Source organism: Myodes glareolus, chromosome 9, assembly GCF_982192425.1.
Source record: "Myodes glareolus chromosome 9, mMyoGla1.1, whole genome shotgun sequence".
Lineage (NCBI taxonomy): Eukaryota > Metazoa > Chordata > Mammalia > Rodentia > Cricetidae > Myodes > Myodes glareolus.
Window position 1 is genome coordinate 74388359 of NC_142034.1, and position 143994 is coordinate 74532352.

At 43.6% G+C, this 143994-nt stretch overlaps 2 protein-coding genes, 1 long non-coding RNA gene, 1 other non-coding gene and 2 pseudogenes across 4 annotated transcripts; 5 read left to right on the forward strand and 1 right to left on the reverse strand.

Moving 5' to 3' along the window:
* Positions 1 to 19416: 19416 nt before the first annotated feature.
* Positions 19417 to 21545, reverse strand: LOC125411666 (cytochrome c oxidase subunit 7C, mitochondrial pseudogene; annotated as a pseudogene).
* A 4929-nt stretch (positions 21546 to 26474) lies between these two features.
* Positions 26475 to 29487, forward strand: LOC148120984 (uncharacterized). Its single transcript, XR_015738881.1, has 2 exons — positions 26475 to 28519; positions 28842 to 29487. It is a non-coding gene; the product is annotated as an uncharacterized LOC148120984 (long non-coding RNA).
* An 18139-nt stretch (positions 29488 to 47626) lies between these two features.
* Canx (calnexin) lies at positions 47627 to 80181 on the forward strand. Its single transcript, XM_048451514.3, has 15 exons — positions 47627 to 47781; positions 61319 to 61499; positions 62683 to 62756; positions 65105 to 65163; positions 66619 to 66760; positions 67182 to 67263; positions 68128 to 68320; positions 70470 to 70659; positions 72168 to 72281; positions 72900 to 73056; positions 74752 to 74967; positions 75545 to 75664; positions 76813 to 76933; positions 77063 to 77142; positions 77977 to 80181. The coding sequence occupies exons 2-15, from the start codon at positions 61326 to 61328 to the stop codon at positions 78028 to 78030; spliced, it is 1776 nt and encodes a 591-aa protein (XP_048307471.1). The 5' UTR covers positions 47627 to 47781; positions 61319 to 61325; the 3' UTR covers positions 78031 to 80181.
* Positions 73731 to 73855, forward strand: LOC125411688 (small nucleolar RNA SNORA76). The gene has a single exon (XR_007235382.1). It is a non-coding gene; the product is annotated as a small nucleolar RNA SNORA76 (small nucleolar RNA).
* Positions 80182 to 82087: 1906 nt separating the features above from the next.
* On the forward strand, positions 82088 to 121669 carry Maml1 (mastermind like transcriptional coactivator 1). Its single transcript, XM_085694894.2, has 5 exons — positions 82088 to 82689; positions 109580 to 110992; positions 112629 to 112862; positions 114996 to 115092; positions 118451 to 121669. Exons 1-5 carry the CDS (start codon positions 82354 to 82356, stop codon positions 119428 to 119430), a joined length of 3060 nt encoding a protein of 1019 aa, XP_085551020.1. The 5' UTR covers positions 82088 to 82353; the 3' UTR covers positions 119431 to 121669.
* Positions 121670 to 126998: 5329 nt separating this feature from the next.
* LOC125411574 (coronin-2A-like) lies at positions 126999 to 128752 on the forward strand (annotated as a pseudogene).
* Positions 128753 to 143994: the final 15242 nt, after the last annotated feature.

The following is a 143994-nucleotide window of genomic DNA, read 5'->3' on the forward strand; positions in this document are numbered from 1 at the left end:
CAAACCACTGGGGGAGCTCATTCCTGCATAGTCGTACCATCAGTGTTCACAAAAAACCAACTCCCCCAGGATCCTTCATTTGTGGGTGTGTAAGAGATAATGTAGTAGCCAAGAAAGTAGGACAGGCCTTTGGTGGATGGGAATGTGATAGAGAGCTGTGAGGCAGTGCGACAAGGCTGTCATGTTGCAGATGTGTGGAAGAGCCTGGGGATAGGACCCGTTCTGAGAATAGCGGTAAAGTAGGCTAGAAAGGTGAGCCAGGGCATCTTGAGGTGCAGTAAAGGCCAGCTGGACTGTTGAGAGTGTTGTGGGAAAATTGTCTGTAATCTGTCAATCATGTTTTAAATAAACGCTGATTGGCCAGGCAGGAGGTGTAGGTGGAAAAACCAGACAGGAAGTGAAAATAATGCAAGGAGAGCAGGAAAATTCTGGGGAGGAGGAAGTTGATTCCTCCCACTCCTGCCCAGATCACCAAAGCAGCAGGATGTGAGCTGCCCCACTGAAAAAGGTACTGAGCCACATGGCTAACATAAATCAAAAAAATGGGTTAATCAAGATGTGAGAGTTAGCCAGTAAGAAGCCTGACCTAACGGGCCAATCAACATTTATTTAAAATATGATTGACAGATTACAGACAATTCTCCCACAACACTCTTTAAGGGAAGCTGCTGAAGGTTGCAAAACCAGAATTAGAATTAGTATGGATTCCACAGTCTGGTAAGGTGTCTGGCATAACCCCCATCTTTCGCTTTTGTGATATTCTTACACTGGCTCCTGCTCCTTGCCAGGTCTGGTCTGCACAGAGGGTACCATCAGCACAACTTTTGTCTACTCTCAAGAGGCTCCTGGTCCAGCAGGAAAGACACGTGTATTAAAGTCCAGTGTGGTAAATGACATCCTGGAACACGTGTCTTGACCTAGACCTATGCCTAGCTTTTTTTAAAAAAATATTTATTTATTTATTTATTATGTATACAATATTCTGTCTGTGTGTATGTCTGCAGGCCAGAAGAGGGCACCAGACCTCATTACAGATAGTTGTGAGCCACCATGTGGTTGCCGGGAATTGAACTCAGGACCTTTGGAAGAGCAGGCAATGCTCTTAACCTCTGAGCCATCTCTCCAGCCCTATACCTAGCTTTAAGGTGGCTGGGATTCTGAAGAGTGGAGTTGACTTGTTCTAGCAGGCTACTACATCAAGGATTCTAAAGCCCAGATTTCCATTCTACCAGGTCCCATTCTACCTGCTTATCTCCTTTCCCAGTACCTACAAAGTGCTGATTCTACAATGTGTGTGTGTTTTGTTTGTTTTGAGACAGAGTTTCTCTGTAGTTTTGGAGCCTGTCCTGGAACTAGCTCTTGTAGAGCAGGCTGGCTTCGAATTCGCAGAGATCTACCTGTCTCTGACTCCTGAGTCCTGGGATTAAAAGCATGCACCGCCACTTCCCAGACGGTGTCTGGTGTGTTGTTTTAAATACTTTTCCTGCCTGTGGTGGGAATAAAGAGAAACACAGCCAGGGTTCCCTCTGCCATGCCTTCATTAAATCAACACGTACTTCTGCATTTCGGCAGAGGCAGGCTGATCCCTGCCCTTATCTAGTTCATGGAGACGGCCTCTGGAAGTCCTCCACATCCATTCTTGAGGTCACAACTCCCCCAGAAGACTGTTCCCTGACATCCCTTGTGAGTTATTCCTCACCTGTGGATGTGTTGGAGATGCCCACGCTGCTGTCCCAGGCCTGGCCTCATTTCTGGGCCACTTCACCCCTCTTGTCTGCCAGCTATGACTCACAATGCCTCATTGCCAGGCCTCCGAGGGTGAGATGTGGTCAGACTGAGACAGTGTTCAGTGAAATGAGGCCGTTGAGCTCTTGCTGTGCTCCAGGCGCTGTTCTAGGAAAGTCAAGGTGGTTTATTAAATAGCACTTCTTTTGTTTAGGTCTTTGTTGTTTTGATTTGGGACCTTTTGAGACAGGGTCTTACTCTGTAGCTCAAGCTACATGCTCTTACCGTGTATGTAGCCCAGGCTAATAAGAATCCTCCGAGGGTAGTGGTGGCACATGCCTTTAATCCCAGCATTCTGAGGGCAGAAGCAGGAGGCTCTCTGAGTTCCAGGCCAGCATGATCTACAGAATGAGTTCAGGGACAGCCAAGGCTGTACAGAGAAACCCTGTCTCGAAAAGCAAAAGAATCTTCACAATTTAACCTGCCAGCTGGATTATAGGTATACACCATCATGTACAGTTTTTTTGTTTTGTTTTATATGTGGGGGTAGGGAGTGGACAGGGTGATCTCTGGCCAAAGGTTGACATCCAGTATCTTCCTTGATCACTCTCCACCTTATTTATTTAGTTGTTTTTTTTAAAAAAAGATTTCTTTATTTTATGTATATGAGTGCTCTATCTGCATATATGGTGCTATGCCAGAAGAGGGCATCAGATTCTACTATAGATAGTTGGGAGTCACCATGTGGTTGCTGGGAATTGAACTCAGGACTTCTGGAAGAGCAGCCAGTGCTTGTAACCTCTGAATCATCTCTCCAGCCCCTTACTTACTTAGATTTTGAAAGACAGGGTTTCTCTTGTTCTGGAACTAGCTTTGTAGACCAGGCTGGCCTCAAACTCAAAGAAATCCACTTGCTTCTGCCTCAGAGTGCTAGGATCAAAGGTGTGTACCAGCATGCCTGATCTTCCACCTTATTTTTTTTTTTTAATTTGTTATGTGTACAGTGTTCTGCCTTCATGTGTGCCTGCACTCTCCAGAAGAGGGCACCAGATCTCATATATGGTTGTAAGCAACTGTGTGGTTGCTGGGAATTGAACTCTGGATCTTGGAAAGAGCAGCAAGAGTACTCTTAACCTCTGAGCCATCTCTCCAGTCCCTTTCACCTCCTCCTCCTCTCCCCCCGGAGACACGGTTTCTCTGTAGCTTTGGGGTCTGTCCTGGAACTAGCTCTCATAGGCCAGGCTGGCCGCGAACTCACAGAAGTCCACCTGCCTCTGCCTCCCAAGTGCTGAGATTAAAGGTGTGCATGTGCCACCACCGCCTGGCTTCACCTTATTTTTTGAGGCAGAGTATCTCACTGAGCCTGGAGCTCACAGCATCAGCTAGGCTAACTGGCCATAAGCTCTAGGGTTCTTCCCTCTCTCCCTCCACTTCTACCAGGAAAGTGTCTTGTGGAAGTTTAATAACACCGAGAGTGAGTGGGCGGGGACTCCCAGAGATGGTGTCTATGAACTAACTAGGTGGGAGTGGGGTGCCACCCGGCCCCTGCCCAGCTCTGGGAATTGTGTGTTGAGTTAGTGAAGCTATGGCAGAGGGATTCAGTTATCACTTCTCTCCCTCCCCCAGGTTCCAGGTAGAAGCTGCTGCACCCTGCAGATTGTGTGTAGGGGTGCATGGGTGTCAACGTCCAATGTCCTCCTGTCTCTGTACCCCAATTCCACCCTGCACTGGGGTTATATAGCAGGCTGCCACACCCACTTTATTACATGAAGACTGGTGTTCTCTTCAGGTTCTCATGCTTGTACGGCGGGCACTTTACCCACAGAGCTGTGACCCCAACCCTTTACTTGGGTGTTTTGAGACTCGGTCTCAGTTAGTCTAGGTTGGCTCAATCTCCTAGTCCTAAATGATGATCCTCCTGTCCTTAGTCTCCTGAGCAGCTCTGGCCTATAGGCTCATGGCACACAGGTGGCTTACGCCACCACCATTCTTAGGTAACACTCCAGGGTGTGGAGTGGGAGGTTACCATAAGGTGTCTGAAACTGTTCTGAGGATTGCTCTGGTGTATATGTGGATTGTGCTCCAGGAATGTGTGTGTTGCAAGCTTAGTCCTGAGTGTGGCAATGGAACCTTCTGGGGGCAGGAGATTGAGCCCGGGGCCTCCTGCATGGTATTTGTATTAGTCTTCTACTTAGCTGCACTTTCAGCTCCTACTGAAGCCTTTCAAAGGAAAGACCTAGAGCAATGGGGTCACTGGAGACACTGCCCTGAGAGGGATTAATGCTGGGCTGCAGTGGTTGGTTAGTTCTGGTGTACAGAGTGAGCTGGGGCCCCACCCCTCTCTGGGGGTTCTGTGCAGTTAATGGTTGATGGTGTGGCCACTGGTTAAGATTCCCTTTCTTCTTTTAGCAGCCCTAATGGGATTCATTGGTTTATTTTGAGCTTACATAGGCTCTCTGTCTCACCTCCCACATACACATACAACGTGAAAGTCAAAGAGGGCTTAGTTGGAAAAAACGAAAGCAATTAGCAATAGTGATGGGGGAAGAGAGGGTAAGGGAGAAAATACAGTCGAAATACACTATGTACATCTACAAACAAGTTATAATGAAACTCACTATTATGTATTACTTATCCTACTAAAAAGCATTTTTAAAGGGCAAGAATGCCAGGCACAGTGGCCCTGTGTTCCAACACTGAGGAGACAGAGGTCAGAGGATTACTCTGAGTTCAAGGCCAGCCTAGGCTACAGAGTGAGTTCCAGATCAGCCTGGAATAGAGTGAGACTGTCATTTAAAAAATGCAACAATAGCAAAAACAGAGAGTAAGCTTGAAATCAGCTTTTCCAAGTGATCTCTCCCCTTGAATCCCCATCATGGTGCTGTCTGCCATGTTGTATTAGAGCCTCATCAGGGCCAGAATAGATCAGTACCACACTCTTGAACCTCCCAAACTCTAAACTCTCTCTGTTTTTTAAATTAACCTTTTTGCGGGACTTATTTTTATTTAACTGCATGTGTAGCAGACTTTCCTTTGGGCCACCAACCAGCTCCCAAATAAAGACATAGAGACTCAATGTTAGTTCTGAATGCTCAGTCTTAGGTTAGGCTTGTCCCACTAGCTCTTCTTGTTGTTGTTTTGCTTTTTCAAGGCAGGGTTTCTCTGTAGCTTTGGAGCCTGTCCTGGAGCTCACTCTGTAGACCAGGCTGGTCTCAAATTTACAGAGATTCGCCTGTCTCTGCTCCTGAGTGCTGGGATTAAAGACGTGCACCATTACTGCCTGACCCACTAGCTCTTATAACTTAATTCAACCTGTGTCTCTTCATCTATCTGCATTTTGTCTTAGGCTTTTTTATCCCTGTTTCATTCTGGATGTCCTACACCAGGTCTGCTGGCTGGCAGCTACCTGGCTGCCTGGCCCCAGCTGTCTCCCTTTTTTCCCCTTGTTCTCGTCTCTTCTCCTACTTATTCTCTCTGCCCACCAGCCCCACCTATCCTTCTCCTGCCTAGCTATTGGCCATTCAGCTTTTTGTTGGACCAATCAGGTGCTTTAGGCAGGCAAGATAAAACAGCAACACATCTTTACATTGTTAAAACAAATGCAGGATGAACAAATGTAAACAGATGAAGCATAAACAAATGAAACAGACCTTTCCACACCTAGGCTCATACTGCCTTTAATTCCAGCTCCAGGGAATCCAATCCCTTCTGGCCTCTGCATTTATAATTTTATAATTAAAAATAGAAATCTTTTAAAAACGCAGGGGTACCTGGTGGTGGCTGCATAGGCCCTTAATCCTAGCAATTTAGGAGATGGATCTCTGTGTTCGGGGCCAGCCTGGTACAAAGTGAGTTACAGGGCAGCCAGGGCTACACAGAGAAACCCTGTCTCAATTAAAAAAAAAACTAACTAAATAAATAATATACTCACCTTTAATCCGAGGAGGATAGGCAGGCCGATCTCTGAGTTCAAAGGCAACCCAGTCTACCCATCAAGTTCAGGACAGTCACGAGTCAGAACAATACAGAGAAACCCCGTCTCAAAAAGTAGCCAATGCAGTGGAACCATGCAGAGTGGTACAACCTTCAGGTGGACTGTGAGTTCAAGGCCAGTCTAGTCTACAAAGCAAATCCCGAGCCAGCCAGGCTTACATAGACACTGTCTCAAAAGTCCAAAGTAAATATATAAATGTGGGGCTGGAGAGGTGGCTCAGAAGTTAAGAGCATTGACTGCTCTTCCAGAGGTTCTGAGTTCAATCCCCAGCAACCACATGGTGGCTTGCAACCATCTGTAATGAGATCTGGTGCTGTCTTCTGGTGTTCAGTACATGCAGAGTGTATACATAGTAAATAAATAAAATCATTAAAAAAATAAATAAATGGAAAATGGCAGTACAATCATTATATAGAGAAGAATTTCTGATTATAATATATGCAGTGAAGAAAATAAAACCAACACAAAGTGGCTTTAGGACAGGTTGAGGGGTGAGAACTAGTTTAGACATGATATTCAGAGAGACCACTTAATTATGCTTAAGTCTGAACAGTGATGGTAAGACCACATTGAAGATCTGTGGTCTAGAGAGGGAAAGGAACTCGCCATATTCGAAATCCATGTTTGAGACAAAGGGCAGAAATGAAACTGCCCCAAAGGACCACCTCTACCAGGTCTTTCTGATCTCAGTGGCTACCTGGCTAGTTCACCTGACCCTAGGAGGGGTTGGAGTGCTCAAGGGGCAGCATAGCAGGTGACAGCACAGCGCTGCCTTCTGGAAGTTTAGCCGTTTCAAGGCTGGGTCTCTCTATGTGCTGGCCTTGAACTCCTGGACTCCCTCAGGACTGCAAAAGCACAGCATATCCGCTCTGTCCCAGCTTTATTGAGGTATAATTGACACAATAAACTGCATTTGTGATGGACAATCTGATATGTTTTGATAATTTATGTGACCTCATCTCCAAGAAGCAATACGATAAAGGTTTACTTTGCCTGCAGAAGTTACCTGTTCTCATTACTGGGGTTAGCAGTCCATTGAGTTTTATTTACTAGAATTAGTCAATATGTACTCGTACACAAGGGGGAGGTAGCAGCTAGCTTCTTGCAGCATGTTTATTTTAAGGGATCCATGTTGTATTGACAACATGGCGAATAGTATTCCATTGTATGATTATATCACACAATTTGTTTTTCTGTTGGTAAAAATTTGAGTTATTTCAAGTTTGGAGACAAGTACCCAGAAAACTTCAGTGAACATGTCTAACATGTCTGTACAAATCATTGTATTGACTCCTCCCAATTTCTCTTGAATTAATACAAGCATAGGAATAGTAGGGTCACACGGCAAGTGTGTTAGCCTTAGCCTTTTTCCAGTCTGCTTGTAGCATTTTTTTTTTCTCTATAGCTTTGGAGCCTGTCCTGGAACTAGCTCTTGTAGACCAGGCTGGCCTCAAACTCACAGAGATCTGCCTGCCTCTGCCTCCCCAGTGCAGGGATTAAAGGTGTGTTCCACCAATATATATATATTTTTAATCAAAGGTGTTTTGCCCCTGATGTCACTGCATTGAAATGAGCTATTGGACTCAGGGACCACTTGGCTTTATAAAGCAAGGGAAGAAGGTGCATGAGACCTGAGGTCTTGAAATGTATTCACTGAAAGATTTCAGGCCCTAGTATGATGGCACCCACCTTTAGTTCCAGCACTTGGGAGGCAAGACAGGTGGCTCTCTTAGTTTGAGGCCAACCTGATCTACAGAGCAAGTTCCAAGACATCCTGGGCTACACAGAGGCACCCTGTCTAAAAAAACAAACAAACAACAACAACAATAAACAAATCAATAGATAAATAAATTTAAATTTTCATAGACTTTCTATGATTGTGATATATTCATGTTTTTTCTTGAAGAAGTCCCCCCTTTTCCTCAATTTTTTCTTAAGTTTTACAATTTTATTTTTTTCAATCCATTTCTTCATAATGTAAACATTTAATTAATAGGATTTTCTCAACAGTTAAAATTAACTATACAGCTCCTATCCAAATGTTTTACTTAACCCACTTCTTCCTCTCCAAAACCAAGATGAAATTTTGAGACCGTGAGGCCCAGCACCCTCCCCGGATTGTTTTGCCGAGAGAGTTTAGAAACTTTTTCCCCATTGCAATCTTAATCTTTATTATAAATTTGAAGTTATAAGCCTGCCTTACAGATTTAACCATTGTTTAGTTTATATATACATGTGTGTGTATATATATGTATGTTCTCAAACTCACAGAGATCCGCCTGCCCCTGCCTCATGAGTTCTGGGATTAAAGGCGTGCGCTACCACCGCTTGACTTTGTAGCGTATCCTTAACACCATTGATCCCAAATGTCAGCTCCTCTAGGCCTGGCCAAAGCTCAGTAAGATAAAATTTAACTTTAGAGGCAGAGTCACCAGCCAGACTCAGAGGAAGCAGGATGGGCAGTACAGGGATACGCTGGTGACCCCGATGAAAAAGGATTGCTACAGCAAGGCAGTAAAGAATCAGACAGGGCGGACCAAGAGTGGCTCCCTGAGACACAGACTACGACTGCACAGAGCAGACTGAGAGAACCTTCATTCAGCAACTGGCGGAACCATATGCAGAGATCCACAATCAAGCACCAGGCTGAGCTTGGGAATCTAATCAAAGAGAGGGAGGAAGGAATATATGAGCAAGGGAGGTCAAGATCATGCTGGAGAAATCTACAGAGACGGCTGAACCAAGCTCGGTGAAACTCATGAACTCTAGACCGACAGCTGTGGAGTCTCCATGGGACCTAACTAGGCCTTCCATATGTGGGAGACAGTGGTGAAGCTTGGACTATCTGAGGGGCCCCTGGCAATAGGACCAGGATCTATCCCTGGTGCATGAGCTAGCTTGTGGGGGCCCATTCCTTATGGTGGAATGCCATGCTCAGTCTTAATGCAGCAGGGAGAGGGGCTTGGACCTGCCCCAACTTATTATGCCAAACTTTGTTGACTGTCTATGGGAGCCCTTACCCACTGGGAAGAGTGGATGGGGTGGGCTGTGGGGGAGGTGGGAGGCAGGAGGAGGGGCAGGGAGAGGACTGTGGTTGGAATGTACAATGAAATTTTAAAAAATTTTTGGAAAAAGAATGACATAAACAGGTGTGAAGAGAGGGAAAAAAGTCTTAACTTTAGCCATTATCTTCCCATGTCTGTATTGTCTAATCTGCGGTTTGAATTTGCATTTTTCTAATGGCTCGACAGGCATGTTTCTTAGCCATTTGACAAAGTGGTGGTTCATGTCTTTATATTTTATCCTTTTGTTTTGGTTTTTTGAAACAGAGCCTTAAAAGATAGCCCGCACCGGCCTCGAATGTGCAGTCCTCCTGCCTCAGCCTTCCTAATGGTAGAACTATAACTGTGCAATTCCATCCACTATTGCTTCTTTTTAAAAACTGAATTTGCTATTTTTCTTTTAGACAGTGTCTCAAACATACCAGCTGTCCTCAAACTCACTGTGTAGCCAAGGATGTCTTACTGAATTGTAGGACTTTTTTGTTTTTGTACTTTCAAGACAGACAGGGTTTCTCTATGTAGCCCTGGCCTGGAAGTCAATCTGTAGACCAGGCTTGTCTTGAACTAATAGATCTGCCTGCCTCCGCCTCCCCAGTGCTGTGATTAAAGGCATGTAGCAACACATCCTGGCTTGAATTATAATTTTTTAATGCAAAACAAATTTTTTGTCAAGCAAATTTTGCAAAATTTGGAGTCTGATTTCTTGCTAGTGTAAAAGTTTTAATTTTGATAAAGACTAATTTGTCTTTTTTGGTTGTAGTGTTTATAATTTTTGTGTTGTATTTAAAAACTCATTGTCATTCCTAAGGAAACTAAGATTTCCTTTCTCTTCTGAGAAATTATTATTTTTTTTGTTACGTTACTTATTTATTTATTTATTTATTATGTATACAACATTCTGTCTGGTATGTATGCCTGCAGGCCAGAAGAGGGCACCAGACCTCATTACAGATGGCGGTGAGCCACCATGTGGTTGCTGGGAATTGAACTCAGGACCTCTCGAAGAGCAGCCAATGCTCTTAACCTCTGAGGCATCTCTACAGTCCCTTCTGAGAAATTATTTTAGTTCTACGTGTAAATATGCTTCATTTCTAATTAATTCTTATTTGTCTATAGTTTCCTCCCTACAAATATTTTTCTTTTTCTGTATTATTCAGTACCATTTATAATAAAGTTGAGCCAGGAGTGGTGTTACATGCCCTTGGTCCCAGCACTTGGGAGACAGAGGCAGGCGGATCTCTGTGAGTTCGAGGCCAGCCTGGTCTACAGAACTAGTTCCAGGACGGCTAGGATACACAGAAACCCTGTCTGGAAAACCAAATGAACAAACAAGTACTGTTTCCCCCATTGACTGTGATAGTGTCTTACTGACTATCTTACGGTTGGTTCTGTTTCTGCCCTTCCTCCCCCTCTCGCTCCTTCCTTCCAGAGTAGAGCTGTTTTTATCTTCAGTGGCTTAAAATCACCATGGAAACAGCTGTTAAGAGTGTCTGTGGAGGTGTTTTCAGAAAGTTTTAATTTGGAGGGAAGACCCATGTTGACCCAGGGTCAAGGCTCTAGACAGAATAAGAAGAAAGCTAGCTGAGCTCCTGGAGAGATGGTTTAACTGGTGAAGTTCCTGCCATGCAAGCACAAAGATTGGAGTCTGATCCCTAGCATCCATATAGAGGTCTGGGCATTGTGCCCTTGCTTGTGGTCCCAGCATTGAGGAGGCGAGGACAGGAGAATCCCAGGGCCTTGCTGTCTGACAATCTGCTGAGACACTGAGTTCCAGGTCCCATTGGGAGACTCTGCCTCAAATAGAATGGTGGAGAGTGACTGAGAAAGACAGCAGAAGTCAGCCTCTGGCCTCCACGCGTGCACATGCACGCACATCCGTGTATACACACATCCATGTGTACACGCAAACAGGTATGCACCAGTCACTTTAATGGAATGTTTTGATGTCTCCCATGGCATTTGAATTTGCACATGAAATTAGGAACAGAATGCCATTTTCAGCAAACAGACCTCATGCTGGATGCTCAGAGGTCTTTCCTCACCTGGATGCTTAGGGGCACTCAAAGGGTGTCTGGTGGGCATGGGTGGAATCAGAACCTAGGAAACCCACTGTTTTCACCATGCAAATTGTCTCATGAAAGTTAATTTCAGCTAACAAGTACGAAGCACTGAGGTGTAATTCAGTGATAAGAGTGTTGCCTAGCATGCACAGGAACCTGGTTCCATCTTTAGCTCTGAAGAATACACAAAATTAACCATGGACACTGGGTGGTGGTGGTGGCACATACCTTTAATCCCATCACTCAGGAGACAGAGATGGGCTTATCTCTGTGAGTTTGAGGCCAGCCTAGTCTACAAGAGTTAGTTCCAGGACAGCTAGGACTGTTAGTCAGAGAAAGCCTGTCTTGCAAAACCAATAAATAGATAGATAAACAAACAAACAAACCATGGTACAGGGCATGGTGGCACATGCTTTAATCCAAGTACTTAGAAGCCAGAGGTAGGCTGGTCTCTGAGTTGGAGGCTAGCCTGGTCTATATAGCAACCAGGCCAGGCAAGGCTGCATGGCAAGAGGCAAAAGATAAAACTAAACATGATATTTTGGGCAGGTCATGAGTGACCACCAGAAGACATACAATTTTTAGTATCTGTTATTCCTCCTTACTCCCATAAAGGAAAAGCTGCCAAACATAAGAAAATCTTATTTGGTGACTGAAGCAGGAAGTAAGGAGGGATGTAGTTAGCTCCCATTTTGCCAGCTAATCCCTTTCTTGAATACACTTTGATTTTGAGGAAATTTATCTTTAAGATTATTATAGCGCGCATGTGTGTGTGTGTGTGTGTGTGTGTGTGTGTGTGTGTGTGTATTTGGTTTTTCTAGATAGGATTTCTCTGTAGCTTTGGAACCTATCCTGGAACTAGCTCTTGTAGACCAGGCTGGGCTCAAACTCACAGAGATCTGCCTGCCTCTGGTTCCTGAGTGCTGGGATTAAAGGCATGTGCCACCACCGCCCGATCTTTTTAAAAGATTATTTTTTAAATTTATGTGTATGGGGGCTGGAGAGATTGCTCAGCAGCTAAGGGCACTTGTTGCTCTTGCAGAGGACTGAATTCGATTCCCAGGACCTACACCGGGCTCACCTGTAACTCTAGTTCCAGGGGAAATCCCATGCCTTCTGGCCTCCTGGCACCAGGCACACGGAATGCACAAACATATATGCAGGCAAAACACTCATATACAAAAGTTAAAATTAAAAATATCTGTTGAAAATTTAAGCTGGGCAGTGATGGTGCATGCCTTTTATCCTAGCACCCAGGAGGTAAAGACAGGCGGATCTCTGAGTTTGAAGTCAGCCTGGTCTACTGAGTGAGTTCCAGAACAGTCAAAGCTACATAGAGAAACCCTGTCTTGAAAAACAAAACAAAATGTATGTGTATCTATTTGTGCCTGTGTGTGTGTGTGTGTGTGTGTGTGTGTGAGAGAGAGAGAGAGAGAGAGAGAGAGAGAGAGAGAGAGAGACAGGGAGACAGAGACAGGGAGACAGAGAGACAGAGAGAGAGAGTCCGGAAGAGGGAGGAAGCTCCCTTGGAGCTGGAATTAGAGGTGGCTGTGAGCTGTCCATGTGAGTGATGTGAGTGCTTTGGATCCTTTGGATTCCAGATCCTTTGGAAGAGAAGCAATAGCTCTAAATCCCAGATCCATCTCTCCAGTCCCAGGAGACGTGTGTGTGATTACACGTATATACTACGTATGTATGTGTACCATGTGGAGAACAGAGAAGACTTCTTAGGTGTCTGTCATCTCTACCTCTTTCTTCAAGGCACAGTCTCTCCCTGAACCTGGGGCTTGTGTTTCTCTGTTAGTCTAGAAACATGTAAACAACAGATCCTCCTGTCTCTGCTCCTCTCAGACCTGGGGTGACAAGCGCCCAGCTTGCTACATAAGTGCTGGGATCTGCAATCTGGTCTTCAGGCTTGAACACCATGCTGAGCCATCTCTTCAGCCCGGTGCAGAAGTGTAATGTTAGCCAGAGGATTTGCATCATAATAAAAAACCAAAACCAAACAAACAAAAAACCCAAACTACTCCACAGTAGGCCTTGACTATTTTAACATCATCCAAATTTGATCCCTGTGAAGGGGGAGGACCAAGTCCCGACAGATCTGAACATGAGAACATAAAAGTCACTGTAGCGACAGGAAAGCCCGGTGTGGGCCTGTATGGCTGAGTGTGTAAAGACGTTTGCTGTGTAGGCCTGGTTAGTTTAACGTCTGGAATCCAGGCAAAGGTGGAAGGGAAGAACCAACTCCATAAAGTCGTCCTCTGACCTGGGCAGCATCCACATACCATGTACACACAACACATTTTGTTTTGAGACAGAGTCTCACTATGTAGCTTTGCCTGTCCTGGAGCTTGATATGTAGACCATACTGGTGTTAAACTCACAGAGATCTGCCTGCCTCTGCCTCCCCAGTGCTGGGATTAAGGCATGTGCCACCACATCTGGCACTCATAATAAATTTAAATCTTTGTGTGGTGTCCTATCAGTTATCTCAGTACTCTGAAGGCTGAGGCATGAGGATTGCAGCGAGTTCCAGGCCTGGGATTGAACAGTGTGTTTGGGTTTGAGGCCAGAGCTTGTCTTTCTCTGGGGGAAAAAAATGGAACCAAAAATAAATTTTCAGATCTCCCTGTACCACAAGCATCTTGGTCAGCAGGTCCTTTCTAGCAACGGAAGATAACACTCCTATAACGGAAAAAGTGAAATCTTGTTTTGGCCACACTTTCGTTCTGGCTTCTGAATTAAGTTTGTTTCATTGCAATTTTGGGGAGCAAACCCATAGCTTTGCACATGCTGGGCAACTGCTCCACCACTGAGCTCCAGCACTCGCCATAGCTTCTGAGGCATTCTGCTGGTGACACTTGTCCTCTCTGAGAAAGTCAGCTGATCCCTGTGCTTTGCAAAGAGTGAAACAGGCCTGTGAAGATGGCGTACAGGTTTAAAGTACTTGGCGTGAAAGTCTGTTCACTTCCCGGAAGCCAGGTAAAAAGCTGGCAGCGGTGGTGCCCATCTGTAATCCCAGCACTCTTCAGTGAGATGGGAGGCCTGGCTGTGGTGGGGCACATCTGTAATCCTGGCACTCTTCAGTAAAATGGGAGACCTGGCTGTGGTGGGGCACATCTGTAATCCAGGCACTCTACAGTAAAATGGGAGGCCTGGCTGTGGTGGGGCACATCTGTAATCCAGGCACTCTACAGTAAAATGGGAGGCCTGGCTGTGGTGGGGCACATCTGTAATCCTGGCACTCTTCAGTGAGGTGGGGAATGGGACTGAATCACCAGGAAGCTAGTGGTCCGGCTAGCCAAAGTGCTACTATTGTATAGCAACAGAGACGAGGGACCTGTCTCAACAGGGTACACAGGAGAATGACTCCTGAAAGCTGTCATCTGACAGCCACATATGTGCCTTGGTGTGGTTGCAACCACATACATACAAAACAAAATCAAGTTTGTTTTTTTAAGTAGGAGCTTTAAAAAAAAAGTGAGTGCTTAGTGGTTAAGAGCTATTCTATTGCTGTTCTTCTTGACTTTGTGTTGGGAACTGTGGACCACCAGACCCTGAATTTCTTGTAAACAACTTGTTTTCCTCTGCTCTGAGCAGCCTGATGGCAGGGGAGTGGGTTCTGATGAGTCTGCAGCTGAAAGATCCCGAGAGCTGGGGCGTGGCCAGAGCCCTATATAAGCTGCCCCTGAGCACAATAAAGTGGGCATTCTTATATCAAGGATGACCCGTGTTCCCGTGTCTCTGTCTGTCTGTGTGCATGTGTTTTTAAGTCTCCAGCTTAGTTTCTGGCTCACCTACCATCCTGTAGCTGCACACATGTATTACCATAGAGCGTAGAGAGGACGCTGTGCTTTACAAATTTGAGTCCCAGCATCCATATCAAATGACTCATACCTACCCATAACTCCAGTTATGGGGAATTATTTGCCCTCTTCTGGCTTCTACAAGCAACTATATACTTGTGTTGAACACACACACACACACACACACACACATACACATACACACAAATCGCCAAGTGTAGTTGGTTGTGTGCACCCTTAATCCCAGCACTCTGGGAGGCAGAAGTAGTTGGATATCTGTGAGTCTGAGTCCAGCCTGGTCTGCCTAGTGAGTTCTAAGCCAGCCAAGACTAAAAGTGAGACTGTTTACATGCCAGTAATCCCAGCAGCAGGAAGGCAGGCAGAAACAGAGCTCTGAGGTCTTTCAGGGAAGGTTTCAGTCATGGAAGGAATGAAGTGAACTGACGATTGCCCAGCACCCATTCCAGAAGTCTCTGTGGCATTTGCCTAGACACCAACTCATAAACCACACCCTTTTTTATCATTTTTAAAAATCTGGTAGGTCACTTTTGTGTACCCTTTAATCCCAACACTTAGGAGGCAGAAGCAGGTGGATCTCTGTGAGTTTAAGGCTACGAAAAAAAAAAAACCCATTGTTGGTCTCATATTTCATACTGGTACAGGATTTTATGTGATGTTCCTGTTTAAAAATTACCATTGTTTAATGTTTTAATAAAAAAAGAGCCTATTGTTGGTCTCAAATGTTTCACACTGGTATAGGATTTTATATGCTGTTCTTGTTTAAAATATAGCCATATATCCCCACTGAGAAAAATCACAAGAAAGACTTTGGTAAGAGTTTTTATGTTGTCTAAAAAGCAAGAGAAATTTTTGATGTGTTGTCTAAAAAGCAAGAAAGATTTTGGTTAAAAAATATGTAAACAGATAAAAAATATGTAAACAGATATGGGCCTTATCTAGTTCCCTGTGCATGTTTTCAAGGTCAAACTTAAAACAGGTAGGGAGCAGCTGACAGTCTATCACCGCAGGGCTCTGCCATCTGTGTTTCTTGAGCATTTAAAGGAGGCTTACAGGCATTATACTCCCTTTGACCCAACCTCTGAGGGTCAGTGGTAGCTATGGCCTTTATAGGACAGTCAGCATCAGATATTAAGAAAAGTTACAATGGTTAAAAGGGTTGCAGGATTATATCTTGCAGGATTTGGTTAAGGAGGCAGAGAAAGTGTTTCATAAGCAAGAAACTGAGGAAGAGAAGCAAGCGAGCGAGCGAGAGAGAGAGAGGTGGGAGGCAGAAGAAAGAGTACTGGAGGGATCATAGACAAGAGAGAAATTTGATAGAATTCTGGCCGCAGTGGTAGGAGAGAAAGGGAAGATAGGACCTAGACAGATAGGGAACCTGGGCAACAGAAGACCAAAGATGAGTGAAGATGGACAGAGGCACCCCTTGGACAAAGAATGATGTGCTTGTTGCAAAGAAAAAGGACATTGGGCAAGAGAATGCCCAAAGAAGAAAGGAAGGGCCTCTAAGGTACTGGCCCTAGAAGAAGATGATTAGAGGAATGGGGCTCGGGCCCCCTTCCCCGTGCCTAGGGTAACCCTGACTGTGGAGGAGACCCCTATGGATTTTCTAGTGGACACAGGGGCTGAGCACTCTGTGCTGAAACAACCATTGGGGAAGCTAAAGAATAAAAAGACTATAGTAATTGGAGCAACTGGACAGAAACATCATCTGTGGACCACCTTACGAACTGTAGATTTGGGGAGAGGACAAGTGCGGGAGAATTATCTGTATTCTGTCAATCATGTATTTTAATAAAACTCTGATTGGCCAAGCAGGAAATATAGGTGGGTCAACCAGACAGGAAATAGAGGCGGGGCGATGAGAACAGGAATATTCTGGGAAGAAGGAAGCTCCCTCCGCCATTCCTGCCCAGACCACGGAAGAGGCAACATGTGAACTGTCACACTGAGAAAGGTACTGAGCCGTATGGCTAACATAAATGAGAATAATAGGTTAATATAAGCTATAAGAGTTAACAAGAAACCTGAGATAATGGGCCAATCATCTTTATAACTTATAGAGATCTCTGTGTGGTTGATTTTCTTTGGGACTTGCCGGTTGTGGGGTACCGGGTGGGACAGATACCCCAACAAGCCGGCCCCTCCATGTTACATAACGGTACCCCACAACCGGCATACCCCAAAGAAAATCACTCACAAGACTCCATAAGATTATAAACTGATTGGCCCTTAGCTCTGGCTACTTATTAGCTCTTATAACATATATTACCCCATTATCCTTATCTATGTTAGCCACACGGCTCAGTACCTTTTTCAGCTGGGCAGGTTACATGCTGCCTCTTTGGTGGTCTGCACAGGAATGGCGGAGGGAGCTTCCTGCTTCCCAGAATATTCCTGTTCTCATCGCCCCGCCTCTACTTCCTGTCTGGTTGATCCACCTATACTTCCTGCCTGGCCAATCAGCATTTTATTAAAATACATGATTGACAGAATACAGATAATTCTCCCACACCCTCGTCTACAGAGTGAGTTCCAAGCTAGCTGGTGGTCACACAGGTGAGACCCTTTTGAAAAAACAAAAATAATTTTAAAGTTTTATTTTTCATGTGTATGGATTTTTGCCTACATGTGTATGTCTTTGTATATCACATATATGTATTTCTGGTCCATAGAGGTCAGAAGAGGGCATTGGATCCCCTGAAATTTTAGTTGCAGATGGTTGTAAGCCACCATGTGGGTACTAGGAGTCAAAACCTGTGTCCTCCAGAAAAGCAGCCTGTTTCCTTAACCAATGAGCCATCCCTCCAGCCCTGAACAGTATTTCTTCTTATTGTTATTAACTTCCTTAAATGTTAATTAGAAAAAAAATGTTAGTTTGATTTTTAAATTCGTTTTTTTTAAAATCTAAGTTTAAAAATCTTTTGTGCTGGGCATGGTGGCACAAGCCTTTAATCCCAGCACTGGGGAAGCAGAAGTAAGACAGATTTCTTAGTTCCAGGTCAGCCTAGTTATTTAGTGAGATCCTATCTCAATTAAATGTAAAAAAGAAAAAATCTTCAATGAGAGCTGAGGCAGAGTGTTGCCTTGGGATGCATTAGGCCCTGAGTTCAGCACTGCAAAAATGTTTTATGGTTTATATTTATAGGATAGTTGTAAATAAGTAACTATTTACTTACAGGTTTGTTTGCTCATTTATTTTTGCAATGTTGAACTGACCTACATTGTCAGCCTAAATGAATGGTTCACAGTGGGTTTATGCTTGTATGCACTCAAATAAGACTGTGTGGGGTTAATCTTTAGCCCGTGTGTGCTCAGCTTGCCCGGGCTGATTGTCCTGTCTACTTAGCTTCTGTTACCACTTCGGTGAACACCCGAGGTATTCTACACAAAACAGAACTCTGTTCTGAGCATTGAACTTCCAAAATAGACAGGGCAGATGTCCTGAAAGATAAAAGCTTGCCCCCCACCCCTATTTTTTTGAGGACAGATCCTTTGAAGTCCTGTTCTCTTCAGCAGCACAGCCCACCCCACCCTGTGCTGGTATTGCACAGTCTTGCACAACCTGACCAAATTCAGTCAACGTTTCAGCCCATTTGCCTTGTTTCTAAACATTTATATACATTATAGCCCTTTATTCTTTTGTTTTGTTTGTTCTTGTTTTGTTTTTGTTTTTGATTTCTCTATACAGGATTTCTCTGTATAGCCCTTGCTGTCCTGGAATTCTCTTTGTAAACCAGGCTGACCTCGAACTCAGAGATCACCTGCCTCTACCTCCCAAGTCCTAGGATTAAAGGAGCGTGCCACCACACCAAGGCTATAGTCCTTTATTCATATCTGGGGTATATAATATCTTTTTTGTTTGTTTTTCCAGATATGGTTTCTTTCTGTAGTCCTGGCTGTCTTGGAACTCGATCTGTAGACCAGACTGGCTTTGCACTCAGAGATCCACCTGCCTCTGCCTCCCAAGTGCTGGGGCAAAAGGCATGTGCCCCAACGCCGGGCTATATTTTCTGTCTTTTGAGAAAGGGTCTCAAACAGCCCAGGCTGGCTTGGAAATTGCTATATAGCTGAGGATGACCTTGAACTTGTGATTCTCCTGTATTTACTCCCTGAGTGTTGGGTGATGAGCACATGTCACCAAACCTAGTTTATGAAGTGCAGGGCCCTGGGCCTCACGCATGCCAGCCAACCACCATCAAGTGAACTTCATCCCCACCCCTCAGTGGTAATTCTCTTAAGTGATCCCAGTATAGCTACCAACTTTATTTTTTAAATATTTATTTATTTACTTACTATGTATACAATATTCTGTCTGCAGACCAGAAGAGGGCACCAGACCTCATTACAGATGGTTGTCAGCTACTGCCCCAGTGCCAAGCCTGCCTGCCTGCCCATTGCCATGATGATCATGAACTAACCCTCTAAAACTGTACGCAAGCCCCTAATTAATTTTTTTTTTAAAAAGAGAGAGACAGAGCTTGAGAGATGGCTCAGAGGTTAAGAGCACTGGCTGCTCTTCCAGAGGTCCTGAGTTCAATTCCCAGCAACCACAGTGGCTCACAACCATCTGTAATGAGATCTAGTGCCCTCTTCTGGTGTACAGGAAGAACACAGTGTACATAATAAATAAATAAAAAATTAAGAGTTTCCTTGGTCATGATGTCTCTTCACAGCAATAGAACAGGAACTAAGGCCTCACTTCTTGACCATTCTTCGTATCTGTTAAAGGGAAGAATTAAACATCCTTATTTCTTAAGTAACTGGTACCTTACTATAAAGAAAGGCATGACAAATCCAGATCCAAAGTACACAGGCCTCACAGCCAGTAACTGCCTCTTACTTTCCACTGAAAACAGCATATTCTTCCCAGGTCCTTCTCATAGCAGCTGTGATGGACCATGAAGGTGGTAAACCTCTGGATGCTCTGACCCAATATGATGCTGCAAGAAGCTGTGCAAGGGCTCAGAGAAGAGGGCAGAAGAAATGGTTGCACCACCCAAGTCTCCTTTCCTCAAAGTCTTGCTATCCAAACTTTTGTTTTAAGTGGCAGGGACTCCTTAGCTCAGTTGCCTTCAAACTAGTTACATAGCGCCAGGAATGACTGAGCTGCTGATCACCTGGTCTCCACCTCCCCAGGGCAGGCATTACAGATGTGTACCAGCATATCTGCCTGCTCTATGCAACTCTGGGAATAGAACCCAGGGCTTCTTGCATGCTAGGCAAACACTGTGCCTATCACTGTACTAACTGAGCTACATCCTGAGGCCATGGCCTCAAACTTCATTTTCCTGCTTCATCCTCCTGCATGCTGGGATTACTGTTGATTTGCGTTGGGATTTGAGAAGCTGCTTAGATGATACTGACATGCAGGCAGGGAAAATAAGTTACACGTGGAACAGAGACCAAGATAAGCAAGGAGGGAAGCAGTGTAGGGCAAACAGAGAATGTGGCTCGAGAGGGAAATTGTTCAGCTAACGGTGAGAGAGGCCAGTGGTGTGGTAGAGTGAGGGTAACACATCCTATCTCTGGCTGGAGGGATGGCTCAGCAGTTAAGAGCACTAGGTGCTCTTCCTGAGGACCTAGGTTCAATTCCCAGCACCCATATAATAGTTCACAACTGTCTGTAACTCTAGTTCTAGGGGATCCAACACCCTCACCCAGACATACATGCATGCAAAACACCAATGTATATAAAAATAAATAATTCATTTTTAAAAAGGGAGGAAGCAAAACTACAAAACTGGAGAAAACTTAAAGCCACGCAGGGGTCAGGGAGACCATGGGTTGAAGACCCATTTAGACTGCATAGTAAGTCCTAGACAGCTGTGTGGTGAGACACTGTCTCAAAAAACAAAACAAAACAAAAGGATATAGAGACAACTCGTTGGGTAAAAGCACTTCCCACTCAAGTGTATGGGACCTCAGAACCACATAAAAAATTATGAGAATTCCCAGAACCCCCAAAAAACTGGATGTAAAGCACAAATGTCTGTGATCCCACAATCCTCCAGGGAAGTGGGAGGCAGAGAATCCCCAGAAGCTTCAAATAGACTGTCTCAAAGTGGACGGTGGAACCCAACAGCTTAGGTTGTTCTCTGATCTCCACATGTGAGCTGTGACATGTGTGTGTTCACACATACACATGAATGTGAGTACATGCACTTATGTATACAGTCACACACACAAACACAAACAGACAGACATACACACATACACACACAAACACAGACACACACAGAACAAATAGACAATACTTACAGATACACACATACACACACACAGACACAGACACACAGACACAAACAGACACACATACATACACACACACACACATATATATATACACAAACACAGACACACACACACATATAAACACACACATACATAGAAAAAGATGACAGACCCAGTTAAGGCTCTAGAAGTTGAACCACAGCACTGGAACAATTGCAGAAGTATTTATCCCGGAGAAGCTTTGGACTGGCAGGTAACAACTGTAACATTCTTGCCTAGGGCTCTTAACTTTGCCCCACCTGGTCAATAGGGTTAGTGTACCAAGAAAGATTAGGCAAAATGTACAAAATAACAGTTCTGCTGCCAGAGGGGACTCACTTGACCTAGAAGAACCCTCAGTGAGATAGCCTCTCACCCACTAGTCGCCTTTCAAAAAGACAGACAATGGCAAATCCGCAGTGACATTGAAAGACTGGAACCTTCCACAGGGGAACATGAAATGGCATAGCCACAGTGGAGGACAGTTTGGTAGCTTCTTTACAAAGTTAAACATAAACCCACAAGTCTACTATGTGCTGCCCAAGAGAACTGGAAACATGCCCATGCGAATACCTGTGTACAAATACTCAGCAGCATCCCTCATTATAACTGGTAACTGTAAGCCATCCAGATGTCCTTCAAATAATCAGTGAAGAAGATCTGAAATAGCCATAGACTGGAACATCATTAAGCCATAAAAAAGGGATAAAGTATTCTTGTGTGTTTCATCAGGAACAATCTGAAAACATCCAAACCAAAAGAAATCAAATACTGTAAGTCACCACAGAGTGTATCATTCCACTGCTAACAGGGAAATTCTGTAGTTAAATTAGTAGAATCAAAGCCAAACAAAACATGATTTGAAAGTCAATCAGCTTCCAGAACCAGAGCAGCCAATGACTGGATCAGACAACTCAGAAGCCAAGTGAGAGATTACAAAGGCAACTAAATTGGTTATAGTTTAATTAACCCCAGTCAACTGGTTATAGGTTTTTGTTGTCATTGTTTGTTTGTTTGGGTTTGGTTTTTCTTGTCTAAATACTTTATTTATTTATGTGTATGTATACATATGAGCAGGACAGGAGGGGGTCAGGTCCCCTGGAGCTGGAGTTCCAGCCAGTTGTGAACTGCCTGAAATGGGTGCTGTGAATCGAACTTGGGTCCTCTTGAAGAACAGAATATGCTCTTAACCACTGAGCCATCTCCCTAACCCCTGGATTTGGTTTTTCTAGACAGGGTTTCTCTGTGTTGCCCTGCCCCTGGCTGTCCTACAACTCACTATGTAGACCAGGCTGACCTTGAACTCACAGAGGTCTGCCAGCCTCTGTTTCCTGAGTGCTTGGTGGGATTAAAGGTATGTGCCACCACTACACGTGAGTTACAGTTTTTTGCTTGCTTTCTTTCTTTGTTTGTTTTGGTTTTGTTCTGGTTTTTCAAGACAGGTTTCTCTGTAGCTTTGGAGTCTGTCCTGGAACTCACTCTGTAGACCAGGTTGGCCTCAAACTCACAGAGATCTGCCCGCTTCTGCCTCCCTAGTAGTGGGACTAAAGGCATGCTCCATCACCACTCAGCTTGTTTTTGTTTATTTAATTTGTATGAGTGTTTGTCTATGTTCTATGTGTGTAAACCATCTGTGTGTCTGGTACTCAAAGAAGCCAGACTAGGTCATGATCCTTAGAGCAAGAGTTAGGAGCAGGTGTGAGCTGCCATGTGGGTGCTGGGAATGAAACCCAGACTCTCTGCAAGAGAAGCCACTGAGTGTTTTTAACCACTGAGTCATCTCTTCAGCCCCTGGTTACAGTTTTGACTAGCCAAATCTGTAGCTTAGGTGACTGACTGACCGTCAGGCCTTTTGCAACCAATCTGAACTCAGTTACTATGATAACACTGTCAGTTTGGTCTACTGGGGTCCCAACAGATGCCCATTCCAAATTCATGGCCTCCTACAAAATATGGTGTAAAGAGGAAGACACATTTTGGTTGTCTGGATGTTGACTGTCAGTAAGTACTACTGACAGTAGTAATTCCTTACTACTGACAGTAAGGAATTTGTTGGTGATATATGCATTATATAAATTTAATGAAAGTAATCACTCTTCAAATGGGTAACCTTTGTAGTGTGTAAAATATATCAGTGAAGATTGTCGTCCTAGATAGAGTTGACTGAGCCTGGGTTAAAAGATCACTTGATATCAGGAGTTCAGAGGCAGCCTGGGCAACAGTAAGACAGCAACTCTAAAATAAAACATCATAAAACCATGTAATGATGAGATGAGGGATTCCATCCTACACAGGCACTTCTGTATTCTACATGGTGAAAAGGATTCTGCATGTGTGTGTGTTACTGTCTCAGCACAAGGCAGTTAATGGCCTCTTTGTCCCAAATTGATCCCATTAGCCCAGATGGTACCTAGAGAAGCACAGAGTTGATACTGGCAGATACTCAGACAGCTCTGAGGAGTCCATCAGTCCAGAGACACAGTACTGAGAAGAGCAAGTGTGATGAGAGTCAGGCAGCTATGGCCCAATCAAGACCACACCTAACTCCTGAATGATTGCTACCCCTCCTTTTACCCCTATAAAACCGACAGGCTAATGTAATGTTGACGAGGTTTATCCAGGGTACTAAACTGGAACCTTCTCAGATTATTACACACTGAATAAAACACAACTTAATTCAATCTCTGGACTAGAGAGGTAGCTCAGTTGGTAGAGTGCTTGTCTAGCATGTATGAAGCCCTGGGTTCAATCCCCAGCACTGGAAAAAACTGGGAGGGGGTTACATACCTGCAATCCCAGCACTCAGTGTAGCACGAAGGGCTGGCTTGTTGGGGTATCTGTCCCGTCCAGTACCTGACAGCCGGCAAGTCCCAAAGAAAATCACACAAAGTCTACATTAGGTTATAAAACTGATTGGCCCATTAGGTCAGGCTACTTATTAGCTCTTATAACACATATTACCCCATTATCCTTATCTATGCTAGCCACACGGATCAGTACCTTTTCTAGCTGGACAGCTCACATGTTGCTTCTTCGGTGCTCTGGGCAGGAATGGCAGAGGGAGCTTCCTGCTTCCTAGACTATTTCTGTTCTCATCGCCCCACCTCTACTTCCTGTCTGATTGACCCACCTATACTTCCTGCCTGGCCAATCAGCGTTTTATTAAAATACATGATTGACAGAATACAGACAATTCTCCCGCACCAACTCAGGATGTGAAGGCAGGAAATCAGAAGCTCAAGATCATTTTTGGCTACATAGTGAATTCAAGGTCAGTCTGGGGATACATGAGACCCTGTCTCAAAAAATCAGTTCCTAGTTCTGCTCATTGGTCTCTGTGGTATTTATGGTAACAGGAAGCACCAGGTTCAGGATTCTGGTTATAAATTTAGATTTTTAAAAAGTATTTATTTTGTGACAAGGTTTTGTCAAATTGCTCAGGGCAGTCCTTAACTCCTAGACTCAGGCATCCTCCTTTTTCCTCAATCTCATGAGTAACTAAGGGTACAGGTTCACGCCACTCATAACTGGCTGAGAACATACATTTTTATTATTTTTTTGTTTGCTTCCTGTAGGGCCATATATTATACAGACCCATATGTCTACATCGCATGGCGGTCAGACTGTCAGGCAGTAGTTTGCACCTGTCACACAGGAGGAGGTCACCTCCCTAACAAAGGGTCAGGATATGCTAATATCGTTCTGCTCCTTCTTTGTAATTATGGAGATCACCTGGGAAGAGGTGTTAATCCAGGCTCTGAAACAGAGCAGCCATAGCAGCAGGTGTGACTTTAGTTCCACTACCCCAGAAACAGAACGCTAATGAACTTCCCCCTCAGTTTACATTTTGGTATAAAAGCTGTTTGGAGCATAAACCCGGGTGAATTTTCAGGAGATGAACTCAGGATTTCGTGAAGGATCACTGAGAATCTCCCTCCCAATAAAGCCATGTGAGTTGTGTCTTTATTCCCACACCTCTCCTTTGGTCCAGAGAAATAATTTATGATCCGGGCTGGCACTGGACCACGACAACTTCCCCCATTATTCACACTGTGTGTGTGTGTGTGTATGTGTGTGTGTGTGTGTACCACTTCACACATGTTAAGGTCAGAGGACAACATGGTGAGGCCCCATAATGTGGGATCCCAGGAATTAAGCTCAAGTCTTCAGGCTTGGCTGCAGGTGTCCTTCCCTGCTAAGCCGGTTCATCATCTGTGTCTGTTGTCTGACTCTGTCTCCCGAATTCTGGAATTCCAAGCCTGTGTCACAACAGCTGGATCACATCATCTCGTTTATTTTAATATTGAGACAGGGTTTTCCTATACCGGGCAGGCTGGTCTCAAACTCTTGATCTGAAATGACCCTGGAGCCTCCGTCTTCCAGCTGCTGGGATTAGAAGCATGTACCAGCCTACCCTGCTAGAACACGCATTTTCAGGGCTGGAGACAACTCAGTTAAGAGCACTGATTGCCGGGCAATTGTGGTGCATGAACACAGGAAGATCTCTATGAGTTTGAGGCCAGCCTGGTCTACAGAGTGAGTTCCAGGACAATTGGGTCTACACAGAGAAACCCTGTCTTAAAAAACAAAACAACAAAACCACCCCAAAAGAGCATTTGCTGCTCTTGCATAGGTTGTGTGTTCAGTTCCCAGAACTCACAACCACTCAACTCAAGTCCCAGGACTTCTGACCTCCATGGGTATCAGGCACTCAGGTGGTGCCTGTGTGCGTATGCATGTATGTGTGTATATATATATGTATGTATATATATATGTGTGTGTGTGTGTGCAGATAATAACAAACAAACAATAAGAAAATAAGTAGAACATACATCTTTTTTGGTCAGAAAGTTGGCTTAGTGGGTTAAATACTTGACTCCCTGGGGCTTGGAGAGATGGCTCAGTGGTTTAGAGCATTTGACTACTCTTCTAGAGGTCCTGAGTACAATTACTAGCAACCACATGATGGCTCACAACCATATGTAATGGGATCAGATTTCTTCTTCTGGTGTATTCATAAAAGTACATGAATAAATAAATTAAAAAAAATACTTGACTCCCAGCATGACAACTTGAGTTCAGTCCCTGGAACCTGTATGGTGGGAGGAGAGAACTGACTGCTATAGGCTGTCCTCTGATCCCCATGTACACTCCATGGCACCCTCCACACACAAAATGTGAAAAGAAGTTTTTAAAGAATGTTTATCTTAGTGATGGTGCACACCTTTAATCCCAGCACTTGGAAGGTAAAGACAGGTGGACATCCTTGAGTTTGAGAGCAGTCTGGTCTACATAGCAAGCTCCAGGCTGGCTAGGGTTACAGTTTTTGTTTGTTTGTTTGTTTTTCAAGATAGAGTTTCTGTGTAGCCCCAGCTGTTCTGAAACTCACTCTGTAGACCAGGCAGCCTCAAACTCAGAGATCTGCCTGCCTCTGCCTCCTTAGTGATAGGATTAAGGACATTCACCACTATGCCTGGTTTGAGACCCTGTCTTTAAAAAAAAAGAAAAAAGAAAAAGAAAAGAGAATGAAGAGCCCTGGGCACTGCTCCTTCCTCCAGTACTGACCCACTTTTGTAGGACGAATCTAATCAGGCCTGTGTCCACACCTTCTACAGGTGACCAGTTCCTGACCAATGTCGTCTCCTGGACCATTCACAGAGTTGGTGTTAGTCTTCTGCTGCCACTTTAAGAACTAACCACGCCCATCCCAGCCACTTTGGACTTCCCCCGTCACCATTTTTCTCTCTCTCTGGTGCCTGTGTGTGTGTGTGTGGGTGCATGTGCGTGTGTGTTTGTCTCGTCTCGTGTGTATGTGTGTCTTTGTTCTCTCTCTGTTTTTCTCTTCTTTAAGCAATAAATGTCTCCCTCTTCTTTAAATAATATTATGTCCTATGAGCCTTTTATCCGCCGTAACCGCCTGCCTGACTGCCCCGGCTGGCGCTGCAGGGACTCACGGCCATCCTTGTCGGACTCCGCGAGCCGCCCGGGACATCCCATCATCATATTCTTTTTAAAAGAACAAAATTTGGTGCCGCGGACTCGAGAGATTCACCCGCCAAAGGCCAGAGTTGCAGCTTCACCTTTCATCCGGGACTCTGACAACTTCCGGGATTGAATCAAACCGAGGGCCTTCGCAACACCACCAACTGTCTGAACTCATTCCTACAAACAACACCGGCTTTTAATTGTAAGTTTCCTCACTCCAGCCAGCTTATCTGAGCCTTTTTAACCCGGGATTGACCGGTCCTCCCGGTGTTTCTGGGCTCAGGGGGTACTTCTCCGCCCCGTTGCTGGCATCCATTATGGCTTGTGTCCTCTGTTAAGCCCGTGCATTCCCGCACCTGGGGACCCGGGGTTCCCAGGCTTCTTCCTCTTTATTTCAGTCTTTTCTTCCTTCCAACCTTTCTCACAGATGTAATTGGCTGATCCGGTTCAGCCGATACCATCCCACATGGGCACTAGGACGCCTGGGCACATGTTTTCGGATGGTCGTTTGCATCTCACCTAAACGGGGAGCGGTCCCCCATAGGCTCGAGATGCCACGGTTTTTTGCGGGTTTTTCACGGTCTTGACCTGGAAAAGCAAGTCGTACCAGCCTAAATATGCCTTAAATTGTCTTAAATTGCGGGTTTTTCACGATTCAGACTCTACATAACAATCAGGCAGCCCCCGGCTTTTAAAATTCCCGTGGCTTTCCCATTCAAGCCACAACATGTGGCAGCTGCCATGTTCAATGGGGTCAGGTGACTTTATCACTAGATTCACTGAGAGCCAGATCACGCGACCAAGCTTTCTCATTCTTATGTATGTCCTGCCTTTCCTCTCCCCCTCCTCAGTGTTCACTGAAATCCTCTCCTTAGCTATGATTACAGGTGTTTTGCATAGTGACGTGCTTTCTGATAGGGCCCATCAGAAACATACACTTTGCCTAATTCCTGTTCTCTATGTATAATGATTGTTCATTTCATCTCGTTTCAGACTACAAAATCATAAACTGGTATGTACTTTTAAGCTGTTTTCTACCATTGTCAGTTCTGCCACTAATCTTAATGTTACAAACAGTTTTTTTTTCTTTCTGTCTGTCTTTTTACAAATGTGGATCTTACCTGTTAAGAGTCAATACAGTCAAACTCAGACCCAACCTTCCAGACAGATTCTATACTGCAGCTATACCTAATAATCAGCCCTCAACTGCTCAGAGATCTGGGGAATGAGATATTTAAATGTTTAATTATTTAAAAAACTTTTCATAACAAAAAGAGACAGGTTGGCTCCTAGCAAGCACTCTGTTTCCTCCAAGAAGACAGAAGACCAACATCCATCTGCAGTTTGCTTTGACTGCCAAGCGCTTACCATTGGGAAAAAACTGCCTTTCACCTAAACTGGAGACCTCCAAACGTGGACAGAATCACTGGAATCGACAGTCTAGCTGCGCAGGTAAGGTAGACCTGTCTTCCTAAAGATTTCTTGGTCCACAGGGTCTTCAAAAGCCTGGCAGGCTCTACATTGAACAACAAAGGTCAAATGCAACCTTCAGCGACCAGGGAGGACCAAAGAGTAGCTCTGGGTGCCAACCAAGTAAGTTCTCTGTCATTTTTTAATCAGTAACTCAAATAAAATCTTATCCTTCTCAAAGATCTCTGACAGTCTGATAGCTGAGAGATTTTGCCAGGTTGTCTCACCAAATAAAAATACTTTTCATTATAATTTCTGTTTTTATAAACCCAAGGAGTTCTTAATACAATGTATATGTCTAAAACTTCTGTTTTTCTTATAAGTTCCAGGGAGCCAAATTAAAAAACCCACTGTAAACAGATCAGATACAAACCTCTCAATTCCCTGATCCTAAAATTTTTTCTCAATTTAACTTTGTCCTCTGTTCTGCCAACACCCTAACCAGGTACAAGGGACATTTCCATGCCACAGACATCTGTCCTGTCGGGAGCAGAGACCAGCTATGCCAGGATGTGACCAACACCCAGCTTCTCTCGGATCTCCCTCACCCCCCCCCCCAAAGACGACGCCCACAAATCAGCCGGAAGCAGTCTTGAGAATTCGCCGCCCCAATTCCTTCAACCTATAATGTCTAACCTTCTACTTTTTATTATAAAAAGAATCCGGGGGGCTGGAGAGATGGCTCAGCGGTTAAGAGCATTGCCTGCTCTTCCAAAGGTCCTGAGTTCAATTCCCAGCAACCACATGGTGGCTCACAACCATCTGTAATGAGGTCTGGTGCCCTCTTCTGGCCTGCAGACATACACACAGATAGAATATTGTATCCATAATTAATAAATAGATATTTAAAAAAAAAAAAAAGAATCCGGGACTGTTAGTCTTCTGCTGCCACTTTAAGAACTAACCACGCCCACCCATCCACTTCTGATCTCCCCCTTCGCCATCTTTCTCTCTCTCTCTTGTGTGGTTGTCTCCTGTCGTGTGCACACGTTTTTCTCTGTCTCTGTGTCTTTATGTCTTTATATTTGTCTATCTCTGTCTCTCTGTTTTTCTATTTCTTTTTAAGTAATAAATGTTTACCCTTATGTTTATTTACTATGTTTTGTGAGCCTTTTATCCGCTGTAACCCCCCGCCTGACTCCCCCCGCCGCATGGCGTTGCAGGGACTCACGGCCATCCTTGCTGGACTCTGCGAGCCGCCCGGGACATCCCATCATCATATTCTTTTTAAAAGAACAAAAGTTGGTACAGCTGGATTAGGGACTGGCATTGGACAGTGTGTGGCAGCTTGGTTATTGGCTAATTGAGGAACCGTGTCTCAGGCAACAGCTCATTCCCTGTGCCATTCTGGACTCTGCTTCTCTGACTGAGTACATGGGGCTTTTCTGTTTGATGGTAGTTTTCCTCATTCTGTTTGCTCTTTGCAGCTCCATGGGTCCCTGATGCTTTGACTCCATGCCAGTCCTGGTGCTGGAGTATGCTAAGCTGAATCATTAAACACAATGTTACAGTCTCTGTCTCCCTTTCTCTTTCTCTTCTTTCTTTCTTATTTTGTTTTTTTTTTGTTTGTTTGTTTGTTTGGTGGGTTTTTATTTTGCTTTTTCAAGACAGGGTTTCTCTGTGCAGCCCTGGCTGTCCTGGAACATGCTCTATAGACAAGGCTGGTCTCAAACTCACAGAGATCTGCCTGCCTCTGCCTCTCAAATGCTGGGATTAAAGGTGTGTGCTTTCATCACCCGGCTAGTGTTTCTCTTCCTAAGAAGAAAAAAGAAGAAAGGAAAAAGAAAAAAAACCCTACTAACAAAGATTACTGTGTGAACCAAGATTCTAAATCAGTATTTTGATTGAAAGACTATCCAGCATTACAAAATAAAATAAAAGGCCTGGCAAGATAGCTCATCAAGTAAGGATACTTGTTGCCAAGGCTGATGATCTAAGTTCAAGCCCCGGAACCCACATGGTACAAGGAGAGAACTGACCCCTACACAATTGTCCTCAGATTTTCATACTTGCTTCATGGCACAATAATGTATATACACACAACACAGAAACAATGTGCTAAAAAAAACAAAAAAACTAAGAACCAGACCCCAAATACTACAAAGTTGTCTGCCATCTCTCTGGAATATGTTCTAAGATATTTCTTAGATGCCTGGAACCCAAGATACTCTGAGCCCTTTATATCCATTTTTGCTAAACTCATACACCCATATTCATGGTAAGTTAATTTTTGAACATAATAAGAGCTTAACAGCAATAGCTAATAATAGGATAATTGCAACTATACTATAATAAAAGTTATTTAAAACTTGGTTATTTTTATTTCTGGAATTTTCCATTTACTAATTTTAGAAAGAGGTTAATCGAGGTAGCTGAAATCTTGGTAGAACCTTGGGTAAGGGAAGGCTACCAATGGTTCCACGTTCATGAAGCTCTACAAAAGATAAACCTTACCTACAGGAGCAGGCCAGTTTTCTTGGTGCTGGTGGGAGGAAGAGACTTGGAACGGGATAAACTTATAGTAAAAACTATTTGGCTCCTACCTCAGAGTCCTAAAGCCTTTGACTTCCTGAGACTGGAACTCCTCCCTCCACCCTCCAAAGCGACACCTGCATTAAACTGTCTACAAAGCAGATTGACTGATTGAAACTTCTGTGATTGGGCAGAGCCAGGGTTCCCCAGGTGGGGAGCCAAATTCTGTTGGGATAGCTTCAGCTCTTTAAATAAGCCGTGTATTGCCTGCCTCTCTGTGTAACCTATCTTCATAAATGTTTTGTAAACCCTTTTAGAATGTACCAGCAAGAGCCCCATGTTTCCTAACAATGTCATCAGATAACATCTGAGTCCTAGAGCAGAGACTTCCTCCTACCTGATGTTTCTACCCATGCATATCTTGATTTATGGGTTTTCTGTTGTTTGTTCTGTTACTATAAAACCTTCAGTAAACAGGTTGGGGTAGCCTAAATCTGTGTCCATGGGCAATGATCATTCGTATTTGTCCCTAGAATCAACTTATTCCCTTTTAGTAAGAGATGTGTTTTTGAGTTTTGAGTCCTTTCTTGTACTTTACAGAACCCCTGTCAGTCATTGTAGAGTTTGTGTAGGTGAGATGAGTCCTGGTGAGCTCTAGACAGCTTCAACATGAGGGCTGGTGGCCGTGAACCGTCCACGTAAATGCTGTCTTGGAAGTTTCTACTCTTTACTCCAGGAAAGAAAAAGGTCTTAGAGACTGAGCTCAGAAGCCTCAAGTACCTGCCCTACCACCCATCTCTTGCTCTGTGCTGTTTGTTCCTCATCTGGCTGTGCCTGAGTTATATCCTTTAGAATAAACCAGTAAATATAAATAGAGCACTTCTCTGAGTTCTGGAGTTATTCTATTTAGCAAGTTATGGAGCCCGAGGGGAGCTTGTCAGGATCTCCAAATCTGTAGTCGGTCTAGAAATGTGGCTGGGCAATCTGGGCGTCCTGTTTGCACTGTATCCGAAGTGAGTGCCGTCTTCTGAGACTAAGCATATGGAATCGGGTTTGTAATTGGGTAGTGACAGGACAGAATTGAACTGACAGAAGTGGTGTCCGTCAAAAAGATGTCACATTGGTAGTCAGAGAGAACACACCTATCTTTGGCATCGGGGGGACATGGAAACAGCATTTGGGTAGCAGAAATGTTCTGTCTTGACAATGCATTTTTCAAAATCCTAGAAATGTACAACAAAGGTGATGTTTTGTAACACAGATCAAGGAGCTGGCAGATGAGCTCGGTGAGTCAAAGGGTGAAGGTGCTTGCACAAGCTTGGCGAGTCCACGTAAGTGGTTGAAGGAGAGAACAAACCTTGCAAAGTTGTCTTCTGACATCCACACAACACTCCCCAATCCATGCACACAAAACAATTCATAAAACTACAGATCATAGGTTGGTGGTTTGCTCAGTTGATACAATGCTTACTTTACATGCAGAAGGCCAAGGTGGGGTTTCATCTCCAGCACTGCATAAACCACTTAGTAGCCCATGCCAGTGCTTAGGAGGTGAAGGTAGGAAGACCAGAGTTCAAGGTCATCGTCAGCTACAGATTGGGTCCAAGGCCAGCCTGGTATACTGGAAACCCTGTCTCTAAATAAGTAAAATAAGGGCCAGAAAGGTGACTCAGTGGCCCTAATGTCTGATGTCAATCCTGAGGACCTAAGTTTGACCCTCATACCTACACTATAGAAGAGAAGTGATCTCTGAGTTCGAGGCCAGTCTGAGCTACAGAATGAGTTCTAGGACAGTCAGGACTGCACAGAGAAACCCTGTCTCAAAAAAACAAAAGAGAGAGAGAAAGAGAGAGGGGGGTAGAACTGATTCTCTTGCGAATTGTTCTTTGGCCTCCACACCCATGTCGTGGCAATGACACCTTCATTCTCTATACACAATTTTTAGTGTAAAATTGAAAAATTGTGCCGGGTAGTGGTGGTACACGCCTTTAATCCCAGCACTTGGGAGGCGGAGACAGGTGTGAATATGAGGCCAGCCTGTTCCAGGAGTTATGGCAGTCGGACGCTTAAAAGAGACCCCACACTAGCTCAGAATCGAGAAATAGGTAGGCATTTATTAAGGGGTAAACTCACAAATCAGAATTCTCTGCTTGACCAGTTGAATCACGCGATCCAAAGGAGCAGCTGGTGGGAATGGAGCTAGGGGAACGAGGGTGAAGAAGGGGCTCAAGCTTGGCTTCCCCGTAAATAGTATAAGAGGCCACGCCTCAGTAGGCGGGCAAATACAAGTTGTAAATTTTCCTACAGCACCAGCCTAGTCTTTGTGTGTATGTATGTGTTTGTGACAATGTTGTAGCGTAGTGGCAGAGTGTTTATTTAGTTGGCACAGGTGGTGGGTGGGGGTACAGGAGCAACTGTGCTCAGTGGTACAGGCCTGTAATCCCTGAATTAGGAGGCAAATTCAAGGCCATTCCCATCTGCACATCAAGTTTCAGGTTAGTCAGCATTATACTGGAAGACCCCGCCTGAGCAAATGGGAGCAGAGTGTTAGTGAAGGAAGGGAGGAGGAAGCAGGAGTCAGGTGGCTCCAGAGGGAAGAACAGAGTCCCTTGCAAGTGCCAGGTTGGAATGGCATAAGGTGAGGTGTGTTCGTATTTCTTTTTCTCTTTGTGGGTCTTTGCCAACACTATGCATTTAAGTTAGTGTATATGTATATGTATATGGATGTATGTATGTTTGTATGTATATGCACTAAGGAGATTGAGGCAAGAAGATTTCAAATTCAAGGCCAGGCTGGCCTTTGTAGCGAGTTCTATCTCACAAAAGAAAACCAAGTGAGCTAGTGAACTGGCTCAGCAGGTAAAGGTATCTGCCACTGTGCTGGATAGTCAAGCTGACACAAGCTAAAATTAATTCAGAGGAGGGAACCTCAAATAATAAAAATGCCTCCTTGCTTAGTATGGAGGTACATGTCTTTAATCCCAGAACTCAGAAGACAGAGGCAAGCAGATCTTTGAGTTTAAGGCCAGCCTGGTCTACAGAGTCAGGGAACAAGCAGGACAGTCATAACTCTTAGAGAGAAACACTGCCTCAGAAAGAAAAGGAAAAAGAAAAAGCCTCCACAAGATTGGGCTACTGAAAAGCCTGTAGGACATTTTCTTAGTTAATGATTGATAGGTGATGACCCAGCCCATTGTGGGTGGAGCCAACCCTGGATTGGTAGTCCTGGAGTCCATAAGAGAGCAGATTGAGCAAGCCATGGGAAGCAAGACAGTAAGCAGCACTTCTCATGGCCCCTGCATCAGCTCCTGCCTCCAGGTTCCTGCCATTTGAGTTCCTGTCCTGACTTCCTTTGATGATAAATTGTAATATGGAAGTGTAAGCCAAGCAAACCTTTTTCTCCTCAAGTTGCTTTGATCATGGTGTTTCACCACAGCAATAGTAACTATGAAATAACCACCAGGCCTGATGACAACCTCAGTTCAGTCCTTGGTACCAACAAGATGGAAAGAGAGAACTGACCCTCGCTGTCCTTTCAAAGAACAGCCATTGCTCTCACCCACCAAGATATCTCTCCACCCCCAAGAACATATTTATTTTTAAAGAAAAAATATAGCCACGGGTGATGGTGCACACATTTAACCTTTAATCACAAAACTTAGGATTCAGAGGCAGATGTATCTCTGAGTTTAAGTCCAGTCCAGTCTACAGAGCTAGTTCTAGGACAGGCAAGGTTACATAGAGAAACACTCTCTCTATATATATATATGTGTGTGTGTGTATTAATATATATGTATATATTAATATACATACATGTATGAAATTACTGAAGTGTTGTTTAATATCTGCAGCACAGCAGTTACACCTAATCCCATCAATGCCTCAGCTGCTGTGTCTTCACAGCTGCTTCCTCACTGATGAAGCCACAGCTCAGGGGAGCCTTTGCATCTCACCGCCACAGCCTCAGCCACCTCCACATAGGGAGACAAATGTTGTTTTAACCAAGTTTCCATCCTTTTGTTTCACCAGTAAAGACTTGGGAGCCAGATACTGGGGTGAAAACCTGCTAGCTCAGAGAGGCAGAGAAAGCAACCAGCTGATCTTCCTCCTAAGAGGTTTTCTGGCCTCAATAAGAAGTTTTTCTACTGACTCCATAGGCCAGATCAAGCTTAATTGGAAAAGGATAATAAAGGTTTGTTTGAGCAAAGCAACTCCTGGGCAAGTTCTCCAGTCCCAGAGATTGAGGCCAGAGAAGCTACGCCCATGAACTAAAGCGGGGAGACTTTATAGGTTGTAGGCAAGGTTTGATAACATGTCCTCCACAAGCTGGGTTTGTGCCCAAGTATGGTAAAAAAAAAAAAACGGTTGCTTAGGTGGGGGTTGGCAACTTCATAGGAGAAAGTTGTATTCGCCACTAAGAATGGTAACGGGGCTTTTGGTGCTTTTTCTTTGTTCAGCAAGTAGGGTTTGGAGAGAGAGAGAGACAGAAATGGGACTTTCCAGACTGTGCAGGAGTGAGCTGGAGGTTCCAACTAAACACCTTCTTCACTGATGTCCCAGAAAGAGAGCTTATCTTCTGCCATCCCAAACCAAAAAGGACCATCAAACTCAAAGTCCCTCCCTACTACTTCCTTTGTATCTCTCTATGTCTTTCTGACTCCTTCCTACTCTCTATGGCTACTTTCTGTCATTAGCTGCTTGCTCCTCTTGATCTCTAGTTGATTTTATTTATCCTATTTATGATAAATAGAAAATTCTTAGACTAAGGGTGTGAACTAAGGCTGGGCCACATCACAGTTAGAGGCAGATCTTTCCAGTAAATAACGCAATCTCGGGGTTCACTGCTGTGCTCTCATACACTGCTCTCGTACACTGTAAAGATTTGTCACTCATATTAGTTTAATAAAATGCTGATTGGCCAGGCAGGAAGTATAGGCAGGGCAACCAGACTAAGAGAATTCTGGGAAGAGGAAAGCAGAGTCAGTCACCAGTTAGATGCAGGGGAAGCAAGCTGAGAATACCTTACTGAGAAAAGGTACCAAGCCATATGGTTAAACATAGACAAGAATTATGGGTGAATTTAAGTCATAAGAGCTAGTTATTAATAAGCCTGAGCAATAGGCCAAACAGTATATCATTAATGTAAGCCTCTGTGTGTTTCTTTGGGACTGAACGGCTGCGGGACTGGGCAGGACAGAAACTTCCATCTACAATTGGTGCCCAAACATTTGGCAAGAATTTCCACATAAAGCCTGAGAAAGCATTAAGGAGGGGAGGGCTCTAGACAGATAACAACAAAGTCAAACACAGCTTCTTAGTAACTGTATTTTCTCTGGTAGGCTCTGTTTGCTGGCACTGATCAGAGGCATGACTCCTTCAAGAGAGGCTTTCTGATTCAGCATTAATAGCAGAAACCTCAAAGCTCTTTTAAGAGGCCTTGCCACCAAACACTTAAATGATGTTTTATGAGCAGCAGGCATGAGGCTTCTTGGTGGTGGCATGGACCTAGAAACCCCACAAAGTTGTGGCAATAAAGTGACTCCTGCCTGTACCTCCTCCATGAAGCTAGATTCTTCAGGAGGCTAAGGAATGGGGCAGAGTCAGCTGCTAAAGCTGCAGTTTTAATCCTAGCCATGCTGCTTAGCAGATTAAAGACTCATGTGCTCAGAAAAAGATAGATGTATACAGTAAATACAGATTTAGACAGAAAAAAAACCCTCTAAACAGTTTACAGTGTGTTTAAAAATGTACATAGGCTAGTGAGAGAAAAAAAGGATAGAGAAAGTCCTTAAAAAAAGAAATAGAGAAACTTTGAATACTTGGGACAAAAAAAAAAGAGAGAGAGAAATAGAGCCAGGCAGTGGTGTTGCACATCTTTAATCCCAGCCCTTGGAAGGCAGAGGCAGGCGAAACTGTGAGTTTGAGGCCAGCCTGGTCTACAAGAATTGGTTCCAGGACAGGCTCCAAAAGCTACAGTGAAACCCCGTCTCGAAAAACAAAACAAAACTAAACAGAAAACAAAAAAAAAAAAAGAAAGGCAAAGAAAGCCAAACATAATTGTTCACACCATGACCTGAAGAGACAGACACATAAGACAACTTCTTCCAGAGTGTTTGCACTATGCTACCTCATCTAGCTTCTAGCTCCTGGCTCAGCTCGCCTCTTGCCCCAACCCTGTGAAGAGCTAAGACTCCATCCGGCTCGATCTAAGTAAGTGTGAATTAAAGACCTCCCTAGTGCCAGATTTCAATAAAGAGATCCTGTCTCCTGTGTCTTAAGAGATTAGGGTGGAGAATGATAAAGACATACTCACCTTGCTTCCACACACACAGACACATGCACGTATAGCACACACATACAGCCCTCAAACCCACTCAAACCATAACAAGGAAAAAAGAAACAAATATGTTGAGAGAGAGAGAGAGATCCTAATTCAAAGCTTTTAATGAAGCTGGAGATGGGTTATAGTAGTAGATAAAAGAATGTACCAATGCATAAAGATTTCTTACCAATCATCCAAACATCTCATCTGGAAGACCGTGAGCTGAAGATTTCTTACAAGTCAATGAAAGACAAAGCCTATAATAGAAAATTGGACAAGTTACATGAACATTAATTAAGAACAAAAATTAAGACATGGGAACACATGAAACTTATTGAGAGATATTTGATTACACTGTATAAAGATATGTCAATGTGATTAGTTTAACAAAGAACTAAATGGCCAATAGATAGGCAGGAGGTATAGGCGGGACTTCTGGGCAGAGAGAGAGGAAGTGAGGGATGACTTTAGGCTCATGAGAGACGCCAGAGGACATGGAGAGGAAACAGGAGGTACAAGATGGAAGAGAAGTAAAAAGTCACAAGGCAAAATGTAGATTAATGTAAAGGGGTTAATTTAAGTTAAAAGAGCTAGTAAGATACAAGCCTAAGCTATAGGTCAAGCTTTTATAATCAAAGACAAGTCTCCATGTCATTATTTGGGTAGCTGACTGGGACAGAGTTGGACACGTTACAGAAACTGAAAAGATAATGTTCAGAAAGTGAGAGGCCTCAGAACTTTGCATTCTAAATGGGATAAATGGGATGGTTTCATTGTTGGGTCTGGTGCCACCTGGACCTTAAATTATTTCTCCAGGACCAGAGTGGGAGTTGTGGGAATAATTGAGACAACTCACATGGCTTTATTGGGAGGTATATTCTCAGTGATCCCTCATGAAATCCTGAGTTCACATCCCGAAAATTCCTCTGCATTTATTCTCCAAACAACCTTATATACCAATACATAAACTGAGGGGAAAATTCATTAGCATTCTGTTCCCTATGTAACCAGGTGAATGGTTGTGGTCACGTCCACATCTACCTATACCTGCTCTGTCATGTCTTCCTGCTCTGTATGCCAGTTCTGTCACGCAGGCTAAATTAACATCTCTTTTTCAGGCATCCTCCAAATTACAAAGAAGGAGCAGAACAACATCCTGACCCTTTGTTAGGGATGGCACAGGCTAGGTGACTGATCACTTCCTGTGTGGCAGGTGCAAACTATGGCCTGAGATTCTGGCCCCCATATCATAAAGAAATATGGCCTACACTTATCAAATCCTTCCTCTCAGGGCTTAGGGAACCTTGCAGAAGAGGAAACAGAAAGATTGTAAGAGCCAGAGGTGACAAAAGACACTATGGAAACAAAGCCTTCTAAACACATCAGACCCAACCTACATATGCACTCACTGAGACTGTGGCAGGATGTACAGGGCCTGCACAGGTATGCACCAGAACAGTAGAAATGTACTTGACTGGGGCTGGAGAGATGGCTCAGAGGTTAAGAACACAGACTGCTCTTCCAGAGGTCCTGAGTCAATTCCCAGAAACCACATGGTGGCTCACAACCATCTGTAATGCCTTTAATTCCAGCACCTGGGAGGCAGAGGCAGGCAGATCTCTGTAAATACAAGGCCTGCCTGGTCTACAGAGCAAGAGCGAGTTCCAGGACAGGCTCCAAAGCTACACAGAGAAGTCATCTCAAGAAACCAAAGGGAGGGGGAGAAAGAAAAGAAAGAAAGGTTTGGGTAGAAATGTAAGTGTGTTTTGCGATAGGATCCAATCAAGTAAAAAAGGCTAGGGTGAAGGACAGTGAGAGTGGTTTCAGTGGAAGGGTGAGGAAAGAAATTAAAGTTTAAGATAAAGGTGGAAATGAGCTAAATGGTGGTGGTACACTCCTTTAGTCCCAGCACTCGAGAGGCAGAGGCAGGCAGATTTCTGTGAGTTCAAGACCAGCCTGGTCTACAGAGACAGCCCAAGACAGCCAGGACTGCACAGAAAAACCCTGTCTCCAAAAACCAAATCAAACAAACAAACCAAAGCTGGATATGAAGCACAGATTGATCAATAATTTTGTTTATGGTCATTTTATTTTGTTTTCTTTGAGATAGTGTCTCATGTAGCCCAGGATGATCTTGAACTCACTATGTAGCTGAGGATAACACTGTGTTTCTGAACTTTTTGCCTCGGCTTCCCAGGGGTAGGATTAAGGGTGTGCGTCAGTACGCCTGGGTTGTCTGTACAGAGATCCAGCCTATAGCTTTGTGTGTGCCAAGCAGGCATTGTCCCCACTGAACTACATCCCTCCCCTCATTACTTTGCTTGTTTTTTGTTGTTGCTGTTGTGGTGGTCCTGGGAATTAAAGCGAGGGCATTACATCTGTTAGGCAAGCACTCCAACACTCTCCATTGAAGTAGAATTTGTGTGTCAGATGAAGTGTATGCTTTAAAATGGATATAATTTGTTTTGAAATCATATCCTAGCCATCTTATGTACCATGAGGTAATACTAGATTCTACATCTAAGAACTAAGACAAAACAATCAACCAAAACAACAACAACAAAAAAATCCCAAGACACCCTTTCCTTTCTTTCTTCCTCTCTCCCTTCCTCCCTATTTTCCTTCTAAAAGACTGGATCTCAATATGCTGACCAAGTAATCCTCCCTTCGGTTTTCGAGGCAGTTGACACTCCAGGCTCATTCCATCCCACCTGGCTCTGTTTATTTATTATTAAATATCCCTAAGTTCTTTTGGGATTATCAAAAAAAGAACCTCATTCCTTAGGGTTTTATCCTTGGTCCCTCTTTGAAGAATCCCAATCTGTAGCTATGCCCTGAACTCAGAAACAGGACTCTTGGCTTACTTTCTCCTTTGCATTCTGCTGTGCTTGCCAGTCATCCAGGCTGAACCATCCGTGTTGGCTCTGGTAGCTCATTCTTCAGCAACAACATCCATTGGCTTTGTTTCTCTATCCCTGCTAATCCCACTCCTGTACTCTGTAGTGAGATGGCCTCCTCACTGCTGCCAGAGTTGTCTGGGATAGCATTAAAATAATTCTTCCCTGGAAATCTCAATTGCGACCACAATTTATGTTATGTTTCTACAAATTCTCTGGCTAAGGTAGGGTTTCTGAGCCTGGTTTTATCCCAACTCTGGAGCTGACTTCTGTTCTTTCCCTAATACCCTTCTCCTGTCAAAATATTTTATTATTTATTTTTGTTTTTCTCCCAAGAAAGGGTTTCTTTGTGTAGCCTTAACTGTCCTGGAACTCAATCTGTAGACCAGGCTGTCCTTGAACTCAGAGATTCACCTGCCTCAGCCTCCCAAGTGCCACCACTGGCTTGTAAAACATTTTATTTTGTCAGTCCCAAAGAAAACTGGGACAAATGGCTAACTGAGGTGTCTATTAGCATACCAAAGTAGTTGCTGCCCTCTAGGTTAACTGGGTACCCGTGACTCCCTCTGCTCTTCTCATGTCTGCCTGCTACCCCAAACCTCTCCAGCCCAGGGGCTTCCCTTCCATTCCCCCAGCTTCTACATATATATATATATATATATATATATATATATATATATATATATGTATGTATGTATGTATGTATATACACACATATACATATATATGTATACACACACACACACACACACACACACATATATATATATATATATATATATATATATATATATATATATATATACCTGTCACTTTGAGCATGTTCCTTTTTGGTTCTCAGCTCTCTTCTCTTCCTCTCTCGTCCCCCACCTCCCGTGGCCAGGTTCAGTCTGCTGGCCATGTTCAGTCTACTTCTTTCTTTTCCTCTTTTGGACTCTTCCAGATGCCTTTGGCTGAACTTTCAAATCTACAATAAAATCCTTCTCAACTATACACTGCAGCAGTCATGTCCTTGTTGATGTTCTGTTTTATGTGGGTCCATGGAAGAAAAAGGTTGCTCCAAGATGAATTTGGATTTAGCAAAAGCAGCAGGGTGAATCAGCATCTGGTGAACTGACTGCCAGATCCTCTCATTACTAAGTTTTGCAAAAGTTCTGGAGTCCTTCAGGAAGAACACAGATAAGAATCAAACACTTCAAATAAAAGGTAGCAATCACAAAAGGCAGTTCAAAGCCTAGGTGCTGACTCTCCAGAATTCAAGCCAGATGAAATGTCTCTGTGGAATCTCTCATACATGTCTTCATTTGCATTTATCTGGTGCCTGAAACCTGGGAGGGGCATATATGAACTCCTTTCCAAGGGACTCAACTGCTTCAAACCAAGATTTTGATTTGACTCTCTCAAGGTGTGGATTGTAGATGAGGTTTTCTGTCCCACTGGCCAGCTCCCAGATAACCACACAGAGTCTTATTACTAATTATAAATGCAATGCTCAGTCTATAGCTTAGGTTTGTTACTAACTAGCCCTTACACCTTAAATTAACCCATATTTCTTTTTTTTTCAAAAATTTATTTATTTATTTATTATGTATACAATAGTTTGTCTGTCTGTATGCCTGCAAACCAGAAAGAGGCTACCAGACCTCACTACAGATGGTTGTGAGCCACCATGTGGTTGTTGGGAATTGAACTCAGGTCCTCTGGAAGAGCAGCCAATGCTCTTAACCACTGAGCCATCTCTCCAGCCCCCTAACCCATATTTCTTATCTATGCTCTACCCAGTGGTGGTACCTTTTTTCAGCACAGCATGTTCATCTCCTGCTTCTCCTGTGTCTGGCTGCTGACTCCGTGCTCTCTTTTTGTCCACAGATCCTTCCTAACCTCCACCTGCCTAGCTATTGAACATTTGGCTCTTTATTAAACCAATGAGAGAAAGATATACTCATAGTGTAAATATCCCACAGTAGGAGATCATTCCTTTCTGCAGGTTCCTGGCACCCACCAAAGTGTTGGGGGTTCTACCCGAATCTGCGCTTCCCTCCTCCCGATACAGGACTTTCCCATATCTCACCACGAGCCCAGGGCGAGGTTCTAGGGGTTAAACACAGACGCACACAGACTCACGCACACAGAGATAGAGGTCTGGGTCATCTGCCCAAAGGCAAATGCCAAGTTTTATTCAGCTTAATCCAGGGTTAAATACTTTGGCCCCAAAAGAGGAGAACCCCTCCCAGCCAGAGGGGGATGGGGAAGCTGGCGCTGAGTGAGCTTCTCTGCAGGCAGGTGGATGAGGGGTGCAGGGCAGTGTCAGACAGGTGAGAGGTACCTTGGTGCCTGGGCTCTCCTGGGCAGGTTGAGAAATTACCATTTTAAAGTAATATAAAGCCCTAGGCTATTTTACCAGGCTAGAGCAGAACAAGCACGGAACTTAGGCAGGAAGCTTTAGTTGGTTGCCAAAACAGTCCTTGATTTGCATCCCAGGGAGCAAGGGAAGGTCCGAGCCTTACACCAAAGTTCACTCCAAATTCTAGAGCCTGCCTCCTCAGCCTTCTTCCCTCCACTCAGCCTTCCCTCCACCTGCCCTCGTGATTCGTTCCTCCTTGCCTGCTCCGTAAGTGTCTTCTCTGGCTCCTGGAGCCTACTATGCCTCTCAGGCACTCATCACACGTTTCTCAGTCTCTCTGGCTCCTGAGTATGCCATGCCCTCCTCGGGCACCTGCCACCTGGGCATCTCTCAGCTAAGACACTTATTCCTCTTCCTCTATTGAAACCCTCCCTTTCCCCAAAAGCCTCTCCTAGTCCACTTCTTCAGCTGTTTTCTTGTACCACCCTTTCTCCCTCTCCACTTGTTCTCAGCTCCCTCTGCAGCTGCCTCAAGTCTCCCCAAGAGCTGCTTGCTAAGTCCTACAGCTTCCTTGTGCCCCCCTAGGCCTCTGTGATATTGGAATCCTTCCATGGGTGATCTATGACCCTGTCTCTTCAATCAGCTCCCTCCTGGGAGTCCCACTGCTTCCTTTTTCCCTCCTGAGCCTCTAGCTTCCTTATACACTTTGGGCCTTATATGACCCCATCCTCTCTTCCTCCTCGGACTAAGAGATTCCATTAAAGTTTCGCTGTTTTACCACAAATAGCTTGGTTTCATTATAGCTCAATGGTCAAAGATGGCACACTAGATTTCCAAATTTTCTCATATGGTAACAACTTCTGCCACTGCACAAACAACAGACCCCCAAATCTCTCATATCTAAACTTTCTCTGTTCTACACTTTCAACTTTATTTCTAAGGTTTTTCTACTTTCCACTCTTAAAAATCTTTTATCTCTATAATGTCTTGGCTCTCTACTCTAAAAACAACAACAAAAAAATCCTTAAAACTATTGAGTAAACTCTTTTTCTCAGGATTTGGATGTGTAACAAAAGGCTTATAGTTAAAAACAACTGTACATAGCTAATCTCAAATTGCTACAACAAATGAGATATGTGATTCAACTTTTGTTTAGAATATACTGCATGTCTATTGCCATGAAGAGACACCATGGCCATGGCAACTTTTTTTTTTTTTTTTTTTTGAGGCAGAGTTTCATTGTTTTATCCCTGGCTGTCCTAGAACTCACGCTGTAGAAGAGGCTGACCTCAAACTCATCGAGATCTGCCTGTTTCTGCCTTCAGAGTGCTGAGATTAATGGTCTGTACCACCACAGCCTAGTGTACACAGCAACCTTTATAAGGGAAAATATTTAACTGGGGCAACTCATAGTTCAGAGGCTTAGTTCATTACCATCATGGTGGGAAACAAGGCAGCATTCAGGCAGACACGGTGCTAGAGAAGGAGTTCAGAGTTCTTACAGCTTCACTCACAGGCAACAGGAAGTGATCTGAGACACTGGGCATAGCTTGAGCATATATGAGACCTTAAAGTCCACCCTTGCAGTGACACACTTTCTCCAACAAGACCACACCCACTCCAACAAAGCCACACCTCTTAGTAGTGTCACTTCCTATGAGCTTATGGGGCCCAGTTATATTCAAACCACCACATTTCACTCTCTGGCTCCCCAAACTTGCAAAAATATCATAATGCTAAATGCATTTAGTCAAACTTCAAAAGTCCCCATAGTCTATTATAGTCTTAACAATGTTTAAAAGTCCAAAGCTCAAAGTCTCTTCTGAGATTCATGCAATCTCTTAACTGTAACCCTATAAAACCAAAATAAAACAGATCACATACTCCCAGCATATAATGGCATTCCAAAATGTAAGAAAGGGAGCATAGTGAGGAAACACTGGATCAAAGTAAGACCAAAAACCAGCTGAGCCAACTCTAAACTCTGCATCTCTGTGTCTGATGTCAAAATGATCTTCAGATCTCCAACCCCTTTCAGCTTGTTGGCTGCAACACACTTTTCTCTTTTGGGCTGGTTCTACTACCTGTTAGCAACTATCCTTGGTGGGTATCCCATGACTCTGGCATCTCCAGCATCTTAATGTCTCCAAGGCAATCCAGGCTTCAACTTTACAACTTCACACAATGGCCTCTCTGGGCTTCCATTCAGGGACACCCCTTGGCACATGCCTGACCTCGGTGACTTTCCTTAGTCCCAGAGGGAGGGAGATTCCATAATGCCTTTATTCAATCCTTGATTCTAAAGTCAGAACCAAATGGGAAAATATTTAATTGGGGGTTGACTCAGTTACTTTAGAGATTTAGTCCATTATCATCATGGTGGAAAGCAAGACAGCATGCAAGCAGACATGGTGCTAGAGAAGGGGCTGAGAGTTCTTACATTTTGACTCACAGCCAACAGGAAGTAGTCTGAGACACTGGGCATGACTTGAGCATATATTAGAACTTAAAGCCCTGCTCCACAGTGACACACTTCTTCCAACAAGGTCACATGTCTTAATAATGCTACTCCCTATGAGTTTATGGGGACCAATTACATTCAAACTGCCCCAATGTGTATGTAACTTGGATTTAACTCGTTTTTTAAAAAAATAGATATACTAGAAAAGTAGATGTTTTTAAATAGCTACCATGTGTCTTGCCTCCATTTTGGTTGATGTAAGAATGCAACGTGGCAGTTGGGCAGTGGTGGCATACTCCTTTAATCCTAGCACTCAAGAGGCAGAAGCAGGCCTCTGTGATCGCTGAAGAAAAAGAAAAAAAAGGGAAAATTCCATTCTAATCCAAAATATTTTGTAGGTGTGTTGTTACCTTTCTAGTATAAAAGGAGATACAATGATAAGAGAGTTCAGAGGATTAAGTTTGATGCATGTTGCCTTGCTTTATACCACTCAAATCGTCTTTTTTTCCCCCTATGTTTTCTTTTTCTTTTTCTCTGTGTGACAGCCTTGGCTGTCCTGGAACTCACTCTGTAGACTAGGCTGACTTTGAACTCACAGAGATCCACCTGCATCTGCCTCAAATGCTAGGGTTAAAGGCATGTGCTGCCACCACCCAGTTTAGGTTGGAATTTTTATATCATGATACATTCTTAAGGTTTTAAAGGTCTACTCAGGTTAACAGAAACCAACTTAGAAATGAATGTCTAACCACTTACGTTTTTGCTGATAATGCCACGCTTCTAGAAAACTTTAGATACGTAACATATGTTTGATAAATAAGATTTGTAAATTCTGAAGGTCTATTCAGGTTAACAGTAACTGACTTGAAGATACAAATGTCTGGTCCCTTTGTATTTGCTAGCTTTGTTAAGCTTTATCTATTTGGATAAAATGAGTTATACGAAAACTGTGAAGTTGTATAATGGCTCACTATGGCAGGATCAGGAAGCTGAGGTTCCCAGTTTCTCTGGACTGTATACCTTGGAGCAATCATGGCCTCATTTTCTTCAATTTCCGCATTTGCTATTGTGTGTATGTGAATGTATCTAGAGATCAGGGTACAATTCAGTTTTCTTCTTCCACAGTGTGAGTACTGGGAATCAAATTCAGGTCATCAGGCTTGGTGCCAAGTGCCCTTACCTGCAGCGTGCCGTCATCATGATGGTCCCCAACATATTTTTGTATATGAATCCTTCAAACACCTGTGATTTGCTTCCTGTTTTCCCATACACCACTTCCTCATCTCGAGAACCCTCCTTCCAACTCTTCCTTCAGAAATTCTGCATATCTATATGAGGTTCAAGTCTCACTTCTTCCTCTGTTTCATACAGAATGGTTTCAGCTCCTCTACCCCTTTAGACATAACACCTTTCTGCTATGGTGGTCTTTGGACTCTCTTAAGTTCAAAGCCATCTTGGGTAACACAAGCCAGAGCCCATCTTAAAGACATTAAAAAAAAGATTTTTAAAGTTATGTGTACTTATGTAGTATCTGTATGTGGCTATTATGTGCACCTCAGGGTACAGCAGGTGCCCTTGGAGTTCAGAAGAGGCATGAGATCCCCGGGAGCTGGAGTTACAGGCAGTTGTGAGCGCCTGATGCTGGTGTTGAGAACCGAACTTGAGTTTTCTGCAAGAGCAAGCAAGTGGGGGTCCTCCTGCCCAGCCTCCTGAGTACCTGGGGTCTGGGACTAAAGCATGTGCCAGCACACCTGGTTTCAAATTTTTGAACATCTTTCCAAGGCAAATAAGGAAAGCAAATTCTCTGCTATAAAATTAGGAAGTGAGAATTGGCGGCTACTAAATTGAGTCAAACAAACCCTGACAAAGCCTTTCCCTTGGGATGGCAGGAATAGAGCTGGTTTTATGTAGGTAGTTACATAGATGATTAAGACCATGCTGGTTCTTTTCCCAGTATTCAAAGCTTTGGGTCATGAAACACAACCATAGGCGACCAGGATGTGGTCTCACAGGGTTTTTTCTACATATTGAATATGAAAAATGAGTGGGTTACAGAAATGGGCATTTTGAATCTGCACATAGTTACCAACCTGTCGCTAGGGTCGGTCTGATTTTAAAAACCAGTATCAGGAAACAGCACAGGAACACGGTGAGGGGACTTCATGTGGCATGATTGTGAATCTAGATTGTGTTTTGTTGGGTAAAGAGGTCTCAAGATCCCTGGCTCAGGGAGATGACTCCGCAGGAACAGCGGCGCCTGCGGCCCAGCGGGATTTCACTTTCTGCACAGGCTTACCGCCCAGACCTCCCTCCATTTCTGATGAAGGCCACGTGTCCCTGCAACGAATGGCAGCAGGGGTTGGAACAGGGTTCCTAGCTCAACGGGTAGAAGGAGTCTTCCCGCAATGGCCGCCCACACGTCGCCTACTGAAGAACCAAGGCGACCCTACTCGTGAACGCTTGCCAAACCGGAGCGGCCCTGGGAGAGCGCACCCTCCCGCTCCGTCACAGCCCGCCTTCTTCCCACTTACCAATCAACAACCTCTTCCTGCCTCGCTCTTGACCAATCATCACGCTCCACGAAGAATAGCCCTAGGGGGCGTATGGGAAGGAGGGTTGAATGATGGCTGCATCAACCAATAGAATTGCAGAATCTGCGCTACGGGGCGGGAATTGACGTTCGTCGTAGCCAGTCAGGACCGAGGGGCGGACGCGGGGTTGGTCTTCGTGCGGTGGGGCTCGCTCGCGCGGCAGCGGTAGCCGAGGCCTCTTAGTTCTGCGGCACGTGACGGTCGGGCCGCCTCCGCCGCTGTCTCCACTGCAGCGCGGGGCCGGGTGTGCGGGTGGGAGAAGGTGCGGGAGCCGCCAGTGGTCCCTGGGAGGCTCGAGGTGAGACGGGAAGCGTATGCGGGAGCCTCAAGCCTGGGACGAGCCTTGGGGGCCTGGGAGAGCGGCGCCGCGGCGGAGGGGTCGGGTGTGGCCGGAGTCTCGACGCCCGGGGGGTCGGGCGGGCGTTCGGTCGGCGTAGGCCTTGGCGGCCGCTCAGGGCCTTAACGCGAGCGGCCCAGGTAGCGAGACAGGCCCGAGAAGCGCCCGCCGAGGTCGGGAGGCGTGGCAGGTGACCTGGGGCTTTCCTTGACCTCTGAGAAAGCTAACAACTTTCTATGGTTTTGCTTCTAGAGCTTTCTCAGGCCGGGTCCTGGCCCACCCGGAGGTGGACTGAGTAACCCGGTACAGGTGCGGAACTAGACTCGGGCCTAGTAGGTAGCCCGAGTAGTAGGGAAAGGTGGAGTAAGATCGAGAGGTGAGCGTTACAGTCCCAGGGAAAATAACATGCCCCAAGCACTCTGACGAGGGAGAAAAATGTCCCAGAACGTATAGCGCTTGAGAAAGTTACGGCTTAACTACTACGGCACCTGTCTAGTCGATGGTGGATAGCAATCCAGAGTGAGTATTCACTGGACCCTAAAAGCAGGAGAAACAAGCGAAAGTTCTACTAGCCAACGGAGGAAACTGAGGCCTAGAAGTTTGAAATGACTGGCCCAAGGTCATGAAGGTAGTTTTAATGGTCACGTTGCGATTGTAACTTGAGGACTAGACAGTTTTGGTTTCTTAGTTAAGGTTAAAAGCCCCGGTTTCCAACACTTATCTGCTTTTTTTTTTTTTTTTTTTTGGTCGAGGGATGGGAATTTGGGAGATTTTCTACTTTAGTGCTTATTCCCCAGTAGTAGATAGAATGCCCGATGGCCTCGTATTAAATTAAATGGGAAGTGAGATGTATAGTAAAGGTTCAGTGGGTATTCATGGCTGTGGCAGCTTCTGCAATCTCAACGCCTTGGTCCATTACACTTGACATACTAAGTTTTGGATTAAATCCTGTATGCCAGGCTCTGAAGACACAGTCATGGTACGTGTGTATTAACTGCTGGTCATGATACTAGAGATTGGTTGTGAAGTTAAACTGAGCTGAATATTAAAAGCTCGAGGACAAAGGTGAGCTACAGTTTTTTTACCCTGAGGAAAGGAAGGTGCCTTTTTTAAAAAAAATGCCCTTTTTTTGTTTCTTTTTTTTTAAGGGGGGGTTGGGTTATCTTAAAAATATTTATCTATTTTCCAGTAATATTTGAAAGGACACGAACATGTTGTAGTTCTGCTATAATTAAGTTCACGGACCTGGCTGGGTGCACAGGCGAGCCAGGCGCCAATGAACAGTGTATTGTCATGAACTGTCCACAGTAGTTTACCGATCTATCTGAAGATGGGTGTCAACATCTCTTCTCCACCTTGCTATCTTAACTCAACAGCACAGTTAGCTCAGTATCTTTCAAGGGCCACGGGCACGTGCATATTGACAAGAGTTGCTGCAGTTTTGACAGTCACACTGTTGCTCCCTTGTCCCACAGAGGTCACTTGCCCTGCAAGAGAGCGTTAAGGGAGTAGAGTGGCAGTTGGTAAGCATAGCTGTAGAATTCTGTGTCATGGTAACTTTGGTTCCTATACCTTTAAATTGGGAATGAGTCTCCTACCTGCCTCACCTTTGAGGGGGAAGACGGTGTGAAACTGCTTTGGAAGGTGTAAGGAACTGGGCAAATAGAATCAATAGCTCATAAAAAGTCCTAAGAAATGAAGAGCTGAAGATAGTTGTATTCTGGATCGCATACTGTAAAACTCATCAGGAAAGTGCTTGCTTGTTGAATGTTTTGTTGTGCTAAGTGAGAATTAAGACTTTTTAGGTTTATTTGTTTTAATTTTATATGTATATTTTGCCTACATGTATGTCTGTGTTTCATGTGTGTGTCTGAGGACAGAAGAGGGCATTGGGTCCCTTAGAACTGTAGTTACAGGTGGTTTCTAGTCACCGTGTGGATGCTGGGGATGAAACCTGAGTCCTCTGGAAAAGTGGCCAGTTCTCTTAACCACTATGAGCTATGTCTCCATCCTGGAGTCCTTGGCAGGGGGTGGAGCTAGCGAACTTTTATTTAGGTATTCAAGTCTTTAAGAATCTCTTTAAGAGTTATTGTTAAATTTTTTATGTGTATGCCAGTGTGAGTATATATTTGTAGTTGCCCATGGAGGCCAGAAGAGGGCATCATATTCTCTGAAGCTGGAATTACAGAGTTTTGAGCTGCTCAGCTGGAAACTGAACTCTTAAAACACTGAGCCATCTCTCCATCCTGGATATTCATATCTTAAAGTGAATTAGTAGGGGAAAAGTTACTAAAAGAAAACACTTATAATGTTACAGTCAGTGAAAAAAATCTAAGAAGATACGATGCTGTAGAGTTCTTGCCTAGCAAGCTTGAGACACAGGGCTCTATCCCTAGCCCTTGAACAAAAAGCTGCAAGTCTAAAAATGTAAGAAAGATATTAGAGATCTCATTTTTAGAGCAGGTCACAGATAATACTGTTTCCCAGGATGTTACCCCCCCCCCCCACAACTCCCTCCAAATACTGAGAATTGAACCTAGGGTTTTGAATTTAATGATTAGGAAAACACCAGCCTCTTAGTTATATCTCTAACTGCCAAGGGGGTCTTGAAATTCTTGCCTCATGTATACATCCAACTTCAGCTGCCTAAGTAACAGAGACTACAGGAGTGTGCCATCTTGAATACTTGTTTTTTATTTAGACTTGTATGTATTTTTCCTTGATAAATGTTGTTTTTTTGGTTTGTTTTTTGTTTTGCTTTGTTTGTTTTTTTGTTTGTTTTGCTCTGTAATGCCCTGGCTGTCCCCGAAGTTTATAGGCAAAATTGGCCTCAAACTCACAGAGATCTGCCTGCCTCTGCTTCCCTAGTAGAGTGTTGGGATTAACAGCATGTGCCACCACCACCTAGCAGATGTTCTGAGTTTTACAAGCATTTTATTACATTTATTTTTGTGCATGCAAGTGCAGTGGCATGAGGGCGTGAATGAAATCAGTATGATTTTTGAGAGTTGATTCCTTCCTTTTACTACGTGGGTATTAGGAATTGAACTCAACTTGTAAGCCTTGTTGACAAGAGCATTTACTTTCTGTGCTTTCCTGCTGGTTCTATTAAGTGTTTTGTTGTTCTCCCCTTACCCCCTCAGGCAGGGTTTCTTTGTGTAACTGCCCTGGAACTCACTCTTTAGATCAGGCTAGTCTTGAACTCACAGATACACACCTGCTTCTGCCTCCTGAGTGCTGGGATTAAAGGCATGTGCCACCATTATCTGGCAACAAAGTTCTTTTTTTTAAGTGCTTATTTTTGGGCAGCAAGTTGCTTAGTGGATCAGGACACTTGATACCATACCTGGTGACTAGAGGTCCATCTCTCTAGGAGCCACTTGGTGGAAGGACAGAACTGACTGCTGAAAGTTGTCCTCTGACTTCCACATGTGTACCCTCACAAAATAAGATAAATAAATATAATTGCTTATTTTCTCCCAATATAAAGATTAGAGCATTTGCCTTAAAATTCAGTTTTGTGTTTGGTGGTGTTGGCATTAATCCCAGCACTAGGGAGGCAGAGACAGGTGGATCTCTGTAAATTCAAGGCCAGCCTGGTCTGCAGAGCTAGCTCCAGGACAGCCAAGACTACACAAACCCTGTCCGAAAGTAAAAAAATAAAATTCAGTTTTGGAACCATTAAAAATTGACAAGTATAAATATTAGTAAGCAGTATCTAGTAACAGTAAGCAATCACTACTAACATTGAGCACATGCTGTAAAAGAGGCCTTATTATAAAGCAGTTTACATATTCTTAACTTAGCAGTTCTTAGAGGTAAGAGTTAGTATTGGCTTAGAGAAGAAAGTGAGATCCAGAGATCAGTAGTTGACCATTGTTAAGTAGCTAACCAGGGATTGTGATTTGAATTTGTGTTCAAAACATTTGAATTTGTGCTCTTGGGCAAATATAAAATGGTGATGATAGACTTCCCTGGAGTTTATGTGGGGATTTTTAGGCCACCTAAAATTTTTTAAAGACTATGTCAGATGAGGACTGATTAGATGGCTCAGATGCTGAAGTGCCTGACCTGTTGTGCAAGCATTAGGGATGAGTTCAGATTGTTAGCTGGAGACAAGTGGGACCTTGAAGCTCATTGACTCGGTAGCCCCATGTGGGGCTTCAGGTTCTCTGAGAGACCACCCATCAGAAAACAAGGTGGAAGGAAATGGAGGAAGACACCAGGTGTCAGTGGACCTGTGTCCTTTGCACACGCAAGCCTGCACACATTCACGTCAGTAATATGCTGGAATGAAGTCATAGCTTACATAGTAATCACATTTAAAAATTTTGTGTATTTATTTTAGAATAACCAAGAACATTGGTCATTTTACTGTTCCTGTAATTTTATTTTTTTTCGAGACAGGGTTTCTCTGTAGCTTTGGAGCCTGTCCTGGAACTCGCTCTGTAGACCAGAGCTGGTCTTAAACTCACAGAGATCTGCCAGCCTCTGCCTTCTGAGTGCCAATATTAAAGGTGTGTGCCACCATTGCCAGGCCTGAGGCAGGGTTCTTGTCCATTACTCGGTTCTGGTTTTGATCATCAGCACTACAGAATAATAAAATCTGAAGTTTCCACCACTAGGATTTAAGATAATAGGCCATTCTAAATGCTGAGTGTGTTGCGATGAAATGTGAATAGGTAGGTGGTCTTGAAGATTCCTTTGGCCCAGAAACTAGCCCTGTTTCTGTCTTTGCTAACTTGGGAAGCATGCTGGAGTCTTCATGTTTTAAATAATGTATTTTCTTGGCTTTGTGTATATTTGTCCATGCTTTATGTTTGATTTTAGGTCATTTGCAGATCATTTGATTACTGGAGAGCAAATCTAGGGCTTTCACATGCTAGGTAAAGGCTCCACCAATGATAACATACCTTAAACTTGTGGGCATGTGCAAGGGTGTGTACACATTCATGTGGGCGGCCATGCATGCCTGTGCATTGAGGCCAGAAAGCCACCTCAAGGAGTATGAGGGCAACTTCCAGGAGTCAATTCTCAAAATCATGTAGGCTCTGGGGATCAAACTTTGCCTTGGTGGCAAGCATCTTTACCCACTGAGCTATCTTGCCAGGCCTTGTTTGATTTCTTTGAGAGATGGCCTTACGTGACTCTGGCTGGCCTTGTACATTCTGTAACTGCTGATCCCTCCTGCTTAGTCGCCTGAGTGCGATAGGTGTACCACCAGTAGCCCATTTTAGTGTATCAGTGCTCTGCTAGGTCCCAGATGTATCTTCTACTTCGGTCCCCACAGAGTTTGTGTAATGTCCAGTTATGTGACTGCTGGGAAACAGTATTGGACTTGAGCAGCCTTTTTAAAGTTCTGGATGATAAATCAGTTCTTGTGTCATGTAGTATGTATGTTAGTTGTTCCTTCTTTACCCTTGGTTTTTTTTGTTTGCATTAACAGCAAAGCCATGTGAAATTCAGGTTCATAATATAACTTAAGCTGGTTTTGGGAGAAATTGTCCTTTCAGTAGGCTCAGATGTTAAGATTTTCATGACTGTGGCTTTGATTTGTAATTACTGTCTCTTCTGAAGGTCTAAGACACTAGTGATTTGTAATTTCACAAGACAAAGATTTATGCTGCATAACAGACAAGGGTTTTATTACTCAACACTACCAGAAGGGTTTAAGAAAAAGTAGAAAACAGATTTTTTTCAAGGATATACATTGAGATAGTTATTTGTATTTGCAACTGTTAGCCACACAGCCTGGCATTTTCATCCCAGCTCAAAGGGCGTCTATGACAACAAACTTAAATGGCAGAATCGTGTGTGCTTGTTTAAGATGATGGGGTGATCCTGAAGAGTAGTAGGCAAGGCTGAGGATGTAGCTCATTGATAAAGCATGTGGTAAGTGTGTGTGGGGTCACTGAGTTCAAGCACTGTAGGAAAAACAGTAAATGAAGAACTTAAAACCAGAAAGTGATATATCTTGTAAGCAGAAAATAAAATTATGTCGGAGGCTGGAAAAAAAATAGTATATAGGAATGCCAGAAGCCTTACCTTAGAAATAGAAAAGAACTGTAGGGAATGTGTTTCTGTATAGGAATAAGATAATCTCTGTATTGACTCCCCTTGAGCTTTAAAATTCCAGGGAGTTCTTACTGTGGCTTCAGAGCTCTTTAGAGCTCTGCATTGTTTTCCACATTGGCTGCAAAGACTGGGACTTGTAGCATGCTAGGTAGGTACTCTGTTTTTAAGCTCTAATCTGTTCCCTGTTTGATTTGGTTTTTCCTACAAAAAAAAAAAACTATTGCTCTGGTGGTTCAGTGGGTAAAGATGCTTACTGCCAAGTTTGATATCCTGAGTTCAATTCCCAAGCCCCACATGGTGGAAAGAGGGAAAGAGAACAGACCTTAGAAGTTGAAAGTGGTTTTCTGACCGCCACCCACAATAAATAAATGTAAAAAACAAAACCATATTGCTTTTTTTGTTTGTTTTTGAGATAGAGTCTCTAAATAACTCTGACTGTATTGGAACTCACTATGTAAACCAAGCTGACCTTGAACTCACAGCCTGCTTCTGCCTTAGGAAACTATAGATGTAAATATAAAAGATTTGGAGTGGGCAAAAAAGAAAAATGCGGCCTCATTGTAGACATTAAGATGTATGAATAGTAGCCAGGAATGGTTACTTGTTAGCCTTGTTTAATCTTTGAAAGACACAGGTGTTACTCATTTCCTTAGGCACCTTGTAGTGGTAGTTTCTTTTCAAACTTTCATTTTTGTTTTGTTTGGTTTTGATTTTTTGTTTGTTTTGAGGAAAACTACAGAGGTATTTTGTAGAATATCTGTTTGGGATTTGCCTGGCTCTTATTCTACTGAAGACACGGGTTCTAGTACCACCTTTATCACATGATACCAAGGATGTATGCTGTCAATATACCTATTTCTGTTGATGCTGGCCATGATCAAAGCAGGCTGAGATAATCTGCCAGCTTCCTACACTATAAAGTCCCTCTTCCCCTCCTTTTTGTTCTCTTTAGAAGGCTGTGACAGTGCAGCCTGGAGATAAGGATTGCCGACGTTAGTTGAAGATGCAGTGTCAGTGGATTCTGGATTCTATGCAAGGACTTTGTTCCATATTCATGTATTTGGATCATCATAGATTTGTGGATACTTAAATATTTTGAGTGTATAATCCAATATGCTAATTTTGTTGCTCAAACTATTCATCCTTAAACTCTTGAGCTTGATCAGTAAACTGTATTCCTCTGATGTCCTTCTGTGAATGGGTGTTTCATTGATCACTTCCTCTCTGGCACTAGGTACTTAGGTTTCTCCCCTTCCCCTTTTGTTATTAAGACAGTCTCACTATGTAGCTGGTCTGCCTCACTTAGCTTCCTGAGTGTCAGGGTTATAGGTATGTGCCACCATATGTAGCTTCCAGACTTGTCTTGCATATTATCCAATTCTCTTACGATCAGCTATTTCAGGAATGTTCTTTCCTTTTACTGGAGAATATTAGAAACTAAACACTTGGTCTATTGATGGTTACAGTAAGTAGTGTCCTTCATTTCTGTGGGTCTTCTAAGTTGACAAAAGGAAGTATGTATACAGTCTAACTGGTGTATATATGTAAATACATGCAAACATTTTTATGCGACTCTGTTAAGCTAATTCTGTTTGTATTGCCATGTAGATTCTTCCAGCCTCTGCTTGCTTATCTGTAAATTTCTATTCTAACAAAAAAGTGACTTCCATCTACTTAATTGTTCAGATATACTATTGACACGTCTTGCACTATCAGAGTCATTGACCCGTCTGCTATGGGAAACAACTCTCTGAGCTAGTATAGTACTTTGGTTTGGTTTGGTTTTTATTTTTGTTGTTTTTTTGAGTCAGGGTCTCTCTGTGTAGCATTGACTGTCCCAGAACTCACTCTGTAGACTAGACTGACCACGAACTCAGAGGTCCTCCTGCCAAAGGCTCCCAAGTGCTGAGATTAAAGGCATGCACTACTATGCCCAGCTCACACAGAGTTGATTTTTATGGTACAGTCTAGTTCTTCCCCTTTCAGAATGTAAGTAATTGGAATTCTGTAGTCTGATCTCTTTTGTTTAGTTAGCAGCACATTTTTATTTTTATTTTTGGTTTTTTGAGACAGGGTTTCTCTGTAGCTTTGGAGTCTGTCCTGGAACTAACTCTTGTAGACCAGGCTGGTCTTGAACTTACAGAGATCGGCCTGTCTCTGCCTCCCGAGTGCTGGGATTAAAGGCGTGCGCCACCACTGCCCGGCTAGCAGCACATTTTTAAATTCACCTGTCTTCTTTGTGCTTGATCATTTCTTTCAGTGATTAAACAAGATTCCATTGTATGGATTTCATTCACCTGTTGGAAGTATAGTTTGATTGCCTTTAGAATTTTGGGTACAGGTTGTTGACTGAGCTCATGGCCTCTAAAGTGCTGAGGCATGGACTTAACTGCTAAGATGTTCTCCCAGTTTTTGCTTAGATTCTAATTGGGTTCTTTCTTATTGGTGAGGGTTAATTCTTTGTATGTTGAAATCAAGTCTGTCAGATGTGTGTTTTATAAATATTTTCTCCCAGTTTGTGATCGTCCTTTACTATATATTTTTAAAAGAGTTTTCTTTTTCTGAATCCAATACCTTTTATTTTTATTTGTGATGGACCCGATTAACACACCCAGCAACTCCAGTGACTTGCTCACACTGCTGAGAAGCAAGGCTTAGCCCCTTTCTCCATGGCCATGTTTCAATACAGTAGCCCTGATCTTTAGAGTTATAGGACATAAACACCTGTGTAGCCACCTAACTGAGCTGGACTGTTAGGGATTAGCTGATATGTAAGCCTTGGGTTGTTTCAGTCGGGGTACAAGACTCTTAAAAACACATCTCAGAAGAGGCCACTGCCTGGTTCTGATCTGAGTCCTTGTCAAACCACATACAGGTAGTACTAACCCTCACCCTCTCCCACATGGACCTGGTCTCAGCAGAGTGTCTTACTCTTCAGAGTTGCAAATCTTAAATTAACAATACGATGACTCTATTAGAACACCAAACACCCCCAGATGTAGCCTCAATTTGAGCCAACATAAACTGAGATGCAATTATTATAATCATATGGATGGGCAGCAGGAAATTACCCTAAACTTCTAGCACAGCTCAGGACCCCCTGCGAGGGGTAGGAAGGAAGGAGAAACAGCATGCTTTGTACAGCTTGACAATACTGTGGGTGTCTGGGTGTCTCTTAGACTGCTGGCCTTCACAGCTTCCCTACTTCCCCAGACAGCTGCTCATACAGCTTGAGCATTTAGTCGTCCTACTTCGCCAGAAGTATTGTTTTTTTTTAAAGAACCCATAACATACACCCAAGTATTTTTTAAAGATTTATTTTTACTTTTAATTATGTATGTATGTATGTCTGTGTGTTTGTAGGAGGTTATGTGCACATGAGTGCAGGTATCTGTAAAGGCTAGAGTTGTTGTATCCCCCTGGACTTGGAGTTATAGACAGGTGTAAGCCTCTTGACAGTGGTGCTGGGAACTGAACTTAGGTTCTCTGGGAGACAGGAAGCACTTGAAACTGCTGAGCCATCATTCCATCTCTGTCTCATTTTTTTCTTTTTTGGTTTTTCAAGACAGGGTTTCTCTATATACCAGACAGCCCTAGTTGTTCTGGAACTTGCTATAGACCAGGCTGGCTTCAAACTCACAGTGATCTGCCTGCCTCTGCCTTCCAAGTGTGGGGATTAAAGCGTACACCACCATGCCCAACTCTCCATCTCTTAAAAAAGTCTTAAATCAATCTCTCTCTCTCTCTCTCTCTCTCTCTCTCTCTCTCTCTCTCTCTTCGTGTGTGTGTGTGTTGCAGAGTTTATAAGGAATTTGTAGTTCAACATTAGAACAAATTGGTTTACATTTTGGTGAATATAGTAAATTGGTCCCATTTCCTTTTCCTTTTTTGTTTTTGACTGGCCTGCAAAGAGAAAAAATTAAGTTCAGCCTTTCTCCGTTTCTTTCCTCCCTCCCCTCTCTTTTCTTTTTCTTGTTTATTTAAAAAAGTTTTTTGTTTTTTTTTTTAAATATAGTTTTAAAAAGAAGTTTGTGGGACTAGGAAGATGGCTCAGTGATTAAGAGCATTGTAGAGGGCCTGGGTTTATTTCTCATCACCCATATGGTGGTTTACAATCATCCATAACTCCAGTTACACAGAATCTGACCTTTGTAGGCAAAGCACTCATACAGATAAATCTAAATTTTTTATGCTATTTTTTATTGATTTATACATTTTTCTCTGCTCTGCTCCCCTTCAACCCTCTCCCATGATCCCCGTGCTCCCAACTGACTCAGGAAAGCTTGTCTTTTTCTACTTCCCATGTAGATTAGATCCATTTATGTCTCTCTTAGGGTCCTCATTGTTGTCTAGGTTCTCCGTGATTGTGATTTGTAGGCTGGTTTTCTTTGCTTTATGTCTAAAAACCACTTATGAGTGAGTGCATATGATAATTGTCTTTCTGAGTTTAGGTTACCTCACTCAATATGATGTTTTCTAGCCCAATTCTAAAAATTTATTTTGTTCCTGTGTGCTTGTGTGTACGAGTGCTACAGTACATCTGTAGAGGTGGACAACTTTAGTTTTTTAGGTTCACCCTGTGAGTTCTGGGAGTGGAACTCAAGTTGTCGCACTTTATTCACTGAGGTATCTCATCAGTCCTCAATTGTGGTGTCTGTTGTTTTTGTTTTTATGAGATGATTTCTCTGTAACCTTGGCTGTCCTGGAACTCACTCTGTAGACCAGGCTGGCCTCGAACTCCAGAGATCCTCCTGCCTCTGCCTCCCAAGTGCTGGGATTAAAGGTGTGCGCCGCCACTGCCCAGTGTATTAACTATTTTTAAATATACAGTTCAGTAGCACTAAACATATTTATACCATCATGAAGTGGATCTTCAGAACCTTTTCAGACTCTTCATATTAAACTCTCCTTTGCTTCTTCATTCATCACTTATCACAGTTCTCTACCTATATATGTGGACACCCTATGTAGGCTAAAGAGATGGCTCACTGGTTAAGAATACTTGTTATTCTAGGACCCAGGTTTGACTTCCAGCCCCCATAAAGTTATTTTTGTTGCTACTTCATAGCTATGATTTTGCTGCTGTTAGGAATCATAATAAAAATATCCAATATGCAGGATATCTGATTGCTACACCTGTGAAAGGGTCCTTCACAACCCCCCTGAAGGAGGGGGTCAAGACCCACAAGTTGAGAAACATTGTCTTAATGTAAAAGGTATCATGCAGTATCTGCCCCTTTGTAGCAGGTTCGTATTACTTAGTAATTGTGATAGTGGTGAACATGGATGTGCAGATTCCTCTGAAAACCTGCTTTTACTTATTTTGGTTGTACCACCAGAACTGAAGTTGCTGGATTGGTTGTATCATAGCTATTTCTCCCTAGTACTTGTACTATTTTACAGTCTCACTCTTGGTATGCAAGAGTTCTGACTTCCGTCAATTTACTATTGTATCTTCTATCTGGATTATAATTTTAGTAAAAGCTTCATAATGTTTTTTAATTTTTGTACCTCAGCCTTTTTACAATAATATCATGTTGAGTTTTAGCAGAAATTGTGGGTTTATGTTGCTTTGAGAACATGGGAAGAAACATAGTCTTCAAGAAAGACAGCCAGTGGGCAAAAGTAACGGTGTAGCCAGCGTGAAAGGTGATAGTCACACTGTGTGAGTCACCAAGAGAAAAGTCACAGGAAAACACTTGGCACTTGTGTACATTTTGATTTTTTTGTTTTGTTTGAGATAGGGTCTCACTGCATAGCTTTTACTAGCTAGACTTGTTTTTATCACACTAGCCTAGAACTCAGATCTGTCTTTTCTGCTTCTCATTTGCTAGTATTTATTAAGTTGTATTTATTACCGTGCCTGGCTGTTTCTTTCTTAGCAGTTGTGGTTTGTTGAAAAGGGTTCAATATATTTTCACATGGGGTTTAATAGGTAGGTGCTCAGGGGAGGAGTAAGGCTCAACCAAGAGCTTCTCAGAATTTCTGTGTTAAGAATTTTTTAGTAGTGAGTTAAGACAGTAGTAGTGGGGAATGGGTAAGGAACATTAGTGTGTATGGGGGAGGTTGAAATTTTCTTGACTGGAGTGAGTGGTGGTTTTTGCGAAAATACTATGCAGAGTGGCCTGAGAGAAAAGTCTGGTTGCTAGTCAAAGGATATACACCTGTCGGCAGATACAGCCTTCCATGACAGGATCTTGGAGTAAGGAATCTTATCTTGGTGTAGGGTGACTTCAGAGAGGAGTAATTGAAGCCATGATGAGACTGGACGTCTGGCGGAAATGGAGAGTGAAAGATCAGGGTTGACTTGGTGACCATGTGGGAAAGAGAAAATTGTACCCCGTGGAAGGCGTGTTTATGCTTGTAGGTCATCCACTTGTTTCTTTTCCCAGTGCCTTGGCTCTGCTTTCTCAGGTCCCACCTACTCCGAGCTCACTTTGTATGCCCTTAATAGCTTGCTCAGTTTTTATTTTAGTAGAACTGTGATCCTTAAAAAGAAGGCCTACCTACCACCCCTGACAGTCTAGTTTAATACACAAAGACCTAAGTGCTTAGAAGATGATGGTAGATTGCAGTAGCTTGTACTCTCTCTGCCTAATGGACTCTTGGAACACTAATTTCAAAATGAGAACTGAGCAGCAGTAATGTTCATAGTAAGTCTTTAAATGTGAATCGAATTATTTGTTGCCTCTGTTATTTCATTTTAGTATTTTAATCAGTAGTTACTGTAAATTAGATGTGAAAGATATTTTGGACATTATGAAACAGATTAAGAGTTAAGGAGATGGCTTGTGGGTAAAGGTGCTTACCACCAAACCTGATGACTTAAGTTAGAGCCCTAGGCTCTGTTCTTTTGCCAGTTCTCAGGAAGGGAGCACATCGTAAATAAATATAATGAAACTAGTTAATTCAATACCCTTGGTATTGTTTGACCTTGTATGTGAGAGAAAGAGACAGGCCTTAAATTCAGGGTTTTTCTGCCTTAGCCAACAGAGTGATAGTACAAGTATGTACCAGAACATTCAGTTTATATTGATATAGTTAGATATGCTTGAGTGTTGCTTTTAATTAACTGATTTTAGGAAAATCCTTTCATCTCCCAGGGTTCACTCTCCCTTTCCCTGCAGCACACACACACACATACCTCTTTTCCCCCTGGGTTTCTCTGTGTAACAGCCCTGACTGTCCTGGAACTTGCTTTGTATACCAGGTTGTCCTCAGACTCACAGAGATCTGCCTGCCTCTGCCTTCCAAGTACTGGAATTAAAGGTGTGTACCACCACACCCCATTCACTTTTCCTTTTTTGTAAGTTGAAATACAGTATTTCTTTTTAATTCTTTGATTTTTAAACAAGGAGCAGGTGAAGTTTTTATGGAATTTAAAGTGGAAGACAGCACATCTTACGTTCTGTTCTTTTTGCAGGTAGATCATGGAAGGGAAGTGGTTGCTGTGTTTGCTATTGGTCCTTGGAACTGGAGCTGTTCAGGCTCATGATGGACATGATGATGACATGATCGATATTGAAGATGATCTGGATGATGTTATTGAAGAGGTAGAAGATTCAAAATCGAAATCAGATACCAGCACTCCTCCATCTCCAAAGGTTCGAAGTAGATCTTTCTTTTCCCTTTTTTCTTTTGGTATTTTGAGACAGTGTTTCTTTGTGTATCCCTGACTGTCCTGATAGATCAGGCTGGCCTTGAACTCAGAGATCCACCTGTCTCTGTCTCCCGAGTGCTTGGATTAAAGGCTTGGGCCACCACACCCCACTTGATGTTGATCCTTTTTTAAAAACAAAAAAAAAAAGGAATCCAGAGTCTGGGAATATATAATTTAGTGGTAGAGTGCTTGCCTAGCATATGTAAAATAGTATTACTCTTTCAGTTCTTTGGGGGGGGGGCTGCCACCTAGCTTCCAGATGAATCACACAAGGAATCTTATTCTCAGTTATAAATGTCTGACTTTAGCTTGGCTTGTTTCTTGCCAGCTTTCTTAACTTATCCCCTCAGTCTTTTGTTTCTGGGCTTTCCTATTCTCTTACTTATGTAAATCTTACTTTTATTCCATGGATTGCGCTATAGCTGGATGGCAGGCCCCTGATGTCCTCCTCCTTCTCTAGCTACTTCTCCAGCAAACTTCTAGTTTTCTCCTTCTGTATATTCTCTCACTGCCTACCAGCTCCTCCTATCCTTTCTCTTGCCTCGCTGTTGTTCATTCAGAGCTTTATTAGATTATCAGATGTTCTAGACAGGCAAAGTATCACAGCTTCACAGAGGTAGACGAATGCAACATAAACCAAAGTAACACACCTTAACATAACCATATAACCCAACAATGTAAGACTCTGAATTTGATCCCCAGGAACTCCCATCCCAAAAAAGGTTGTTTCCAAAAGATATTTACTAAGCCTTCTAGCAACCTTTGGTTACATGTGGATTGAATTCAGGGACAGCTGTGACAATTGGAATCAAACCAAGAGAGTAAACTCTACAGAATGTTACTAAATGTCCCTCTCTTCCAACACAACACAGTCATCTTTTAGCTTTGGATGACCTGGGATTTGTGGTCTTTCTGAAGGCTGGGATTACAGATTTATGTCATAGTGCTTGGCTAAAAGTTTTTGTTTTTGTTTGAGACAGTTTTTCTTTGTAGCTTTTCTGGCTGTCCTGAAACTTACTCTGTAGACCAGTCTAGCCTCTAACTCCCAAGTGCTAGGATTATGGGCATATGCCACCACTGCTCAACTTAAAATTTTACTTCTTAATTACACTTTGTGCTTAACACAGGTCACCTACAAAGCTCCAGTTCCAACAGGGGAGGTTTATTTTGCTGACTCCTTTGACAGAGGATCTCTGTCAGGGTAAGTGTTTTCCTGGAGGTAAAAGTTTGAAAGGTGCATGGCTTGTAAATAAGAAAGAGAGTAATGGGAAAGTTCCTGCTTCTTTTTAGGCAGTATTGGGGTTGAACCTAGTGTCATACGTGAGAGGCAAGAGAGATACAGCCTTAAAAACTGGGCCTGCTGAAGAGGGGAAGGATTTTAGGAACCAGAGGAGTCAAGAAAAAACCCTTTGAACTCTAACCTCAGCATAGGAGCTCATAGAGACTGAATTGACAACCAGGGAGCCTTAATGGGACTGACCTAGGACCTCTGCACATACATTACAGTTGTGTAACTTGGTTCTCTTGTGGGACTCCTTAACAGTTAGACTGTCTTTTGCTAGCTTTTGGGACCCTACTCTTTATATTGTGTTGCCTTGCCTAGCCTTAAAACAAGGGGAGGTATTTAGTCTTACTTCAAATTAATATACTATGTTTTGCTGATATCCATGGGAGATCCACCCTTTTCTGAATAGAAAAACAGATGGGAGGGAAGGGATGGGTGGGACTAGGAGGAGAGTAAAGCAGGAAAACTGGTTGGGTTGTCAACATTTTTATGTTTTGTTTTTATTTTATTTATTTTTTGGCTTTTTGAGAGAAACGGTTTCTTTTTGTAGCTCTATAATAGGCCTGACTGTACTAGTACTTAACTCTGTACACCTGACTGACCTTGGACTGTAGAAGGAGCAGTGGGCGCCTGGCTAGCTTAACCTGTAATAATTACACGGAAACTGTATTCCTTTAAACACTGCCTGGCCCATTAGCTCCAGCCTCTTATGGGCTAATTCTCACGTCTCAATTAACCCATTTCTAATAATCTGTATATCACCATGGTGGATTACCGGGAAGATTCTAACCCATGTCCATCTGGGAGAGGAGAGCCATGGCTACTGCCTCATTGCCTTCTTCCCAGCATTCTGTTCCACCCAACTATGTTCAGGCCTATCAGGCCAAGCAGTTTTCTTTATTAACCAATGAAAGTAACACATAGACAGATGACCCTCCTACATCATTTCCCCTTTTTCTTTTTAAACAAAAAAGAAAGACTTTCATTTTAACACAGTAAAATTACATATAACAAAACAGTTATCAAGCAAGAATTACAGTTACAATATTTATATCTGTTTTATCTTTTATCATAACTAAGAAAAAATATAACTAACTAACCATTCTTCAACTCCATCAAAGACTCCAGAAGGATATAATACTACCTAAATAAACAAGAAGTAAGCAACGTCCAAAACTCTAGAAATGACAGAGACATCTTGCTGCCTGTACAGTCACCCAAAGTTCTTTTGTACCGTTGGAGGATCCATCTTCAGCCTTCAGGCCCATAGTATCCAGCAGACTTTTCCATGAAGCAGGAAATTTCAAAGACAGTTTAGTCACTTTTTGCTGTGTCCTGCAGAATGTCTCGTAGACTCTTTCAAGACCATCTCACCTTTAGGCAAGTTCAACAGTCCTCTCTCTGTGGATTCTTTGTGTCCAGTTTATATAACAGTCCAGGCAAGAGCAGTTTCTTGCCCAAATGGCTATCAAACTCCATAAGGAGCCTCTTCAATGCCCATCTTCCTCTTGAAGTAGCTGGTGCTGCCAGGAGCAGACGTGTCTCATTGTCATGAAAAGCCCTAAGTTATTAAAACATTTAAAATGCCATATTCTGTAGTCTTTGAAAGATATGAAGAATGCCTATCTAACTGAAATATATCTCTATATATCTAGAAAATCTAACATGACTGTAAGCTTGACTATTATTGATGATTATCCATTAACAACCTATATTTCCTAATTATACATTACATGTAATAATACATTTCATTACTACACAATCACAATACGTTATTGAAGATCAAAAATACATATAACAAAATTGACCTTAAAATCCATACCAATGCAAATTATTCACTGTCCTAGAACTTAACTCTGTACACCTAACTGACCTTGGACTCACAGAGATCCGCCTGCTTCTGCTGGGATTAAAGTTGTGTGCCACCACCACCTAGCCAAGACATAAAATTTAAAATAAATGAATCAGTAAAATTTAAAATACTTTAAAATGAATTAATGAACAAATGAATATAAATAAGTGGGATTTGGTTTGAACAGGCGTGTCCAGTGGTACATCTGCAGTGTTGTACCTGAAAGTTGTCCTGGAACTTGGCCTCTTGTTGCGTTCATTCCTGTTCTTCTACTTTATATTTCATTGTTTGGAAATTTTTTCTTTTTTCTCTTGAGCCTTGTTAAGTAGGCTAGATGGAATAGGAAAGAAGTTACTTGAAATAGTACTTACTGTCACTTGAATTTTAACGCTGAGGTTTGTCTTAATTACAGGTGGATTTTATCTAAAGCCAAAAAAGATGACACTGATGATGAAATTGCCAAATACGATGGTGAGAATACGTTCTAGATACAGTATGATAGCAAAGTGGCTTGTTGACTCCATGGCATCTCTCTTTTTAAAACATAACATGTTTTGCAATTTTTGAGAATTTTATATGTGCGTGTAATGTATTGTTCACATTCTTGTGTCCCCCTCCCCCAACTTCTTGCAGATCTAACTCTCTTCATCCCTCCCAACTTAAAATCCACTCTTTGCAATTTGTGTTGCCCATATGCTCATGCTGGGGTTATCCTCTAGGTCCATGGCCTTAAGACTAATTCAAAAGATGTTTGGAGCTAGAGTGATGGATGGATGGTGGATGGTTCAGCAATCAGGAGCATGTATTGTTTTCTAGAGCCATGTTTGGTTCCCATCACCCATGTCAGTGGCTCACAACCATCTGTAACTCAAACTCTGGGGATTATAAACACTCTTCTGGCCTCCATGGGTAATCACATAACAGACACACTTACAAACAGAAATAAAAACAATATTTTGTTTTACTTTTAAAACTATTTTATCTCTGAGGTTTAAAACACATTGTTTTCCCTCTTTCCTTCCTCTAACTCTTCCCATGCACCCCACTACTCTCATTCAAATTCATGACCTTTGTTTTTATTACATATTTTCTCCTAAGTATATAAATACAACCTGCTCATTTTGTATACAAAGTTATTTGCATGTATATGATTTCAGGGCTGACCACTTGGTAACCAATTTGGGGGCTGTTCCTAGGAAGACTATTTCTCCCGCTCTCAACATTCTGAAATTGTTTATAGTTCTTTGTCTAAGGGTGAGACTTTGTGAATTTTCCTCTTGTGAACTGGCGTGTCTATTGGTGTCCTCCTTGTTCAGGTTAAGACTTGGCTCAATTCAAACCTTCTGTGTGGAGCAGGCTTCCCTCCAACTCATAGATTTACCTCTGCCTCCCAAGTTCTGTGATTAAAGGCATGTGCCTTTATTCATGCACAGCTGAAAATTTATTTATTTATTTTTGAGACAGTGTTTCTCTCTGTGTTCTTTGCTGTCTTGGAACACATTCTGTAGACCAGGCTGACCTAAAACTCAATTCCTGCCTCTGCCTCCTAAGTGCTGAGAGTAAAGGCTTGTGCCATCTTGCCTGGCTGAAAATAGTTTAAAAAGGAGATATTTTCAGATTTTTTTTTCCTTAGGAATCATGCTATCTTTGTATCTGGCTTTATATGTGATAGAAATAGACTTATTTAATTACCATATTAGAAATGGAAGTTCTTTAGGTATAATGAATAAGTTACAGTTATTTCCAAACCATGTGCTACCATTTGACAGCTATACATGCGCTCTATAGTAGCTCAGCTTACAGGTAAATATCATGGTATATAAACATGGGTCATTGCGATACTTATACAGCCTGGGATTTAGGTTATTACCATTTAAAAGTAATGGTATGGGTAACAGTGGAGAACCTTTTTGTATTGTCTTTTAGGTAAGTGGGAGGTAGATGAAATGAAGGACACAAAGCTTCCAGGTGATAAAGGACTTATACTGATGTCTCGGGCCAAGCATCATGCCATCTCTGCTAAACTGAACAAGCCCTTCCTGTTTGATACTAAGCCTCTCATTGTTCAGTAAGTTCAGTGACTTCTTGATAGAGTTATTTAGAAACTGTAATCTCAGTTGATGATTTAAAATTTAACATGCACTAAAAAACCCATGAATTGTTTATAGTAGGAATTTTGTGTAAATTATAGTAGGAATTTTGTGTAAATTCGAACATGTTGAGTGGTTTGTTTTTAACTGCTTAGCAAGTTACTTCAAAACAGTCTTGATTGTTTACCCTCTTGATAGCAAGCAAATGTCTGGAATTTGCATTAAGGATTAATTTTTTTTTAATGATTGAGTGGCCACATGAAAACAGTAAAGGATCAAATCCTTTGTGTGGAGCTAATCATATGACCTGTGATAAAACTTGACCAGGCTGGGGATAAATCAATTAGGAAATTCTTCAAAATGTCAAGGAAATTTTTTGCTTTTTCTCTCTGAAACTAGGTATGAGGTTAATTTTCAGAATGGAATAGAGTGTGGTGGAGCCTATGTGAAGCTGCTTTCCAAGACCTCAGAACTCAACTTGGTAGGTACTCTGTCTGCTTATATAAAATGTGTTTTAAGAGCTCAGTGGTAGGGTAGGGGCCTACCATAGGGCCCTGGGTTCAATTTCCATCATTTTAAAAAAAAGAGAAAAGTTTATAAGACCTCTGAAAATAAAGGCTGTTCTGCTGTTGAGGCATGGAGGCTTGATACTGATGGACTTGTGACTTGAAAAGGTGACTATTGAAGCTCTAGCTGTATTTTATCTCTGGTTTATTAACTGGAATCTTTAGGGGTTGTTTGTTTGTTTGTTTGTTTGTTTTGTGGTTTTATTTTATTTTGACACAGGGTCTCGCTGTGTATCCCTGGCAGGTTTGGAACTTTCTGTGTAGACATAGCAGGCCTTGAACTCTCACAGAGATCCATCTGCCTCTCCCTTAGGGATTAAAGCCATGTCCTGGCAATTTTCTGTTTTCTCACAATTATTTCTTGTTTTTGAAAGAAACTTAAATGCATGTAACTTTGTTTTCTTAAGCATTTTAATATTTGTGGTGATTGCTAGTTTTATTTTTCATTTTTATTGGAAAAAGCTCTGTAAAACCTTGAGGTTTTCTTTAATAGGCTAATTTGTATGGAGGTTTTTTTTTTATGTTTTTAGTGCATTGGTGTTTTACCTGTATGAAGGTGTCAAATCATTGAGTTGGATTACAGACAGTTGTGAGATGCTACATGGGTGCTGGGAATTGAACCTGTATTCTGGAAGAGCAGCCGGTGCTCTTCACCTCTAAGCCATCTCTCTGCCCCTTGTATGGAGTTTTATGATGAGGAAGTATTATATACTTTTCAAAGATTGCTTTTTGAATTTTTTGACTAGAGTTATTAAAGCACTCCACCTTTGTGTCTTAAGGATCAGTTCCACGACAAGACTCCCTATACTATTATGTTTGGTCCAGATAAATGTGGAGAGGACTACAAACTGCACTTCATCTTTCGCCACAAAAACCCCAAGACAGGTGTATATGAAGAAAAGCATGCTAAGAGGCCAGATGCAGATCTGAAGACCTATTTCACTGACAAGAAAACACACCTTTACACATTAAGTAAGAAAAACCAGCTGTTTGGGGGGTATAAGACATTGTATACTTATCATCTGGTTAATGTGAAGTGTGCAGACTTGAAGAATACTGATGCTTACAATTAAGCCGTTTCTGTATAAAAAGTCTTTGGGAAAGACCCTGTCTATTACCTTCCAATGAAAGTGGATAACAGACTATGCTCCCACTCACCAGGAAACTACTAAACTGCTTATGGGCTCAAAGGAGAATTTGGAGAGGAGAAAATGTATGGTGACTGAGAAGGTCTCGATGTCATGTGTGTAAATTAACAACTTACACAGTCACAGGGTTAGTACAGAGAGAAAATATGTGCTAATACCAGAAATATGAAAGACTATGCTGAGGGTCCCAGTCCAGTGTGCTGAGAAGGAAAAAAATGAGGTCAGTTTTAGAGAGCTCCCTTCATGGGTACTGGCCAGAGTGTGGGAGTGTTCACTTACATGGTCTGTGTTAGAATGGAAGTTTCCAGTTGTACCTGAAATTGCACTAGAACTGCTAATGACTGAAAACTTCCCAAATTATTACATTAAAATTATAATGAAATACTAGTTTTCCAATATTTAATACCTGTAGGTGAGCTAGTTTCTTTTTCATATGTAGTGTGTTGCATGTAAGCATTTGAACTACAAAGTTGTAGAGCAGATTGTCTTCTGTTCTTTTATATAGCAATAGGAGTTAAGATTTCTTCACTACATCAATCAACAAGTTATGATGTTTTTACAATCTGAGAAAAATTTTTTGTTTTTGGTTTTTGAGACAGTATTTTCCTGTGGACCCCAGGCTGTCCTAAAATTCAGAGATCCTCCTGCCTCTCCCTCCCAAATACTGCTCTTAACCACTGAGCCATTTTTCTGGATTCTATCATCGAAGACCTTTGTGGGTTGTGGTTGTTTGTTTTCTCTCCAGCCCTAATGTGGGTTATTGGAATCTAATTGGGATTGTATAGCAAGCGCCTTTATATGCTGATCTGTCATTTCACCAGCCCTTTCTTCCTTCTTTTCTTTCCTTCCTTCCTTTATTTCTTTTTGTTGTGGTTGTTTTGAGACAGTGTTTCACTCTGCAGCTCTAGCTGTCTGCGAACTCATTATGTAGACCAGCTTACCCTCAGACTCACAGAGATCCAACTGTCTCTGCCTCCCAAGTGTTAGGATTAAAGGCACATGCTATTACACCTGGCCTTTTTTTTTGGAGGGGGGGTTGTTGCTCAGACTGACCTCAGACTTCCTGGGTAGCTGAGAATGACTTTGATGACCCTGCTTATCACCCAGGTGCTAAGATCACAGAAATGTGCCACCATGCCCAACAAGTTTTTTTTGTTTGCTTTTTTGGTTTTTTTTTTATTATTATTTTTTGAGACAGGGTCTTGCTACATAACCTATCCTAGCCTCAAACCTGGGTTGTCTAGCATGTGCTTGTCTTAGAGAAATGCACTACCACGTCTGGCCTAATGTCATAAAATTTCCAACTTTTTAAGTTTTAATTTTATGTATATGGGTGTTTTGCCTGTGTGTATGTATGTGCATCGTGTGCATGCTGTGCCCTCAGAGCTCAAAAGAGGGTGTTGACTAGACCTGGAACTGAAGTTACAGTGTGAGCTACCTTACTATGTGGGTGTTATGAACCAAACCTGGATCCTTTGGAAGAGCAACCCAAGTTTTTATCCACTGAACCATCATCTCTCCAGCCCCTTACTTATTTCTATTAGTTATTATTTAGTTATTATTTATGTGTATGGGTGTTTTTCCTCAATGCATGTTTATGCACCATATGTGTGCTTAGTGCCCATAGAAACCAGAAAATGTTGTCATATCCTTTGCTACTGAAGTTATAGAACGTTGTGAGCAGCCATGTAGCTATTGGAGTTAAATGCTGGTCCACTGGAAGAGCAGTGAGAGCTCTCTTAACCTCTGAACTATTAATCCAGCTCTTTTACTTTAATAGTTAAATAATAATAATTACTATTATTATTAAATTGTTAAATAAATACTAGACAAGCATTCTTACCCTGAGCTCTTTGTCCATGACTACTCACTGGTTCTTTCTCTAGAAGACATGATCTGTTGGGTTGGATCGATGGGAATGTTGGGATGAGTGGTTAAGTCAACTTTTTAATTGCATTTAAACTTCTTTTCAGTCTTGAACCCAGACAATAGTTTTGAAATATTAGTTGACCAGTCTGTTGTGAACAGTGGAAATCTGCTAAACGACATGACTCCTGCTGTAAACCCATCACGTGAAATTGAGGACCCAGAAGACCGGAAGCCTGAGGATTGGGATGAAAGGCCCAAAATACCAGATCCAGATGCTGTCAAGCCAGATGACTGGTAAATCTTGGCGCTCCGTCATTGAGTATTAGCAAATAGTTTGTGTATTCCACATAGCTTGAACATCTAAATGTTGGTTGAATGAAATCTGAGTATTCAGGAGGCTAAGGCAGAAGTAATATTGTAAGGTGAAGCTGTAGTTGTCTCCCTGCAGTGGCAGAGAGAGAACAAAACACAATATACAATAAACCCATGTGGGCGTTTATTGATAGGGAGGTGAAGGGGAGGTGTGACACTAAACTAGAAGTGGTGAGTAAGAGTGAGGGGCAGGTGGAACTTGCTTGTAAGGGACCCTTTGTGCATGCATACAGATCCCTATGCAGCCACATGACGTAGCCACGCAATGCATGACAGCTGTAGGGCCCCTGGGCTAGGTATTTGCCTAAATGCCAGTGGACACATCCTGCAAACTGACAGAAGGCAGGCCAATATAATGCCTGGATCCTAACAGAAGCTAGTTTGGACTACAAAGTAAGACCTTGTGTCCAGTTGCAAGAAGAGAAGGGGGAATTTATGTAATTATTATGGGGAGGAGAGTACCAATTACTGTGGTGGGAAAGAACCCAGTAGTGATAATATAAATTATCTCACCATTTTATAAACTACAGGATGCTAAAATTGTTGTGGTTTCTTTGCTCTGACAGTTGGCTTGTGGCAGTCTCTTGATCCAGCCATTCCAGTGCTTCTTTCCTACTGTTTTTTACTGAGTTCTTGTCCTAGGGATTGAACCCAGGGTCTTCACATACTTACTAAATGTGTGCTGTGTTACTGAGTGATACTCTACTACATCCACATGTAAAGCTAACATTCTGAATTTTTTAATTGATATTTTTTGTGTGTGTACATTGATGCTTTGCCTGCATGCATGTCTGTATGAAGGTGTCAGGTTCCCTAGAATTGAAGGTACAATTAAAGATACAGACAGTTTTGAGCTGCTTTGTGGGTGCTGGGAATTGAACCCGGGTCTTCTGGAAAAACAGCCAATGTTCTTAACCAATGAGCCATCTCTCCAGCTCTCATGTGTTTTTTCTTTTCTTTTCTTTTCTTTTTCTTTTTTTTTTTTTTTTTTTTGCTTTTTGAGTATTTTGTGTTTGTTCGTTTAATAAAATATTTCTTGAAATTTATTTTTGAGACAGAATCTTATCATATAACCCTAGCTGACCTGGAACCTACTGTGTAGACCAGGATAGCCTCAAACTAACAGGGATCTATCTGCCTCCCAAGTGCTCGATTATAGGTGTGCACAACCACACCCAGCTAATTTTAAATTTGTGTTTATTTGTATGTTGAGCATCTTTTCCTCTGATTCTTGATTATTCCTATAGTTCCAGTAAAGAAATGTCTACATGATCTTTGACTGCTGTTTTCAGTTGAGTTTCAGTAGGTTCAGATGCATGATTTACAAATATTTTCTAGGTTGAATTAGTTCAGTTTTCTAAGAGACAACATTGACTGCTTTGCGTCTCTAATCAGCGTTGTCATAGCTGGTGTTTTCTGTTTTGTTTAAGGGATGAGGATGCCCCTGCTAAAATTCCAGATGAAGAGGCCACAAAGCCTGAAGGCTGGCTAGATGATGAGCCTGAATATATCCCAGACCCCGATGCGGACAAACCAGAGGACTGGTGAGCACTGGAGTTTGCTTTTAGAATAACCTGTTGTTTTGTTTTAAATTAAAAGCAATAGCTATGGACGTGATGTTGTAAACCTTTGATCACAGCACTGGGGAGGCAGAGGCAGGCAGATATCGATGAGATTTGAGGCCAGCCAGGGTTGTCTGTTATACCTAGAATCCTTCTGTCTTGGAAAAACATGAGTAAATAAATAAAATGATAAATACGCACGCGCACACACACACACACAAGGAAGCAAGGGAAAAGAACCCAGGTGTGTTGGTGCACACTTTAATCTCAGCACTCAGAAGCAGTCAGAGCTTTGAGTTCAAGGCCAGCCTGATCTACAGAGAATTCCTCAACAGCCAGGACTACACAGAAAAATCCTGTCTCAACCTCCCTATCCCACCCCCAAAAGGCAATAAGTACAGCCAAATACCCAAGTTTATTAGAGACCTACAAACTACTAAATTTCATTGTGTAAAAACAAGATTGATCTTTTATGAAACATTATTGCTACTGGAAATGAGAAATGAGGTACTGTTCTGTAGTTTGCTGCTCTTACAGCTCCAGCAGCATCTTGAGAGCATAGGGCTGGCTCTTCGCTTGTAACTTGTTTTACGTCCACAGGGATGAGGATATGGATGGAGAGTGGGAGGCTCCTCAGATTGCCAACCCTAAATGTGAGTCAGCCCCTGGGTGTGGTGTCTGGCAGCGACCTGTGATTGACAACCCCAATTATAAGGGTAAATGGAAACCTCCCATGATTGACAATCCTAACTACCAGGTTTGTGCCTCTTGATGATTTAGTTGTTTTTATTAATTTGTTTCTATCTGGGTAGAAACTTGAGCAGTAGTGAAGATAGCAGGTTTGATGATTATATTCAAGATGTTGAATCAAGAAGAGAAAGTCAATATGAGAGATTTATATAATAGGCTAAACATAAAACCTAAAACAGCAGAGAAAAGTGTTCACAATTGCTATGTAACTTTTGTTTAAAAATGAAAATAGAAGCCAAGCAGAGGTGGTACATGCCTTTAATACCTTTAATCCCAGCATTTGCGGAGGCAGAGGCAGAAACCTTGCCTTGAAAAACCATAAACAAACAAATAAATGAATGAATGAATAAGTGTGGGGTAGAAGAACTTACATGCCCTATTGTCAAGTGTCAGGGTTGCTTCAACCACAGGATCCAGATGTTAGAATGGCTATAAGGGAATTGTGATGGGAGTTAGATCTTGCCGTGTAAAGTCAGCTCATTGCTTGGTCTCATTGGTTTTCTTCACCTGCCAAAAGACAGATGGCACGTGAAGTGATTGGAATATGTATAGTGCAGTTGTGAAGCCTCAGCTGTTTTCTGGGAATGTATCTATTCAGATTTTTATTTGGCTTTAGTTTCCAAGCAAAGAAAACTATAATCATTCATTTCCACTTAGACTTTAAGATGTAGCTAGCTACACGCGCTGCCTTTGAGCCCCCGGCGCCACGTGGCGCCTGGGTTACGCTGCGGCGCCATATCATTGCTAGCACATAACTGGGGCCGCCTGCCCATCGCGGGCGGTCCTTTTAACTGCTAGCTACAGATAGATTTAAGAAAAGAAAAGAAAAGAAAAAAGATGTAGCTAGCTACATCTGTATACGTATACTGTGTGTGCTTTTCTATTGTAAAAATGTTTTTAGTTGTACATTTAGATAACCAAGATGAAATAAAAATTGTACTTGGGCTTGCCATTTAGATGTCTGGATATGTCAGTACATGCCTATAATTCTAACACTTGGTTATCGGTATGAGGACCAGGAGTTGAAGGTTGACTTCAGCTATAATTAGGAGAATCAGGAGTAGTTTGAGGCTGTCCTGGGCTTTGTGAAACCTTATTTAACAAAACCAAACCAAATTGACATTTAACAATTATTCTGTAGACAGCCACCTGGTGGGTTGTTTTGTTGAGGATTAGTATTGAGACCGAATCCAGTGTCTCAAGCATGCTAGGCAAGCTCTGTACCTCTGAACCACATCCCTAGCCATCACTGTTTGAGAGTCATCACAGCTAAAATCATTGTTACACATGTGTCAGGATGTTTGTAGTCAGTACTTTTTTAGTTATTATTTAGAGGTAAATTACAGTTGAAGTCTATAAATTTTATTTTAAATCACCTCTGGGAAATGGCTTTACTGACTACGTTCCACCAACACTTGATAAGGTTGGAGTGGGCTGCACAGAGCCACCATGGGTTGGTTCAGAACAAGATCTGGAGGTTGGAAATTGAGTTAGGTGGAATCCAGAGATCAGAGTATAAAAACATCATTAGCGTTTATTGTTCTGCTGTTTGTTTAAATTTGATAAAGTTAATGATTATCTCCGTTGAACATGCAAAATGAGTCTTACAGATTTTCTTTTTTATTTCTGTCTGAAATGATGTTTTGAAACTTCTTTTTTCTACCCCCCCCACCAAAAAAAAAACTACACACACAAAAACTAGGGAGTCTGGAAACCAAGGAAAATACCAAATCCAGATTTCTTTGAAGACCTGGAACCTTTTAAGATGACTCCTTTCAGTGCTATTGGCTTGGAGCTCTGGTCCATGACTTCCGACATTTTTTTTGACAACTTTATTATTAGTGGTGACCGCAGAGTAGTTGACGATTGGGCCAATGATGGGTGGGGCCTGAAGAAAGCTGCTGATGGGGCTGCTGAGGTTAGTGAATGTTTACTATTGTACATTTGTATTTGCTTCTGGGGGGAACTGGTTGTTTGGTGAAAAGCAGGGTTTTTTGTTTGTTTGTATGTTTTGTTTTGTTTTGTTTAGTATTTAGACCTGATCTATTAGTCTCATATTCTGACTTCAGAGTCCTGTATGTATGTGCAGTGTGTGTGCGTGTTTACCATTTAAGTATGCTTTAGTGCATTAACATTGCTGAATCTTAGTTTACTCCTTGTATGGAATTTTCAAGTAACTAATAGTGTGACTGAGCTGGGATTTGAAGGGCCAAAGAGCTGGTATGAAGACAGTACATTCTTCATCTCTGTTTCTTAAGAGACCTTTTTGCGGTTATTGCAAGCCACCTTTTGCTGTGTCTATGAAGGTGAAACCTCATGATGGCAAGACAGGAAAATGGGGGCTTTTTTCTATTTTCCTTATGTGTATCTTAGTTTGACTTTGAAAAGGAAACAATTTAAGTTGCACACCATGCCTTGAGTAAACATGGAACAATCAGTCTAGCCTGTATTTGGTATCAAAAGCCAGTTCTCTGAATTACTGTTTTGTTTTTCAGCCAGGTGTAGTGGGGCAGATGCTGGAAGCAGCTGAAGAGCGTCCATGGCTATGGGTGGTCTACATTCTGACTGTAGCTTTGCCAGTGTTCCTTGTGATCCTCTTCTGTTGTTCTGGAAAGGTAGGATGCCTCTTTAGAGCTACTTTTAGAATGAGCTCTTTGATGTTAATGAAAAATAACTAACATTGTATTGACTGAGATTTTCTTTAGTAGCTGTTTGATAAGTACTTGATTATTATTTTGCATTGACTTTTTTTTTTTTTTTAAAGAAAACAAGTTTACTTTTGGGTTTGAGCCAGTGGAGGTCACACTTCTATCTCTGCCAGACTTCAAAGGAGGCTGCTCTAGCACAGGTCCTCTGACCACCTTAAATAACAATAAAAAAAGTAAAATAGAAACCTTTATTTAAAATTAAAACAAACTCTTGAGTGTGACAAACAACAGCATTCAACTCAAAATAGCACCCTACTAATGGGGTGAGCATTTTATTCTGCACAATCAGGACATATAGGCAAACCTGGGATAGGATGTAGGGACACTGGGCAGGGCTGGCATTTAGTCCTCCTTGCCTGGCTCCCCTCTCTCGCAAGTAGACCATGGTTGTATTGACTTGTAAAAGCTTAGCCACCATTTCTCAGTGCCCATTGTGCTCAGACAACAGAGTTTGTCACTCTGTTCTACTGTTCTTAATGTTCCTTTTAGAGAAAAAAGGAACAACTTAGATATGAGATCAGCCTTCTGGGCACGATGTTTTTCTCCTGATGTTATTTTATTCTTTTTGTTATTTGACCTGTAGTTATTCATGCTTTTCTCCCTCCGTGCTTTCACTCTCTCAAAGCAATGCTTCTTCAAACTGTACATGCAGATTTTAAAGCTTCAGTATTTTTATTATTCAGACCTTGTTACACACTGTTTTGTAACTTAGGATTGGACCTGTATATATGGCACTCTGTCAGATTCAAAGGTCTCTTTCCAACCTTACCTTCACCACTCTTGGGAGTATCTGTGTCTGGAGTCAACTCGACAAGCTAGGCCTGGACTTCCTGCCTGAACTTTTGTTCTTAATTGTTTATTTTGGTACCGCTCTCGCTCTGCTTCCCTCATTTTCCCTCCGATAAAAAAAATAAATTAGAATTGTATCTTTCACGTTTCTGCATATCTACCCTGTACACAGCCTTGGACATATTTTGCCCACAGACATTTAGGAATTGAGGGGTAATACATTTGTGACGACATAAACATGGTTCTTGCACTTCGTAACATTTCAGAAACAGTCCAGTGCTATGGAGTACAAGAAGACAGATGCTCCCCAGCCAGATGTGAAGGAGGAAGAAGGGAAGGAAGAAGAGAAGAACAAGGGGGATGAAGAGGAAGAAGAAGAGAAACTTGGTGAGTGGTGCCGAGAACTCTGTCCTAAATCCTGACTAACAAAACATGTTTCAGGAAAGATGTTTTTATGCTCATTATTGTCAAAGCCAGATGTGAAGGTTTGTTCATTTGTTTTATTTTCTGTCTTAGAAGAGAAACAGAAAAGTGATGCTGAAGAAGATGGTGGCAGTGGCAGTCAAGATGAGGAAGATAGAAAACCTACAGCAGAGGTAAAGGGGGCTAATACCTCCAGCCATGTAAGCTGAGAGTATATTTATTAAGTGGGTTTTTTAAAATTAGTGTGGGGGGTGTATGTGAGTGCGAGTGCTTGAAGATGCCAGAGGATTTTATTTGATCTCAAAAGGTATTTTTCTGTGTGGAAACTTTATTTTATTTGCTTGTTTGTTTGTTTGTAATATGTAGAAGTTGGGAGAGAAAAATATGCTTTTTGAGAGGGGAGTATTGAGTTTAACAGTCCTGTGACATTTATGTCTCCTCGGTGTTTCCTTCGGTGTTTCCTTAAAGGTATTTCTTGCATACCACTACGTTTTAAACTTTTTGAGATAGGGTTTCATATAGCCCATGCTGACATTGAACTCTGTAATCAAGGATAATACTGAACTTCTGACCTTTCTTCCTTCATGTCTGGTATTGTTGGTGCATGTTCCACCCTACTTATTTTATGTGGTACTGTAGGTGCTCTTAAGAGCATCTGGGTTCAGTTGTTGGCACTTACATGGTGGCTCACAACTGTCTGAATCTAGTGCCCTCTTCTGGCTCCAAGGGTATGCAGTGTGGATACACATCCAGGCAAATACTCATAATATAAGAACAAATAATGCCCCTCCCAAATGAATGAAATTGTTGATAGGTTTGAGAAAAGTACATGCTTTTGGAAAAAAGTCTAAAATTGGATGATGTCTATAATCCCACTACCTAAACCAGTATACTTTTCCTCCTGTTTTTCCCCAATTGTGAGTTAAATGGTTATGGAAATTTGGCAAAAAGTTTGTTTTTAAATATGCTAATTATATGGTGAACTTCTCTTCTTTTCATCTAAATAGGAGGATGAAATTTTGAACAGATCACCAAGAAACAGAAAGCCACGAAGAGAGTGAAACAATCTTAAGAACTTGATCTGTGATATCCTCCCTCCCTTCCCCCTGCAAGTATGGTCCTAGGAGAAGGGCCTGGTATACCTTAGGTGGGAACTCAGAAAACCTCAAGATGCCACCATCTACAGGTTCCAGTGGATACTAGTCTGTAATTTTAAACATCTAGCAGTAAATAATTGCAGTTGTAAAGGACCCTATTTCTGTAGAAAAGAACATTTAACATAATAATGGTTGTGAAATGTAACATGAAGCAACTAACTTGTGTTTTTGTTTTGATGTTTTTAAAATCTTTGGGTTTCTCCCTCCCCTTGTTTTCTTTTTTTCTGTTTTTTTTTTTTTGATAGAATTTTTGCCAGTTTAAAATCTTGGCTTAATTTAATATATTAATCTGTTCATGCAGAAATAACACCAACATTAGGAATGCTAGGGGGAATGGATTGCAGTTTTTATAACAATTTTTTTTAAGTTTGGTATTAAAGCATTCACGTGTCTTTCTGTCCCTAAAATTGTAATCACGTTCAAGTGTAGTCATTTGTGATTATAATCTTGTTTTGTGTGCTTCCATTACTTAATTCCTCCTAAGGATATAAGAGAGGAATTGGATGGAAGCCCAAATTTATATCAAAGTTCCCTTTAAGTTGTATTGAATAGACCCAAAAAGAACTAAAAGGAGACTTTTCACTTGGTGTTGGTCAGATCATAAAGTGCAGTGTTGTGTTGTCCTTGCGACTGCTCCATTCACAGACAGCTTTGCAGAGGAGAGGAGCTGGCTTAATGCGGCAGTTCACACTGTACTTCCCACACAGGAGGCCAGACAGCGTGTGACCTCTGGAACTCAAGGCTTTTTAAGGAATGCTGGTGGTGCCTCAGTAGACAATTTCATCACTTGTTCCACTGTGTTGACACTGTTTTCCTCACGGGTCTCCTCAGTCCCCAGCTTTCTCTGCTATGCATTTTCTTCACAGTGCAGCTTGCAGTTCGTTGCTGAAAATTATAAGCTCCTGCATAGTGTTAGCTTTACTGTGATTACATCTGTTTCTTATTTTAAGCAGGCCCATACCTTTCCAGGGTCCAACTACAGGATAGATTACAGACTTCATTAGTGTCTATTTCTTTTACTCTGTGTAGACTTTAGAAAGTCTAATCCAGAGGTGGGCCAATTCAGAATTAACTGTAATTGAACATAGGCTAAAAGTGTTTATGGGAGAATTGACACATAGCATGAGTTATTTGACTTTTGTAGGATATTTAAAATCTTCATTTGCAGTTCATGTAACAGTTGTGTCTTAAAATTCACACAATAAAGCAGTCCTGTTCAAAATTTTTTTTTATTGTGGCTTGAAGAATTTTTTAAAGTGAATTTAGAGTTGTTTTTCATGTGGAATGCAGATGGGTGCTAGAAGAGCCTCTCCCGCATCACTATAGTGTGATGATAATATTATTATACCACACTGAAATGTATTCAGAAACAGATGTTTCAAGTTTATTCTTTCTCCAGAGGCGTTCCAATTGTACCGATGATACTGTTCCTTGCACTGAATATATATAAACACTCCACAGTGTTTATATTGGGGAGATACTGGGAAAGAAAATATATTTGTAATGGATGAAGGCTGTGTTATTTGTTGTCTTTTTAAACACTGGTTCATTTCATTTCTTTTGAGGGTGGAATGCATTTTTCTTGCTGTTCAGTGCTTTATCCCCATCTGTTGTTTGTGGTCACGGTACCATAGCTATGTAGCAGATGTTACCAAATTGTATAGAGTGAAATAAACAGTTACTAGCAAGAAATGAATACATGTCTGCAGGTTTCTCCTTGTAGCAAACATGGCGATGATTGCTTTTTAGAAATCTGTTTATCTGTTTAGTCATTCCGCATTGACATGTTTCATACCTACTTTATTTCACCCAGGCTGTAAAATGACAGATTTCTTTTATATCATTGGTGGTGTCATTGCCTTTCTGGGACCCTCTTGCTCCTTAAGTGTCTGACACATTAATGAATGACCAGCAGTCATCTTACAAAAAGCTTACTGGACTGGTGTTATATAGCTCAGTAGGTAGAACTGTCAAGCATGCGCAAAGCGCCATAGGTTTTATTCTCTGGCACTGAATAAAAATAATAACAATAAACTCTTACATTCTGATATTCTATGCTGGATTCCTTGTTGCATTGTTGTAAAATGCCCATGTCTTAAGCTGTGGTCTTCTGTTTCTTGTCCACAAAGTACTCTTCACTTTCACATTGTTGTGTTACTACATGGTGTTACATTAAAGCCCTGTAAGTCTGCTTTTGAGTGGACTTCATGATAAACTTAGATGTGTTTTACTGTTTGAATATGGTTTGATCTTTCATTGGCTATTATAGAAGAGTTTAGTTCAGTCTTGTATTTAACTTCCTCTGTCCAGTAATGGTTTAGTCATATCATTGTGTAAAATGGACAACAGTTCAAACACAGAGCCTTTTTTATGTTTTTTTTCTTTCAGTGCTGAGATTTGAACTGCTGTGTTACCACTGAACTATATCCTCTCCTTCTAAGATAATTTTTAAGATGCATGGAAACTATTTTCATGTTTTTATTAGAAAATAACCTTTGTGCCAGTTGCGGTGGCATACACCTTTAGTCCCAGCGTTGGGGAGACAAGAGGCAGGCAGATCTCTATGAGTTCAAGGCCAGCCTGCTCTACACCAGGACAGCTAGGTCTGTTAGACAGAGAAATCCTGTCTTGAAAAACTAAAAAGGGTGGGGGGATAATCTTTGCTTTGGCTCGATATTTGAGATTATTGAAAGTCATACTGAAGATATTTTGTGTTTTTTAAGGTTTTAGATCGCTTCCTGAATTGATACATTATACATAGTGTATGTAGTGCTTCTGACAACTTCGTATTTCTAGCTGGTCATAATGGTGCACCCTGTAATCCCAGCCCTCAGAATGCAGAAGCAGAATAAGTAAGGTCAGCGACAATTCTTTAAGGCCAATCTGGGGTACTTGACACGTCTCAAAATTTCATGACTGGGTGTGTAGTAAGTGGTAATGGCGTTGTATGCTTAATGCCCTGGATTCAACCCTACAGCACTGCACACAGAAAGTTAAAAGATTGCTTGTTTAACTTGATTGTTATTGGAATGTTTGGGTACTGCTAAGAAGCAGGACACCATTTACTTTTGTGGCCCACTTCCTTTACCATAAAACTTAAAATTCCTGTTTTTCTACTACATTTGGCTGTTAGCTTTTTAAAATAAAGCTTTCATGAACCCTTGTAAGAGGTTAAGAGTAACGTGTTTGAGCTGGTGGTGTCATCTAGTGCACAGCCTCGCAGCATCTGTGGCAGACAATATCCATTAAGAGTATTTTTTGGTCTTTTCCCGGCTTGCTTCCTTCGCCCATTTGCTTGCTAGTTGCATCACTGGAACCTAGTGTCTTTGGGTTGGAGTTTGAGTCACTCAGTTTTATATACCGATCGGTTTTAAGTGTAAGCCCCTGGGGATCGAATTAACTCCGGTTTCCGCTAGTGAGGCTGAGGACTGCTTCGCGCTCCCCCTCCCTCCAAATTATGAAATTTTGCTGACAGTAACAATGATTCCTAATAGATCTGCCAGCTATAATGGGGGAAACCTCTACTAGGCCACTCAAACAATTATGGAGCTGCATGTAAGGAATTAGGTCAGAAATGGATGACCTCGGAATAGTGTGGGCAGACTGAAAATGTAGACCGCTTTGGGTATCTGGGTCTGGCGACTTCCACCACACGGATTTACCCCGCTTTCCTCGCGAACCCGGAAGAGACTGCCTTCAGGAGGCGGTGTTGAGAAAACGTGGCTCCTCTTGGATAGGCTGCTGTCAGTCACAAGTCTACTCTCCAGCATTGAGCCCGCCTCGGGGCTTCCCTTCCCTTCTCGCCTGAGTGTTCAGTTTAAATACCCGATCTTCCCTAACGTGCTCGTCACCCCCGCCCTCGGGCAGCGGGTTTCGTCTGGTTGGACAAAGCGCTGTCCATCAGCAGTGACGCAGGATTCGCCGGCCCAGACCCCGCCCTCTTCCGAAAGCCCCGAAAACAATTTTAAGATGGCGGCGGCAGCGGCGCGGAAAACAATGGGGCAGGGGTGCCGGGGACAGGCCAAGGCCTGAGGCGGGCGGCGTGCGCTGGCCTGGAGTCGGGCCGAGCGGGGTCGGAGGAAGACCCACCGCCGCGCCCGAACCCGCTACACCGCCCGCCGGGGCATGGCGCGGCCGTGAGGCGGACCGGGGCCGCCAGAAGCGGAGGAGCCAGAAGTGCCAGCCGGCGCCGAGAGGCTCGGGCCCGGCCCGCGCCGCCCGCGGCCCATGGTGCTGCCCACCTGCCCCATGGCGGAGTTCGCGCTGCCCCGGCACAGCGCGGTCATGGAGCGCCTCCGCCGGCGCATCGAGCTGTGCCGGCGCCACCACAGCACCTGTGAGGCCCGCTACGAGGCCGTGTCTCCCGAGCGCCTGGAGCTCGAACGCCAGCACACCTTCGCCCTGCACCAGCGCTGCATCCAGGCCAAGGCCAAGCGCGCCGGCAAGCACCGGCAGCCGCCCGCCGCCGCCCCGGCCCCGGCATCCGCTCCGGCCCCCGCCCCGGCCCCAGCGGCCGCGCGCCTGGACGCAGCCGACGGCCCGGAGCACGGCCGCCCGGTTGCGGTGAGTACTGTAGACTCCTGCCGCATCAACCCTTTCTGCCGAAAACGCTTCTCCCGGCGCGGATCGTGCCTCGGGGAAACTTCCCCGGGCGTCCCCACTTCTGGGTCTGGGTCCTGGGAGGAGGCTAACATGGCAGGGAGCTGGGCGCTTGTCATCTTCGGGAAGTGGCATTGCGGTGTACTTTGGGAAAACGTTACTACGGTGGGGACTTTTGAGTGAAGTTCGGGGCCGGAAAGGCAGAACTTTAGTTGCTGATAAGCTTTTCTCCCAAACTTGATTGCCGACTGTTGAGAACTTCATCTTTAACCAGACCCGCGTTGGAGGTGCCTACGATGTAGGGCGTTCTGGCACAGTAGGCCTGGCCTCCTTTAATCTGCAAATGTTGATTGGATCCTTAACTCTGTGGAAGGTCGGAGCTGTAGGCAGGCTTAGAGCTTTAATATGGAAATAAGTCGCCCTTCAGTTGACAGTACCCTACGGCTTTCGAATGGCAAATTGAAAAGCTTTTGGAAGCTTCAGTAAGCTATATGGTCTGCTCATTGAGTTGCATAAGAAGTATTACTTTTTTAGGGGACCCTGGAATTTTGTGAAAACGAGAGTCTTGCTATACTATTGACAGTTCCAATTTTAACCTGCTAAACCTTTTTAAAAATCTCTGATAATATTAATAGTTGTTGAACGGGGGAAATAACGTTAGTTGTTAGTTGTGGCCTTTGGTTTTTTAGTAGCTGATCCTGAGATTTGTTAGTTAGAGGTGTTGCCTCCCTGAAAAGGGAAACCTGGGGGGGGGGCTAATAAATTCTTGGTAATTTAAAAGTAAAAGTTTACAACACTTAAATTGTTCTTTAATTCTAATTCATGTCTTTATTGTCTCTCACTTGGCCCATTGTAATACTTTTTCCTGGGTGATTGTAAAACTGGTGTTAGACTTTCAGTCACTTAATACCCTTCCTCTTGAAATGTTAGAAACCTTTCTGTTGCTGGAAGGGAGGAAGTTTAGTCTCTGGTTGGCTTTTGGGACCAGTCTGACCTAACCTTTCTTTCCATATCCCCCACAGAATTACTGTTTTCAGTCTTTCCCACATTCATTTGCTGCTGGACTAGAAGGCTGATCCCTGGCTTCTGACCCAGCTGGGCAAGGCTGTTTGTCCCCACTTTTCTCACCTGTAAACCAAGGCTGTGCTGGGCTCCTTATGAGGTTGCTTGGAGGAGTCAGATGAGTATGAGGTCAGGTGTTCATGCCCAGAGGCCGGCAGGAAGGAGAAATGAGTGTGGATGTAGGGAATGTCACAAGCTGAAAGATGGCTGGCAGGGTCTCAGGCTCCACAGAGCCCTTCCCAGCCCACCAGAACCTCCTCTGTCAGTAGTTATGAAATATACCTCTGCTGTTTGTTTTCAGCATAGGCTCCTATTATTTCAGCCACCCTGTGTCCTGCCAGGTAGACTGTATGCTTTTGGAGTCCATAAATATTTTAGGCTTTCTGTATATTTGTTGAGTGATTGATAATGAACTTGGTTGTGTTTTACCCAAAATGACTTAACTGAATGAGCTGTCTTTTCTAACAAGTCTTGAAGGAAAGATTTCCCCAACTCTTCCCCCAGTCCCTCCTGGGAATTGGGCCTAGGACTTTGTACTTACTAGGTGTTTTTAGTCAGGGTTTCTATTGCTGTGAAGAGACACCATGATCATGACAACTCTTTAAAGAAAAACGTTTAATTGGGACTGGCTTACAGTTCAGAGGTTTAGTCCAGTATCATCATGGCAGGAAGCATGGCAGCATGCAGGCAGACATGGCTGGTGCTGGAGAGGTAGCTGAGAGTTCTACATCTGAATTGGCAGACAGCAGGAAGTGAGTGACACTGGGCCTGGCTTGAGGATCTAAAGCCCCAAAGCCTACCCCTAGTGACACACTTCCTCCATCAGGGCCTCTCCTAATCCAAACTAATAGTGCCAAATAAACCTATGGGGGCATTTTCATCAAGCCACCATACTGTGTAAGTTCTTTACCACCAGACAACACTGCCAACCCTACAGAAAGACTCCTGAGAGTAGTGGTGGTCATCCTAATTGAAATAGATCATGAAGGCTTTAAAAAAAAAAAAAGAAAAACGTACTTTTTGGAGAGATGGCTAGCAGTTAAAAACACTGCCCTTCCAGAGGATCCAGGTTCAATTGCCAGCACCCTTGTGCCAGCTCACAACCATCTGTAACTCCAGGTCCAGGCCTTCTGCCACTCTCACACAGACATGCAGGGGGGAAAACCAATTAACATAAAAATTATTAAGTATATAATACTATAATTTTATAAATACTTGCATATATAAGCACTTGCCTTGAACACCTCCTAGAAAGATCATTAATGGTGTTTGAATTTCTGTTTAAATCTGTGGTAAAATTTTAGAATTTACATAATTTTATGTTTTTTCTGAATTGCTAGAGAAAATTTGAGTTCCCATCCAGTGTTTTTTTTGTTTTGTTGGTTTTTTTTGCTTTTTTGTTTGTTTGTTTGTTTTTTTCGAGACAGGGTTTCTTTGTAGCTTGGGAGTCTGCCCTGGACTCACTTTGTAGACCAGGCTAGCCTCAAACTCACAGAGATCTGCCTGCCTCTGCCTCCCGAGTGCACCACCACTGCCTGGCTCCCATCTAGTGTTTTTAAAAGAAATGGTAGAACTTAAATCTGGCAAGACTTGGTGGTACATGCCTGTGATCCCAGCACTCAGGAGCAGAGACAGGAGGATGGCTGCAAGTTTAAAGTGAGCTAGGCCAGCTAGGTCTATGTAGGGGAAGCCTATCTCTAAGGAAGGGTGGGAAGGGGGACACAGAAGAGATGGCTTAGCAATTAAGAGCACTTGCTTCTCTTCTAGAGAACCAGGCTTAGTTTACAGCATTCACGTGGCATCTAACCATCTGTAACTCCAGTTCCAGAAGATCTAATGCCCCCTTCTGGCCTCTGAGGATACTGGGCACGTATGTGTTGTACAGACATACATTTAGGCACAACCCTCAAAAAAATTGAATATAAAACCTTTTTTTTTTCCTGACGCTCAGTTTATCTGTGTAGCCCTGGTTGTCTTGGAACTTACTCTGTAGACCAGGCTGAAACGCAGAGATGCAGCTAATACTTCTGGCTACCAAGTGCTGGGGTTAAAGGCGTGCATCATCAAGCCTAGCTAGAAAATAAAAGTCTCAGAAGCATTTTGAGTCTGACTTACCAGTAAGTGAGGAAGTCCTTTCAGTGTGAAACCTGACCTGCCATGTCAGGTTGATGTTACCATGTTAAACCTTGACCCGAGTGTCTTCGGACTTGAAACTTTAGAGCGGATTTCTTCTTTATGGAGGAAGGACCCTTTTCACTCAGAGCTGTTCAGCCTGGGGATGGGGTCCAGAAGGTAGGTATCACTACGAAAACTGGTGTTTCCATTTTAGAAGAGAAAAGAGGCCTTGACTCTGTAGGATTTTGACTTGTAGAGCACAACTTGAATTTTCTTACTACATTTTAAAAATTTTCATGTGAGTGCCTGTGGGTGGGTAGGCGCATGCCACAGCATGCCTGTGGGAATTGGACGATAACTTGCTGAAGTTGGCTCTCCCCTCCTTATACTAAGTGGACCTCAGGGGTTGAACTCAGGTCCTCAGGTTTCGTGGCAGACACCAATACTAGCTGAGCCATCTTGACAGCTCAAGAACACAGCTTTGCAACGAGATGAAAAGAACACCTCTTATTCCTGTTTTTTGACACTTGTGTGTTTATTTGATCTCATTCATCTTTCCTGAAGGACTGTTAAATATACCCCACCCACCCACCCACTTCCAGTTTTGTCAAGCTGTTAGGCCGTCACTGCACAGCCAGAGTTCCCTAACTGGCATACCTTGTATGTGACGAGATCAGATATTGCTAGAAGTGTTCCCCTTTACTTCATGTTGTTTTTTCTTAAGATAACATACACACCCACCCAGCAAGAATGGGAACACACACGCCCTAGCAAGGACCCGACTGCTCTGCTGTGTTAGAGATGAGTCAGGAACAATACTTCAGGCTCTTTTCTATCCTGGCTTTTGAAGAATGAGCCCTGTTAGGTTTTCTTTGAAATCTGCTCTTAGAAAAAAAAATACTAGTATCCTACTTTGCTTGTTTGTTTTTGTGGGTGTTGGGAGGGGGGGTGTATGCACAGGTGGTGGTGGTTTACTACAGTTTGTGTGTGTTGGGAGGGGGTGTATGCATGGGTGATGGTGTACTGCGGTTTGAGTGTAGATAGCAAAGGACAGCTTTTAGGAGTTGGTTCTCTCCTGCCATGTGAGTTTCAAGGAACAATCGGGTTGCAAGGTTGTAGGCAAGTCTCTTTACTCGCTGAAATATCTTGCTGGTCCTAAATACTAGTATCCTAATAGCATGATTGCCTTCTTTTTATTGCTAGAGTATAGAAAATTATCCATCACTTCATAAAAACTTTCATTCTGTGAGTGAAAGTACTCTCCTATATTCGCATGGGTAGTTTATTTCTATAATAAAATGTTATAAAGGTTTATTCCAAGTTTCTCTATGGACTTTTGTTAGACTTTTGCTACTAAGTCAGGAGGAACTTACCCTCAGTGGTTCTGACAGTGATAAAATGTTAGAGTTGCTGCAGCCTGTTCACCGCTGAAGCTGCTTCTCTCCCTCAGGTAGTGATGAGCAACTCCTCTCATTTAGCTTATTTGTTTTGTTTGTTTGGTCTGGTCTGGTTTTTGTTTTTGTTTGTTTGTTTTGAGACAAGGTCTCGCTACAGACCAGACTGTCCTGGAACTCACAGAGATCCACCTGCCTTTGCCTCTTGAGTGCTGGGATTAAACGTGTGTACCACCGTGTACATTTTAACTTGTCATTAACGGGGAAGCACTACATCAGTAGTACAAAGGATACTTTGTGCAGGGCTGTGGTAGTGCACAGCTTTAATCCCAATACTTGAGAGACAGAGGCAGGAGGATCTCGAGTTTGAGGACAGCCTAGTTTACAGAGTGAGTTCCAGGACAGCCAGGGCTACTTAGGGGAAACCCTGTCTTGAAAAACAAAAAAGAGAATACTTTGCTTTGATTGACCTATCGTCACTTTTGGGCTCCAGTTGCTTTGTCATTTGTACATTGCTTCCCCTCCCAAAGCCCCACTCTTTGTTCTAAAGATTCACACTTCTCTGCTCCCAGTTACCCAGCGTGTATTGCCTAAGACTGGAAATTCACATGAGAATTACATCAGTAAATTAATTCAAAGACTACATCTTCCTGGCCTGGCAGTGGTGCGCCGCCTTTAATCCCATCACTTGGTAGGCGTAGGCAGGCCGATCACTGAGTTCAAGTCCAACCTGGGCTACAGAGAAACCCTGTCTCAAAAAGCAGAGAAACAAAAAAATTCTTTCTAAGCATGAAGAAACTACTGCACTGTGATCATGGCGGGCCGGGGCAGTCTTTTGTTTTTAAAGATGACTGATGTGGCTTCAGGATCCCATTTTCCCCCGGGGCCTCCCACCCTCTCCTGTGATAGTCATCATTTCCTTTCTCATCGAGCCTGTCCCTTTAGTTTGAAAACAAGAGCAAACACTCTGCACTCAGTCTTTTCTCTTGTGTTTCTCACTCTCCAACTCACATTCTGTGGTCGTCCTTCCCACCTGTACTTACTAGCCTACTGTTATCTGTTGTTTACCCCTCCTACTTTTTTGAAACTGTCCCCTTAAAGTACACCAAAGATGGTATTGCCAAATTCAGTGGCTTCTTAGTCATCGTTCCTGACTTCCTCCTCTGACAGACTCTTAGCTTCTGCTCTCTTCTGATTTTCTTTCCAGTTCTCACTGTGTGTGTGTGTGTGTGTGTGTGTGTGTGTGTGTGTGTGTGTGTGTCTCAGTCTCCTTCCTGTTTCCCTTAGTTCATGTAACAGTATTTGAGCTACTGTGTGGGGCAGAGTGCTGTCAGTACTAGACGTATACCAGTGAAAAGACAAATTGAAACTTAGCTGCCAAGAGAGAAAGGATCAGTAACTTTAAAAGTTAACTCTTCCTAGATGTGTTGATGTGCACTTATGAGCCCAGCTGCTCAGAAAGTTCTAAGGACGTTCTCCAGTTTGAAACCAGCCTGGGTAACTTAGTGAAACCATATTCAAAATAAATAAATGTATTTATTTATTTATAACACAGGGTCTCACTATGTAGTCGTGGTTTGCCTGGAACTCAATGGATCCACCTTCCTCTCCCTCCTGAGTGCTGGGGTTAAAGGTGTGTGCCACTACACTACCAAGATGTTCTGTTCTTATTTGGACCAAAGAGGAGGACATTGCCTTGCTGAAAGTCTTAAGAAAGAACATTCCAGATAGGCCCACCTGCACAAATTTTCTGTGTGTGAGAGGAAAGGTGGGTGGCTGGCAGGTAGGTAGCTGTTAGGTTATGGTAAGCAGGGACAGAAGTCAGGTTTGTTGGAAAACGGGAAGCGGTAGGGCTTGAAACAGAAATATGATTTGGCTTTGCTTCAAGGTTTTATTTTTAATTTTTATTATATTTATTTATTTATTGTATGAAGGAGGATACATGGGTTTATTTAATGGCAATTTCCTCTTTCTACAATGCTGTGCCCAGGACAACTCGGGTTATCAGACTTGGTAACAGTATCTTTACCTACTGAACCATCTCACTGGCCCCTGCCTTTGTTTTTGTTTTTTTTGTTTTGTTTTGTTTTGTTTTGTTTTAAGATCATTTTGGTGCCAGGTGGAAGATTTTGGTGGTTGATGAACAGTTCCTAAGGCAAAGACAGTTCTGGATTGCTAGACTACGTAGTTTGACCATGTTGAAAAATGAATAGTCTTCAGTTGACTTAAGAAAAATGGTTGGGGAAGGGGGTAGGCCCAGTGATTTAGAACACTTACTGCTTTTGCAGAGGACCCAGGTTTGAGTCCCAGTACTCATATAGTAGCTCACAGCTATCATGTAACTAACTCCAGGGGTTCTGAGTCCCTTTTATGACATCTATGGACAGTGTATGAATGTAGTGCATATTTATATACACGTGCAAGTAAAATACTCATATATAAAATAAAAATAAATTTTTTTTAAAAAAGAAAGAAAATTTAGGACTGAAAGTATAGGTCATTAACACAAGCATGACCCTGAATTCTTCAACATGTCCCAGTTCTTCAACAGAAAAAGGAAAGAAAAGCAAAACAGCTTTCCTTTGCTTTTGTTTGCTTGTTTGTTTTAGGGAGAACAGGGTCTCATGTAGTCCAGTCTGGCGGTATAGCTAACATTGACTCTGAATTCCACATCCTTAGCCTCTACCTCCCAGTCACTTTGATTACAGACACCACACTTGACATTTTTCCTCTCAGAGTTCTTTTCTTTTATGTGTATGCATACGCACACATGCATGCAGGTGCCAGAAGAGCTTGAGTTGCAACAGTTGCAGTCCCCTGATATGGGGCTAGAGGAGGAGCATCTCTCCAGTAAATGCAGCGCACAAGATCTCACTGTGTTACCCAGGCTGGTCGTGAACTTGTGATCTTCCTGCCTTAGACTCCAAAGTGCTGGTATTACAGGCATGTATTACCTGGTTCTTTTTTGCACGTTTAGAAAAATATTAATGTTCCTAGGCAATTATCTCCTCTACTTTTTTTTCAGTAAGTGTTGTTTTTTTCCCAAGTAATGTCATTGATTCTTTTCTGACTTTGTATGTTATCTGAGAATTATAATTGTCGAATTTCCAGGCAAGATCCATGTTTCTGCCAGTCTACTGGCCATTCCCACAGTTATTTCCAGCATATCTAAAATGGCCTTTCTTACCCCTTCTCACATGTCTTCTATTACCGGTCATACCAGCCCACACAGCCACCTGTATTCTCTTCCACTGCCGCCAACTTCCAGCTGCTTGTTCTTTCAGCACCAGTGTTAACAGTTTGATGGACAGGGATGACAAAGCTGTGTCAAGGGTGGGAAAGCCCGTGGGACTATTGGGGAAAGGGATGCCTCTTGAGTGCAGTGTGGAACACTTGAAAAAAACCAGCTTAGCAGTTGAGTCTTGATTTAGCCTTAATATTTCAAGGGTTCAATGGAACACCAATTTTACTGGCTATTTCAGAAGTTCTAGGGGATACTGGGATGGCTTTGGTGGCTCAGTGATAGAAAACTTGCCTAGACTCTGGGTTTGATCCTCAGCAGTACCCACACATACAGAAACTGAAGTGAAATATTTGGGAAACACTGGGCTTAACAACTGTCATTGCAAACTATAACATGAAGACTTGCACGCTGACCAAAAAGTATCTAGTAGGACTTTGATTCCTTTAGGAAACTAAGATTTATTTAATTTTATTTGTGTATGTTTTTAAGACTGTGTGAGCATATGCCACATATGTGGGGGTGCCTGTGGAAGCCAGAAGGTGTCAGATACTCTGGAACTGGATTTAACACATGCAAACTTGGATTCTGTGGAAGAGCAGCAGGATTTCTTTTTTGTTGTTGTTGTTATTGTTGTACTTGGTTTTTTCGAGACAGGGTTTCTCAGTAACTATGGAGCCAGTCCTGGAACTCACTCTGTAGACCAGGTTGACCTTGAACTCAGAGATTCTCTTGCCTCTGCCTCCTGAGTGCTGGGATTAAAGGCATGAGCACCACCACCCAGCTAAGCAGCAAACTCTCTTAACCACGGAGGCATCTCTCTAGCCCCTAGACTGTCATTTTGAAGTACTCTGAACCCCATATCCCTTGACATACTAGACCAGCACTCTACTACTGAGCTGTATCCCTACTATTCTCACATATTTTTAAGTTGACCCCTCAAACTTATTTTGTTTTTTGAGTTAGGGTGTCACTATGTAGTCATCGGCTGGTCTGGAACTCAGGTCTATTAGCCTCTGCCTCCCAAGTGCTGGGATTAAAGGCGTGCACCAGCATGTCTGGCCAAACCTCTAAGACTTTTCATCTTAAGCTTTTAAACATATTTAAAACTAAATGCAAGAGTAGGTCAGTGGTTTAGTGGTTAAGAGCACAGCCTATTCTTCCTAAAGACCCAAGTTCAGTTCCCAGTACCTACATGATGATTTAATACCTTTTGTACTGCCAGTTGCTAGGGATCCAGTGCCCTCTCTTAGCCTCCTCCGGCAATAGGCATACATGTGGTACACAGATATACATGCACGCATAGCACCCATTTCACATACATTTTTTTAAAAAAATTAAATATTAATGCATTTATTTTTAGACCAGTTGTATACTGAATTATAATTAACTTTTAAGTGAAAAATGAAATAAAAATTGTATGTAACAGTGCTACTTGCTTAATCAGCTATTTTAGAAAGTGAAATGGTTAAATATACTATTTATAGTTGCAAGGAATTTAACTTCCAGAGAATTATAAATACTAACATTTAAAAATAAAATGGTGACATCACTTTTTAAATGGAGCCAGTAAACATCTTAGCAGCATGCTATCTTTTAATAGCCATTTGGAGAATGGTTGTTTTTAAATAATAAATTAATTAAAATGACGTTGGTTCCTAGAAAAGAATATATGTGCAGTATCTAGGGTTTTTTTTTTTTAATGATTTAGTCACTTATACTCAGTGCACATTGATGTCTTGCCTGCATGCATGCCTGTATGAAGGTGTCTGGATCCCCTGGAACTGGAGCCACAGACAGCTATGAGCTCCCATTTGGGCCCTGGGAACTGAACTCAGATCCTCAGGAAGTGCAGCCAGCGATCCTAATCACTGAGCTGTCTTTCCAGCTCCAGAATCTAGAGCTTAATAAAAGGAACTCTGGAAGGAACAATGAGAGGGGAGAGAAGTGAGAAGAAAAGGGCAGTGACTGTGGTCAGGGTAGATTGTAGGTATACGGTGACTGTCGTTATAACCCATTATTCTGTAGAAACGATGCATACTAGTCGTTGAGGAATAAAAGAATGTGGACATGTCTGAGTGTCTGTGTGCCTCTTCTGTTTCTTAAGTTGCATTACAATGATTTAGGATGCAATGATCAGCCAATGCATCATATATTTGTTTTAGACAGGTTTCTCTATGTAGACTTGACTGTCCTGGATCTCCCTATGTAGACCAGCCTGGTTCAGAACTCAGAGAGATCCACCAGCTTCTTTCTCCAGAGTGTTGGGATTAAAGGTGTGCGCCATCACCACCCAGCTAAAACAGAAACTTTTTTTTTCAAGATAGGTTTTCACTGTATAACATGCACTGTTAATAGCATCAGAAAGTAGCTCACTGTTTCTGCTGTTCTGCATATTCAGCGCAGTTCCATACCCACGTCCCAAGTCACTAAAGAAGTGCTGGGATTACAGGTGCACACCACCACATCCTTTTGTCTTCCAGGGTTCTGCAGCTTTACCCACTGTGTCATCTTGCTAACCCTGGAATATTATTTTTTAAAACATTCAGATTTTTTATTATGTATGATGTTTTACCTGCATGTGTGTGTATGTGTGCCACATGTGTGGCTGATGTCCAAAAAGTCACAGGAGGATGTTAGATTCCTAAAGATTAGAGTTATAGACAGTTTTGAACCATCATGTGGGTGCTGGAAAAAAGAAAAGAATAACCTGTACTCTTAACCACTGAGCCATCTTTCCAGTTTCCAGTCCCTTTGTTTTGTTGGCTTTTTTTTCTTTTCTTTTGAGACTTGGTTTCTTTGTATAGCCTTGGCTGTCCTGGAACTAACTCTGTAGACCAGGCTGACCTCGAACTCACTGAGATCCACTTGCTTCTGCCTCCTGAGTGTTGGGATTAAAGGCATGAGCCACCACTGCCCAATATAATATTACTTTTTTTTTCAAGACAGTGTTTCTCTGTAGCTTTGAAGCCTGTCCTGGAACTAGCTCTTGGAGACCAGGCTGGCCTCGAACTCACAGAGATCCACCTGCCTCTGCCTCCTGAGTGCTGGAATTAAAGGCATTCGCCACCATCGCCCGGCATAATATTACTTTTAAAAGAAGGAAATCCTGTCTCCCGCCGCATGGTGGGAGTTAAATGTGTATGTGTGTGGTGTATGTGCTACATGCAGACCACAGGTCTGGCGTCAGATGCCTTCCTGGATCACTTTTCACTATATTTTATGAGACAGGGTCTCTCACTGAATCCTGCACTCACCAGTTGGCTAACCTGTCTGGCAAGCTCTTTGGGTCCACCTATCTTTATTTCCGTTTCCCACTCCCAGTCCCATGCTAGGGTTATAGTATGTGGGTGTGTATGTGTGTGCATGCATGCGTGAGTGCATGTGTGTGTGTAGATGTTGCTGGTAATCCAAATTCAAAATCCAATTCTCCCAGCCCCAGTCATTTCATTTTTAGCCTGATGAACCCAAAGGAGATTCTAAATGAACCTAGTAACAAAAAGACAAACATTGCATAATTTCACTTGCCTGAGATACTTAAAAGAATTGAAGTGGAAGCTTGGTTCCTCGGGTCTGAGGGAATGTACACAAGAGAATATCCAGTGGATGCTGAGTTTTAGAGCTTTGTGGTTGGTTTGTTCCTAGTGTTGAAGGTTGAATCCAGGCCTCATCATGCTCCACCATTAACCAGGTTAATGGTGCATTAAGCAGGTGCTCCACCATTGACCATCTATAGCCTCTAAGGTTTTAGTTATATGGAAAACAAAGGGGTTCTAGTGATGCTTTAGACAACAGTGTCTATACATGTGTGTTAGTCTCCCCTACTGGGTTTTTTTCCATGGGTTTTGGGAATTGAACTCAAATGTGCTTGTTGTTGGAGGCTGCTCATTTGTTTCTCAGCCGCCCAGACTCCTGAAATAATCACCCAGAAATCTGTAGTAATTAAAACACTGTTTGGCCCATCACTTAGGCGTATTGCTAGTTAGCTCTTATATCTTAAATTAACCTATTTTTATTAATCTGTGTTTCCCTGATTGTGGCCTACTGGTAAAGTTCCATCCAGTGTCTGACATCTGTCTCCTGTGGTGGCAGCTCCATGGCTTCTCTCTGACTCCACCTTCTTTCTCCCAGCATTCAGTTTAGTTTTCCCACCTAGCTCTAATCTGCCGTGTCATAGGCCCAAGCAACTTCTTTATTCATTAACCAATAAAACCAACACATATTCAGAAGGACTTTCCACATCATGGGCTGGCTTAAACAGCTAACTTACATACTGAATTACCTCTTGCTTTGGATGTGTTTGTGATCAGAAGACAAGTTATTTTACAAGTCATATAGCCTAAATTTTTTCTAATATTGTATGGAATTCTTACTTTTCTTTTTCCAGTTTTTTTTTTTTGTGTGTAGGTATGTGTGTATAAGCATGTTTATTTTGTAGGTATTCTTGTATAGGAATGTGTATGTGTTTGTAGGTGGAGGTCCCTCAGTACTCTTCACCTTTTTCTTTAAGGTTTTTCAATCAAACCCTGAACTAACTGATCTGGCTAGTTTTGCTAACCAGCTTGCTCCGAGAGCCCCTGTATACCTTCTGAAGTAGGAATTAGAGACAGGCTCCCATGCCTGCATGGCATTTATATGGGATCTGGGGATTCGAACTGTAGCCCTCAGATGAACCACTGAGCCTTCACCCCATGTCCTGTATGGGATTAATAAAAGCATAGAACATTGCCTTTTTTTTTTTCTAGACAGGGTTTCCTTGTAGCCCTGGCTTTCCTGCAGCTTGCTCTGTAGACCAGGTTGGCCTTGTGCCTGTGTCACCCTAGTGTTGGACTTAAATGTGTCCGCTGCCACCACCTGGTTAAGGCCATTGCCATTTTAAAGGCAGTTCAAAGAAAGATGTCCATGATTTTCTTCCTGTGTATGAGGCAAGGAAAATCTTTTTATCTCTTATTTCATATTCATTTTAGTCTCACATAGTAGACATTATTTGTTCAATTTGCATGTAACTAAACTAAGACTTATTTTTGTAGGCTAGTATGACAAAGTTGCCAGCTGAGTGGTAGAAACAGAATTCAGCTAAAGACATTGTCAAGGTTCTTTATCCTTTCACTGGGCTATTTAGTTTCTGCAGATGGATCATATATATGAAAGCACTCTAGAAATTACATATTTTTAGGAAATAAATTGCTCATTTGTATTTTATTCAGTGAAGAACAGTGGTTTTTCATCAAAGATTTTGTGGTAGAGAGCCATGAGGTGCCTACTAGCAGCACTTTTAACTGTTTACCTCCTTGCTTACTCACACTATCCGTACCCCTCACCTTTCTTCCTTCTTTTTTATTTATTGTTGTTTGCTTTCAAGAGTCTCACATAGTTCAAACTGGCCTCAGACTATGTGGCAAAGGCTGGCCTTGAATTTGCCTTTGCCTCTCGCATGCTGGATCCTGGGCTTTTCTTCCTGTTGCTATTGAGCTTCAGTGATAAGATGTCATACATAGCCCTTAGTGGTGTGGAAGTAGGGAAGTGATTAGTTGCAGTTTAGGTAACTCATGCGTCCACACATACCATCACGGAAGGCAGGATGTGCTTCCTCGTCCTCTTATTTGGGTTTAGCCATACGATTTTCTCTGGTCACTGAGAGTTGGTTTGAAAGTTGGGAAAATACATGTTATGCATTCACAGACAGGAAGAGCAGAGTCTTAGAAAATTTTCCAACATTAAGTGTATATGTGGAATTCATACATGTAATTCTCCCAGACAGCAAAGACAGAGACAACAAAAAGGATGTGTGCAATGTAAGGCTGCAAATCACTGGCTTTGTGTACTGCTGTCAGCGGTGCTGAGACCCAGGAACTATGAAGGTTATGTTCTTTTTCTAGTTTATCCCTTTTGTTTGGTTTTGCCGATTCAGAGGATTGAACCACAGGCACCATGCTAGTGAGGCAGACACTGTACTACTGTGGCCTTAGCTTGTTTTAGTTTTTGGAGACAAGGTCTTGCTGTGCCCTCGGCTGGACTTCAACATGTGATTCTCCTGCTTTCCTCCCAGATCCTAGGATTTATGGGTGTTCATCCCTCTAACTGCTAAAGTTAATATTTTTATCTAGGCATAGATTTATCAAGTAAATGGAAATTTACATTTACCAGGATCTCAGACAGGAATGAGACAGGAATATTTCATCAGACATGATAGAGAGTTTTCAGAGTTCTATTGTGAAGCAAAAAGGGAATTGGTTGTGCTACTGCATCAGGGTCGTTATTTAGCTACCCAGCTCATTAGGGTCCCCCCTGGTTAACCACCTCCCTGTAGAGAGGGTTTGGGAGAGTCTGAAGGACAGCTAGATCTGTGCACTAAAGTCTAAGGGGTAGATCAGCTGAGTATAGTGGACCTGAAGATCCTGGGTGACGGGGGTGGGGTGGGGGTGTATATGTAACAAGCGACTGCAGAACAGACAGACTGCATCCAGGAGACAGTTGAGCTGATGTGCTCCCAAAGCAGCCTGTATTCGCAGTGACTCTTAGACTGCCTAACCCCTACTGCACTCAAGAGATGAACAGCTCAGGCCTCTTATCCCCAAACAGCTTTTTTGCCATTAATTGTTCGAGATGGAGTAGCTTTGTAGCCTAGGTTAGCCCAAAATCCTGCCTCTATGCCAAGAACGCTGAGATGGCAGTGTATGCCACCATGCCTGGAGCTTTTTTCATTTGTTTTTTTAAGTCTGTCATCTAGTCTGGTCTTGAACTCCCAGACTCAAGCAGTCTACCCTCCTCAGCCTTTCAAGTAGTGAGCACCTTAGCACCATGGGGTGCCTAGCTGTCTTATAGTTGTTGCCCAGGGTGTTCTCTTGCTAGGCCAGGACTCCACATTCAGCTCCATCATCAGCCCTGTAGTTTATTTTTTAAACAAGTTCCTAAAAAGATCAGAGGTAAGGCCTGGAGACTAGAGAGGTGACTCAGCAGTTAAGAGCACTGGCTGCTCTTGCAGAGGATCCAAGTTCAATTCCCAGCAACCACATGGCTCCTCACAACTTTCTGTTGTAATGCAGGTCCTGATGATCTGACATCCTCTTGATGATGATCTGTGTGTGGCCACTACACATAGGCTTAAATGCAGGCTAAACATACTCATAAGATTCTTTTTTTTTTTTTTTTTAAGTGAAACCTAGAGCTTTCCTGACAACCCTGGCACGTGTGGGAATTCATTTCTGGGGTGAGCTGACACTAGGACTTCAGAGTGTGTGTGGGGTTGGTTTTGGTTTTCAGACAGGCTCTTCCCATGTAAGCCAGCCTCAAACCTCCTGATTCTGGAATTATGTGTGTATACTATCACCCCTAACTTGTTTTTCTGTTTTGTTTTTTTGTTTTGAGACAGGGTTTTTCTGTGTAGTCCTGGCTAACCTGGAACTTTCTCTGCAGACGAGGCTGGCCTGGAACTCAGAGATCTGCCTGCATCTGCCTCTTGAGTACTAAGATTAAAGGCATGTGCCACCACTTCCCAGCTTTTTTTTTAATTGAAAAAAATAAAACAAGTAGAAAAGAAATAAATTCAGTAGAAAAGAAACAAGAAAAAAAAAACCGAAGATGGACAAGATGGGAGGTAAGGGTATGTTGCCAAGTTTGACAGCACAAATTCAGTTCCTGGGGCCCATATGATAGAAAGGGAGAATGTTAAAAAATAAAGAAGCCAGACTTGATAACACATACTTTTAATCCCAGCACTCAGAAGGCAAGGACAAGCAGATCTCTGAGTTTGAGGCCAATTTGGTCTACAGAGGAAGTTTCAGCATGGCCAGGGCTACAAGAAACACTGTCTCAAAAAACTGGGTTAAAAAAAAAAAAAGAATTTTGTGGACAACCCAGTGGTCCAAATATCAGAATAATAGAAATTATAGTAAAAAACAACTGCAGGAAATGACCTACGTAATTTAGTTTGACAACTGCAGGAGTAAACTGCCATATTAAAGGGTGTGCCTGTGCCCAGCACTAGGTTAGTAAAGCAGACTCACATCAGTCATACCATTTCACACTTTAGGAAGGAGGGTCCTACATGACATGTTAAGACCGACACCAGCAGGAGGAACCAGGAAGGTAGCTGAACAGTCCTTCAAAATCCTAAGGGAGGGTCTAGAGAAATGGTTCAGTGAGAAAGCATGTGTTGTCCTAGGGGAGGAGCTGAGTTTGCTTCCCTACCCCCCAGTGAATGCTGGGTTGCTATGGTGGCTCACCTGGAGTTGCAGCACTCAGGAGGGTGAGCAAGTGGACTTAACTAGACTAGTCAGAGTGGTGGACTCTGGGATCTGTGAAAGACACTGGCTCAGTGAGTGAGGAGGATGCCTGATTTCAGTGTCTGGACTCTATATGCACACACACACACGCATGCAGCATGTGTGGGTCAGAGGGCAGCTTGAAGAGTTCTGGGAAACAAACTCAGCTTGTTAGGCTTGGCAGCAGGCATTTCTCTCTGAATCCTCTAGTTGGCCCTCCCTCAGTTATAAGTAAGGGCTTTATTGAGATAACATTCGCATGTCATATCCTCCCACTTCAGATGCCCAGTTCAGTGGGCATTTTAGTATATTCATGGAGTTGTAGAGCCAATGTACTGTCAGTTACAGAATGTTTTCATTGGAATAGTAAGAAATCCTCCCTTTCTACCCTCTTTGTATAGACCCCCAATCATTCCCTCCTCCCACTTCAGTCTCTCCTCCTCCATCATTTCGTCCTTCCCTTCGGCCCCTTCCCTTCCCCTTCAGTCCCAGAAAACCACTTACTGTGTCTATTCTTCAAACTGAGTTTGAGAAAGAATAACCATGCTCACCTTCCAAGCCTTCGTACTCTAACTTCTGAAACTGCTCAGGGAATTTCATCAGTGACACTCTCACTGCTGGTCCCCTGCACGTGTACAGCGATTACCTTTCTGTTGTATTTGGCCTGCTATTCTGCCTTATGCTCTGTTTGCTTCCCCTTTCCTGTCTGCTCTCATGCTCCAGCCACATGTCCTGCTGACGCTCTTTGCACAGAGCACATAGTTACTCACTGCTCTTAGACATGACTGAACTGAAGTTTCCCTTGTTCCTCATCAAGGAGGTAGAGGCTTTCACACTGGCTGGAAAGCCTTTCTCCTTCCCTGTAAGAAATTACAACCTCCTGAATTGTGTACAGCCTAACTAACTCTAACATACTTCCCTTTCCTCTCATAAGGCCCTCTCATCTTTCAGAGATAACTCACACTACTTGAGAGCCAGAGGAGTCTCAACTGGTGGAGTCACCGTCAGCTAAGAACGACAAGGCCAGCCTGGGCTACATGAGCTAGTTTAAGAGAGAAATGGGAGAGACTGGTGGACAGAGTGGTCTTTCCACACTACCCTTGTTGTTTCCTCTTAACCTAATTACTTCAGAGTAAACACTGAAGGACAGTGATGGCAGGCAGCTCTCTGGTTGCTGCCAGCCCACTGCCCTTTACCAGTGGACTCAACAAACCTGTTTTCTTCCTGTGTGCGCTGTACAGTGTCTGCAACTCCAGCATTTGGAAAGGCAAGGCAACAAGGTCCTGACTCATAATGACCCTCCAGAAAGTACTTAGGCACCAAACTGTGAAATCTTCTGGAGTCAATTTGCCATCCTCAGGATGTCACTGGCAAGTGGAAGGACCCTCCAAGAGGCCTTAGGTCTTCCCGTGCTGGGTTGTTCGCATTCTAAGTGGGTGACAACTATTCTAAACCAGAGGCAAAGGATATGAAAGTGGAAAAGTTTAACAGAGTACATATAAGCAGTTCTGTGTATTTCTTTTCCTTTAAGTATCTTTTGTTTTTACTTTTCCCAGACAAAGTTTTTCTATGTAGCCCTGGCTGTCCTGGAACTCGCTCTGTAGACCAGACTGGCCTCAAACTCAGAGATCCTCCTGCTGCCTTCTAAGTATTGGGATTATAGGTGTTCACCACCACTGCCCAGCTCCTTTTAAGTAATTTTTTTTCTTTTATTGATTTTCATTGAGCTCTACTTTTTCTCTGCTCCCCTCCCTGCCTTTTCCCTCACCTTCAACCCTCTCCCAAGGTCCCCATGCTCCCAATTTACTCAGGAGATTTTGTTTTTTTCTACTTCCCATGTAGATTAGATCCATGTATGTCTCTCTTAGGGTTCTCATTGTTGTCTAGGTTCTCTGGGATTGGGCTGGTTTTCTTTGCTTTATGTTTAAAAGCCACTTATGAGTGAGTACATGTGATAATTGTCTTTTTGTGTCTGGGTTACCTCACTCAAAATGATGTTTTCTAGCTCCATCCATTTGCCTCAAAATTTCAAGATGTCATTTTTTTTCCTGCTGTGTAGTACTCCATTGTGTAAATGTCCCATATTTTCCTTATCCATTCTTCAGTTGAAGGGCATTTAGGTTGTTTCCAGGTTATGGCTATGATAAAGAATGCTGCTATGAACATAGTTGAGCACATGCCCTTGTGGCACGATTGAGCATCCTTTGGGTATATACCCAAAAGTGGTATTACTGGGTCTTGAGGAAGATTGTTTCCTAATTTTCTGAGAAATCATCACACTGACATCCAAAGGGGCTGAACCAGTTTACATTCCCACCAGCAATGCAGGAGTGTTCCCTTTTCCCCACAACCTCTCCAGCATAAGTTGTCATCAATGTTTTTGACCTTGCCCATTCTTACAGGTGTAAGATGGAATCTCAGAGGTGTTTGATTTTCATTTCTCTGATGACTAAGGATGTTGAAATTTTCCTTAAGTGTCTTTCAGCCATTTTAGATTCCTCTGTTGAGAGTTCTTTGTTTAGGTCTGTACTCCATTTTTTAAAATAGGATTATTTGTTCTTTTGTTGACCAATTTCTTGAGTTTTTTGTTTGTTTGTTTGTTTGTTTGTTTGTTTGTTTTGGAGATCAGACCTCTGTCTGATGTGGGGTTAGTGAAGATCTTTTCCCATTCTGTAAGTTGTTGTTTTGTCTTGTTGACTGTGTCCTTTGCTTTACAGTTTCAGGAGTTCCCATTTATTGATTGTTTCTCAGTGTCTGTGCTCCTGAGGTTATATTTAGGAAGTGGTTCCCTGTGCCAGTACATTCAAATATACTTCCCACTCTCTCTTCTATGAGGTTCAGTGTGACTGGCTTTATGGTTTTTTTTTTTTTTTTTGATCCATTTGGGCTTGAGTTTTGTGCATGGTGATAGATATGGATCTATTTTCATTCTTCTACATGTTGATATCCAGTTATGCCAGCATCATTTGTTAAATATGCTTTCTTTTTTCCATTTGATATTTTTTGCTTCTCTGTCAAAAATCAGGTGTTTGTAGGTGTATGGATTGATATCTGGGTCTTTGATACGGTTCCATTGGTTCTCCTGTCTGTTTTTATGCCAATTGTAGGTTTTTTTCAGCACTGTAGCTCTGTAGTAGAGTTTGAAGTCAGGGACGGTGATACCTCCAGAAGTTCCTTTATTGTACAGAATTGTTTTGGCTATCCTGGGTTTTTTGCATTTCCATATGAATTTGAGTACTGTTCTTTCGAGGTCTGTGAAGAATTTTGCTGGGTATTGCACTGAATCTGTAGATTGCTTTTGGTAAAATTGCCATTTTTACTATGTTAATTCTACCTACCACTTTCTGGTGTCTTCTTCAATTTCTTTCTTCAAAGATTTAAAGTTTTTGTCATACAAGTCTTCCACTTGTTTGGTTAGAGTCACTCAGAGATAGTTTATGCTGTCTGTGCTCTCCTGTACACAGATGATAAGCGGGCTGAGAAAGAAATTAGAGCAACATCATCCTTTAAGTATCTTAAAAAGAACTGTTGTGGACCTGCATGGGCTTGTTTTTCTAACGTTCGTGGATGGGGCTCTTCATTCTTTGCTGAGGGGAACATTTGTAGTCTGAAACTCTGATGCATGCTATTTACCCACTGACATTTTGTCTGCAAGATTGGACTAAGGGATCTGCTGCAGACCCCAACATTTTCAAGGATCCTTCCTGTTAGGAATATTTCCTAACGCAAGCTCTCTGCCGACGCCAAAAATCCCAATCAAGCCAAATCACAAGAAGCTGAATTAAAGGATATCCAGGTTTTTAATGGGATTCCTGCGCTCTCGGGTGACCCCCACCCCTCCAGGGAAACCGGGAAGCCGCCAATGCGACCACTTGGGGAGGGGAGGGTGAAAGAGGGAAGACCAGGGCAGGACGCTCCGGGAAACAGTTTAAATAGACTGGGGGAGTGATCAAGGTTTTGGCGGGCTGCCTTGACCCTCCTCCGGGGGAGGGGCAAGGCTTGGCGGGCACAGGGGCGGGGCCTCCAAAGATGGGACTTAACATTTCCCAAGATAACCAGAAAGCTGAACACTGAAAGCCTTAGAAAAAGTTACGAGATTTACTGAGTTTTATTGAATATACAGGAACAATGGGCCTCGTGTTCTAGGGTTGTTTAAATATTGAATGGGTTCCTAGGTTCAGACACTCAAGCTTTTGGACGGAGGTAGTGCGCGCTTTTAATCCCAGCACTCAGAAGGCAGAGGAATGCAATGTGTTGGAGGCCAGAGGCAGGAGGATCTCTGAGTTCAAAGTCAGCCTAGTCTTAGCATTCCAGGACATCTAGGGCTTTTACACAGAGAAACCGTGTCTCAAAAAAACCAAAAAGGTATATGTGTGTGTGTGTGGGGGGGTGTCATGGTGCATGTTTTTTCCTTAATACAAATAGCAGTAAGGCCTCTGAGTGTATATATGCAGAGTAGAGCTTGTAGGGAAAGAAGAGGGAGCCCTGGGTCAAGTTGAAATTGTCAGTACTTAACAGTTTTTACCTTTAAAAGTTCTAGCTAGGTTGTGGGGACATGCCTAAACCCCAGCCTTTGTGAGGCTGAGAAAGGAGAACTGTAAACAGGCGGTGGTGGTGCACGCCTTTAATCCCAGCACTTAGGAGGCAGAGTCAGGTGGATCTCTGTGAGTTTGAGGCCAGCCTGGTCTACAGAGTGAGTTTAAGACAGACAAAGAATCCCTGTTTGTAGAAAACAAAACCACACACATACGGAAGGGTGTGAGTCTCCAGGTCAGCCTGGGTTTTATAATAAGATGTAGTAGGGGTGGGGTGGGGGGGGAAATATGAGGATTTTGTTTTAGTTTTAACCTGTGTTCTAGAGGAGTCCAGGGAGCCACATCCTTGGTGTGGCTGGAGAGATGGTGCTCAAGGACGGCAAAACCGAAACTTGGGGCTGCAAGAGCAACCAGAGCCACAGAAAGGCATTAAAAAAAAAAAAAGAATTGGTCACCCATTTGCTATTCACTGCCATCATTTGAATACATGGGTAGGAGCTAGGTTGTATTAAGACTGGTTTTAGAAATGGTGAAAATAGTTCAAATAAGAGAAACTTCTGGTGTTAGTGGATGTAGCAAGTGTGTGAGGTGAAGAAAGGCTGTGGAGTGTGTGCCTCAGTGGTAAAGTGCTTGCTTGGTGTGCAGAGTCCTTTTGACTCCACCAACATTAACAAAAAAGCTGGGCATAGTGGTGTACACCTTTATTCCCAGCACTTGGGAGATGGAGGCAGGTGGATCTCTGAATTCCAGGCCATCCTGATCTACATAGTGAGACTTGTGATTGATGGTTGAGACTGCTTTGATGCAAGGGGTAAAGGAACTCTGGCTTCTGTTTGTGTAATTGGCTGGCTACTAGTGACATCCTCAAAGATAAGAACAGGAAGGAGGTATCACCTGAAGGTGTCTGTGTGCCCAGGGGCAGGCGTTCAGGTAGGTAGAGGGGGAAACAGGAGTCTGCAGAGGTGAGTGGGCTGGAGACAGTGCATCCTGTCGCCTGTGTTTACCAAGTGCTCCTCACAGTCCCAGGGATGGTGACTGGGAGAGTGTTTACTCATCATTCTCTTGTACACAAAGTCAACCTGGAACTAAGAGAGCCCGATTGTAGGGAGGTGCATATGGGGTGGTGTGACAGATGGTCACTCTGAAAGGATCAGAAGAAGAGCTGTTCTGGGCAAAATGAGAGAGTTCCAGAGCCCTGTGGCAGGAATGAGCCTGCGTATTTGAGAGCTTGGATGGCTGATGGCGTGCACTGTGGGAGCAGGAAAGATGATGGAGAGGCAGCTACTAACTCAGCATTCCAGCCCCTGGGCAGGAGGACTTGTTCTGGGTATGGTGTCAGCCCTGGGGAAATGAGGAGAGGGGAGTGGGTGTGATCTGTTGGGCACAGGCCTTTAAACCCCAAGTGAGTTCTAGGATAGCCAGGGCTACAGAGAAAAACGCTGTCTTAAAAAAAAAAAAAAGAAAGAAAAAAAAAAAGCAACTGGCTAGAGTTGATACTAAAGCAAGACCATAGGCAGGAATGAGAGGGAAGAGAGACAAATACATAGACTCTTTAGCTGGCAGATGGTGTGGGGAAGGATGACAGAGACAGAAGGACTGAAAGTGTGGTCTGTGTTTAACAGCATGCAAAGCCCACATCCAGTATATTTCTAGAATGGGATTGGAATGGAATCCACTTTACAGAGTACCTGAGGGATGCAGTGTGTGATATGTGGCTAGAGAGGAAGGAGGAACAACAAGAAGTACTGGTGCCCACCAGTATGTGTGGGATTGATAACCACATCTTGGCCAGGCACAGTGTGCACACACTTGTAGTATCAGAACTGAGGAGCACAAAACAGCAGCTGTATGATTAATAAGACCCTAAAACAAATCCCAAAGAGCTGGAGAGATGGCTTAGTGGTTAAGAGTATTGACTGCTCTTCCAAATGACCCAGGTCCAATTCCCAGTACCTACATGGCAGCTCACAACTATCTGTAACTCTAGTTTGAGGGGACTGGTACCTTCACACAACAAAACACCAATACATATAAAGATATATTTTAGAAAAAAAAAAGAGTGGTGCTCTTCCTGAAGACCCAGGCTCAGTTCCCAGCCCTCACATGTTAGCATACAAGCACCTGTAACTCTAGCTTTAATGGATCTAATGTTCTTTTCTGGCCTCTGAGAGCACCAGGCATGAACCCAATGCCCTTACATACATGCAAGCATTCACATAAAATAAGAGTAATCTTTAAAAATCAAAGTGGCAGACCAGGCAATGGTGACACATGCCTTTAATCCCAGCACTCAGGAGGCAGAGATAGGCAGATCACTGAATTTGAGGACAGCCTGGTCTACAAGAGCTAGTTCCAGGACGGCCAGGGCTGTTACACAGAGAAACCTTGTCTCAAAAAACAAACGAACAAACAAACAAAAAAAAATCAAAGTGGTAACTGGGAAGAGACGTCTTGTAAAGGCCCATGGAGGTGTTGTCCACAGGGAGTGGGAGTCAGGACTGAGTATGCCATGACTGAGGCTCTTGATAGTCTGCAGGTCACAGCCACCCAGTTCCACCATTCCACTGAACTAGGTCATTGCAGAACTCTGTGCACCTAACTCAGCACCTCCAGGCTGAACATATACAGACTCATTCATAGATGGAAGCTGGTCTTGTGTTACTGTACAATAATCAAATTACTTTAGTAGTGGTGGGGATGGAACATAAAATAGCACCTTATTGCTATGTCCCCTCTTCATCCTAGTATGTGACCTTTATTTAACCTGTTCACATTGTTTTCTTATCTCCCTTGTGACTGTCTGGAGACTGGACTCCAAGGCTTCCTCATCTTCCTTCCCCGACAGGGACTTTGCACATGGTGGGCACTCCCAAAAGTGCCCAAGGTTTACTAATCTGCCATGGCTACCACAATACCCCCACCCCCGCCTACAGTTTTTGCCTAGTTGAAGATGTGGCTCCAAACTTCCTTTAGTTAAAAGCAGTGGGTTTTAGAGAAGTGAGCTGTTTGTTTGGAACTTGTTGGCAACTGTTTGCATGTGGCTACTGAAAGAGGGCATGGCAGGTTTTATACGTGTAAGAGTGGAGAGGGATTCTGTCCTAATCCAAGGCAGCTGGCTGGCTCATCAAATGGCTTGATGCCTTTGGTATCCACCTTCCCTAGAAAGATGGGAAACTGACCAACCTAGGCATGCTATGTGGAGCAGACAATAAAGGTAAGAAAGATAGAAACAGAAGAAATGCTGGAGCCCAGTGTGTGCGCTAACCCAGCCCTTGAGAGGGAGAGAGGTAGGAGGATTGAAAATTCAAGGCCAGCCTGAATTACATAGCTAGACTCTGTCTCTAAAAACAAAAGAGGAGGGGAAATATTATCAACTGTATTTCCTCTGACTAGTTAAGGGGTGGAGTGGGGGACACATTTACATTTCCCAAATAAAACTTTACAAACTGCATTTTATGAAGAATGCATTTTAAGAGGGTGGCTCTCTTCTCCCCAGCCACCCCTAGGTGGCAGTAGGAAGCAAGAGAAGCTCCATGGAAGCAAAGCAACACCTTTGGTTTCAAGGGCTTGTTCTTTTAAAAAAAAAAAAGAGGAAGAGAGATTTAAAAATAAGATTTACTTTATATGTGTGCACATAAAATGGACAAAAAGAAAATGTTGATAAGGTGGGGGGAAAGAATGGCAACAGCTGAGACACTGAGAAATGGGGGAAGCCGTCCTCAGTGACCAGAGCACAGCCTGCTGCTGAGAGCTGCCTCACTCGTTGTTGCCTTGGGCAGCTAAGTCTGGTCAGAGCGTACCTGCACTCTGCTTCCAGGGCAGCCCTGTGCAGCAGAGGGACGGTATGAAACTCTGAAACTTAGCAGCTGTTAGTCACTGTAGCCCAGACTGACTTTGAGTTCTCGAGACTCCTAAGTACTGGGGTTACTAGTATTCAACACCACATAGTGCCAGGCTGGAGCATTTATAATAGATACTTCATGTGCTCAGGAGTAGTGGGAGGCAGGCATGGTCCTGGGGGTGGGGGGTAAAGGGTAAGATATAACTTAATAATGAAAGTAAGCTTAGGAAAAAAGGACGGAGCCCAGCCAGGAAGGAGTAAGCCACAGCACCTCCCCAACACTCTGCCAGTTCTTGTCATGGAATTCCCACCCCCAACTCTAACTGCACCTATTCTCCAGCCTTATTCTGTACTTGTATCCAGTTTGCTCTGTGCTCTGAGTTACTGGGAGGCCATGAAGAGCAGTGACTTTTATTTGCCTTTGTAGTCCCCACAGCACTTGTTCCCAGCACATGTAGCCCCTTAATAATGCTAGCAGGGGGTTGGAGAGATGGCTCAGTGGTTAAGAGCACTGCCTGCTCCTCCAAAGGTCCTGAGTTTGATTCCTGGCAACCACATGGTGGCTCACAACCATCTGTAATGAGGTCTAGTGCCCTCTTCTGGCCTGCAGACATACACACAGACAGAATATTGTATCCATAATAAATAAATAATATTAAAAAAAAATAATGCTAGCAGGATGAAGCTAGTGAAGAAGAAAATGTTCAGTGACAGACTTGGTGAGGAGCAGCAGTGTCTGTGAGGTTGGCCGTGGGATAGCTAGTTGGAAATTACTTGGGAGGTAATAGGGCAGCTGGTAAGATAGCTAAGTAGTTCAAGACACTTGCTACTAAACCTGACATCCAAAATTCAGTCTGTACAACCCACATGGTCAAAAAGAGAACCATTTCAGCAAGTTGTCCTCTGACTTCCATAGACCTACTGTGGCCTGTGCACACTCCCCCCACACACACACACACAAACAGATGTAAAAAGAAATGAAAAGGAGGGCCAGGCAGTGGTGGCACACACCTTTAGTCCCAGTACTTGGGAGGCAGAGACCAGTCTGTACTACATAATGAGTTCCAAGACAGCCAGAGTTTCACAGGGAAACCCTGTCTCAAAAAGCCAAAAAGAAAAGTAAGTTGTCTTGGTTTGGATAAAGCTTGTCTCGTTGCTGTGAAGAGACACCATGACTACAGTAACTTTCATAAAGGAAAACATTTAACTGGGGCTGGCTTATAGTTTCAGGGGTCAGTTCATTATCATCATAGTGAGAAGCATGGCAGCATGCAGGCAGACATGGTGCTGGAGAAAGAACTGAGAGTTCTACATCTCCATCTGCAGGCACCAGGAAGTGGCCCATTGGCCAGATAGACTTGAGCTTATAAAACCTCAAAGCCCACCTCCACAGTGACACACTTCCTCCAGCAAAGTCACACCTCCTAGTCAAGCACTCAAAACATATGAATCTGTGGGGCCATTCTTTTTGTTGTTGTTGTTTTGTTTTGTTTTTGAGACAAGGTTTCTCTGTAGCTTTGTCTGTCCTGGAACTAGCTCTTGTACACCAGGCTGGCCTCAAACTCACAAAAATCTGCCTGCCTCTGCCTCCCAAGTGCTGGGATTAAAGGCGTGCACCACCACCACCTGGCTTGTGAGGCCATTCCTATTCAAACCACCGCAGAGAAGATGGGAAGTAAGTGGGACAAGAGCTGAAACACACAAACCAGCCCATGTGGTATGTGAGGAAGCGTGCACCATGAAGGGAAAAGGTAGCTTTGAGAAGGTACAGAAATGGGCAGTTGGGTGAATGTGGGATTATTGTGGTTTACACTGCCACTGCCTGAGACACAAACCGTAACAGTCAGGGCTCCCGTCTCAGTCACTGCTCTGTGCTGTGAGGAGACACCTTGAAGAGACACCATGACAAGGCAACTTACTTACTTTCTCTTTCTTCCTCTGTCTCTCTCTCTCTGTTTATTATTTGGTTTTTTAAAAGAAATTTTATGATTTATTTATCTTTATTTTATGTGCATTGGTGTGAAGGTGTCAGATCCCCTGGAACTGGATTTTCAGACAGTTGTGAGCTACCTTGTGGGTGCTGGGAATTGAACCCGGGTCATCTGGAAGAGCAGTCAGTGCTCTTAACCGCTGAGCCGTATCTCCAGCCCTATTATTTGGTTTTTTGAGACAGGGTTTCTCTGTGTAGCCCTGGTTGTCTCACTTTCTCACAGTAAGCTAGACTGGCCAGGCACAGATCTTGTGATAGAGGTGGTACTGTAAGGGGAAGCCGAAGTTCACGGAGGTGTGTACCCACAGAGTGCTGCAAGAATGCATATCTCTGATTGAAGTCACAGTGGGAAGCAAGGGGACCTAAGACAATATATCCATGTTCCTAAGTCTGTTGTTCCAATGTTTTCCAGCATCTTCATGATACAGTGAAGAGGAACCTTGACAGCGCTGCCTCACCTCAGAATGGTGATCAACAGAATGGCTATGGAGACCTATTTCCTGGGCATAAGAAGACCCGCCGAGAGGCCCCTCTAGGCCTCAGTGTATCTGCCAATGGGCTTCCTCCTGCCTCACCCCTTGATCAGCCTGATAAGCCTCCTGGGGGAGATGCCCTGCAGTCTGGTGGGAAGCACTCCCTGGGGCTAGATCCCATCAACAAGAAGTGTATGGCAGACTCAAGCATCCACCTGAATGGAAGCAGCAACCCGAATGAGCCGTTTCCTCTAATCCTGAGTAAGGAGCTCAAGCAAGAACCAGTAGTCGAACTGCCATGCATGTTGATTGCAGGAGCCGGAGGCTCCGTATCCCAAAGCAATCTTATGCCTGATCTCAACCTTAATGAGCAGGAGTGGAAGGAGCTCATTGAAGAGCTGAATAGGTCAGTGCCTGACGAAGACATGAAGGACCTGTTTACTGAGGACTTTGAGGAGAAGAAGGATCTAGAGTCCTCTGGTTCTGCCACACAAACCCCCTTGGCCCAGGACATTAATATTAAGACTGAGTTCTCTCCAGCAGCCTTTGAGCAGGAACAGTTAGGTTCTCCACAAGTGAGGGCTGGGTCTGCAGGACAGACCTTTCTGGGACCTTCATCTGCCCCTGTGGGAACAGATTCTCCGAGTCTTGGGAGCTCTCAGACTCTGTTTCACACTGGTCAACCTGGGGCGGACAATTCCAGTCCAAACCTGATGCCGGCATCAGCACAGGCCCAAAATGCACAAAGAGCCCTTGCAAGTGTGGTATTGCCTAGCCAGGGCCCAGGAGGGGCCTCAGAGCTGTCCTCTGCTCACCAACTCCAGCAGATAGCTGCCAAGCAGAAGCGGGAGCAGATGTTGCAGAATCCACAGCAAGCCGCCCCAGCACCTGCCCCAGGCCAGCTGTCCACATGGCAGCAGGCGGGGCCCTCCCACAGTCCCTTAGATGTCCCTTATCCCATGGAGAAGCCTGCCAGTCCTTCTGGCTATAAGCAAGACTTTACCAACTCAAAACTGCTCATGATGCCTAGCGTAAACAAGAGTTCTCCTCGGCCGGGAGGTCCCTACCTCCAGCCCAGCCACTCGAACCTGCTGAGTCACCAGTCACCAAGTAACTTGAATCAGAGTTCTGTGAATAACCAAGGGTCTGTTCTAGATTATGGCAATACAAAACCCCTTTCTCATTATAAAGCAGACTGCGGGCAAGGTGGCCCTGGGTCTGGCCAGAACAAACCAGCTTTGATGGCATATCTTCCCCAACAACTGCCCCATCTGAGTAATGAGAACCCCCTGTTTCTAATGAAACCAAAGCAGGGAAACATGTCCTTCCGGTCACTGGTTCCACCCGGACAGGTAAGTCAGAGCCTTCCCTTTCCATCACTGCTGTGGGCACTAGTAAAAGTCCCTCACTAAACTAGGTCAACGTGCAGGAGACAGTAGTGGGAGCAGCTGCTGCCTTCCTTGGAAGAAGAAAATTCACAGGATAAGCCAGGATTGATCTCTGTGTCTTTTAGGCACAGTTCATTTAGGTCTGGCTGTGTAGACAAGCTGCTCTTGAACAACTGATTCCCCTGCCTCTACCTCCCAAGTGTTGAGATTACAGTGACTGGAATTGACCTTAATAAAAAGAATAAAACTCCTTAGTATAGCTGGGTGTGGTGGCACAGGCCTTTAATCCCAACACTAGGGAGGTAGAGGCGTGTTACAAAGAGAAACCTTGTCTTGAGAGAAAGATAATTCCTTAATACAACTTGACTTTAGCTACACAGACATTTGAGATATCACCTAATTTAGTTTAGTTGTTGTCTCTTTCATGCTGAACAACTACATAAGGCCCTGTCTCAAAAAGTAAAAATAAAGCCAGATGTGGTGGTCTGTGCCTTAAATCCCAACTCTCAGGAGGAAGAGGCAGAGGGAACTCTGAATTCAAGGCCAGCCTGGTCTACACATTGAGATTCACAAAACAAGAAGCCAGTTGTGGTTCACAGCAATTTCAAAACAGGGAAAGTGAGGCAGGAGGGTTGTCACAAGTTTGAGGCCAGCCTGAGCTACAGTGTGAGTCCTTGCTTGTTTTATAGGAAACAAAAAGAGGGGAGGGGAGTGTGTAAAAGTTACAGTCTTTAAACATTAACTTAAGGCAGAGTGTGGGGTTGATGGGCGGTGCAGTCAGAAGGTGCTTTGAAGATAGGTCCTGGGGGCTCACTGGCCACCCAATCTGGCCGCATTGGGAAGCTCTTGGTTCAGTGAGAGACCTTGTCTCAGAAAATAAAGTGAAACAATAAAGAAAGACTTGATGTTGACCTCTCATGCACACAGAAACACTAAACAGAGTTGAAAATCTAAGGATACAAAGTACTGACAAAGCTATCCCGTGCCCTCCCAGGAAAATGTGTATACAAGTGAGTATAGAAATGATTTCATGCCAGATGGTGGTGGCGTACACCTTTAATCCCAGCACTTGGGAGGCAGAGGCAGGCGGATCTCTCTTGAGTTCAAGGCCAGCCTGGTCTAGAGTGAGTTCCAGGACAGCCAGGGATACACAGAGAAACCCTATCTCGAAAAACAAAAAAACAAAAACAGATTATTTCATGGTGCTTAGGGACAGCCATATAGCAAGTATATACTCTAAAGACAGAGTAGCTTTTTGTTTCTGTTTGGGTTGATTAGGGGTGGAGTGTTTATAGGGCGTTACTTTTTTTAAATGAGGATTTTTGTTTGGGGTTGGTTAGTTTGGGTTGGTGGTGGGGTGGGGAGTATTGTTGTATTGAGCTAGGGTCTCACTGTGTATCCCTGACTGATCTGAAACTCACAGAGTTCCACTTGACCTCTGCCACCCAAGCACTAGGACTTAAAGATGCTGCCACCACTCACATAAGGGACATTTCATATCCAAATTATAACATCAGGAGTTAAGAAAGATGATGGTGAACATCAGGGTTAGGACATCATCCATCCCACCTGACTTGGATCCCTCCATCTTTGTTGACAGGAGCAGAACCCTTCTTCTGTCCCTGTACCAGCCCAGACTGCTAACGTGGGGAGCCAACCTCCTAGTGTCTCTGTGGCCAGCACTCACAGCAGCTCCCCATATCTCAGCAGCCAGCAGCAGGCAGCTGTGATGAAGCAGCACCAGCTGCTCCTGGACCAGCAGAAGCAGAGGGAGCAGCAGCTGCAGCAGCAGCAGCAGCAGTTCCTACAGAGGCAGCACCTTCTGGCCGAGCAGGTAACAGGCACAAGAAACCACACAGACACGGCTTGAGCATATTCACACCCAAAGGCAGTGCTATGTCTTTTAAAGTTGTCTTTTTAGCCCAGGAAGAATCCAAAGTAGGTGAAGTGCTTGTCATCCTGATGACCTGAGTTCAGTCCCTGAAACCCACATGCACATGAAAAGTGAGAATCCAACTCCACAAATGACCTCCATACCCACACCGTGGATGAATGCTCCCTCCCCCCCCAACACACACCCAGGCCACACACACAAGATAGATTTTCTTTTTAGAAATTAGGGCCAGGGCTGGAGAGATTGCTCAGCGGTTAAGAGCATTGCCTGCGCTTCCAAAGGTCCTGAGTTCAATTCCCAGCAACCACATGGTGGCTCACAACCATCTGTAATGAGGCCTGGTGCCCTCTTCAGGCATGCACGTAGACAGAATATTATATACACAATAAAGAAATAAATATTTTAAAAAATAGAAATTAGGGCCAGGTGGTGTGGCCCACACCTTTAATCCCAGCACTCAGGAGGCAGAGGCAGGTGGATCTCTGTGAGCTGGGGTAGCTCGGTGGATAGAAATCCTTTTATGCAGGTCTGTCAGCCTACGTCTGATCCGGGCCACAGGCAGCAGGAGAAGACTGACTCCAGCAAGTTGGTCTCTGACCTCCACACTATGGCATGCACTCACACACACAATAAAGAGTCCTAAAAGATGTTGTTAATACTTAAAATAAGTAAATAGAATCTCCTTCCCAAAGCTGTAGCATCTTTTAAAAATTTATTTATTATGTATAGTGTTCTGTCTGCATGTTATGCTTGCAGACCAGAAGAGGGCACCAGATCTCATTACCAATGGTTGTGAGCCACCATGTGGTTGCTGGGAATTGAACTCAGAACCTCTGGAACTGCAACCAGTGCCCTTAACCTCTGAGTCATCTCTCCAGCCCCAGACTATAGCATATCTTAGGCATGTAGTCTGTGGAGACTAATAAAGGCAGCATCTTCATGTGTAAAGGGGCATTTTCCTGTGTTTCTGTCCAGGCACACAAGCCATTGGTCACTGTGGATCCCTCGTTATAAACGTGAGGTTTGAGAAACCAAAGCATAAAGAAGGAAGTAAAGATGCCCCTGAGGTCTTAAGTTCAAGATTCACATTTCCCTCAACACTGGGTTACCAGAGGTAGAGTGCTGACACCAGGCAACCATGAGAGTCTTTGAGGGGTTGAACCATATCTTCTAATTAAGACAGAAGCCAGCCAGCTAGGTGTAACTCTGAGGAAGCTTATACAGGAGATTTGCCCTCATGCTTAGCCACATAGTAAGTTCAGAGTCAGCCTGGACTACAGAGTGGTACTATATCTCAAAAGATGAGACCAGGAAGTGGCTCACAAGCCTGAGGCCCTGAGTGCAGAACCCTGGAACCCACATAAAGCAGGAGCACAGTCCTGTAGCCTCGGGGCTCATAGGCGGAGATGGAAACAAAGACACGTCTCCTTGTTCATGGGCCAGCAAGCCTGGCTTCAGAACTGAACAGAAAGAAACCCTGTCATAGTCCAAGGAAGATGGCAGGTTGTCCTCTTATACACACCATGGCACATGCTTGCCCACACGCACACAGAGCGGACTTGGAGCCAGCTCCAGACTACACTTTGTTGAGCGTAGTCATTGCCACCGTCTCTCTCTCTCTCTCTCTCTCTCTCTCTCTCTCTCTCTTTTTTTTTTTTTTTTTGAGATAGGATTTTCTCTGCGTAACCTTGGCTATCCTGGAACTTGTAGATCAGGCTGGCCTTGAACTCAGATCTGTTTGCCTCTGCCTCCTGAGTGCTAACATTAAAGGTGTGCCCACCTTTAATCAACACTGACCAGCCTATCATCTCTTTTTAACTAATCGCTTATTAGAATATAAATCATGTCACATATGGTTTTGTTTAAACTACACACTTCAGTGTTTTCCATTGTAATTATAGAGTTGTGCAGTCACTACCTAAACCCATTTTTATCACCCAGACAGCGTACCATGAGCAGTTGCTGGCCTTCCCTGCACCCATAAGTGCCTGCCCATGAACCTCACACTTGAGCACCTTGCTTTCCTGCTTGTTGGTTTTTACACCATGTTTTCCCGTTCTTGGCCCTTTCTAGGAGAAGCAGCAGTTTCAGCGTCATCTGACCCGCCCACCCCCGCAGTACCAGGACCCAACACAAAGCAGCTTTCCCCAGCAGGTTGGACAGTTCACAGGTAAGGGGGTGTGAAGGGGGCTGTGGGGAAGGCAGTTGGGCATGACGGTGGGTGGAGCTCATGGTGTGTGGTGCTGATGAGTCCCAAGTTTACTTGCTCACAGGAGCTACGGTTTGGAGGAGAGGGAGGTCTGGATTTTGGTTCTTTTGTGGCACAAGGAGAAGAGGGTCTTGAGGGTTGACTGAGGATGCTCATCGTTAAATAGGTTTTGAAGGGAAACTATTACTAGTTAGAGGGCATCTTATGTGTAAGTCTTAATTAAGATAGTTCTTTGTATCTTCAGAACCCCAAAGCAAGTGGGTGTGGTGGTACATGCCTGTAATCCTAGTACTTAGATGAGGCAGGAGGATCAAGAGTTCAAGGTCATTTTCAGCTTCTTAGTTTGAGAGAGTTTGTCTCAAACAAAAGCACCAAAAACACCTGATCTTCCAGGTGAAGGGTTCCCTCTCATGCACTTGTGTGGGCTTTTGCTTGGCTTCTCCTCACGTTGGTGTCATAGGGAAGACAAACACCTAAGCCTTAGCCGTCACCTCTGAAATGGATTGAGTAATTAGTTTGGGTGGGGATTGCAGGTGATGTGTCAGTTAGGTGTACTCTGGTCTGCCTTCCCTCCTGACCTTCACTGTGAAGTCAGAGAAACTGACTACACCCATGTAAGGTGGGGTTTCCTGGTGTGCTGACTAGGAATCTGAAATTGAAGTCTCTAGAGTCACAGAAGCCTGTGTCTGGCTGGGTTTCCCAACTCCATCCCATGCCGCACTGACAAGCGCTCTAATAGGAGTGAAGTGGTCAATTTCAGCTCTCCCCTTCACACCTTTGTGTGGGTTTTGTTTGGGTTTTTTAGTTTCTTGTGACAGGTTTTCTTTGTATATTCTTGACTGTCCTGGAACTCGCTCTATAGACCAAACTGGCCTCGAACTCACAGAGATGGCCTGCCTCTGCCTCCCAAGTGCTGGGATTAAAGGCATGTGCCACCCCACCCCCACCCCCAGGCTTCACATCTATTTTTTTTCTTAAGATTTATTTATTTATTATGTATACAACATTCTGTCTCCGTGTATGCCTGCAGGCCAGAAGAGAGCACCAGATCTCATTACAGATGGTTGTGAGCCACCATGTGGTTGCTGGGAATTGAACTCAGGACCTCTGGAAGAGCAGTCAGTGCTCTTAACCTCTGAGCCATCTCTCCAGCCCTTCACACCTATTTTTTTAAAGTTATTTTCATTATGTCTACATTTGGGATCTTATGTGACTGTGATGCAGGAACCTGTGGAGCCCAGAACTATCGTATCCCTGTGGATCTAGGGTTATGGGCGGGTGCTAGAGACCAAACTTAGGTCCTCTGCAAAGCTCGGGCCTGAACCAATAGGTATCAAGTCCCAACCAGACAGGGTGATGATACTAACACTTAGGAAGATAGAGGTGGGAAGATCAAGAGTTCCAGGTCAGTACACAGGTCTCTATAAGAAAGGAGAGGACTGGAACATCATTAGTTGGTAAAGTGCTTGGAAGGCTGAGGACCCCAGTTGCTCCTCGGCACCATGTAAAAGCCAGGTACTGGGCATGTGTGTGTGATCCAGGCACCACAAAAAGAGGCAGGCAGATCCCTGGAGCTTTCTAGCCAGTCGTCTAGCCTAGTTAGTGATCTTCAAACCAGTGAAACAAGATGGACAGCTTCTGAGGAACTAAGCTTAAGGTCAGCCTTTAGCCTCCACATGCTGTGCCTGCACACACACGAAGGGCAGACAGCAAGTTTCCTGAGGACAAAGGCTTGTGCTCAGTAAATACCTGGTAATTCCATGCTAGATTTCTGCATCCCTCAACCACCTTGTCACCTTATGTCATTATGTCATAAATAACAGGGTGTAGAGAGATGTCTTCAGCTATATATAGCCCTTCCCAAATTGCCACTGCCTCATCTAAGAGCCACCATCCACCAACAGCCACACCCCAACAGAAGTAAACTGCAGTTTCAGGCTTTACTGTCCTGCTCTTGACACACCTTAGTCATGGCTGGCTCTTAATGTCGCATAGCTTGTTACAATTCTGTTCTTTCATAGCCTTTTCTGTTCCAAAGGCCCCTCTCCTCTAAACTGTCATATTGTCAAACCTGCATGTGGGTACACATTTATGTATGTGTATGTGTGCTTTTATGTGTGCATCCATGAGTTTATGTTTACATGTGTGCATGTGTATTTGCATGGGTACATATATGTGTATGCATGTTTTGTGCACATGTGTGCTTCTTTGCTGCTGGTGATTGAACTCAAGCTCTTGTGCATACTAAGTAAGTGTTCTACCTACTGAGCTACACCCCCAGCCCTAAATTCAATTCTGAGCCCCCTTCCTTGTGAAGACTGTTCCACATCTTAGACACAAAGCCTTCAGGCCCCTGCTTCCTATAGCTTGCTGCTCAGACTTTGACCCTTTCCCACAGTGTGGTGGCTTGCCTTCCACAGACAGATGCTGGGGTATCTGTCTTGAAATCCCCAGGTCCTAACTGAGAAAAACTTTGTTGGATGCTTAATAAGAAAATGTACAAGACAACTGGCTTCACTGCTCTGGAGTTTCCCTTTGTCCTGTGTTTCTGAATACTGTCCTTGTCCCACTGCCCATAAGGAATGAGGGTTCTGTCCATGGAAGAAGAGCTGCATCTTAGGTCTAGATATCTTCACCACACTAGTCAGAAATGCCAACATGGGCTGGCAAGATGGCTCAACAAGTAAAGACATTTGCCACCAAGTCTGATGACCTGAGTTTGATTCCCTAGGACCCACATAGTGAGGGAAGGAAACTGTCCTGGCTAGTTTTATATAATCCTGACACAAGCTAGAGGCATTTGGAGAGAGGGACTCTCAGATGAGAAGAATGACTGCATCAGACTAGTCTGCAGACGTGCCTGTGGGGCATTAGTGTGGGAGGGCCCAATCCACTGTGGGTGTTGCCACCCCTGAAAGCTGACTGAGCACGCCCTGGTAAGCAAGCCAGTAAGCAGCATTACTCCATGGTTTCAGTTCCTGCCTGGCGTTTCTGCCCCTGACTTCCTTGAATGATGAACTATAAGCTATAAGATGGAATAAACTGCCAGGTTCTGTACCACATGCCTTTAATCCTAGCACTTGGGAGGGGGAGGCAGAGGGGGAAAAGGATGAAATAAATAAACCTTTTGCTCTCCACGTTGCTTTTGGTTATGGTGCTTATCACAGAAGAAACCGTAACTGAGACAGGAACCAGCTCCCCCACCTGTTGTCCTCTGACTTCCACACGCTTGTTTGGCACTTATGCACCTGCACCTACTCACACATGTAAAGAAAAAAAAATGAATGCCAACTTAATTGCTAGAATTTCTGTCTTCTAGGACCTTCTGCTGCTGTGACTGGCATGAACAACTTGGGTCCATCCAATTCCAGCTGTCCTCGAGTGTTCCCGCAGCCTGGGACTCTGATGTCAATGGGTCCTGGACATGCTCCTGTTTCATCTCTCCCCTCCAGCTCAGGCCAACAGGACCGAGGAGTGGCCCAGTTTACTGGCTCCCAGAGCTTGCCACAGAGCAGCCTTTATGGCATGACCTCTGGCCTATCCCAGATAGTCGCTCAGCCCCCACCACAGGCTACCAGCGCACATGCCCACCTTCCACGGCAGACCAATGTGGGCCAGAATGCGTCTGCTCCAGCTGCCTATGGACAGAACTCTCTGGGGAGTGCTGCTCTCTCCCAGCAGCACAATAAGGGACCCCTGCCTCCTGGTTTAACAAAGCCACAAGTCCCAAGGGTGTCAGCAGCCATGGGAGGCCAGAATGCCTCATGGCAACATCAGGGAATGCCAAATCTGAGTAGCCAGACGCCAGGGAACAGCAGCGTGAGCCCCTTCCCTGCAGCTTCCAGTTTCCACATGCAACAGGCTCACCTGAAAATACCTGGCCAGCAGTTCTCCCAAGCCATGCCCAGCAGGCCCATGGCCCCCATGAATTCAGCAGGTGCAGCAGGGTCACTGCTGCCCCCGGTGAGCACACAGCAGAGGAACAGTGCCCCTGCACCCGCACCTCCCCAAGCAGCTCCTCAGCAGGGCTTGCCTGGCTTAAGTCCTGCAGGACCTGAGCTGGGGGCCTTTAGCCAGAGCCCCACTTCACAGATGAGCAGCCGGGCGGGGCTGCACTGTACTCAGGCCTACCCTGTGAGGACCATGGGCCAAGATCTGCCCTTTGCCTTCAGTGGGCAGCCAGGCAGCAGTGGGCTGTCCAGTGTTGCTGGACACACTGATCTGATCGACTCACTGCTGAAGAACAGGACTTCTGAGGAGTGGATAAATGAGTTGGATGATCTTCTAGGGTCACAGTAACGGAGAAATTTGTGGTGTTTTCCATGTTTAGACATCTTATACTTTTGTTCTCAGATTCAAGAAGGAACAACTACTTTGGACCAAAAGCCCATGGCCCAGAGAACTGGGCCAGTAGAACTTAAACCACGGCTGAGGCCTGCTCTGGTCAGTATCTACTGGTCCGTTGGGCTGGCCCAGCCCATTGGCATCACTACCTGGGATAGCAGGATAGGGGTTTGAAAGGTGGCTTCCTACCCAGATGACCAAAACAGCCAGTGGAAACAAGCCCTGCCATGTCAGACTTATCGAAAATAATGTGCTGTATTTTTACCCAAGATTTCTCCACTTGCCTCAAGGCTGGGAACAAATTTCTGTTGAAATTTTTAAATAGAATTATTTGCATTTTGTAGCGTAGAAGTAATTGTTTTAATTTAAGATTTTTAAGCAGATTAGGGTAGGTGGTGGTTGTATTCTTAAGTGGCACTGGAGACTGAGGGTTTCCTTTTGAGTTGGAGCCTTTTCTATTTCTGCTCTGTCAGCTTTCATGGTCACTGGAAGTCATTGCTGTAAGTATAGACTGTGACTGCAGATGCCAAAATGATCAGGAAGCCACAAGATGGTAGGTGTAGTGGTCCAGATAGGGTCCTTCCTTAAAGCTCCTACTTTCTGGCTGCCATTCACTCTTCAGGATACTGGGCCCCCATGGAGCCCTCTCTATACCCTGGCATGGCTAAATGCTGAAGGTGGAGATTTAGGCTCCAGCCTTCTGCATCTCTGACAACCTGTATTCACCACATTAGAAGTGCCATTCAGTTGTGCACACATCTTTCCTTCTCCACATCATCCCCATGACCCTTCTGTCTGCCTCCTTATCCTCTCCCAGCCAAAATGGGAAACGGTGATTTACTTTACTACATTAAAAGAGGAAAAGTCAAACTCCGTAGGGAGCCTGAGCCTTGCACAGGTTTGGGGAAAGAAGGCTGCAGGCAGCCCACCACCTAGGAGTCACTTTATTCTTTATCCGCCATGTGTCTGCTCCTCCCACGGCTGATGATTTGCACTTTTAAAGTGGCTTTATAACACTAACCCACCCTTGCTAAAGATGCGAGTGGAGTCTCTTTGAAGGTCTGTTGATGGACGTGTCTTAGCAGAGAAACCATGAACTAGAACATGGCAAGGGGGCTGCTGACAGCACTTGCTGTATCACGAGCAAGATGGTGCGCACAGAGCAAGACCTTGAACAGGATGGCGGAGGGAAAGGTTCTGCTGGAGTGACTTGTGTGCAGAGTGGTCTGCAGAGAAATCACAGCTCCGCCCACTGTCCTGGGTCCCAGAACACTTCATCCAGTGTAAAGAACTGAGCCAAGGAAATGACAAGAGCAGCCTGCGCACTCAGAGGGTCGGAGGGTACACACTGCTAACTAGTTTGCACCGGCAGTGCCTTTTTCGCTGAGGGCACCTGTGCTCTCGGGTTCTCGTCTCATAGCCATTTCTCCTCCACCTGTCCTCCCCAGAAACTCAGTTCAGCGCTCAAAGAAGCAGGTGGATCATATAAAGCCAGTGAAAACGCCGCCCTCTGGTAGTTCCCCAGTTGTGGGGTAAGAGGGTGGCTACAGCAGGTTCTCTACCAAAAATATGGCCGAGGGCTGGAGCCGGATCCTGGTTCCTCCTCCAGCCTCCTGTGACAGCTGCCCACCTCCTGTCCCCATTGCCCAGGGCACGCCAGCTGCCCCCAGCACTCTACCTTAGGCCCAGGTTGGCCGCACAGGCAGTGGGCGGCTCACTTGCTGCAGTGTCATAGCAATAAAATGTGATTCTTGGGGTCCCCCCAGAGCTGCCCACGGCTTTATTTATGAGTCTGGCTTTGAGGAGTTGGGAAGAGGTGACCCCACTTCCTCGCACAGCCCATCTCCTCAGAGCCACAACTCAAGAAGAAAAGGGTGCTGGGACTTCCTTACACACATGTGCTTTGTGTAAATAAATGTTTACAATTTTATATTGAAGATGAATTAAGTGTTAGAGTGTCCAACTGTATATTTTTTACTTTTATAGATTTTAAAACTGATCCTTTATATGTGTTTGGAGCTATGATAAGTTTTATGGCAAGCAGTTGGTATTGTGAACTTTTTATGGTCATCAAAAGTGCAGAAAAGTCCTATTAATCCCCTTATTCTGCTTCCCTTAGCTCTGGTGTACACCAAAAAGAAGTCTCTACTTTCCTGTGTTACAAAAATAATAAAAATATTTTACTAGTATGGAACCACCGGTGTGTTTAACTCCTGTGGGGTGGAATAGCAAGGGACATTTGACAGCTATCAGTTCTGATGTAACTTCTCTCTTCCTGCATCTGTTGGGGGCTCCACTTTGCTAGTGGCAGCGAAGAGAGGTCGAACCACTGGCATGCTGCAAAAGAGCAGTCCTTTCACTGTGGTCAGACCAAGACAAATGTGGACGAGAACACATTCCAGGCCTCCAGGAAATCACAGGGAGTGGGAACAAAACGCTGGGACTGGTGGCTAGCAATGAATACTGGAGAAGAGCCAACTAAGAGGAATCTCTAAAAGCCTTCTTGATAGCTCATAATGGTCCTCCTACTTTAGCCTCCTGAGTGCTGAAGTTAGAGACACCACTATGCCCAGATAGTGAGCCTCTCAAATTTAAATTATTCAGCCACAAGTATTTTTTTTATAGGAACAGAAAGTGAACTAAGGACAGTGCATGTCAAACAGGAAGGGACAACATGCTGAGGCACTGCAGGGCATTGCCTGTAGGACCCAGTCCAAAGGACTATCAGTGCTAGATTGGGGGCAGGGAGAGCTTAGTGGCATCGTAGCCCCTGCTGTGATGCAAGACTTGCCACCTTGACAGAACCCCCATGTAACATGAGGGGCCGGCTTGTTGGGGTTTCCGTCCCGCCCGGTACCCCAACAGCCGGCAAATCCCAAAGAGAAATTACACACAGGACTCCATAAGGTTATAAACTGATTGGTGCATTAGGTCAGGCTTCTTGTTAACTCTTATAACTTATGTTAACCCATTCTCATCTATGTTAGCCATAATGGCTCCGTACCTTTCTCAGCTGGGCACGTTACATGCTGCCTCTTCGGTGGTCTGCGCAGGAGTGGCTGAGGAACTTCTCTGCTTCCCAGAATTCTCCTGTTCTCATTGCATCACCTCTACTTCCTGTCTGGTTTTCCCGCCTATACTGCCTGCCTGGCCAATCAGCGTTTTATTAAAATATGATTGACAGAACACAGACAATTCTCCCACATCATTTCCCTCTTTTTTTTTTTTTTAAACATAGGAAAATACCCGTAGTCCATTTGTTGGGAATGTGGGCGTAGTATTTCAGGCTACTTCCTGCTGGCTGGGGGCGCTGATGATCTTATGGGGACCTAAAGAAAATTTAAAGTTATAATCAAGTCCTGACTGGAGTATCCTGTGAGTCTTGATCATCTCAGGCAGCAGTCTTGAATCTGTTCTGGATGTAGAACTCTGTCATCTGGGCCATCTGTTCCTACCGGAGATTGCTCAGGAGGTCTCCCTTGGCCAAAGATGATTTTTCTTAACTCTGAATAAATCCAGAGCCTCTCATTTTCTGTGGAAACAAAAGCAAAATCTCTTCTCCAAAGTAACATACCTTTTGACTTCAATTTTGAAGCCAAGGTATTTTCAAAATACCTATCTTGGATTAGTTCAGCAACATTTATAAACAAAAGTCCTTTAGCAGCTGTTGTTTCTGCCTCAGCATTCAAACAATTCAAAGAGAGCATAATAGCATACAGTATCAAGATTCTCTGTATATTTTCCATCTTTATTTTAACCTCTATTTCTTCCTATTTTTACTTTTACTTTTTGAGACTGGTTCTCTGTATATCTTTGTCCTGGAATAACTCTGTAGACCAGGCTGTCCTTGAACTCAGAGATCCTCCTGTCTCTGTCTCCCCAGTACTGGGATTAAAGGTGTATGCTACCACACCTTGAACTCAAGAGATCTCTGCCTCCCAGACATTGGGATTAAAGGCGTGTACTACCACATCTTGAGGTCACAGAGGTCAATCTGCCTCTACCCCTTGAAGTCACAGAGGTCAATATGCCTCTGCCTCCCAGGCATTGGGATTAAAGGTGTGTACCACCACACCCTATTTCTCCCTTTCTTTCTTTTTTATTTTTAATGACTTTAACTTTTAGCCTCCATATATTTTTAACACACTGTAAACTCTTTAGAGGTTTTCTTCATCTTTGAACCTCTTTACTGTATCTCTCTCTCTTTTTTGACTACATGAGTCTTTAAGGAGAAGATTAATCCTCTCCTTTAAAGCCGTGGCTTTGATCGCTAGATCCAGTCCATTCCTTAGCTTTCCAGCCTTGTGGCTGGTCTCCCACATCACCCCCAGCAAGCAGTACCAACAGGCCTGGCTCATGGAAGTTTTGAGGAAGTCGCCATCCTCAAACTGCAGAAGTAACTGTCAGATGGTGGGGGAAAGGAGCAACTGTTGGGGTTCACTCTGCTTGGTGAACCCCAACTCACCGGCCTGATACATCCAGTAGGCCTCAGAGCACATGCCATTTACCAGAGAGAATGCATGCGTAGGAAGCCAGTCCTCTGTGAAGCTATGTGTTCCTCCAAAGGCCAGCTTGCCAGTAGAAGAGGTGCCCTGATAACAATGAATAGTAAGGATCTTGAAGGAATAGGGCCAGGAGAGAGCTCAAGACCTCCCAGAAGCCAAACAGGGTCAATTATAAGGAGATTGAGACAGAAGAATCATAAATTCCAGGTCAACCTGGGCTATATAATGAGACCTTGTCTCAGAAACAAAAGCAAACTCAAGAGTATTGTACTCATAAGTGTCCAGGCTGGAGGGGCAGTCAGAAGTTCCTGACCTATCTGGGCTAGGGAGATGTCCATGGACAGGATCGCAGCCAAGGGGACCTACAGCCAGTCCACATCTAAGATGCTCAGTCTGTGATTGCTCCACTTTTCCATAGTGGGAATTCGATGTGAGGTCAGGAGAAACTGCTTCAGAATCTGAATCTGGGAGTTTTCCCAGTCCACCCACACAGCACTGCCTTGTCACGATGCTTGCTGCTGATGTAAGTGCAACTCCTAGGTGCCACAGCATCCTGAAGGAAAAGGATGGGGGCTTTGCACTTCACTGTTACTGAGCTGGCCGTGTGTACAATAATAAATGTCATAAAATTTTAAAATATACCATATGGAGTATGAGCAGTGTGTCATGTGTCTAGACTCTAGCACTCAAAAGGCTGAGGAAAGAGGCTCATGTGAGCCCAGTTTGAGATAGCACATAGGAATGAAAGGAGGGAGGGCGGGAGGAAAGGAAGGAAGAAAAGAAAGAGTTGGAAAGGATGAATTTAAAAAGAAAAGATGGGAGTGGGTAGTTGGTTCAGTAATTCAGAGCACTGACTGCTCTTCTAGAGAACCCAGTTTCAGTTCCCAGCCCCTCACAACCCTCCATAGCTCCAGTTCTAGGGATCCAACACCTTCTCCCGACTGGGGGCATCTGGCATGCGCATGGTGTGCACTCATACATGGGAGGCTAAACAAACAATTCTGAAGATAGAAAGATAGCATTGGATCAGTAACAGGAGTGGAGAGAGAGTCCCAGAGAGCCTGGGTCAGCTGGAGCTCTGCTGACCTGGTTACCATAACAACCCTGGAAGAACTGCAGCTGTCACCTAACAGTAGCTCTAACCCAAAGCCTAGCACCACATGACTAGCACCACAAGCAGCACTGGCCTAGCTGAAGTCTGCAGTACCCCCGTGACAGGAGCAGAAAGGTTATCTCAGTCAAGGTTTTGTGAACAGTAGAATGGTTTGATGTAAGAAGTAGAGATGGAGGCCACACACGATAGCACCCGCCTTTAATCCTAGCACTCGGAAGGCATAGGCAAGTGGATCTCTGCAGATTTCAGGCCAGCCTAGACGACATGGTGAAACCATGTCTCAAAAAATCAGCAGCCAATTGGAAGTACCTCCAAAGAATACGAGTTCAATACTGAGGTAGAAATGGATTCAGAGGTGGCCAACGTTACAAGCCCTGGTAGAGAGACAGCCCACAGCAGTAGATCCACAGCAGAGGGAACCACCGTAGATGCTGTCTGCTTCCTAGGGGCTCGTCACACAATAGCCAGCAGGATCACCCCAACAGTGTGAGGGTAGGAGTGGTAGAGCACTCCTGAAGGCCAGACCCAACAAAGCCAGCTCTTCAGCAGGTGAAAGCTCCCACCTTCATCTGTAGAACACTGTAGACAAGTTTCCAGCTTCCTGTGCCGGGAGAGCAATGGACTGCTACAGCCACAGGGAGGACAGGAGGGTAGACCAGTGAGACAGTGTGGATACGTTACACACCAATCCCACAAGGCCCTTCCTTGCCGAGGAGCCGAGAGAGGGTGGCAATGAAAGTCAGGACCCAAGGTCAGCAGCCCTCTCAACATCAGTACCAATAGCGTCAACTGTCCACACAAAGGCCCAGAGAACCCTAAACCAAAAGATGGCAGGGACAAAAATTGCTCGTCCACCAGCTGAGAATGACCCCTCCCAAGGCTGAACAGAGCGAGGCTGAGCATCAGCTGGCTTAACATCTCAGCTCTCGTCTGGTTTAGCCATCCACGAAATGAGTGTACCATCCCAGCTGCAGGAAATGGAGATCAGGGCAGAAAGGCTTCAGTGCTTGCTTTAGCCCATTGACCAGATATGCTCGAACTATCCACATCTTCACACAGTGGGGGTTTTATCATTTTTATTCAGAGACATCTTTTTGGTAACAGTGCTTTCCTGCTGCCGTGATAAAGACCATGAGCCAAAGCATCTTGGAGAGGCAGGGTTCACTTCATCTTACAACTCTCAAGTCACATGCCTCCAAACAAAGAAAGCAGGGCAAGAGCCCAAGGCAGGAACTGATGCAGAAGTCATGAAGAAACTCTGCTTACTCCCCCATGACTTGCCTGGCTTGCTGACTTATTCACCCCAGGACCACCAGCCCAGGGGTGGCATAATCACAGTGGGCTGGACCCTCTGGCATCTATCTTTAATCAAGACAATGCTCCAGGGGCTGGAGAGATGGCTCAGTGGTTAAGAGCACTGACTGCTCTTCCAGAGGTCCTGAGTTCAATTCCCAGTACCCACATGGTGACTCACAGCCATCTATAATAAGACCTGGTGCCCCCTTCTGGCATGTGGGCACACATGGAAGGAATGCTGTACACATAATAAATATAAATAAATCTTTTTTTAAAAAAAAAAAAAGACAATGCTACACACACACACCCACAGGCTAATCTGATAGTCTGTTGGATGGAGGCTATTTCTTCCCAGGTGACTCGAGTTTTTAATCAAGTTGACAAAACTTAATACAATTTACCCCTTGTCAACTTCACACTCAAAGCACCACTGTTAGCCCATATGTTTCTTTTCTTGCTTGTACCAAGATCATGTTAATACTAACATCAAACACAGTACCACTTTAGAGGTCCCACAAACTAAAAAATCCAAACACTGGTGACTCGGCAGGTGGTGAGGAGTGGGAGCTGGAGCCTCCGCCACCGCCACCTGCACAGCTGCCAGCAAGATGTCCTGGTATGGCCAGGATTGCAGCTTCAAGTCGGGACATGTCTACAGCGAGCCCGCCAGCAAAGAGAACTGCTACAACTCGGTGGCCATCACACACAATACTCATGACAACCACTTCTGTGTTGTGAACCCCGATTTCGTTGCTGTGGTCACTGAACGCACCGTCAAGGGGCCTTCCCCATCATCCCCCTTGCACCAGATGGGAAAATTAGACCCTCACTACCCCGAGGTCTGCGGGCACAGAGGGAACATCTTGGGCATCAAGTAGAATCCTTTTGATGACTTTGAGATATCGCCTTCTATTTCCAAGATGCCATGATTAAGATCTGGAACATCCCCAAGCAGCTGTTGGCAAGGAACCTCACGACCAACAAGAAGGAACTGTTGGGTCATGCACACAGGGTGGGACTGGTAGAGTGGTACCCCATGGCTGCCAGCATTCTCTTCAGCGCTGACTACAAGGTGATGGTGTGGAACCTGGACACAAAGGAGTCTGTGGTTGCAAGTCCCGTGAAGACAATCACCTGTCACCAAGGTGTGATCCTCTCTATGTCCTTCAACACTAACAGCAGCCTGCAGGCTACCACCTGTAAGGACCACAAGATTCGGGTTGTTGACCCCAGACTAGGGATTGTCCTCCAGGAAGTCAGCTACATGAGGCACCAGGCCAACAAAGTGCTGTTCCTGGGGAACCTCAAGAAACTGACTGCTATCTGTGGTACATCCCGATGCAACAACTGGCAAATGGCCCTGTAGGGCCAGGACAACTTTTCTGTGCCCCTCACAGAGGAGGACCTGGATGGCTCCTGGGGTGTGTTGTTTCCCTTCTACGACTCGGACACAGGCATGCTGTACATTGTGGGGAAGAGAGATGGGAGCATCTGGTACCCTGGGGTGAGCACTAACAAGCCTACCTGAGCTAATTGACTGAGTACCGCTCCGACAACCCACAGAAGGGAATCAGCTTCTAAGAGTGCAAGGCATTTGGCAGATGGACACAGGAGGATCAGAATTTCAAGGTCATCCTCATCTATATAACAAGTTTGAGGTCGTGGCAGGCTTATGTGGGACCTTGTGTCAAATAAACAAAAGGAAGAAAAGAAAAAGAACTGAAGTAGCCATATAAGAATTCATGCCAAAGAAAGGTCTCCACATGAGATCTTCTTGTGAGATCTTCCACTTCAACAAGCTGATCACAACCAAAAGCCTCATTGATTGTACCCTGGAGGTCAGAATTCTACCAAGAGGACATCTTCCTGCCCATGGCAGCAGCAGTTCAGCCTTCCCTGACAGCCCACGAGTGGCTCAGCAGAATGAACAGAGAGCCCATCATGACGTCCCTTAGACCCGGCTCTGAGCTGTTAGACTCCCGGCCACTGCCTCCAGAGAAGAAACTTCTCTCCAATTCTATGGTCCAAGTTTCATCTGGGCCCTTGGAACCATGACCACCAATGAAGTCCAGACACCCTGCTCTTTGCTGGAACAGAAGGCACCAAAGTAAGCCACAAAGCAGCGGTTGGAGAAGTCCTGGCTCACCAGTGGCTTTGATGTTTTCAAATGCCCTCCACCAAAGACAGAAACCTGCTGCAGATGTCCTACCGGCAACAGGAGGTGAGCCAGAGGGTCCAGGAGCTGCTGATGCAGTCCAGGGCAGGCAGCTGGAACTGGAGATCAAAAACCTGCTGATGGGCTTAGAGCTCTGAGCAGAGGTCCTCACCATCCTTGCCCTCAGGGACACCAAGAGGCTCTCTGGAGAACCAAACCATAGGTCAATTATATTTTTAAAAAATAATAATAACATTTGGAAGAAAGCTAAATATAAAACTCACTGTGCATATGAAAAAATCCAAACACTGCTGGGTGGTGTCGCCGCACGGTTTTAATCCCAACACTCGGGAGGCAGAGGCAGGTGGATCTCTGTGAGTTCAAGACCAACCTGGTTTACAGAGGGACAACCAGGGCTAAATAGTGAGACACTGTCTCAAAAAAAAAATAGAAAAGTAAGTAAAACAACCCCTTTGTTCCCTCAAAACCAGTAGCATAAGACTTTCATACATTATTAATTTTACTAATTCTGCTTCAGACTCTCCCCTCTACAGGGCCACAGCTGACCCTCAGGAAATACTTCCCAGAAGATTTTGCCTCAATGATGCTGGTCTTTTCTTTTTTTGGGGGGGGGAAATTATTGGTATTTATTGAGCTCTACATTTTTCTCTGTTCTTCTCCCTGCTTCTCCCCTCTTCCCTTCAACCCTCCCCCAAGGTCCCCATGCTCCCATTTACTCAGGAGATCTTGTCTTTTTCTACTTCCCATGTAGATTAGATCTATGTATGTCTCTCTTAGGGTTCTCATTGTTGTCTAGGTTCTCTGGGATTGGGCTGGTTTTCTTTGCTTTATGTTTAAAAACCACTTATGAGTGAGTACATGTGATAATTGTCTTTCTGTGTCTGGGTTACCTCATTCAAAATGATGTTTTTTAGCTCCATTTGCCTGCAAAATTCAAGCTGTCATTGTTTTTTTTCTGCTGTGTAGTACTCCACTGTGTAAATGTACCACATTTTCCTTATCCATTCTTTGGTTGAGGGGCATTTAGGTTGTTTCCGGGTTCTGGCTATGACAAACAAAGCTGCTATGAACATAGTTGAGCACATGTCTTTGTGGCACGATTGAGCATCCTTTGGATATATACCCAAAAGTGGTATTACTGGGTCTTGAGGAAGGTTGTTTCCTAAATTTCTGAGAAATCACCACACTGACATCCAAAGAGGTTGTACCAGCTTGCATTCCCACCAGCAATGCAGAAGTGTTTCCTTTTCCTCACAACTTCTCCAGCGTAAGCTGTCATCGGTGTTTTTGATCTTGGCCATTCTTACAGGTGTAAGATGGAGTCTCAGAGTTGTTTTGTTTTACATTTCTCTGATGACTAAGGATGTTGAGCATTTTCTTTAAGCGTCTTTCAGCCATTTTAGATTCCTCTGTTGAGAGTTCTCTGTTTAGGTCTGTACTCCATTTTTTTTTATTGGATTATGTGATCTTTTGGTGTCCAATTCCTTGAGCTCTTTGTATATTTTGGAGATCAGACCTCTGTCTGATGTGGGGTTAGTGAAGATCTTTTCCCATTCTGTGGGGTGCTGTTTTGTCTTGTTGACCATGTCCTTTGCTTTACAGAAGCTTTTCAGTTTCAGGAGGTCCCATTTATTAATTGTTTCTCTCAGTGTCTGTGCTGCTTGGGATTATATTTAGGAAGTGGTTCCCTGTGCCGATGCGTTCAAGTGTACTTCCCACTTTCTCCTCTATAAGGTTCAGTGTGGCTGGCTTTATGTTGAGGTCTTTGATCCATTTGGACTTGAGTTCTGTGCATGGTGATAGATATAGGTCTATTTTCATTCTTCTACATGTTGCTATCCAGTTATGCCAGCACCACTTGTTAAATATGTTTTCTTTTTTCCATTTGATATTTTTTGCTTCCTTGTCAAAAATCAGGTGTTCGGGGCTGGAGAGATGGCTCAGCGGTTAAGAGCATTGACTGCTCTTCCAGAGGACTCAGGTTCAATTCCTAGCACCCACATGGCAGCTCACAACTGTCTGAAGATCCAGTTGCAGGGGATCTGACACCTTCACACCAATGCACATAAAATAAAGTTAAATAAACCATAAAAATATTTTTAAAAAAATCAGGTGTTCGAAGATGTGTGGATTGATATCTAGGTCTTCTACTTGATTCCATTGGTCCTCCTGTCTGTTTTTATGCCAGTACCAGGCTGTTTTCAGTACTGTAGCTCTGTAGTAGAGTTTGAAGTCAGGGATTGTGATGCCTCCAGAAGTTCTTTTATTGTACAGGATTGTTTTGGCTATCCTGGGTTTTTTTGCTTTTCCATATGAATTTGAGTACCATTCTTTCGAGGTCTTTGAAGAATTTTGCTGGGATTTTGATGGGCATTGCATTGAATCTGTGGTAGTCTTTTCTTAATCACAGCTGATTAAGCAATATCCATTGTCCTAGTGAAGCAAAGATTTCATTTGCACAGACTCTGAATCACAAATCTTACAGGACCAGGAGCAGCCCTGGTAAAGCTTTGCTTTCCTCCAAAGCAAGGATTCTCAACCTGTGGGTTGCAACCCCTTTACAAACCTTTATCTCCAAAAAATTATTTACAGCTGGGCGGTTGCGGCGCACGCCTTTAATCCCAGCACCCAGGAGTCAGAGGCAGCTGGATCTCCGTGAGTTTGAGGCCAGCCTGGTCTGTAAGAGCTAGTTCCAGGACAGGCTCCAAAACGACAGAGAAACCCTATCTCAAAAACAATAACAAAAATATGTACATTATGATTTATAACAGAAGCAAACTGACAGTTATGAAGTAGCAACAGGAATAATTTTCTGGTTTGGGGTCACCACAAATGTGAAACTGTATTAAAGGGTCGCAGTATTAGGATGGCTGAGGTCTAAGGCTTCACAAGCCGGACCCCACTGCACAGCTCTATCTTCCGGGTTCCTACAGCAGCTCATCCTGCTCTGAGCATTCAGTGACTTTTCCAGTTCCAAGCTCCAAACACCGGCCGCCCCCGACGAACAGTCCAAGGTGTAAAAGAGCAGGTCCTGCTCCCCAACAGCCCAGTGCGTTTTACCAAGTTCTGCTCCGGTTTCCTCCCTGCTGCTGTGATGGGCACTGTAGCCAAAGGCAGCAGAGGGAGGAGAGGGTTGATCTCCACTTACAAGTCCCAGGGCGCAGCTCCCTCACATGGACATCAGGGCAGGAACCCGGAGACAGCAACTGAAGCAGACCAGTGCAGGAACGTTGTTTGCGGCTTGGTCACTTTGCTTACTCCCAGGACCACCTGTGTAGTGGTGGCACCACGCACAGGGGGCTGGGCCTTCCCACATCAGTCATTAATCAAGAAAATGTCCCACAGACTTGCCTATAGACCAGTTTTATTTTTTGTACTGTTTTTATTGAGTTCTACATTTTTCTCTACTCCCCCTCTTCCTCCCCTACCCCCTTCTACCCTCTCCCATGACCCCCACACTCCCAATTTACTCAGAAGAGCTTGTCTTTTCCTCCTTCCTATGTAGATCCCTGTATCTCTCTTAGGGTCTTTGTTGTCTAGGTTCTCTGGGGTTGTGAACTGTAGGCTTGTTTTTCTTTACTTTTTGTCTAAAAGCCACTTATGAGTGAGTACATACTATATTTGTCTTTCTGGGTCTGTTTTTTTTCTAGATCCATCCATTTGCCTGCAAATTTCAAGATGTCATTATTTTTTTACTGCTGTGTAGTGCTCCTAGACCAATTTTCCAATTGAGGTTCCTTTATCCCAGGTGACTCTAGTTGGTGTCAAACTGACAAAAAGCAGGCAGCATAAATGATAAATGTTTTGTTTGGAGACAGGGTATGGCCACTAGCAGACCTAACACACACAGACAGCCTCCTTTCTCTGCCTCCTGAGTGCTGGGCTTAAAGCCAGGGCCACCGTGCCTGGCTAATAAACATTTTTTTAAAGGCACAACTTTTCCAAAAGCACTTTTAAAGGTTTTTAAATCGCTTCATATCTGGACAAGATGTGATTTTTTTGTTGTTGTTGGTTTATAAAGAACTCCATTTAATTTTTTTTTGGGGGGGGGAGGTTTGAGACAGGGTTTCTCTGTAGCTTTTAGAGCCTATCCTGGAACTAGTTCTTGTAGAGCAGACTGGCCTTGAACTCACAGAGATCCAACTGCCTCTGCCTCCTGAGTGCTGGGATTAAAGGCTTGCGCCACCACCGCCCGGCTTCCATTTTTAATTTCTAGCAAAAGTTTATGACTTTTTTTTTAAAAAGTCGCTTTTAATAAAGGTCTTGAATTATTTTACAAAAAATGAAAACTAAGCCTGAAGTTCTTCCCACACATGCCAAGCTACAGGAAAATGGATACTGTGAATGCCACGGAAATAGAGGTCATTCAAAAAGATAACCCTCTATAAGAGCCGTGCTGTACACAGGCCAGGCCACGGGGATAGAGATCAATCAAAGAGATGGCCCTCTATAAGAGCCATGCTGTTACCCAGCATGCTCTTGGCACTGTTGTAAACAAGTCAATTCTTGTTTTGTTTTTCTTTTTTCTTTATTTTTATTTTATGTGCATTGGTGTTTTGCCTGCATATTTGTCTGTGTGAGGAGATCCCTGTTACTGGAATTACAGATAGCTGTGAGTTGTCATGTAGGTGCTAGGAACTGAACCCAGGTCCTCTGGAAAAGCAGCCAGTGTTCTTAATTGCTGAGCCATCTCTCCAATCCCTTGTTTTTTGTTTTTTGTTTTGTTTGTTTGTTTGTTTTGTTTTTTGAGACAGGGTTTCTCTATGGAGCCCTGGATGTCCTGGAATTCGTTCTGTAAATCAAGCTGGCCTCAAGCTCAGAGATCCGCCTGCCTCTGCCTCATTAGTGCTGGGATTAAAAGCGTGCACCACCACTGCCTGGCTGGTCCATTCATTCTTCTTAGATACCCAGCTCAGTGGGTATTTTAGTACTCAGAGCTGTGGAGCCATTGCACTGTCAGTTAGAGGACATTTTCATCACAACACCGGGCTTTAAGTCAGTTCTTACCAAGAGAATAAATGTGTATCCAGAATATGTTAAACAGTTTGAGAGCAACACGATGACGCAGGCTGCGATCTCAACATCCAGGGAGCAGGGGCAGAGTATGGCTGTAACTTTAAGGCCAGCTTGGTCTGCACATCAAGTTCCAGACCAACTGGGGCTACATAGCAAGATCCTGTCTCAAAAAAACGGAAGTTGGGGCCAGTGGGACAGCCTGTCGGGTACAGATACTTGCCAGCAAACCTGGCAGTCTGAGTTCAGTCCCCAGCGCCCGTGGAAAGGTAGGCGAGAACTGGTTCCTCAGAGCTGTCCTCTGGGCTGTGCATGTAACTACAGGCACACACAGTGACAACAGTAGTCTAAGGCATACACAGCTGCCTGAAACTGTCAGGAAAAGAAGAAGCCAAAGAGAACGATAGTCTGCTCCATCAGGAGCAGTGCACAGGCCGAACCCATTTCCTGGGTTGATGGCATGGTGGGATGAACAGCAATAAAAGACACCGGCTTTACAAGGAAAAATAACCTCAGGTGACAGTTGCACCGGGGCCTTTGAGTTTCTCGTGCCAAGAAAAGAGCCCAGTGGGGGCTGGAGAGATGGCTCAGAGGTTAAGAGCATTGCCTGCTCTTCCAAAGGTCCTGAGTTCAATTCCCGGCAACCACATGGTGGCTCACAACCATCTGTAATGGGGTCTGGTGCCCTCTTCTGGCCTGCAGGCACACACACAGACAGAATATTGTATACATAATAAATACATATCAAAAAAAAAAAAAAGAAAAGAAAAGAGCCCAGTGGAAGAAGATGAGCCTGAGCCTTGGGAGGGGACGTAAAGAGACAGACTAGAGATGACCAAGTGTCAGCGAGGCAGAATTCCACCTCGGTCCTCTGAGGGACCCAGCACATGGGGCTGAGGCAGGAAGATGACAGCATCTGAGGCTGTCATCTCAGTGTGAGACCCTGACTCAGGAAACAATAAAATGAAAGGCCATAGACGGGGAAGTCAAGAGGCCTCTTCATGTTCAGATGTCGGGGTGGGGGCTCTTCTCCTGAGCCTTACCCTCATCCAGACACCAGCCCCAGTGGTGGGCCATCCCAGGGGCAGAGGTCAGAAACTGCTAACAGCACTGCTGCAGTTTGGGTACTTCCCACACCACAGCAAGCATGCAGCAGGTGCCAGCCCAATGCCACAGTTGGTACCACCATCTGCAGGACAGACCGACATCTTGTACTTCCTGCAATAAGGTACTGAGAACCCACATCAGCGGTCTCTTGTTGAAGGTGCATCAATCCATTTCTGCCATGCAGGAACCTCAGGCTGTCTGAATCAGCAGACCGCCCAGCAGTTGGCCTGAAAGGCTTAGGAACCCACAGCCTACTCCAGACTATAGAACACTAAAGATGCCAGAAAAATTGAGGTGTAGCTCAGTGGTAGAGCACTTGTGGGAACCTTGGCTGGACACCCAGCTATTCACACACAACATAAAAAAGGGGGATGGAGAGATGGTCCAGTGTTTAAGAGTGATTACTGCTCTTGCAGAGGACCCAAGTTGGATTTCAAGCATCCAGACTGAAAGGTTCACAACTGCCTGTAACTCCAGTCTCAGGGAGATCCTACACCTCTGACTTCTACAGTCATGCACTCACGTTCACATACCCACATACCTACAGGCATACACGCAAGTAAAAATAACTCTAAAGAGAGAAAAGAAAGAGAGCCAGGCATGGTGGCCTAAGCCTTTAATCCCAGCATTCTGGAGGAAGAAGCAGGTGGATCTCTGTGAGTTGGGGGCCAACCTGGCCACATAGGGAGTTCCAGGTCAGCTGGGACTACACAGTGAGACAATAAGAGCCTGCCTTCTTCTTCTTCTTCTTCTTCTTCTTCTTCTTCTTCTTCTTCTTCTTCTTCTTCTTCTTCTTCTTCTTCTTCTTCTTCTTCTTCTTCTTCCTCCTCCTCCTCCTCCTCCTCCTCTTCCTCATCCTTCTTCTTCTCTTTCTCCTTTTCCCCCCAAGATGGGGTTTCTCTGTGTAACTCTGGCTATACTGGAACTTGCTCTGTAGACCAGGCTGGCCTCAAACAGATCCACCTGCCTCTGCCTCCAGAGTACTGGGGTTAAAGGTGTTTGCCACCACTGCCTGACTCTGTCATATTCTCTTCATGTCTAGGTACAAGACCTGAAAGGCCTATCTGGCCTGAACTAGTTTTGGATACATATAGGACAAACTATATCCTTAAGTGATCTTCTTAAGGAGATTCCTCTATTTACCATCTGATGCCTAGATACACATGCAGACCCAAATGGACAAAAATAATCTTTTCGTTTGTTTGTTTATTTTCGTGACAGGGTTTCTCTGTAACTTTGGAGCCTGTCCTGGAGCTAGCTCTTGTAGACCAAGCTGGCCTTGAACTCACAGAGATCCTCCTGCCTCTGCCTCCCAAGTGCTGAGATTAAAGGCCTGTACCGCCACCGCCCAACTCCAAAGCTCTTGCACTGAGCCCCACGCACAGTTGACTGCTTTGTCTCATGCCTAAGTGGGACATTATGGGATTCCCAAATGTGAAATCTACTGCCTTCAGAACCCAACAAGCCCATGTCTTCTGCTCCATTTTCAGTGGTAGGCAGTAAAATGCCCAATAGCTTGCATTACCTTTAAGGAGGCACTTGGCACTTCCAAGGTGGTAGACCTCATTGGAAGACCAGGCCTGGGACCCTGAATGGGTGCAGGGTTCCTCACCATCTGCGGTGCTTTGGTTCTTATCAAGACCTCCAATGGATGCAGTGCTCCTTGCCCATCATGTCCATTAACATGATGCCATCAATGTAATGGCCCAGATGGATGCTAGAGAGTCTATTTCCTCTGAACTAAAATAATCTTGGAGTCGTGTGTGATGGCACACACTTGTAATCCAGCACTCAGAGGCAGGAGGATTGCCATAAATTGGACACCATCCTCGTCTTATATTGAGTTTCAAGGCAGTCAGGGCTATGCAGATAAACCCTGTTTTCAAAACAAAACAAAACAAAACCCCACACCCAAACAACCAAAAGAGAGGTTGCAGGATAGGGTCCAACTTAGCTATCGCGCATGAATCCATAGGTTTGATCATTACATCACATAAACCAGATGAACAGAAGAGCCAGAAGTTCAAGGCTATCCTCAGCTACATAGAAAGTTCAAGACTAGCATGAGATAAACCTCATCTTAAAACAAACACTAACATGAACAGTCGTCAGGCAAGACTGTAAACATGGACGACTGTTCATTCCACAGGAAGGTCCCTTGTCTGATGAGAGATGGCTTTAGACGAGAAGGGACAGGAACTCATCGACAGCTGAATATCACAGCCTGAAACCACACACAGCCCTGAAGCTGGTGCTTAGCATCTACCTGATTGAGTCTGCAGCAACCCACTACTAGTCAGGGCCTGCTTGCTTCTCACGCGAGTCAGATGGCGAAAGAACTGAGGTCATGATGGTAACTACCCTTTGCATCTTTCTTTCTTTTTTCTTTTTTTTGGTTGTTTGAGACAGGGTTTCTCTGTGTAGTTTTGGAGCCTGTACTGGAACTCGCTCTGTAGACCAGGCTGGCCTCGAACTCACAGAGATACGCCTGCCTCTGCCTCCCGAGTGCTGAGATTAAAGGTGTGCACACCCACCACCCAGCTTCTTTGCATCTTTCAAGGGTGATGCTGAGTCTTCCTTCCTGGGTACAGTAAAATCTTGGAGGTTTGTTATTTTTTTTTTATGGTGTTGAAGATCAAAACTAGAGTCTTGTGGTGTTAGAGTTCGGCCATTGACAGAGTCTCACTATGTAGCCTAGGGTGGCCTTGTAACTGTGATCCACTTGCCTTCATCCATACCTGGCTCACAATACAATTTTTGAAAAGTAGAGACTTTCTGTATACACGGCTTCCAGATGTGAGGATCTGACCAACCTTGAATGACAGCTATTCAGAAAACAAAACTTGCCTCTTTACCAGACACATGCAGAACCCTTTTCCTGGTCTTTATTCCTCCAAACAATAAAAGTATTTGCATATTGTTGATGTTGTATTAAGAATTATAAACCAGATGGGCAGTGGTTGCTCATGCCTTTAATCCCAGTATCTGGGAGACAGAGGCAGAGGATGGTGGATCTCTATGAGTTCAAGACCAGTCTGATCTACAGAGTGAGTTCCAGGACAGCCACAGATACATTGAGAAACCTTGTCTCAAAAAACTAAAAAGAAAAAAATAAAAAGAATTATAAGCCATCTAGACATGGTTTAAAGTCTACAGGAGGGTTTATCTAGCTTATGTAAACACTACCCCATTTTACTCAAGACTTACATGTTTGCAGATTTCGACATCCAAGGAAGGTCCTTGTTGTTGCAGTTTCTGTCCTGCCTGGTTCCCACAATCCTTAAGTCCCAAAGAAATCACACAAAGGTCTACATTAGTTATAAACTGATTGGCCCATTAGCTCAGACTTCTTATTAACTCTTATAACGTATATTAGTCCATTATTCTTGTCTAGGTTAGCAACATGGCTCAGTACCCTTTTCAGAGAGGTAGTCACATCTTGTTTCTTCTGTGGCGGGGCCAGGACTGTGGAGGAATGGGCTTCCTTCTTCCCAGAATTCTCCTGTTCTTGTTGCCCTGCCTCTACTTCCTGCCTGGCTGTCTTGCCTCTACTTCCTGCCTGGCTGTCTTGCCTATACTTCCTGCCTGGCTAATGGCCAATCAGCGTTTATTTAAAATATAATTGACACAATACAGACCATTCTCCCACACCAGGTCCTGGAACCAATCCTTGGTGAATACCCAGGGATGATCAAATCCTTTCCACAGTGGGTAGCAACTGAGATTCTTCTTACTCTGATACCTCTTAGTCTGCACATCAAGGAATCAAAGTGGGATTCTGGCTGTTTCAGGGAGAACTCCAAGGCCACTACCTGGTGGGATGACTTGTTGGAAGGATGCTCAATTCAAGTTATGATTCATTATCATGAATGGATATAGAGTGGGTTAGAATGTGGCTCATGGGGGCTGGAGAGATGGCTCAGAGGTTAAGAGCACTGACTGCTCTTCCAGAGGTCCTGAGTTCAATTCCCAGCAACCACATGGTGGCTCACAACCATCTGCAATGAGATCTGGAGCCCTCTTCTGGCTTTCAGTCATACACACAGACAAAATATTGTATACATAATAAATAAATGAATAAATATTTAAAAAAAAAAAGAATGTGGCTCATTTAGTGGCAACTTCGCTTGAAGCTCTGGGTTCAATCCCCAGCATCTAATAAAAGTCAGGCATGGTGGAACACCTGTAATTCCAACACTTGGGAGGCAGAGGCAAAAAGACCAAGAGTTCAAAGTCATCCTAGGTTGTGAAGTGAATTCCAGCCAGGGCTCTGCAAGACCCCTATCTCCCCTTTCCCCAAAACACAAGTAAATCCATGGTTGGGTCCCTACAGAGGAGATCAGAGAGGATAACGAAGACAAAGTGTCTCCTTGGCAACAGTACACACTACCAAAAATTAAATTTGGCAGCTGAGGGTCAGAAAAGAGAGTTTGTATCTAGGACCATGGGAACAGTCACTCCAGGGTGAGACTTCCTTCAAAGCTTGTCAACTGTGAATACCATGTCTAGACGTGTGATGTCATCACAGATTACACAACCATGGGGTTTGTTTTTGTTTAGTATCAGTGAATCACCTTTCACTTGGTGCCAGTTCTCAGTTGGGATATGAATAGATTCAGCCGCAACTGAGTTCCTTCAAGAGGGAAGCGAGGTGGTTCACAAAAGTGAAACCTTCTCTTCCTCCCACTGTGTCAGCACAAAGCATTCAACCTCTGACCTCTAAGCTCCACCTCCAGTCTTACTTTTCTGAAACAGGGTCTGTCTCACTAAATTGAGGTTGGTTTTTATTTGTTGTGAGCTGCCATGTGGGTACTGGGAATTGAACCCGAAACCTCTGGGAGAGCAGCCAGTGCTCTTAACCACTGAGCAATCTCTCCAGCTCCCATAGGTTGAAGTTTTTGACTTTGTGGTCCTCCTGCCTCTCCCACCAAGTGACAGGATTACAGGTGTATACTCCGTGCCCAGTTCAATATTGGCTTTATTTTAATGATGACATAAAGTTTATTTCAAAAATTTAAATTAAAATGTTGATAATCCTCAACAAAGACTAATTAATGGAGTCTGAAAATATATAAAGTAATTATATACTGATTTGCAGAGGCAGGATTGAGCCAGCTACCTAGGCTGGAGCAAGCCTGAAAAAGCAAGCTCCATGGGAGGAGCAGATCCAGACCAGGGACATTTACAGAAACAGATCTGAGCTGACAACCTAGGCTAGAGCAGGCCTGAGACAACAAACTCCACAGGAGCAGAGCAAAGCCTGGGATCACTGAGCGACCTCCAGGAACACGGAATGACCAATGGGGTAACTAGAACCGTGGCACTGACTGTACCATGAGGAACAACCATCTGAGCCTTGGATTTACTGGTATCTAGAAGATTAATCACCAGAATCACAGAAAGCCCCAACCACAACAATTAGAGGAAAAGATGAGTAGACAAGGTAAGAACACATGCAACACCATGAAGAGGAACACAACACCAGTAAAATTTAGAGACCCTACAACAGCAAGACTTGAACAACCAAATATAGATGAAGTAGAAGAAAATGACCTAAAAAATAACTTCAGGAGAATGTTTGAAACTCTTAAAGAGGAAATGAGAAATTCCCTCAAAGAAATAAAATGGAGGAAAAGACAAATAAAAAATTGAAAGACATCAGCAAATCCCTTAAAGAAAATCAAGAAAAAACAAACATATGAAAGAAACTATTCAAGCCTTGAAAACTGAAATAGAGACAATAAAGAAAACACAAGCCGAAGGAATTATAAATACAGAAATCATGAGAAAACAACCAGGTGGGGGCTGGAGAGATGGCTCAGTGGTTAAGAGCACTGGCTGCTCTTCCAGAGGTAATGAATTCAATTCCCAGCACCCACATGGCAGCTCACAATTGTCTGTAACCCCAGTTCCAGGGCATCTGACCCTCACACCCATGAACATAAAATAATAATAAAAATAAATTAAACAAAAACAACCAGGAACCACAAATGCTAGCATTAACAGCAGAATACAAGAGATGGAAGAGAGAATCTCAAGTGCTGAAGATACAATAGAGGAAATAGATTCATCAGTCAAAGAAAACATTAAAGCTAAAAAAGTTAAACACAAAATATCTATGAAATATGGGACACCATGAAAAAAACCAAACCTAGAATAATAGATATAGAAGAAGGAGAAGTTCAACTCAAAAGCACAGAAAATATATTTAACAAAATTATAGAAGAAAACTTTCCCAACCTAAAGAAAGATATGCCCATGAAGATACAAGAAACTTACAGAACACCAAACAGACTGGATCAAAAAACAAAAAGTCCCCTCACCACATAATAATCAAAACACTAAACATACAGAATAAAGAAAGAATATTAAGGGTTGAAAAGGAAAAAGGCCAAGTAACATAGAAAGGTAGATCTATCAGAATTACACCTGACTTCTCAGTAGAAACAACGAAAGCCAGAAGATCGTGGTCAAGTGTTATGCAGACATTAAGAGATCACAGATGCCAGTCCAGACTACTATAGCCAGCAAAACTTTCAATCACCATAGAAGGACAAAACAAGATATTCCATGACAAAATCAGATTTAACCAATACTTAGCCATAAACCCTACACAAAGTACTAGAAGGAAAACTCCAAAGCAAGGAAGTTGGCTACATCAACAAAAACACAGACAATTGATCTCACAGCAGCAGATCCCAAAAAAGGGAAAAATGCACAAAATAACATCACCAACAATGAAAACTAAATTAACAGGAGAGAGCAATCACTGATCATTAATATCTCTTAATGTAAATGGACTCAACTCACCTATAAAAAGGCACAGGCTAACAGATTGGATATGAAATCAATATCCATCCTTCTTCTGCAAACAAGAAACACACCTCAAAGATGGACATTGCCTCAGAGTAAAGTGTTGGGAAAAAATTTTCCAATCAAATGGACCTAAGAAACAATTGGGTGTAGCTATCCTAATATCTAAGAAAATAGAATTCAAACTAAAATCAATCAAAAAGAGACAAAGAAGGACATTTCATATTAGTCACAGGAAAAATTCATGAAGAGGAAATCTCAATACTGAACATGTGTGCCCCAAATACAAGGGCACCCTCTTATGTAAAAGAAATACTTCTAAAGCTTAAATCATGCATTAAGGCCCACACACTAATAGTGGGAGACTTCAACACTTCACTCTCACCACTGGACAGGTTAGTCAGACAAAAAATTAACAGGGAAATAAAGGAACTAACAGATATTATGACTCAAATGAACTTAACAGACATCTATAGAACATTTCATCCAAACATAAAAGAATGTACTTTCTTCTAGGCACCTCATGGAACTTTCTCTAAAACTGACCACATACTCAGTAACAAAACAAACCTCAGAAAATACAAAAAATTGGAATAACCCCCTGTATCTTATCAGATCACCATGGCTTAAAACAAGAATTCAACAGCAATACTAATTTCACAGAGTCCACAAACAAATGGAAATTAATCAGTGCTCACCTGAATAATCAGTGGGTCAAGGAAGAAATAAAGGGAAAAATTAAAGACTTCCTAAAATTTAATTAAAATGAGCACACAACATACCCAAATTTATGGAACACAATGAAAGCGGTGTTAAAAGGAAAGTTCACAGCATTAAATGCCTACATAAAGAAGCTGGAAAAATCCCACACTAGTGAATTAACAGGACATCTGAAAATTTTAGAACAAAAGGAAGCAAACTCATCCAAGAAAACTAGATGGCAAGAAACAATCAAATTGAGAGCTGAGGGCTGGAGAGATGGCTCAGTGGTTAAGAGCATTGCCTGCTCTTCCAAAGGTCCTGAGTTCAATTCCCGGCAGCCACATGGTGGCTCACAACCATCTGTAATGAGGTCTGGTGCCCTCTTCTGGCCTGCAGACATACACACAGACAGAATATTGCATACATAATAAATAAATAAATATTTTTAAAAAATTGAGAGCTGAAATCAACAAAATAAAAACAAACAAAATAATACAAAGAATTGAATTAATGAAACAAAGAGGTGGTTATTTGAGAAAATCAACAAAACAGACAAATCTTTATCCAAACTAACCAAAAGGCAGAGAAAGAATATCCAAATTAACAAAATTAGAAATGAAAGGGGGGACATAACAACAGACATGGAGGAAATACAGAGAATCATCAGGTCATATTTCAAAAACCTGCATTCCACAAAATTGGAAAGCTTAAAGGAAATGAACAACTTTCTGGATAAATATCACTTACCAAAATTAAGACCAGATAAACAAATTAAATAGACCTATAACTGCTGAAGAAATAGAAGCAGTCAGGGGCTGGAGAGATGGCTCAGAGGTTAAGAGCATTGCCTGCTCTTCCAAAGGTCCTGAGTTCAATTCCCAGCAACAACATGGTGGCTCATAACCATCTGTAATGGGGTCTGGTGTCCTCTTCTTCTCTTCTGGCCTGCAGGCGCACACACACACAGACAGAATATTGTATACATAATAAATAAATAAATATTTTTTTAAAAAAAGGAAATAGAAGCAGTCATCAAAAGTCTCCCCCCCCCAAAAAAAAAGAAGCCCAGGGCCAGACAGTTTCAGCTAAGAATTCTACAAGATTTTCAAAGAAGAACTAATACCAATACTCCTCAAGTTGTTCCACACAATAGAAACAGAAGGAACATTGCCAAACCTCTTTTTATGAGGCTACAATTACCCTGATATCCAAACCACAAAAAGACATTACTAAGAAAGAGAATTACAGACCAATCTCACTCATAAACACTGATGCAAAAATACTAAATAAAATACTGGCAAATTGAATCCAAGAACACATGAGAACCATCATCCACCATGATCAAGAAGGCTTCATCCCAGAGATGCAGGGATGGTTCAACATACAAAAATCTGTCAACGTAATCCACCATATAAACAAACTGAAAAATAAAAACCACATGATCATCTCATTAGATGCCAAAAAAGCTTTCAACAAAATACAACATCCCTTCATGATAAAGGCCTTGGAGAGAGCAGGAACAAGGAACATATCTAAACATAATAAAAGCAATATACAGCAAGCAAACAGCCAACATCAAACTAAATGGAGAAGCTCCATTACACTGAAATCAGGAACAAGACAAGGTTATCCACTTTCTCCATATCTATTCATATATAGTCAATATAGGTTTTTAGATTTTGTTTTGTTTTGTATTTTGAAACAGGGTTTTCTGTAGCTTTGTAGCCTAACTTGGAACTAGCTCTTGTAGACCAGGCTGACCTCGAACTCACAGAGATCTGCCTCTGCCTCCC

Excerpts from the sequence above, each read along its gene's own strand:
- Maml1 (XM_085694894.2), top strand. The coding sequence starts at position 82,354 with ATGGTGCTGCCCACCTGCCCCATGGCGGAGTTCGCGCTGCCCCGGCAC. Across the intron at positions 112,863-114,995 it reads AGCACCTTCTGGCCGAGCAG|GAGAAGCAGCAGTTTCAGCG; the intron begins GTAACAGGCACA and ends GGCCCTTTCTAG. Across the intron at positions 115,093-118,450 it reads GCAGGTTGGACAGTTCACAG|GACCTTCTGCTGCTGTGACT; the intron begins GTAAGGGGGTGT and ends TCTGTCTTCTAG.
- Canx (XM_048451514.3), top strand. The coding sequence starts at position 61,326 with ATGGAAGGGAAGTGGTTGCTGTGTTTGCTATTGGTCCTTGGAACTGGA. Across the intron at positions 62,757-65,104 it reads GACAGAGGATCTCTGTCAGG|GTGGATTTTATCTAAAGCCA; the intron begins GTAAGTGTTTTC and ends TCTTAATTACAG. Across the intron at positions 73,057-74,751 it reads TTGACAATCCTAACTACCAG|GGAGTCTGGAAACCAAGGAA; the intron begins GTTTGTGCCTCT and ends CACAAAAACTAG.